Here is a 144179-nt window from a genome sequence, read left to right as displayed (position 1 = left end):
GTAGAAGTCACCGTCAATCAATTTCCTAAGTTAGACAAAGTAGCTGGAACGTTTTTCAAGCAAACGGTACATGTGAGGTCTGCCTATGTTACCACCAGTGTAATATGTAGATACGAAACTTCCATTCTTTATTTGCCTGAACTACACTACTGCTTTGCTTTCATAAGTATTAGTACATAATGACGTGGTCTTAACCAATAAGAATCATCCATCTCTTGAACTGGGTGTCATTAACATTACTTATTTGGCTACATTTATGTTACGAACCGGCGCCGCCATAGCCGCAATCAGCCTGCTGCGGTTCCTGTTTCGCCCAGGCTGCCGTTCTTGGCCGTGCCTCGGGTCGTCCAGTTGGCTATTCCTTCCACCACGTCTAAGTGTGGAGAGGCGGCTAGTGCGCATGCGTGCGCCGATTTACCCCAGCCAGAGTTTAAGCCTGGTGTTTTGCCTAGTGAGCAAGCTCAGCCTGATTGTGTTATGTCTGAGACTAAAGGCCCCGTCACACACAGAGATAAATCTTTGGCAGATCTGTGGTTGCAGTGAAATCATGGACATATTATTCCATTTGTACACAGCCACAAACCTGGCACTGATTGTCCACAATTTCACTGCAACCACAGATCTGCCAAAGATTTATCTCTGTGTGTGACAGGGCCTTAAGTCCTCAGTTCAGGCTACTGAGCATGCTCCCACAATTAACCCTAACAGCCTCTTTGCACAGGTACTTGGACTTTGTGCTGTGTCTAAGTGCTGGGATGTGCCTACTGAGCATGCTCAAACTGATAGTCTGCTTTCTGAGCCTGTTGCTCAGGCTACTGGGCATGCTCAGGCACTTAGTGCACCAGAGACTAGGTCCGGTAAGGACCTCACTGAGCATGTCCGTGAGGTGGCAGGCCCTGATAGGGCAGAGGGTGTCAGGTGTCCTGATGACGTGGCAACTCCGGACTGGCTCGCAGAGGCCCGCCCCTATGATCTGGCACCTCAGTATTGGTCGTCAGACGATGACTGGTGAAGTGTTTGGGGCGTGGCTGCCATGAGGTCATCAATGATGTGGCGGTTCCAGATAGGTCGCATGTGACGTCACTGATGACATGGCACTTTGCTATTGGACTTTGGTGGTTCCACCCTGGGTTTGGGGCGGACCCAGGTTATAAAAGGGGCTGGAGACAACATGGAGGGGCGCAGTCTTCACTTTTGCTCAGTCAGAGCACACCTCCATGTTAGAGCCTCATTGCGGCATAAGCCTATGTTTCGAAGTGGTAGGTAGGGTTAGGCGAACGGTGCCTGTCACGCCAAGATTCGTGGCTCGGCACATCAGGGTCAGGCGCTGTGCTTCCCTCCTGCCATTCCAGTCTTGCTATAGCAGCCCAGTGGCGTTAACTGGGCTGCAGCTGCTGTGCTTCCTGTCCGATTGTGCCCCCTACGCACACAGACAACGCACCTGCTGCGCCACCTGTCTGATTGTGCCCCCTACGTACACGGACAACGCACCTGCTGCACCATTTGTCCGATTGTGCCCCCTACGCACACGGACAACGCACCTGCTGCGCCACCTGTCCGGTTGTGCCCCCTACGCGCACAGACAGCGTACTCCAGGACCCCTGTGGAGTTAACAGGGTGTTCCTTATTTTCCTCGGCTTCCCGGTCAACGCTACTGGTGTACACATCTGGCCTGACGTGTCCTACACACACGTGGCCAGTCGAGAGGTGGCCAGAAACGCTAATCGGAGGACCGCTCGGCCTGACGTGTCCTACACACGTGGTCGACAGGGCGCTTTCGTGGCGGTCTTCCGGTCAACGCTACCTGGTTACCACCCGGCCTGACGTGTTTCCTGCACACGTGGTTGGTGTAGCGCTAGGTGCACCAAAACGCTAATCGGGTTGTCGTCCGGTCTGACGTGTCCCAACACACGTGACCGGTTCCCAGAGTTCCTGGGTTATCTCAGAGCCATCCAGCTCTATAGTCTCCGCCTAACCCTCTGGTGCCAGCAGCTCCATTGTCATCTGGAGCACGGTGGGCCCCGACTGGCGATTAGGATATATACCCCCTGGTCCTAATCTGCCGGTCCCCCCGTAACAGTAAGACTGCGCCAGGGTCTGGCTGGCATGGCGGAGATGGAGCATCTACGTCAGTTCATGCTGCAGCTTGATGCCAGAGTGAGGTCTCTGGAGAAGTCTGCTCTTGCTGCTGATATAGATGATGTGGTGGCTCAAGCGGCTGCAATGGTGTCCGTCACCAAGCCTACTCCTACCCTCCCTCACCTCTCGCTGCCCAACAAGTTTACGGGGAACAGCAAGGCATGTAGGGGATTCGTGAACCAGTGCTCAGTCCATCTAGAGCTGTTGGCTGCACGGTTTCCTACAGAGAGGTCGAAGGTGGGGTTTATCATCTCCTTGCTCTCTGATAGAGCACTGGAGTGGGCTACACCATTGTGGGAGAGGAATGACCCCGTAGTACAGGACTCTAAGGAGTTTTCGGAGTCCTTGCGACAAGTGTTCCTGGGGCCTCAGGTCACTCACGACTCGGCCCTACAGCTACTGACTTTGAAACAGGGGCGTACCTCCTCAAGTCAATATGCTGTGAATTTCCGGACACTTGCAGCAGAACTGGGGTGGTCAGAAAGGACTCTCATTCCACTGTTCTGGAGGGGATTAGCCTCGCACGTGAAGTACGCATTAGCGTCGCGTGAGGTACCAACTACCCTTGAGGGCCTCATGACTCTGGCTACACGCATTGACCTGCGGACCTCCGAACGTCAGCTGGAGCGCAGGTCAGAGGGTCGTTCAGCCACTGTAGTGGTCTCTCCTACTGCACCTTTCTTAGAGGACATCTATGTCCCTATGGACATCTCTAGGATTGGTGTTGCTAGGTCTTCGAGTCGCAAGGGCATTTCCTGTTTCGCTTGTGGGCAGTATGGTCATTATGCCAACCGTTGCCCAAAGCGTCAGGATAAGCGACCACGATTGGTGACCATAGCTGGAGGTAGACTGGACTCTGCGTCATCCATTAGGGTGACGTTTCCTTCGTCCATTTCCTTTAAGGGGTCAACATGGTCCACAAGGGCAAGTGTGGACACAGGTGCTGGGGATAGTTTCATCTCCTCCTCTTTTGCCCGGCGGCATGCCATCTTGCTGGTGCAAATGCCAAGGCCAGTGAGAGTCCGTGTGGTGGATGGGTCCTTGTTGCCCAAGGTAATTCACCAGCGGACAATGCCCATTACCCTTGCCATGTCATCTGGGCATAGGGAGACCATTTCATTTCTGGTTCTCCCTAAGGGTGCAGATGATATTCTGCTGGGTATTCCTTGGTTAAAGCAACATTCCCCACATATCGACTGGTCGTCTGGGGTGATTACGCGGTGGAGCGAGTCTTGTAGCTCCCACTGCATGTCTCCATCTTCCGCCCGTCGCTCAGTGGTACCTCTGGTGACTATAGACTATTCGAATGAGAGGGCCGCTAGAGGGTGGGTACTGTTACGAACCGGCGCCGCCATAGCCGCAATCAGCCTGCTGCGGTTCCTGTTGCGCCCAGGCGCCGGCTACCGTTCTTGGCCGTGCCTCGGGTCGTCCAGTTGGCTGTTCCTTCCACCACGTCTAAGTGTGGAGAGGCGGCTAGTGCGCATGCGTGCGCCGATTTACCCCAGCCAGAGTTTAAGCCCGGTGTTTTGCCTAGTGAGCATGCTCAGCCTGATTGTGTTATGTCTTAGACTAAGTCCTCAGTTCAGGCTACTGAGCATGCTCCCACAATTAACCCTAACAGCCTCTTTGCACAGGTACTTGGACTTCGTGCTGTCTAAGTTCTGGGATGTGCCTACTGAGCATGCTCCAACTGATAGTCTGCTTTCTGAGCCTGTTGCTCAGGCTACTGGGCATGCTCAGGCACTTAGTGCACCAGAGGCTAGGTCCGGTAAGGACCTCACTGAGCATGTCCGTGAGGTGGCAGGCCCTGATAGGGCAGAGAGTGTCAGGTGTCCTGATGACGTGGCAACTCCGGACTGGCTCGCAGAGGCCCGCCCCTATGATCTGGCACCTCAGTATTGGTCGTCAGACGATGACTGGTGAAGTGTTTGGGGCGTGGCTGCCATGAGGTCATCAATGATGTGGCGGTTCCGGATAGGTTGCATGTGACGTCACTGATGACATGGCACTTTGCTATTGGACTTTGGTGGTTCCACCCTGGGTTTGGGGCGGACCCAGGTTATAAAAGGGGCTGGAGACAACATGGAGGGGCGCAGTCTTCACTTTTGCTCAGTCAGAGCACACCTCCATGTTAGAGCCTCATTGCGGCATAAGCCTATGTTGGGAAGCGGTAGGTAGGGTTAGGCGAACGGTGCCTGTCACGCCAAGATTCGTGGCTCGGCACATCAGGGTCAGGCGCCGTGCTTCCCTCCTGCCGTTCCAGTCTTGCTATAGCAGCCCAGTGGCGTTAACTGGGCTGCGGCTGCTGTGCCCCCTACGCACACGGACAACGCACTTGCTGCGCCATCTGTCTGATTGTGCCCCCTACGTACACAGACAACGCACCTGCTGCGCCACCTGTCCGATTGTGCCCCCTACGCACACGAACAACGCACCTGCTGCGCCACCTGTCCGGTTGTGCCCCCTACACGCACGGACAGCGTACTCCAGGACCCCTGTGGAGTTAACAGGGTGTTCCTTATTTTCCTCGGCTTCCCGGTCAACGCTACTGGTGTACACATCTGGCCTGACGTGTCCTACACACACGTGGCCAGTCGAGAGGTGGCCAGAAACGCTAATCGGAGGACCGCTCGGCCTGACGTGTCCTACACACGTGGCCGACAGGGCGCTTTCGTGGCGGTCTTCCGGTCAACGCTACCTGGTTACCACCCGGCCTGACGTGTTTCCTGCACACGTGGTTGGTGTAGCGCTAGGTGCACCAAAACGCTAATCGGGTTGTCGTCCGGTCTGACGTGTCCCAACACACGTGACCGGTTCCCAGAGTTCCTGGGTTATCTCAGAGCCATCCAGCTCTATAGTCTCCGCCTAACCCTCAGGTGCCAGCAGCTCCATTGTCATCTGGAGCATGGTGGGCCCCGACTGGCGATTAGGATATATACCCCCTGGTCCTAATCTGCCGGTCCCCCCGTAACAATTTACCTAATCATGTTTCAATATTACTTTTAAAAGATAGTCAGCAAGGCAAATAAAGTATGTTGATTGACTCTTACTAGCTATGCCAAGTCTGAAGCCTGAGAACTTATGAGTGCTATAGGACCTATAGAAGAATCTAACATGGTCACATTTGGCCCATGACAACAGAGTTTCAAAATATACATTAGAATTAAATGCACTATTCTACTTTCCATAAAGTATCAACAAATTGGTGAAATTACACCTATCAAAAAAATAACAGTCTCCTCCATGTCCCCTATAGCTGTCCTATCCATCGCCACAATAGGTGTGTTTTCTACTACTAATCAATTTGCTAATTTAGACAATGCAGCTGCAAAGTTTTCAAGCAAACTGTAAATGTGAGGTCTGCCTATTTTACAACCGGTGTAGTATGTAGTTCCGAAACTTTTATTCTTTATTTGCCTGAACTACACTACTTCTTTGTTTTCATAGGTATTAGTACATAATGACGTGGTCTTAACCAATAGGACCAATCCATCTCTTGGACTGGGTGTCATAAACATTACTTATTTGGCTAAATTTACCTAATCATGTCTCGATATTACTTTTAAAAGATAGTCAGCAAGGCAAATAAAGCGTGTTGATTAAATCTTATTGCTTAGCCAAGTCTGAAGCCTGGGAACTTATGTGTGCTAAAGAACCTGTAGAAGAATCTAACATGGTTAAATTTGGCCCATGACAACACAGTTTCAAAATATGCATTAGAATTAAATGCACTGATCTACTTTCCATAAATTATGAGAATATTGGTGAAATTACACCTATTAAAAAAATAACAGTTTCCTTTATATACCCTATAGCTGTCCTATCCATAACCTCAATAAGTGTGTTTTCTACCACTTAAGGTAGAAGTCACCGTCATTCAATTTGCTAATTTGGACAATGCAAGTGCAAAGTTTTCAAGCAAACTGTAAATGTGAGGTCTGCCTATTTTACAACCGGTGTAGTATGTAGTTCCGAAACTTTTATTCTTTATTTGCCTGAACTACACTACTTCTTTGTTATCATAAGTATTAGTACATAATATAGTGGTCTAAACCAATAGGACCAATCTATCTCATGGACTGGGTGTCATTAACATTACTTATTTGGCTAAATTTACCTAATCATGTCTCGATATTACTTTTAAAAGATAGTCAGCAAGGCAAGTAAAGCGTTTTGATTGAATCTTATTGCTTAGCCAAGTCTTCAGCCTGGGAACTTATGTGTGCTAAATGACCTGTAGAAGAATCTAACATGGTCCAATTTAGCCCATGACAACACACTTTTTAAAATATGCATTTGAATTAAATGCACTGATCTACTTTCCATAAATTATCAACAAATTGGTGAAATTACACCCATCAAAAAAATAACAGCCTCCTCCATATCCTCTATAGCTGTCCTATCCATCTCCACAATAGGTGTGTTTTCTACCACTTAAGGTAGAAGTCACCGTCAAGCAATATTCTAAATTAGACAAAGTAGCTAGAACGTTTTTCAAGCAAACTGTACATAAGAGGTCTGCCTATGTTACCACCAGTGTAATATGTAGTTCCAAAACTTTTATTCTTTATTTGCCTGAACTACACTACTTCTTTGTTTTCATAAGTATTAGTACATAATGACCTGGTCTTAACCAATAAGACTCATCCATCTCTTGGACTGGGTGTCATTAACATTATTTATTTGGCTAAATTTACCTAATCATGTCTCGATATTACTTTTAAAAGATAGTCAGCAAGGCAAATAAAGCGTTTTGATTGAATCTTATTGCTTAGCCAAGTCTTAAGCCTGGGAACTTATGTGTGCTAAATGACCTGTAGAAGAATCTAACATGGTCCAATTTAGCCCATGACAACACAGTTTTTAAAATATGCATTTGAGTTAAATGCACTGATCTACTTTCCATAAATTATCAACAAATTGGTGAAATTACACCCATCAAAAAAATAACAGCCTCCTCCATATCCTCTATAGCTGTCCTATCCATCGCAACAATAGGTGTGTTTTCTACAACTTAAGGTAGAAGTCACCGTCAATCAATTTCCTAAATTAGACAAAGTAGCTAGAACGTTTTTCAAGAAAACTGTACATGTGAGATCTGCCTATGTTACCACCAGTGTAATATGTAGTTCCGAAACTTTTATTCTATATTTGCCTGAACTACACTACGTCTTTGTTTTCATAAGTATTAGTACATAATGATGTGGTCTTAACCAATAAGACTCATCCATCTCTTGGACTGGGTGTCATTAACATTATTTATTTGGCTACAATTACCTGATCATGTCTCAATATTACTTTTAAAAGATAGTCAGCAAGGCAAATAAAGTATGTTGATTGAATCTTAAATGTTTGCCAAGTCTGAAGCTTGGGAACTTATGTGTGCTAAACGACCTGTAGAAGAGTCTAACATGGTCCAATTTGGCCCATGACAACACAGTTTTTAAAATATGCATTTGAATTAAATGCACTGATCTACTTTCCATAAATTATCAACAAATTGGTGAAGTTACACCCATCCAAAAAATAACAGCCTCCTCCATATCCCCTATAGCTGTCCTATCCATCGCCATAATAGGTGTGTTTTCTACTAATTAAGTTTGAAGTCACCATCAATCAATTTGCTAATTTAGACAATGCAGCTGGAAAGTTTTCAAGTAAACTGTAAATGTGAGGTCTGCCTATTTTACAACCGGTGTAGTATGTGGTTCCAGAACTTTTATTCTTTATTTGCCTGAACTACACTACTTCTTTGTTTTCATAAGTATTAGTACATAATGACGTGGTCTTAACCAATAGGATCAATCCATCTCATGGACTGGGTGTCATTAACATTACTTATTTGGCTAAATTTACCTAATCATGTCTCGATATTACTTTTAAAAGATAGTCAGCAAGGCAAAAAAAGCATTTTGATTGAATCTTATTGCTTAGCCAAGTCTGAAGCCTGGGAACTTATGTGTGCTAAAGGACCTGTAGAAGAATCTAACATGGTCAAATTTGGCCCATGACAACACAGTTTAAAAATATGCATTAGAAATAAATGCACTGATCTACTTTCCATAAATTATTAACAAATTGGTGAAATTACAACCATCAAAAAAATAACAGCCTCCTCCATATCCCCTATAGCTGTCCTATCCATCTCCACAATAGGTGTGTTTTCTACCACTTAATGTAGAAGTCACCGTAAATCAATTTCCTAAATTAGACAAAGTAGCTGGAACGTTTTTCAAGCAAACGGTACATGTGAGGTCTGCCTATGTTACCACCAGTGTAATATGTAGTTACGAAACTTCCATTCTTTATTTGCCTGAACTACACTACTGCTTTGCTTTCATAACTATTAGTACATAATGACGTGGTCTTAACCAATAAGAATCATCCATCTCTTGAACTTGGTGTCATTAACATTACTTATTTGGCTACATTTACCTGATCATGTTTCAATATTACTTTTAAAAGATAGTCAGCAGGGCAAATAAAGTATGTTGATTGAATCTTAATAGCTGGGCCAAGTCTGAAGCCTGAGAACTTATGGGTGCTATAGGACCTATAGAAGAATCTAACATGGTCACATTTGGCCCATGACAACACAGTTTCAAAATATACATTAGAATTAAATGCACTATTCCACTTTCCATAAAGTATCAACAAATTGGTGAAATTACACCTATCAAAAAAAAAACAGCCTCCTCCATATCCCCTATAGCTGTCCTATCCATCTCTACAATAGGTGTGTTTTGTACTACTTAAGGTAGAAGTCACCGTCAATCAATTTGCTAATTTAGACAATGCAGCTGCAAAGTTTTCAAGCAAACTGTAAATGTGAAGTCTGCCTATTTTACAACCGGTGTAGTATGTAGTTCCGAAACTTTTATTCTTTATTTGCCTAAACTACACTACTTCTTTGTTTTCATAGGTATTAGTACATAATGACGTGGTCTTAACCAATAGGACCAATCCATCTCTTGGACTGGGTGTCATTAACATTACTTATTTGGCTAAATTTACCTAATCATGTCTCGATATTACTTTTAAAAGATAGTCAGCAAGGCAAATAAAGCGTGTTGATTAAATCTTATTGCTTAGCCAAGTCTGAAGCCTGGGAACTTATGTGTGCTAAAGAACCTGTAGAAGAATCTAACATGGTTAAATTTGGTCCATGAGAACACAGTTTCAAAATATGCATTAGAATTAAATGCACTGATCTACTTTCCATAAATTATGAGAATATTGGTGAAATTACACCTATTAAAAAAATAACAGCTTCCTCTATACACCCTATAGCTGTCCTATCCATAACCTCAATAAGTGTGTTTTCAACCACTTAAGGTAGAAGTCACCGTCAATCAATTTGCTAATTTAGACAATGCAAGTGCAAAGTTTTCAAGCAAACTGTAAATGTGAGGTCTGCCTATTTTACAACCGGTGTAGTATGTAGTTCCGAAACTTTTATTCTTTATTTGCCTGAACTACACTACTTCTTTGTTATCATAAGTATTAGTACATAATATAGTGGTCTAAACCAATAGGACCAATCTATCTCATGGACTGGGTGTCATTAACATTACTTATTTGGCTAAATTTACCTAATCATGTCTCGATATTACTTTTAAAAGATAGTCAGCAAGGCAAGTAAAGCGTTTTGATTGAATCTTATTGCTTAGCCAAGTCTTCAGCCTGGGAACTTATGTGTGCTAAATGACCTGTAGAAGAATCTAACATGGTCCAATTTAGCCCATGACAACACACTTTTTAAAATATGCATTTGAATTAAATGCACTGATCTACTTTCCATAAATTATCAACAAATTGGTGAAATTACACCCATCAAAAAAAAAAAACAGCCTCCTCCATATCCCCTATAGCTGTCCTATCCATCTCCACAATAGGTGTGTTTTCTACCACTTAAGGTAGAAGTCACCGTCAAGCAATATTCTAAATTAGACAAAGTAGCTAGAACGTTTTTCAAGTAAACTGTACATAAGAGGTCTGCCTATGTTACCACCAGTGTAATATGTAGTTCCAAAACTTTTATTCTTTATTTGCCTGAACTACACTACTTCTTTGTTTTCATAAGTATTAGTACATAATGACCTGGTCTTAACCAATAAGACTCATCCATCTCTTGGACTGGGTGTCATTAACATTATTTATTTTTCTACAATTACCTCATCATGTCTCAATATTACTTTTAAAAGATAGTCAGCAAGGCAAATAAAGTATGTTGATTGAATCTTAATAGTTTGCCAAGTCTGAAGCTTGGGAACTTATGTGTGCTAAACGACCTGTAGAAGAATCTAACATGGTCCAATTTGGCCCATGACAACATAGTTTTTAAAATATGCATTTGAATTAAATGCACTGATCTATTTTCCATAAATTATCAACAAATTGGTGAAATTACACCCATCAAAAAAATAACAGCCTCCTCCATATCCCCTGTAGCTGTCTTATCCATCGCCATAATAGGTGTGTTTTCTACTAATTAAGTTTGAAGTCACCATCAATCAATTTGCTAATTTAGACAATGCAGCTGTAAAGTTTTCAAGCAAACTGTAAATGTGAGGTCTGCCTATTTTACAACCGGTGTAGTATGTGGTTCCAGAACTTTTATTCTTTATTTGCCTGAACTACACTACTTCTTTGTTATCATAAGTATTAGTACATAATGACGTGGTCTTAACCAATAGGATCAATCCATCTCATGGACTGGGTGTCATTAACATTACTTATTTGGCTAAATTTACCTAATCATGTCTCGATATTACTTTTAAAAGATAGTCAGCAAGGCAAATAAAGCGTTTTGATTGAATCTTATTGCTTAGTCAAGTCTTAAGCCTGGGAACTTATGTGTGCTAAATGACCTGTAGAAGAATCTAACATGGTCCAATTTAGCCCATGACAACACAGTTTTTAAAATATGCATTTGAATTAAATGCACTGATCTACTTTCCATAAATTATCAACAAATTGGTGAAATTACACCCATCAAAAAAATAACAGCCTCCTCCATATCCCCTATAGCTGTCCTATCCGTCGCCACAATAGGTGTGTTTTCTACCACTTAAGGTAGAAGTCACCGTCAATCAATTTCCTAAGTTAGACAAAGTAGCTGGAACGTTTTTCATGCAAATGGTACATGTGAGGTCTGCCTATGTTACCACCGGTGTAATATGTAGTTACGAAACTTCCATTCTTTATTTGCCTGAACTACACTACTGCTTTGCTTTCATAAGTATTAGTACATAATGAGGTGATCTTAACCAATAAGAATCATCCATCTCTTGAACTGGGTGTCATTAACATTACTTATTTGGCTACATTTACCTGATCATGTTTCAATATTACTTTTAAAAGCTAGTCAGCAAGGCAAATAAAGTATGTTGATTGAATCTTAATAGCTGGGCCAAGTCTGAAGCCTGAGAACTTATGAGTGCTATAGGACCTATAGAAGAATCTAACATGGTCAAATTTGGCCCATGACAACACAGTTTCAAAATATACATTAGAATTAAATGCACTATTCTACCTTCCATAAAGTATCAACAAATTGGTGAAATTACACCTATCAAAAAAATAACAGCCTCCTCCATATTCCCTATAGCTGTCCTATCCATCGCCACGATAGGTGTGTTTTCTACTACTTAAGGTAGAAGTCACCGTCAATCAATTTGCTAATTTAGACAATGCAGCTGCAAAGTTTTCAAGCAAACTGTAAATGTGAGGTCTGCCTATTTTACAACCTGTGTAGTATGTAGTTCCGAAACTTTTATTCTTTATTTGCCTGAACTACACTACTTCTTTGTTTTCATAGGTATTAGTACATAATGACGTGGTCTTAACCAATAGGACCAATCCATCTCTTGGACTGGGTGTCATTAACATTACTTATTTGGCTAAAATTACTTAATCATGTCTCGATATTACTTTTAAAAGATATTCAGCAAAGCAAATAAAGCGTGTTGATTAAATCTTATTGCTTAGCCAAGTCTGAAGCCTGGGAACTTATGTGTGCTAAAGGACCTGTAGAAGAATCTAACATGGTTAAATTTGGCCCATGACAACACAGTTTCAAAATATGCATTAGAATTAAATGCACTGATCTACTTTCCATAAATTATGAGAATATTGGTGAAAATACACCTATTAAAAAAATAACAGCCTCCTCTATATCCCCTATAGCTGTCCTATCCATCATCTCAATAAGTGTGTTTTCTACCACTTAAGGTAGACGTCACCGTCAATCAATTTGCTAATTTAGACAATGCAGCTGCAAAGTTTTCAAGCAAACTGTAAGTCTGAGGTCTGCCAATTTTACAACCGGTGTAGTATGTAGTTCCGAAACTTTTATTCTTTATTTGCCTGAACTACACTACTTCTTTGTTATCATAAGTATTAGTACATAATGACGTGGTCTAAACCAATAGGACCAATCCATCTCATGGACTGGGTGTCATTAACATTACTTATTTGGCTAAATTTACCTAATCATGTCTCAATATTACTATTAAAAGATAGTCAGCAAGGCAAATAAAGTGTTTTGATTGAATCTTATTGCTTAGCCAAGTCTTAAGCCTGGGAACTTATGTGTGCTAAATGACCTGTAGAAGAATCTAACATGGTCCAATTTAGCCCATGACAACACAGTTTTTAAAATATGCATTTGAATTAAATGCACTGAACTACTTTCCATAAATTATCAACAAATTGGTGAAATTACACCCATCAAAAAAATAACAGCCTCCTCCATATCCCCTATAGCTGTCCTATCCATCGCCACAATACTTGTGTTTTCTACCACTTAAGGTAGAAGTTACCGTCAATCAATTTCCTTAATTAGACAAAGTAGCTAGAACGTTTTTCAAGCAAACTGTACATGTGAGGTCTGCCTATGTTACCACCAGTGTAATATGTAGTTCCGAAACTTTTATTCTTTATTTGCCTGATCTACACTACTTCTTTGTTTTCATAAGTATTAGTACATAATGACCTGGTCTTAACCAATAAGACTCATCCATCTCTTGGACTGGGTGTCATTAACATTATTTCTTTTTCTACAATTACCTGATCATGTCTCAATATTACTTTTAAAAGATAGTCAGCAAGGCAAATAAAGTATGTTGATTGAATCTTAATAGTTTGCCAAGTCTGAAGCTTGGGAACTTATGTGTGCTAAACGACCTGTAGAAGAATCTAACATGGTCCAATTTGGCCCATGACAACACAGATTTAAAATATGCATTTGAATTAAATGCACTGATCTACTTTCCATAAATTATCAACAAATTGGTGAAATTACACCCATCAAAAAAATAACAGCCTCCTCCATATCCCCTATAGCTGTCCTATCCATTGCCATAATAGGTGTGTTTTCTACTAATTAAGTTTGAAGTCGCCATCAATCAATTTGCTAATTTAGACAATGCACCTGGAAAGTTTTCAATCAAACTGTAAATGTGAGGTCTGCCTGTTTTACAACCAGTGTAGTATGTAGTTCCAAAACTTTTATTCTTTATTTGCCTGAACTACATTACTTCTTTGTTTTCATAGGTATTAGTACATAATGACGTGGTCTTAACCAATAAGAATCATCCATCTCTTGAACTGGGTGTCATTAACATTACTTATTTGGCTACATTTACCTGATCATGTTTTAATATTACTTTTAAAAGATAGTCAGCAAGGCAAATAAAGTATGTTGATTGAATCTTAATAGCTGGGCCAAGTCTGAAGCCTGAGAACTTATGAGTGCTATAGGACCTATAGAAGAATCTAACATGGTCAAATTTGGCCCATGACAACAGTTTCAAAATATGCATTAGAAATAAATGCACTGATCTACTTTCCATAAATTATCAACAAATTGGTGAAATTACACCAATCAAAAAAATAACAGCCTCCTCCATATCTCCTATAGCTGTCCTATCTATCGCCACAATAGGTGTGTTTTCTACCACTTAATGTAGAAGTCACCGTCAATCAATTTCCTAAGTTAGACAAAGTAGCTGGAACGTTTTTCAAGCAAACGGTACATGTAAGGTCTGCCTATGTTACCACCTGTGTAATATGTAGTTATGAAACTTCCATTCTTTATTTGCCTGAACTACACTACTGATTTGCTTTCATAAGTATTAGTACATAATGACGTGGTCTTAACCAATAAGAATCATCCATCTCTTGAACTGGGTGTCATTAACATTACTTATTTGGCTACATTTACCTGATCATGTTTTAATATTACTTTTAAAAGATAGTCAGCAAGGCAAATAAAGTATGTTGATTGAATCTTAATAGCTGGGCCAAGTCTGAAGCCTGAGAACTTATGAGTGCTATAGGACCTATAGAAGAATCTAACATGGTCACATTTGGCCCATGACAACACTGTTTCAAAATATACATTAGAATTAAATGCACTATTCTACCTTCCATAAAGTATCAACAAATTGGTGAAATTACACCAATAACAGCCTCCTCCATATCCCCTATAGCTGTCCTATCCATCGCCACGATAGGTGTGTTTTCTACTACTTAAGGTAGAAGTCACCGTCAATCAATTTGCTAATTTAGAAAATGCAGCTGCAAAGTTTTCAAGCAAACTGTAAATGTGAGGTCTGCCTATTTTACAACCGGTGTAGTATGTAGTTCCGAAACTTTTATTCTTCATTTGCCTGAACTACACTACTTTGTTTTCATAGGTAATAGTACATAATGACGTGGTCTTAACCAATAGGACCAATCCATCTCTTGGACTGGGTGTCATTAACATTACTTATTTGGCTAAATTTACCTAATCATGCCTCAATATTACTTTTAAAAGATAGTCAGCAAGGCAAATAAAGCGTGCTGATTAAATCTTATTGCTTAGCCAAGTCTGAAGCCTAGGATCTTATGTTGGCTAAAGGACCTGTAGAAGAATCTAACATGGTTAAATTTGGCCCATGACAACACAGTTTCAAAATATGCATTAGAATTAAATGCATTGATCTACTTTCCATAAGTTATGATCAAATTGATAAAATTTCTCCTATCAAAAAAATAACAGCCTCCTTCATATTCCCTATAGCAGTTACCACTTAAGGTAGAAGTCACAGTCAATTAATTTGCAAATTTAGACAATGCAGCTGGAAAATTTTCAAGCAAACTGTAAATGTAAGGTCTGCCTGTTTTACAACCAGTGTAGTATGTAGTTCCAAAACTTTTATTCTTTGTTTTCCTGAACTACATTACTTCTTTGTTTTCATAGGTATTAGTACATAATGATGTGGTCTTAACCAATAGGACCCATCCAACTCTTGGACTGGGTGTCATTATCGTTACTTATTTGGCTACAATTACCTAATCATGTCTTGATATTACTTTTAAAGGATAGTCAGCAAGGCAAATAAAGCGTGTTGATTAAATTTTAATGCTTAGCCAAGTCTGAAGCCTGGGAACCTATGTGTGCTAAAGGACCTGTGGAAGAATCTAACATGGTTAAATTTGGCCCATGACAACACAGTTTCAAAATATGCATTAGAATTAAATGCAATAATCTAATTTCCATAAATTATGAGCATATTGGTGAAATTACACCTATCAAAAAATAACAGCCTCCTCCATATCCCCTATAGCTGTCCTATCCAACACCACAATAGGTGTGTTTTCTACCACTCAAGGTAGAAGTCACCGTCAAACAATTTGCTAAGTTAGACAAAGCTGCTGGAAAGTGTCAAGCAAACTGTAAATGTGAGGTCTGCCTTTTTTACAACCGGTGTGGTATGTAGTTCCGAAACTTTTATTCTTTATTTGCCTGAACTACACTACTTCTTTGTTTTCATAAGTATTAGTACATAATGACGTGGTCTTAACCAATAGGACCAATCCATCTCATGGACTGGGTGTCATTATCATTACTTATTTGGCTAAATTTACTCAATCATGTCTCGATATTACATTTAAAAGATAGTCAGCAAAGAAAATAAAGCGTTTTGATTGAACCTATTGCTTAGCCAAGTCTGAAGCCTTGGAACTTATGTGTGCTAAAGGACCTGTAGAAGAATCTAACATGGTCAAATTTACCCCATGACAACAGTTTCAAAATATGCATTAGAATTAAATGCACTGATCTACTTTCCATAAATTATGAGAAAATTGGTGAAATTACACCTATTAAAAAAATAACAGCCTCCTCTATATCTCCTATAGCTGTCCTATCCATCACCTCAATAAGTGTGTTTTCTACCACTTAAGGTAGAAGTGACCGTCAATCAATTTCCTTAATTAGACAAAGTAGCTAGAACGTTTTTCAAGCAAACTGTACATGTGAGGTCTTCCTATGTTATCACCAGTGTAATATGTAGTTCCAAAACTTTTATTCTTTATTTGCCTGAACTACACTACTTCTTTGATTTCATAAGTATTAGTACATAATGACGTGGTCCTAACCAATAGGATCAATCCATCTCATGGACTAGGTGTCATTAACATTACTTATTTGGCTAAATTTACCTAATCATGTCTCGATATTACTTTTAAAAGATAGTCAGCAAGTCAAAAAAAGCATTTTGATTGAAACTTATTGCTTAGCCAAGTCTGAAGCCTGGGAACTTATGTGTGCTAAAGGACCTGTAGAAGAATCTAACATGGTCAAATTTGGCCCATGACAACACAGTTTCAAAATATGCATTAGAATTAAATGCACTGATCTACTTTCCATAAATTATCAACAAATTGGTGAAATTACACCCATCAAAAAAATAACAGCCTCCTCCATATCCCCTATAGCTGTCCTATCCATCGCCACAATAGGTGTGTTTTCTACCACTTAATGTAGAAGTCACCGTCAATCAATTTCCTAAGTTAGACAAAGTAGCTGGAACGTTTTTCAAGCAAACGGTACATGTGAGGTCTGCCTATTTTACCACCAGTGTAATATGTAGTTACGAAACTTCCATTCTTTATTTGCCTGAACTACACTACTGCTTTGCTTTCATAAGTATTAGTACATAATGACGTGGTCTTAACCAATAAGAATCATCCATTTTTTGAACTGGGTGTCATTAACATTACTTATTTGGCTACATTTACCTGATCATGTTTTAATATTACTTTTAAAAGATAGTCATCAAGGCAAATAAAGTATGTTGATTAAATCTTAATAGCTGGGCCAAGTCTGAAGCCTGAGAACTTATGAGTGCTATAGGACCTATAGAAGAATCTAACATGGTCACATTTGGCCCATGACAACACAGTTTCAAAATATACATTAGAATTAAATGCACTATTCTACTTTCCATAAAGTATCAACAAATTGGTGAAATTACAACTATTAAAAAATAACAGCCTCCTCTATATCCCCTATAGCTGTCCTATCCATCACCTCAATCAGTGTGTTTTCTACCACTTAAGGTAGAAGTCACCGTCAATTTATTTTCTAATTTAGACAATGCAGCTGCAAAGTTTTCAAGCAAACTGTAAATGTGAGGTCTGCCTATTTTACAACCGGTGTAGTATGTAGTTCCGAAACTTTTATTCTTTATTTGCCTGAACTACACTACTTGTTTGTTTTCATAGGTATTAGTACATAATGACGTGGTCTTAACCAATAGGACCAATCCATCTCTTGGACTCGGTGTCATTAACATTACTTATTTGGCTAAATTTACCTAATCATGTCTCGATATTACTTTTAGAAGATAGTCAGCAAGGCAAATAAAGCATGTTGATTAAATCTTATTGCTTAGCCAAGTCTGAAGCCTGGGAACTTATGTGTGCTAAAGGACCTGTAGAAGAATCTAACATGGTTAAATTTGGCCCATGACAACACAGTTTCAAAATATGCATTAGAATTAAATGCACTGATCTACTTTCCATAAATTATGAGAATATTGGTGAAATTACACCTATTAAAAAAATAACAGCCTCCTCCATATCCCCTATAGCTGTCCTATCCATCGCCACAATAGGTGTGTTTTCTACTACTTAAGGTAGAAGTCACCGTCAATCAATTTGCTAATTTAGACAATGCAGCTGCAAAGTTTTCAAGCAAACTGTAAATGTGAGGTCTGCCTATTTTACAACCGGTGTAGTATGTAGTTCCGAAACTTTTATTCTTTATTTGCCTGAACTACACTACTTCTTTGTTATCATAAGTATTAGTACATAATGACGTGGTCTAAACCAATAGGACCAATCCATCTCATGGACTGGGTGTCATTAACAATACTTATTTGGCTAAATTTACCTAATCATGTCTCGATATTACTTTTAAAAGATAGACAGCAAGGCAAATAAAGCGTTTTGATTGAATCTTATTGCTTAGCCAAGTCTTAAGCCTGGGAACTTATGTGTGCTAAATGACCTGTAGAAGAATCTAACATGGTCCAATTTAGCCCATGACAACACAGTTTTTAAAATATGCATTTGAATTAAATGCACTGATCTACTTTCCATAAATTATCAACAAATTGGTGAAATTACACCCATCAAAAAAATAACAGCCTCCTCCATATCCCCTATAGCTGTCCTATCCATCGCCACAATAGGTGTGTTTTCTACCACTTAAGGTAGAAGTCACCGTCAATCAATTTCCTAAGTTAGACAAAGTAGCTGGAACGTTTTTCAAGCAAACGGTACATGTGAGGTCTGCCTATGTTACCACCAGTGTAATATGTAGTTACGAAACTTCCATTCTTTATTTGCCTGAACTACACTACTGCTTTGCTTTCATAAGTATTAGTACATAATGAAGTGGTCTTAACCAATAAGAATCATCCATCTCTTGAACTGGGTGTCATTAACATTACTTATTTGGCTACATTTACCTGATCATGTTTTAATATTACTTTTAAAAGATAGTCATCAAGGCAAATAAAGTATGTTGATTAAATCTTAATAGCTGGGCCAAGTCTGAAGCCTGAGAACTTATGAGTGCTATAGGACCTATAGAAGAATCTAACATGGTCACATTTGGCCCATGACAACACAGTTTCAAAATATACATTAGAATTAAATGCACTATTCTACTTTCCATAAAGTATCAACAAATTGGTGAAATTACAACTATTAAAAAATAACAGCCTTCTCTATATCCCCTATAGCTGTCCTATCCATCACCTCAATCAGTGTGTTTTCTACCACTTAAGGTAGAAGTCACCGTCAATTTATTTTCTAATTTAGACAATGCAGCTGCAAAGTTTTCAAGCAAACTGTAAATGTGAGGTCTGCCTATTTTACAACCGGTGTAGTATGTAGTTCCGAAACTTTTATTCTTTATTTGCCTGAACTACACTACTTGTTTGTTTTCATAGGTATTAGTACATAATGACGTGGTCTTAACCAATAGGACCAATCCATCTCTTGGACTCGGTGTCATTAACATTACTTATTTGGCTAAATTTACCTAATCATGTCTCGATATTACTTTTAGATGATAGTCAGCAAGGCAAATAAAGCATGTTGATTAAATCTTATTGCTTAGCCAAGTCTGAAGCCTGGGAACTTATGTGTGCTAAAGGACCTGTAGAAGAATCTAACATGGTTAAATTTGGCCCATGACAACACAGTTTCAAAATATGCATTAGAATTAAATGCACTGATCTACTTTCCATAAATTATGAGAATATTGGTGAAATTACACCTATTAAAAAAATAACAGCCTCCTCTATATCCCCTATAGCTGTCCTATCTATCGCCACAATAGGTGTGTTTTCTACTACTTAAGGTAGAAGTCACCGTCAATCAATTTGCTAATTTAGACAATGCAGCTGCAAAGTTTTCAAGCAAACTGTAAATGTGAGGTCTGCCTATTTTACAACCGGTGTAGTATGTAGTTCCGAAACTTTTATTTTTTATTTGCCTGAACTACACTACTTCTTTGTTATCATAAGTATTAGTACATAATGACGTGGTCTAAACCAATAGGACCAATCCATCTCATGGACTGGGTGTCATTAACATTACTTATTTGGCTAAATTTACCTAATCATGTCTCGATATTACTTTTAAAAGATAGTCAGCAAGGCAAATAAAGCATTTTGATTGAATCTTATTGCTTAGCCAAGTCTGAAGCCTGGGAACTTATGTGTGCTAAAGGACCTGTAGAAGAATCTAACATGGTCAAATTTGGCCCATGACAACACAGTTTCAAAATATGCATTAGAATTAAATGCACTGATCTACTTTCCATAAATTATCAACAAATTGGTGAAATTACACCCATCAAAAAAATAACAGCCTCCTCCATATCCCCTATAGCTGTCTTATCCATCGCCACAATAGGTGTGTTTTCTACCACTTAATATAGAAGTCACCATCAATCAATTTCCTAAGTTAGACAAAGTAGCTGGAACGTTTTTCAAGCAAACGGTACATGTGAGGTCTGCCTATGTTACCACCAGTGTAATATGTAGTTACGAAACTTCCATTCTTTATTTGCCTGAACTACACTACTGCTTTGCTTTCATAAGTATTAGTACATAATGAAGTGGTCTTAACCAATAAGAATCATCCATCTCTTGAACTGGGTGTCATTAACATTACTTATTTGGCTACATTTACCTGATCATGTTTTAATATTACTTTTAAAAGATAGTCATCAAGGCAAATAAAGTATGTTGATTAAATCTTAATAGCTGGGCCAAGTCTGAAGCCTGAGAACTTATGAGTGCTATAGGACCTATAGAAGAATCTAACATGGTCACATTTGGCCCATGACAACACAGTTTCAAAATATACATTAGAATTAAATGCACTATTCTACTTTCCATAAAGTATCAACAAATTGGTGAAATTACAACTATTAAAAAATAACAGCCTTCTCTATATCCCCTATAGCTGTCCTATCCATCACCTCAATCAGTGTGTTTTCTACCACTTAAGGTAGAAGTCACCGTCAATTTATTTTCTAATTTAGACAATGCAGCTGCAAAGTTTTCAAGCAAACTGTAAATGTGAGGTCTGCCTATTTTACAACCGGTGTAGTATGTAGTTCCGAAACTTTTATTCTTTATTTGCCTGAACTACACTACTTGTTTGTTTTCATAGGTATTAGTACATAATGACGTGGTCTTAACCAATAGGACCAATCCATCTCTTGGACTCGGTGTCATTAACATTACTTATTTGGCTAAATTTACCTAATCATGTCTCGATATTACTTTTAGATGATAGTCAGCAAGGCAAATAAAGCATGTTGATTAAATCTTATTGCTTAGCCAAGTCTGAAGCCTGGGAACTTATGTGTGCTAAAGGACCTGTAGAAGAATCTAACATGGTTAAATTTGGCCCATGACAACACAGTTTCAAAATATGCATTAGAATTAAATGCACTGATCTACTTTCCATAAATTATGAGAATATTGGTGAAATTACACCTATTAAAAAAATAACAGCCTCCTCTATATCCCCTATAGCTGTCCTATCTATCGCCACAATAGGTGTGTTTTCTACTACTTAAGGTAGAAGTCACCGTCAATCAATTTGCTAATTTAGACAATGCAGCTGCAAAGTTTTCAAGCAAACTGTAAATGTGAGGTCTGCCTATTTTACAACCGGTGTAGTATGTAGTTCCGAAACTTTTATTTTTTATTTGCCTGAACTACACTACTTCTTTGTTATCATAAGTATTAGTACATAATGACGTGGTCTAAACCAATAGGACCAATCCATCTCATGGACTGGGTGTCATTAACATTACTTATTTGGCTAAATTTACCTAATCATGTCTCGATATTACTTTTAAAAGATAGTCAGCAAGGCAAATAAAGCATTTTGATTGAATCTTATTGCTTAGCCAAGTCTGAAGCCTGGGAACTTATGTGTGCTAAAGGACCTGTAGAAGAATCTAACATGGTCAAATTTGGCCCATGACAACACAGTTTCAAAATATGCATTAGAATTAAATGCACTGATCTACTTTCCATAAATTATCAACAAATTGGTGAAATTACACCCATCAAAAAAATAACAGCCTCCTCCATATCCCCTATAGCTGTCTTATCCATCGCCACAATAGGTGTGTTTTCTACCACTTAATATAGAAGTCACCATCAATCAATTTCCTAAGTTAGACAAAGTAGCTGGAACGTTTTTCAAGCAAACGGTACATGTGAGGTCTGCCTATGTTACCACCAGTGTAATATGTAGTTACGAAACTTCCATTCTTTATTTGCCTGAACTACACTACTGCTTTGCTTTCATAAGTATTAGTACATAATGAAGTGGTCTTAACCAATAAGAATCATCCATCTCTTGAACTGGGTGTCATTAACATTACTTATTTGGCTACATTTACCTGATCATGTTTTAATATTACTTTTAAAAGATAGTCATCAAGGCAAATAAAGTATGTTGATTAAATCTTAATAGCTGGGCCAAGTCTGAAGCCTGAGAACTTATGAGTGCTATAGGACCTATAGAAGAATCTAACATGGTCACATTTGGCCCATGACAACACAGTTTCAAAATATACATTAGAATTAAATGCACTATTCTACTTTCCATAAAGTATCAACAAATTGGTGAAATTACAACTATTAAAAAATAACAGCCTTCTCTATATCCCCTATAGCTGTCCTATCCATCACCTCAATCAGTGTGTTTTCTACCACTTAAGGTAGAAGTCACCGTCAATTTATTTTCTAATTTAGACAATGCAGCTGCAAAGTTTTCAAGCAAACTGTAAATGTGAGGTCTGCCTATTTTACAACCGGTGTAGTATGTAGTTCCGAAACTTTTATTCTTTATTTGCCTGAACTACACTACTTGTTTGTTTTCATAGGTATTAGTACATAATGACGTGGTCTTAACCAATAGGACCAATCCATCTCTTGGACTCGGTGCCATTAACATTACTTATTTGGCTAAATTTACCTAATCATGTCTCGATATTACTTTTAGAAGATAGTCAGCAAGGCAAATAAAGCATGTTGATTAAATCTTATTGCTTAGCCAAGTCTGAAGCCTGGGAACTTATGTGTGCTAAAGGACCTGTAGAAGAATCTAACATGGTTAAATTTGGCCCATGACAACACAGTTTCAAAATATGCATTAGAATTAAATGCACTGATCTACTTTCCATAAATTATGAGAATATTGGTGAAATTACACCTATTAAAAAAATAACAGCCTCCTCTATATCCCCTATAGCTGTCCTATCTATCGCCACAATAGGTGTGTTTTCTACTACTTAAGGTAGAAGTCACCGTCAATCAATTTGCTAATTTAGACAATGCAGCTGCAAAGTTTTCAAGCAAACTGTAAATGTGAGGTCTGCCTATTTTACAACCGGTGTAGTATGTAGTTCCGAAACTTTTATTTTTTATTTGCCTGAACTACACTACTTCTTTGTTATCATAAGTATTAGTACATAATGACGTGGTCTAAACCAATAGGACCAATCCATCTCATGGACTGGGTGTCATTAACATTACTTATTTGGCTAAATTTACCTAATCATGTCTCGATATTACTTTTAAAAGATAGTCAGCAAGGCAAAAAAAGCATTTTGATTGAATCTTATTGCTTAGCCAAGTCTGAAGCCTGGGAACTTATGTGTGCTAAAGGACCTGTAGAAGAATCTAACATGGTCAAATTTGGCCCATGACAACACAGTTTCAAAATATGCATTAGAATTAAATGCACTGATCTACTTTCCATAAATTATCAACAAATTGGTGAAATTACACCCATCAAAAAAATAACAGCCTCCTCCATATCCCCTATAGCTGTCTTATCCATCGCAACAATAGGTGTGTTTTCTACCACTTAATATAGAAGTCACCATCAATCAATTTCCTAAGTTAGACAAAGTAGCTGGAACGTTTTTCAAGCAAACGGTACATGTGAGGTCTGCCTATGTTACCACCAGTGTAATATGTAGTTACGAAACTTCCATTCTTTATTTGCCTGAACTACACTACTGCTTTGCTTTCATAAGTATTAGTACATAATGAAGTGGTCTTAACCAATAAGAATCATCCATCTCTTGAACTGGGTGTCATTAACATTACTTATTTGGCTACATTTACCTGATCATGTTTTAATATTACTTTTAAAAGATAGTCATCAAGGCAAATAAAGTATGTTGATTAAATCTTAATAGCTGGGCCAAGTCTGAAGCCTGAGAACTTATGAGTGCTATAGGACCTATAGAAGAATCTAACATGGTCACATTTGGCCCATGACAACACAGTTTCAAAATATACATTAGAATTAAATGCACTATTCTACTTTCCATAAAGTATCAACAAATTGGTGAAATTACAACTATTAAAAAATAACAGCCTTCTCTATATCCCCTATAGCTGTCCTATCCATCACCTCAATCAGTGTGTTTTCTACCACTTAAGGTAGAAGTCACCGTCAATTTATTTTCTAATTTAGACAATGCAGCTGCAAAGTTTTCAAGCAAACTGTAAATGTGAGGTCTGCCTATTTTACAACCGGTGTAGTATGTAGTTCCGAAACTTTTATTCTTTATTTGCCTGAACTACACTACTTGTTTGTTTTCATAGGTATTAGTACATAATGACGTGGTCTTAACCAATAGGACCAATCCATCTCTTGGACTCGGTGTCATTAACATTACTTATTTGGCTAAATTTACCTAATCATGTCTCGATATTACTTTTAGAAGATAGTCAGCAAGGCAAATAAAGCATGTTGATTAAATCTTATTGCTTAGCCAAGTCTGAAGCCTGGGAACTTATGTGTGCTAAAGGACCTGTAGAAGAATCTAACATGGTTAAATTTGGCCCATGACAACACAGTTTCAAAATATGCATTAGAATTAAATGCACTGATCTACTTTCCATAAATTATGAGAATATTGGTGAAATTACACCTATTAAAAAAATAACAGCCTCCTCTATATCCCCTATAGCTGTCCTATCTATCGCCACAATAGGTGTGTTTTCTACTACTTAAGGTAGAAGTCACCGTCAATCAATTTGCTAATTTAGACAATGCAGCTGCAAAGTTTTCAAGCAAACTGTAAATGTGAGGTCTGCCTATTTTACAACCGGTGTAGTATGTAGTTCCGAAACTTTTATTCTTTATTTGCCTGAACTACACTACTTCTTTGTTATCATAAGTATTAGTACATAATGACGTGGTCTAAACCAATAGGACCAATCCATCTCATGGACTGGGTGTCATTAACAATACTTATTTGGCTAAATTTACCTAATCATGTCTCGATATTACTTTTAAAAGATAGACAGCAAGGCAAATAAAGCGTTTTGATTGAATCTTATTGCTTAGCCAAGTCTTAAGCCTGGGAACTTATATGTGCTAAATGACCTGTAGAAGAATCTAACATGGTCCAATTTAGCCCATGACAACACAGTTTTTAAAATATGCATTTGAATTAAATGCACTGATCTACTTTCCATAAATTATCAACAAATTGGTGAAATTACACCCATCAAAAAAATAACAGCCTCCTCCATATCCCCTATAGCTGTCCTATCCATCGCCACAATAGGTGTGTTTTCTACCACTTAAGGTAGAAGTCACCGTCAATCAATTTCCTAAGTTAGACAAAGTAGCTGGAACGTTTTTCAAGCAAACGGTACATGTGAGGTCTGCCTATGTTACCACCAGTGTAATATGTAGTTACGAAACTTCCATTCTTTATTTGCCTGAACTACACTACTGCTTTGCTTTCATAAGTATTAGTACATAATGACGTGGTCTTAACCAATAAGAATCATCCATTTTTTGAACTGGGTGTCATTAACATTACTTATTTGGCTACATTTACCTGATCATGTTTTAATATTACTTTTAAAAGATAGTCATCAAGGCAAATAAAGTATGTTGATTGAATCTTAATAGCTGGGCCAAGTCTGAAGCCTGAGAACTTATGAGTGCTATAGGACCTATAGAAGAATCTAACATGGTCACATTTGGCCCATGACAACACAGTTTCAAAATATACATTAGAATTAAATGCACTATTCTACTTTCCATAAAGTATCAACAAATTGGTGAAATTACACCTATTAAAAAATAACAGCCTCCTCTATATCCCCTATAGCTGTCCTATCCATCACCTCAATCAGTGTGTTTTCTACCACTTAAGGTAGAAGTCACCGTCAATTAATTTGCTAATTTAGACAATGCAGCTGCAAAGTTTTCAAGCAAACTGTAAATGTGAGGTCTGCCTATTTTACAACCGGTGTAGTATGTAGTTCCGAAACTTTTATTCTTTATTTGCCTGAACTACACTACTTGTTTGTTTTCATAGGTATTAGTACATAATGACGTGGTCTTAACCAATAGGACCAATCCATCTCTTGGACTCGGTGTCATTAACATTACTTATTTGGCTAAATTTACCTAATCATGTCTCGATATTACTTTTAGATGATAGTCAGCAAGGCAAATAAAGCATGTTGATTAAATCTTATTGCTTAGCCAAGTCTGAAGCCTGGGAACTTATGTGTGCTAAAGGACCTGTAGAAGAATCTAACATGGTTAAATTTGGCCCATGACAACACAGTTTCAAAATATGCATTAGAATTAAATGCACTGATCTACTTTCCATAAATTATGAGAATATTGGTGAAATTACACCTATTAAAAAAATAACAGCCTCCTCTATATCCCCTATAGCTGTCCTATCTATCGCCACAATAGGTGTGTTTTCTACTACTTAAGGTAGAAGTCACCGTCAATCAATTTGCTAATTTAGACAATGCAGCTGCAAAGTTTTCAAGCAAACTGTAAATGTGAGGTCTGCCTATTTTACAACCGGTGTAGTATGTAGTTCCGAAACTTTTATTTTTTATTTGCCTGAACTACACTACTTCTTTGTTATCATAAGTATTAGTACATAATGACGTGGTCTAAACCAATAGGACCAATCCATCTCATGGACTGGGTGTCATTAACATTACTTATTTGGCTAAATTTACCTAATCATGTCTCGATATTACTTTTAAAAGATAGTCAGCAAGGCAAATAAAGCATTTTGATTGAATCTTATTGCTTAGCCAAGTCTGAAGCCTGGGAACTTATGTGTGCTAAAGGACCTGTAGAAGAATCTAACATGGTCAAATTTGGCCCATGACAACACAGTTTCAAAATATGCATTAGAATTAAATGCACTGATCTACTTTCCATAAATTATCAACAAATTGGTGAAATTACACCCATCAAAAAAATTACAGCCTCCTCCATATCCCCTATAGCTGTCTTATCCATCGCCACAATAGGTGTGTTTTCTACCACTTAATATAGAAGTCACCATCAATCAATTTCCTAAGTTAGACAAAGTAGCTGGAACGTTTTTCAAGCAAACGGTACATGTGAGGTCTGCCTATGTTACCACCAGTGTAATATGTAGTTACGAAACTTCCATTCTTTATTTGCCTGAACTACACTACTGCTTTGCTTTCATAAGTATTAGTACATAATGAAGTGGTCTTAACCAATAAGAATCATCCATCTCTTGAACTGGGTGTCTGTTACGGTTGCTGCGAGCACTGGAGACTATGTCCAGATTTCTTGCTACTGCACATGTGCGAGCGCTGGAGACTAAGTCCAGATTTCTTGCTACTGCACATGTGCGAGCGCTGGAGACTAAGTCCAGATTTCTTGCTACTGCACATGTGCGAGCGCCGGAGACTAAGTCCAATCTTGGAGCCATTGCACATGTGTGGGTGACATCATCGCTGACACGAGGTCACATGTCTCTGACACCTTCTATGCCGATTGGTCGCTGGTCATGTGCTTGTGACGTCTTGCTTGGTGATAGGCCAGCATGACGTCACTCCTGTCGTTCTGGCAGCGGATTGGCTCTGGTGTCCTCCATCTTGGATGGGGCACAGAGTCTATATAAGACCCTGACACACGCCGCATGGTGCTCAGTCCTCTTGGTTCATGCATATGAGTAGACGCTCTGTGCGCGTTCCTCTAGGCATTCCTCTGTCTATGCTAGGTGAGCGCTACCGGCAGGGTAGCGTTCTTATACCTTACAGCTTCGGCTGCTGTCCGTATCCTTACCTCTTAGGGGAGCGGACATAGGCAGGTGCCTGAGGCACATGGTCTGGCTGGGCCTTGTGATTCTACTCGTAGGTGGACGTTGCCGCTAGGGTAACGTTCCTTATACTGCGTCTGGCAGTTGTTCGTATCCTCGCACACTAGGGGAGCGAACAGAGGTAGGAGCTTTGTGCGGCTTACGCTGCTGTTCGTCTCTTTTGCACCACTAGAAGAGCGGACCTAGGCAGGTGCCATATTTAGTGGTTCGTGTCCTCGCACACTAGTGGAGCGAACGCAGGTAGGAGCTTTGTGCGGCTTACGCTGCTGTTCGTCTCTTTTGCACCACTAGAAGAGCGGACCTAGGTAGGTGCCATTTCGCACACATTGCCTTTGTCTCTGTGATTATTAACAGAGATCATTCCACACACCCTCCAAGTAAGGGAGGAATTGCTTTACTTATTATATCCTTCTGTGAGTTAACAGAGGTATTGCACTCTGCCATAGTCTGCAGCAAAGTCTTTGCACGGTGGACCCTGACTGTCTGATACTCCTTTCGGTTATTATCAGACAGCCCCCCGTAACATTAGGACTGAGCCAAGGGTCTGGCAGTTATGGCAGAATATCAGCAGTTACACCGTTACATACAAGTACTTGAGTCACGGCTCAAGAGTATAGAGGATAAACCTCAGACCATGGTGACATCTGCACCCTCGACTTGCTCTGCCAAACAGATATTCTGGCGATGCCAGATCATGTCGTGGTTTCATTAGTCAGTGTCAGATACACCTAGAGGTCAACTCTTCTCGCTTCTCTACGGAGAGGTCCAGAGTAGGCTTTATCATCTCCTTACTTCAGGACAAAGCCTTAGAATGGGCGACTCCCCTATGGGAGCGCTCTGATGTGGTTACTCTGAGACATCAAGACTTTCTTGATGCTCTTAAGGCGGTATTCATGGGTCCGCAGGTTACCCATGATGCGGCCCTGAGACTGTTAGATCTATCTCAGGGTTCGTTATCCACTAGTTCTTATGCCATTGCTTTTAGAACTCTGGTGGCAGAACTAGATTGGCCAGAGAAGGTGTTGATTCCTATCTTCTGGAGAGGGTTGGCAGGCTATGTCAAGGATGCTCTTGCTACTCGTGAGGTCCCTGCTTCTCTGGAGGACTTGATCACAGTAGCAACGAGAATCGATGTACGCCATAAGGAACGTAGACTCGAGGTCTCTTCCTCACGCCCTAAGCATCGGGCTATTCCAGTTGTTGAGGGTCCACTATCATCTTCCTCAGCATCTGAAACATCTCCCACTCCTATGGAGTTAGGTCATACGTTCTCCAGACTACGCAAGTCTGGTCCTCCTATATGTTACGTATGTCGTCAGGCTGGGCACTATGCCAACAAGTGTCCTAGTCGTCAGGGAAACTCCCTGGCCTAGTAACCATTAGAGGGGGGTTACTAGAGACGTCTTCTGCACCCTCTAAGTGTTGTATCCCAGGTCAGCTCTCGTTATCTGAGAATACATGGCCTATTATGGCTTTTGTGGATTCCGGAGCTGACGGGATTTTTGTGTCCTCAGGATTTGTAAAGGGACACAATATTCCCTCTATCATGTTAGAGGCGCCTATTCCTGTCCGTGTTGTTAATGGAACTATGTTGTCTGACTCCATTACATTGAGGACAGTTCCCTTGCGCCTTTCCCTGTCTCAGGGTCACATAGAGGAGATTTCTTTTCTTGTTTTGCCTGAGGGTATAGACGACGTCCTTCTGGGTCTTCCATGGCTTCGGACTCATGCTCCTCACATTGACTGGGAGTCTGACAGCATTATTAGTTGGGGTTCGAAATGTCAGTCCCGATGTCTTCCCTTACCACCTAAGGTCGTTGCGGTTGCATCCACTGATCTCTCTCCCATACCTACACCATATTTGGATTTCGCTGACGTGTTCTCCAAACAGGGTGCTGAGGTTCTTCCACCCCATAGGCCGTATGACTGTGCCATAGAACTTATCCCAGGTTCGGTTCCACCTAAAGGCAGGGTTTACCCCCTGTCGATACCTGAGTCGGAGGCCATGTCGACCTATATAAGAGAGAGTTTAAAGAAGGGGTTCATTCGTAAGTCTGTCTCTCCCGCGGGAGCTGGGTTTTTCTTTGTTCGGAAGAAAGAGGGTGATTTGCGTCCCTGCATAGATTACCGGGGTCTCAACGCAATCTCAATAAAGAACAAATACCCATTACCTTTAATTTCGGAGCTCTTTGACAGACTGAGAGGAGCTCAAGTTTTTACGAAGTTGGATCTGCGGGGTGCGTATAACTTGGTACGAATTCGAAAGGGTGACGAATGGAAGACCGCTTTTAACACCCGAGACGGTCACTATGAATACCTCGTCATGCCTTTTGGGTTATGTAATGCACCCGCAGTATTTCAGGACTTCGTAAACGATGTGTTCAGGGATTTACTGTTATCCTCAGTAGTGGTGTATCTGGACGACATCCTGATTTTTTCTCCTGATCTGGAGACTCATCGTCAGGATGTCGTTCGTGTCCTTTCCCGTTTAAGGGAGCACTCATTGTTTGCTAAACTCGAGAAATGTGTATTCGAGCAATCCTCATTGCCTTTTTTGGGTTACATTATCTCACAAGAGGGTCTGGCTATGGATCCTGCGAAGCTCTCTGCTGTCCTGCAATGGTCCGAACCTCATTCCTTGAAGGCGGTGCAACGCTTCTTAGGATTCATAAATTATTACAGGCAGTTCATACCCCATTTTTCTACTTTGGTGGCCCCTTTGGTGGCCTTGACTAAGAAAGGTGCTAATCCCAAAGCCTGGTCTACTGAGACATCTCAGGCTTTTGAGGCAGTAAAAAGACACTTTTCAACTGCTCCCGTTCTTCAAAGACCCGATGAGAGTAAGCCCTTCCTCTTAGAGGTTGATGCCTCTTCAGTGGGTGCTGGTGCGGTCTTGTATCAAAAGAACGGTGCAGGTAGAAAAAGGCCGTGTTTCTTCTTTGCTAAAACCTTTTCACCAGCAGAGAGAAACTATACCATTGGGGATAGGGAACTGCTCGCCTTGAGATTAGCCTTGGAGGAGTGGCGTCACTTGCTGGAAGGAGCGAAACATCCTTTCCAGGTCTATACAGACCATAAGAATCTGACGTACTTACAAACCGCCCAGCGTCTGAATCCTCGCCAAGCCCGCTGGTCCTTGTTTTTCTCCCGCTTTCACTTCTCCATCAACTATCTGTCTGGGAGTAAGAATAACAAGGCAGACGCCCTGTCTCGCTCTATGCTTTCTACCGAGGAAGAGATTGACGAACCTCGTCTTATCCTTCCCTCCAGGGTTTTTCATACGCTCTCCCCTGTGACGTTAGACCAAATCCCACCGGGCAAGACCTTTGTTCCGCCTGATCGACAGAATGATATACTGTCATGGGCCCACACCTCAAAGGTGGGTGGGCATTTTGGTATTAGGCGGACACGAGAGTTACTGGAGAGGTGGTATTGGTGGCCACACTTAGCCAGCCACGTCAAGAGATATGTCGGTTCCTGCTACTCGTGTGCTCGCAACCATCCATTACGGCAGAGACCGGCTGGGCTCTTGCATCCTTTACCAGTGCCAGATAGACCATGGGAGGTGGTAGGCATGGACTTTGTGGGTGATCTTCCAAGTTCACAGGGACATAGATTTGTGTGGGTCATTACGGACCATTTCTCCCGGATGGTTCATCTCGTACCGTTATCGAGAATCCCATCTTCCAGGGTACTAGCCAAACTATTCCTCAAGCATGTCTTTAGGCTTCACGGGATGCCAGATCGTATCATTTGTGATAGAGGCCCGCAATTTACTTCCCGTTTCTGGCGAGATCTTTGTAGCCTTCTGCAAATTGAGTTGAATCTCTCTTCGGCATACCATCCGGAGACTAATGGTTTGGTTGAACGTACCAATCAATCTATGATTATATACCTTCGACACTTTGTTGCTGAGAACCACGATAACTGGTCCTCCCTCCTACCCTGGGCAGAATTTGCCCTTAACAATTCGCTGGCTGAGGCCACTGGGCAGACACCGTTCGTACTCAATAATGGGCAACACCCTAGGGTACCGGTACCATTTCCCGCTGCTGCACCTCCTCCTCTTGTGGCCGACTGGGCAACTAATGCCAGAGAGGTTTGGGATCGGACTCAAGAGTCGATCCAAGCAGCTAAGGACCGTATGAAGACGGTGTCCGATCGGTTTCGTCGCCCGGCTCCTGTCTTTTCTCCAGGGGACTTTGTGTGGCTCTCTGCAAAACACGTGAGACTTAGAGTGAGCTCTGTCAAATTTGCTCCTCGCTTCCTGGGTCCTTATGAGGTTCTTCGACAGGTAAATCCTGTAGTCTATCAATTGAAGTTACCTGTCCATCTTAGGATTCATGACAAATTCCATGTCTCACTGCTAAAGCCGGCTATTTTACCTCACGCTCGTGAAGCGCACTCTCCTGCCTCTGATTCCTCTCGCTCTAGCTATGAGGTACGAGCCATAGTAGGTTCTAAGATGGTTAGAGGGCGCAGGTTCTTCTTGATAGATTGGGAGGGCTATGGCCCGGAACATCGCTCTTGGGAGCCGAGGAGGCTGTCCATGCTCCCGACTTAGTTGCCGATTACCTGCGTCGCCGGGAGGGGGGCCCTTGAGGGGGAGGTACTGTTACGGTTGCTGCGAGCACTGGAGACTATGTCCAGATTTCTAGCTACTGCACATGTGCGAGCGCTGGAGACTAAGTCCAGATTTCTTGCTACTGCACATGTGCGAGCGCTGGAGACTAAGTCCAGATTTCTTGCTACTGCACATGTGCGAGCGCCGGAGACTAAGTCCAATCTTGGAGCCATTGCACATGTGCGGGTGACATCATCGCTGACACGAGGTCACATGTCTCTGACACCTTCTATGCCGATTGGTCGCTGGTCATGTGCTTGTGACGTCTTGCTCGGTGATAGGCCAGCATGACGTCACTCCTGTCGTTCTGGCAGCGGATTGGCTCTGGTGTCCTCCATCTTGGATGGGGCACAGAGTCTATATAAGACCCTGACACACGCCGCATGGTGCTCAGTCCTCTTGGTTCATGCATATGAGTAGACGCTCTGTGCGCGTTCCTCTAGGCATTCCTCTGTCTATGCTAGGTGAGCGCTACCGGCAGGGTAGCGTTCTTATACCTTACAGCTTCGGCTGCTGTCCGTATCCTTACCTCTTAGGGGAGCGGACATAGGCAGGTGCCTGAGGCACATGGTCTGGCTGGGCCTTGTGATTCTACTCGTAGGTGGACTATGCCGCTAGGGTAACGTTCCTTATACTGCGTCTGGCAGTTGTTCGTATCCTCGCACACTAGGGGAGCGAACAGAGGTAGGAGCTTTGTGCGGCTTGCGCTGCTGTTCGTCTCTTTTGCACCACTAGAAGAGCGGACCTAGGCAGGTGCCATATTTAGTGGTTCGTGTCCTCGCACACTAGTGGAGCGAACGCAGGTAGGAGCTTTGTGCGGCTTACGCTGCTGTTCGTCTCTTTTGCACCACTAGAAGAGCGGACCTAGGTAGGTGCCATTTCGCACACATTGCCTTTGTCTCTGTGATTATTAACAGAGATCATTCCACACACCCTCCAAGTAAGGGAGGAATTGCTTTACTTATTATATCCTTCTGTGAGTTAACAGAGGTATTGCACTCTGCCATAGTCTGCAGCAAAGTCTTTGCACGGTGGACCCTGACTGTCTGATACTCCTTTCGGTTATTATCAGACAGCCCCCCGTAACAGTGTCATTAACATTACTTATTTGGCTACATTTACCTGATCATGTTTTAATATTACTTTTAAAAGATAGTCAGCAAGGCAAATAAAGTATGTTGATTGAATCTTAATAGCTGGGCCAAGTCTGAAGCCTGAGAACTTATGAGTGCTATATGACCTATAGAAGAATCTAACATGGTCACATTTGGCCCATGACAACACAGTTTTATTTTCTAATTTAGACAATGCAGCTGCAAAGTTTTCAAGCAAACTGTAAATGTGAGGTCTGCCTATTTTACAACCGGTGTAGTATGTAGTTCCGAAACTTTTATTCTTTATTTGCCTGAACTACACTACTTGTTTGTTTTCATAGGTATTAGTACATAATGACGTGGTCTTAACCAATAGGACCAATCCATCTCTTGGACTCGGTGTCATTAACATTACTTATTTGGCTAAATTTACCTAATCATGTCTCGATATTACTTTTAGAAGATAGTCAGCAAGGCAAATAAAGCATGTTGATTAAATCTTATTGCTTAGCCAAGTCTGAAGCCTGGGAACTTATGTGTGCTAAAGGACCTGTAGAAGAATCTAACATGGTCCAATTTAGCCCATGACAACACAGTTTTTAAAATATGCATTTGAATTAAATGCACTGATCTACTTTCCATAAATTATCAACAAATTGGTGAAATTACACCCATCAAAAAAATAACAGCCTCCTCCATATCCCCTATAGCTGTCCTATCCATCGCCACAATAGGTTTGTTTTCTACCACTTAATGTAGAAGTCACCGTCAATCAATTTCCTAAGTTAGACAAAGTAGCTGGAACGTTTTTCAAGCAAACGGTACATGTGAGGTCTGCCTATTTTACCACCAGTTTAATATGTAGTTACGAAACTTCCATTCTTTATTTGCCTGAACTACACTACTTGTTTGCTTTCATAGGTATTAGTACATAATGACGTGGTCTTAACCAATAGGACCAATCCATCTCTTGGACTCGGTGTCATTAACATTACTTATTTGGCTAAATTTACCTAATCATGTCTCGATATTACTTTTAGAAGATAGACAGCAAGGCAAATAAAGCGTTTTGATTGAATCTTATTGCTTAGCCAAGTCTTAAGCCTGGGAACTTATGTGTGCTAAATGACCTGTAGAAGAATCTAACATGGTCCAATTTAGCCCATGACAACACAGTTTTTAAAATATGCATTTGAATTAAATGCACTGATCTACTTTCCATAAATTATCAACAAATTGGTGAAATTACACCCATCAAAAAAATAACAGCCTCCTCCATATCCCCTATAGCTGTCCTATCCATCGCCACAATAGGTGTGTTTTCTACCACTTAAGGTAGAAGTCACCGTCAATCAATTTCCTAAGTTAGACAAAGTAGCTGGAACGTTTTTCAAGCAAACGGTACATGTGAGGTCTGCCTATGTTACCACCAGTGTAATATGTAGTTACGAAACTTCCATTCTTTATTTGCCTGAACTACACTACTGCTTTGCTTTCATAAGTATTAGTACATAATGACGTGGTCTTAACCAATAAGAATCATCCATTTTTTGAACTGGGTGTCATTAACATTACTTATTTGGCTACATTTACCTGATCATGTTTTAATATTACTTTTAAAAGATAGTCATCAAGGCAAATAAAGTATGTTGATTGAATCTTAATAGCTGGGCCAAGTCTGAAGCCTGAGAACTTATGAGTGCTATAGGACCTATAGAAGAATCTAACATGGTCACATTTGGCCCATGACAACACAGTTTCAAAATATACATTAGAATTAAATGCACTATTCTACTTTCCATAAAGTATCAACAAATTGGTGAAATTACACCTATTAAAAAATAACAGCCTCCTCTATATCCCCTATAGCTGTCCTATCCATCACCTCAATCAGTGTGTTTTCTACCACTTAAGGTAGAAGTCACCGTCAATTAATTTGCTAATTTAGACAATGCAGCTGCAAAGTTTTCAAGCAAACTGTAAATGTGAGGTCTGCCTATTTTACAACCGATGTAGTATGTAGTTCCGAAACTTTTATTCTTTATTTGCCTGAACTACACTACTTGTTTGTTTTCATAGGTATTAGTACATAATGACGTGGTCTTAACCAATAGGACCAATCCATCTCTTGGACTCGGTGTCATTAACATTACTTATTTGGCTAAATTTACCTAATCATGTCTCGATATTACTTTTAGATGATAGTAAGCAAGGCAAATAAAGCATGTTGATTAAATCTTATTGCTTAGCCAAGTCTGAAGCCTGGGAACTTATGTGTGCTAAAGGACCTGTAGAAGAATCTAACATGGTTAAATTTGGCCCATGACAACACAGTTTCAAAATATGCATTAGAATTAAATGCACTGATCTACTTTCCATAAATTATGAGAATATTGGTGAAATTACACCTATTAAAAAAATAACAGCCTCCTCTATATCCCCTATAGCTGTCCTATCTATCGCCACAATAGGTGTGTTTTCTACTACTTAAGGTAGAAGTCACCGTCAATCAATTTGCTAATTTAGACAATGCAGCTGCAAAGTTTTCAAGCAAACTGTAAATGTGAGGTCTGCCTATTTTACAACCGGTGTAGTATGTAGTTCCGAAACTTTTATTTTTTATTTGCCTGAACTACACTACTTCTTTGTTATCATAAGTATTAGTACATAATGACGTGGTCTAAACCAATAGGACCAATCCATCTCATGGACTGGGTGTCATTAACATTACTTATTTGGCTAAATTTACCTAATCATGTCTCGATATTACTTTTAAAAGATAGTCAGCAAGGCAAAAAAAGCATTTTGATTGAATCTTATTGCTTAGCCAAGTCTGAAGCCTGGGAACTTATGTGTGCTAAAGGACCTGTAGAAGAATCTAACATGGTCAAATTTGGCCCATGACAACACAGTTTCAAAATATGCATTAGAATTAAATGCACTGATCTACTTTCCATAAATTATCAACAAATTGGTGAAATTACACCCATCAAAAAAATAACAGCCTCCTCCATATCCCCTATAGCTGTCTTATCCATCGCCACAATAGGTGTGTTTTCTACCACTTAATATAGAAGTCACCATCAATCAATTTCCTAAGTTAGACAAAGTAGCTGGAACGTTTTTCAAGCAAACGGTACATGTGAGGTCTGCCTATGTTACCACCAGTGTAATATGTAGTTACGAAACTTCCATTCTTTATTTGCCTGAACTACACTACTGATTTGCTTTCATAAGTATTAGTACATAATGAAGTGGTCTTAACCAATAAGAATCATCCATCTCTTGAACTGGGTGTCATTAACATTACTTATTTGGCTACATTTACCTGATCATGTTTTAATATTACTTTTAAAAGATAGTCAGCAAGGCAAATAAAGTATGTTGATTGAATCTTAATAGCTGGGCCAAGTCTGAAGCCTGAGAACTTATGAGTGCTATATGACCTATAGAAGAATCTAACATGGTCACATTTGGCCCATGACAACACAGTTTCAAAATATACATTAGAATTAAATGCACTATTCTACTTTCCATAAAGTATCAACAAATTGGTGAAATTACACCTATCAAAAAAATAACAGCCTCCTCCATATCCCCTATAGCTGTCCTATCCATCGCCACAATAGGTGTGTTTTCTACTACTTAAGGTAGAAGTCACCGTCAATCAATTTGCTAATTTAGACAATGCAGCTGCAAAGTTTTCAAGCAAACTGTAAATGTGAGGTCTGCCTATTTTACAACCGGTGTAGTATGTAGTTCCGAAACTTTTATTCTTTATTTGCCTGAACTACACTACTTCTTTGTTATCATAAGTATTAGTACATAATGACGTGGTCTAAACCAATAGGACCAATCCATCTCATGGACTGGGTGTCATTAACAATACTTATTTGGCTAAATTTACCTAATCATGTCTCGATATTACTTTTAAAAGATAGTCAGCAAGGCAAATAAAGCGTTTTGATTGAATCTTATTGCTTAGCCAAGTCTTAAGCCTGGGAACTTATGTGTGCTAAATGACCTGTAGAAGAATCTAACATGGTCCAATTTAGCCCATGACAACACAGTTTTTAAAATATGCATTTGAATTAAATGCACTGATCTACTTTCCATAAATTATCAACAAATTGGTGAAATTACACCCATCAAAAAAATAACAGCCTCCTCCATATCCCCTATAGCTGTCCTATCCATCGCCACAATAGGTGTGTTTTCTACCACTTAAGGTAGAAGTCACCGTCAATCAATTTCCTAAGTTAGACAAAGTAGCTGAAACGTTTTTCAAGCAAACAGTACATGTGAGGTCTGCCTATGTTACCACCTGTGTAATATGTAGTTATGAAACTTCCATTCTTTATTTGCCTGAACTACACTACTGATTTGCTTTCATAAGTATTAGTACATAATGACATGGTCTTAACCAATAAGAATCATCCATCTCTTGAACTGGGTGTCATTAACATTACTTATTTGGCTACATTTACCTGATCATGTTTTAATATTACTTTTAAAAGATAGTCAGCAAGGCAAATAAAGTATGTTGATTGAATCTTAATAGCTGGGCCAAGTCTGAAGCCTGAGAACTTATGAGTGCTATAGGACCTGTAGAAGAATCTAACATGGTCCAATTTGGCCCATGACAACACAGTTTTTAAAATATGCATTTGAATTAAATGCACTGATCTACTTTCCATAAATTATCAACAAATTGGTGAAATTACACCCATCAAAAAAATAACAGCCTCCTCCATATCCCCTATAGCTGTCCTATCCATTGCCATAATAGGTGTGTTTTCTACTAATTAAGTTTGAAGTCGCCATCAATCAATTTGCTAATTTAGACAATGCAGCTGGAAAGTTTTCAAGCAAACTGTAAATGTGAGGTCTGCCTATTTTACAACCAGTGTAGTATGTAGTTCCAAAACTTTTATTCTTTATTTGCCTGAACTACATTACTTCTTTGTTTTCATAGGTATTAGTACATAATGACGTGGTCTTAACCAATAGGACCCATCCAACTCTTGGACTGGGTGTCATTATCGTTACTTATTTGGCTACAATTACCTAATCATGTCTTGATATTACTTTTAAAGGATAGTCAGCAAGGCAAATAAAGCGTGTTGATTAAATCTTAATGCTTAGCCAAGTCTGAAGCCTGGGAACCTATGTGTGCTAAAGGACCTATAGAAGAATCTAACATGGTTAAATTTGGCCCATGACAACACAGTTTCAAAATATGCATTAGAATTAAATGGACTGATCTACTTTCCATAAATTATCAACAAATTGGTGAAATTACACCCATCAAAAAAAAACCAGCCTCCTCCATATCCCCTATAGCTGTCTTATCCATCGCCACAATAGGTGTGTTTTCTACCACTTAAGGTAGAAGTCACCGTCAATCAATTTGCTAATTTAGATAATGCAGCTGCAAAGTTTTCAAGCAAACTGTAAATGTGAGGTCTGCCTATTTTACAACCGGTGTAGTATGTAGTTCCGAAACTTTTATTCTTTATTTGCCTGAACTACACTACTTCTTTGTTTTCATAGGTATTAGTACATAATGACGTGGTCTTAACCAATAGGACCAATCCATCTCTTGGACTGGGTGTCATTAACAATACTTATTTGGCTAAATTTACCTAATCATGTCTCGATATTACTTTTAAAAGATAGTCAGCAAGGCAAATAAAGCGTGTTGATTAAATCTTATTGCTTAGCCAAGTCTGAAGCCTGGGAACTTATGTGTGCTAACGGACCTGTAGAAGAATTTAACATGGTCAAATTTGGCCCATGACAAGTTTTAAAATATGCATTAGAAATAAATGCACTGATCTACTTTCCATAAATTATCAACAAATTGGTGAAATTACACCAATCAAAAAAATAACAGCCTCCTCCATATCTCCTATAGCTGTCCTATCTATCGCCACAATAGGTGTGTTTTCTACCACTTAATGTAGAAGTCACCGTCAATCAATTTCCTAAGTTAGACAAAGTAGCTGGAACGTTTTTCAAGCAAACGGTACATGTGAGGTCTGCCTATGTTACCACCTGTGTAATATGTAGTTACGAAACTTCCATTCTTTATTTGCCTGAACTACACTACTGATTTGCTTTCATAAGTATTAGTACATAATGATGTGGTCTTAACCAATAAGAATCATCCATCTCTTGAACTGGGTGTCATTAACATTACTTATCTGGCTACATTTACCTGATCATGTTTTAATATTACTTTTAAAAGATAGTCAGCAAGGCAAATAAAGTATGTTGATTGAATCTTAATAGCTGGGCCAAGTCTGAAGCCTGAGAACTTATGAGTGCTATAGGACCTATAGAAGAATCTAACATGGTCACATTTGGCCCATGACAACACAGTTTCAAAATATACATTAGAATTAAATGCACTATTCTACTTTCCATAAAGTATCAACAAATTGGTGAAATTACACCTATCAAAAAAATAACAGCCTCCTCCATATCCCCTATAGCTGTCCTATCCATCACCACAATAGGGGTGTTTTCTACTACTTAAGGTAGAAGTCACTGTCAATCAATTTGCTAATTTAGACAATGCAGCTGCAAAGTTTTCAAGCAAACTGTAAATGTGAGGTCTGCCTATTTTACAACCGGTGTAGTATGTAGTTCCGAAACTTTTATTCTTTATTTTCCTGAACTACACTACCTCTTTGTTTTCATAGGTATTAGTACATAATGACGTGGTCTTAACCAATAGGACCAATCCATCTCTTGGACTGGGTGTAATTAACATTACTTATTTGGCTAAATTTACCTAATCATGTCTCGATATTACTTTTAAAAGATATTCAGCAAGGCAAATAAAGCGTGTTGATTAAATCTTATTGCTTAGCCAAATCTGAAGCCTGGGAACTTATGTGTGGTAAAGGACCTGTAGAAGAATCTAACATGGTTAAATTTGGCCCATGACAACACAGTTTCAAAATATGCATTAGAATTAAATGCACTGATCTACTTTCCATAAATTATGAGAATATTGGTGAAATTACACCTATTAAAAAAATAACAGCCTCCTCTATATCCCCTATAGCTGTCCTATCCATCACCTCAATAAGTGTGTTTTCTACCACTTAAGGTAGAAGTCACCATCAATCAATTTGCTAATTTAGACAATGCAGCTGCAAAGTTTTCAAGCAAACTGTAAATGTGAGGTCTCCCTATTTTACAACCGGTGTAGTATGTAGTTCTGAAACATTTATTCTTTATTTGCCTGAACTACACCACTTCTTTGTTATCATAAGTATTAGTACATAATGACGTGGTCTAAACCAATAGGACCAATCCATCTCATAGACTGGGTGTCAATAACATTACTTATTTGGCTAAATTTACCTAATCATGTCTCGATATTACTTTTAAAAGATAGTCAGCAAGGCAAATAAAGCGTTTTGATTGAATCTTATTGCTTAGCCAAGTCTTAAGCCTGGGAACTTATGTGTGCTAAATGACCTGTAGAAGAATCTAACATGGTCCAATTTAGCCCATGACATTACAGTTTTTAAAATATGCATTTGAATTAAATGCACTGATCTACTTTCCATAAATTATCAACAAATTGGTGAAATTACACCCATCAAAAAAATAACAGCCTCCTCCATATCCCCTATAGCTGTCCTATCCGTCGCCACAATAGGTGTGTTTTCTACCACTTAAGGTAGAAGTCACCGTCAATCAATTTCCTAAGTTAGACAAAGTAGCTGGAATGTTTTTCAAGCAAACGGTACATGTGAGGTCTGCCTATGTTACCACCAGTGTAATATGTAGTTACGAAACTTCCATTCTTTATTTGCCTGAACTACACTACTGCTTTGCTTTCATAAGTATTAGTACATAATGACGTGATCTTAACCAATAAGAATCATCCATCTCTTGAACTGGGTGTCATTAACATTACTTATTTGGCTACATTTACCTGATCATGTTTCAATATTACTTTTAAAAGATAGTCAGCAAGGCAAATAAAGTATGTTGATTGAATCTTAATAGCTGGGCCAAGTCTGAAGCCTGAGAACTTATGAGTGCTATAGGACCTATAGAAGAATCTAACATGGTCAAATTTGGCCCATGACAACACAGTTTCAAAATATACATTAGAATTAAATGCACTATTCTACCTTCCATAAAGTATCAACAAATTGGTGAAATTACACCAATAACAGCCTCCTCCATATCCCCTATAGCTGTCCTATCCATCGCCACGATAGGTGTGTTTTCTACTACTTAAGGTAGAAGTCACCGTCAATCAATTTGCTAATTTAGAAAATGCAGCTGCAAAGTTTTCAAGCAAACTGTAAATGTGAGGTCTGCCTATTTTACAACCGGTGTAGTATGTAGTTCCGAAACTTTTATTCTTTATTTGCCTGAACTACACTACTTCTTTGTTTTCATAGGTAATAGTACATAATGACGTGGTCTTAACCAATAGGACCAATCCATCTCTTGGACTGGGTGTCATTAACATTACTTATTTGGCTAAATTTACCTAATCATGCCTCGATATTACTTTTAAAAGATAGTCAGCAAGGCAAATAAAGCGTGCTGATTAAATCTTATTGCTTAGCCAAGTCTGAAGCCTGGGATCTTATGTGTGCTAAAGGACCTGTAGAAGATTCTAACATGGTTAAATTTGGCCCATGACAACACAGTTTCAAAATATGCATTAGAATTAAATGCACTGATCTACTTTCCATAAATTATGAGAATATTGGTGAAATTACACCTATTAAAAAAATAACAGCTTCCTCTATACACCCTATAGCTGTCCTATCCATAACCTCAATAAGTGTGTTTTCAACCACTTAAGGTAGAAGTCACCATCAATCAATTTGCTAATTTAGACAATGCAAGTGCAAAGTTTTCAAGCAAACTGTAAATGTGAGGTCTGCCTATTTTACAACCGGTGTAGTATGTAGTTCCGAAACTTTTATTCTTTATTTGCCTGAACTACACTACTTCTTTGTTATCATTAGTATTAGTACATAATATAGTGGTCAAAACCAATAGGACCAATCTATCTCATGGACTGGGTGTCATTAACATTACTTATTTGGCTAAATTTACCTAATCATGTCTCGATATTACTTTTAAAAGATAGTCAGCAAGGCAAGTAAAGCGTTTTGATTGAATCTTATTGCTTAGCCAAGTCTTCAGCCTGGGAACTTATGTGTGCTAAATGACCTGTAGAAGAATCTAACATGGTCCAATTTAGCCCATGACAACACACTTTTTAAAATATGCATTTGAATTAAATGCACTGATCTACTTTCCATAAATTATCAACAAATTGGTGAAATTACACCCATCAAAAAAAAAACAGCCTCCTCCATATCCCCTATAGCTGTCCTATCCATCTCCACAATAGGTGTGTTTTCTACCACTTAAGGTAGAAGTCACCGTCAAGCAATATTCTAAATTAGACAAAGTAGCTAGAACGTTTTTCAAGCAAACTGTACATAAGAGGTCTGCCTATGTTACCACCAGTGTAATATGTAGTTCCAAAACTTTTATTCTTTATTTGCCTGAACTACACTACTTCTTTGTTTTCATAAGTATTAGTACATAATGACCTGGTCTTAACCAATAAGACTCATCCATCTCTTGGACTGGGTGTCATTAACATTATTTATTTTTCTACAATTACCTCATCATGTCTCAATATTACTTTTAAAAGATAGTCAGCAAGGCAAAAAAAGCATTTTGATTGAATCTTATTGCTTAGCCAAGTCTGAAGCCTGGGAACTTATGTGTGCTAAAGGACCTGTAGAAGAATCTAACATGGTCAAATTTGGCCCATGACAACACAGTTTCAAAATATGCATTAGAATTAAATGCACTGATCTACTTTCCATAAATTATCAACAAATTGGTGAAATTACACCCATCAAAAAAATAACAGCCTCCTCCATATCCCCTATAGCTGTCTTATCCATCGCAACAATAGGTGTGTTTTCTACCACTTAATATAGAAGTCACCATCAATCAATTTCCTAAGTTAGACAAAGTAGCTGGAACGTTTTTCAAGCAAACGGTTAATGTGAGGTCTGCCTATGTTACCACCAGTGTAATATGTAGTTACGAAACTTCCATTCTTTATTTACCTGAACTACACTACTGCTTTGCTTTCATAAGTATTAGTACATAATGAAGTGGTCTTAACCAATAAGAATCATCCATCTCTTGAACTGGGTGTCATTAACATTACTTATTTGGCTACATTTACCTGATCATGTTTTAATATTACTTTTAAAAGATAGTCAGCAAGGCAAATAAAGTATGTTGATTGAATCTTAATAGCTGGGCCAAGTCTGAAGCCTGAGAACTTATGAGTGCTATATGACCTATAGAAGAATCTAACATGGTCACATTTGGCCCATGACAACACAGTTTCAAAATATACATTAGAATTAAATGCACTATTCTACTTTCCATAAAGTATCAACAAATTGGTAAAATTACACCTATCAAAAAAATAACAGCCTCCTCCATATCCCCTATAGCTGTCCTATCCATCGCCACAATAGGTGTGTTTTCTACTACTTAAGGTAGAAGTCACCGTCAATCAATTTGCTAATTTAGACAATGCAGCTGCAAAGTTTTCAAGCAAACTGTAAATGTGAGGTCTGCCTATTTTACAACCGGTGTAGTATGTAGTTCCGAAACTTTTATTCTTTATTTGCCTGAACTACACTACTTCTTTGTTATCATAAGTATTAGTACATAATGACGTGGTCTAAACCAATAGGACCAATCCATCTCATGGACTGGGTGTAATTAACAATACTTATTTGGCTAAATTTACCTAATCATGTCTCGATATTACTTTTAAAAGATAGACAGCAAGGCAAATAAAGCGTTTTGATTGAATCTTATTGCTTAGCCAAGTCTTAAGCCTGGGAACTTATGTGTGCTAAATGACCTGTAGAAGAATCTAACATGGTCCAATTTAGCCCATGACAACACAGTTTTTAAAATATGCATTTGAATTAAATGCACTGATCTACTTTCCATAAATTATCAACAAATTGGTGAAATTACACCCATCAAAAAAATAACAGCCTCCTCCATATCCCCTATAGCTGTCCTATCCATCGCCACAATAGGTGTGTTTTCTACCACTTAAGGTAGAAGTCACCGTCAATCAATTTCCTAAGTTAGACAAAGTAGCTGGAACGTTTTTCAAGCAAACGGTACATGTGAGGTCTGCCTATGTTACCACCAGTGTAATATGTAGTTACGAAACTTCCATTCTTTATTTGCCTGAACTACACTACTGCTTTGCTTTCATAAGTATTAGTACATAATGACGTGGTCTTAACCAATAAGAATCATCCATTTTTTGAACTGGGTGTCATTAACATTACTTATTTGGCTACATTTACCTGATCATGTTTTAATATTACTTTTAAAAGATAGTCATCAAGGCAAATAAAGTATGTTGATTGAATCTTAATAGCTGGGCCAAGTCTGAAGCCCGAGAACTTATGAGTGCTATAGGACCTATAGAAGAATCTAACATGGTCACATTTGGCCCATGACAACACAGTTTCAAAATATACATTAGAATTAAATGCACTATTCTACTTTCCATAAAGTATCAACAAATTGGTGAAATTACACCTATTAAAAAATAACAGCCTCCTCTATATCCCCTATAGCTGTCTTATCCATCACCTCAATCAGTGTGTTTTCTACCACTTAAGGTAGAAGTCACCGTCAATTAATTTGCTAATTTAGACAATGCAGCTGCAAAGTTTTCAAGCAAACTGTAAATGTGAGGTCTGCCTATTTTACAACCGGTGTAGTATGTAGTTCCGAAACTTTTATTCTTTATTTGCCTGAACTACACTACTTGTTTGTTTTCATAGGTATTAGTACATAATGACGTGGTCTTAACCAATAGGACCAATCCATCTCTTGGACTGGGTGTAATTAACATTACTTATTTGGCTAAATTTACCTAATCATGTCTCGATATTACTTTTAAAAGATATTCAGCAAGGCAAATAAAGCGTGTTGATTAAATCTTATTGCTTAGCCAAATCTGAAGCCTGGGAACTTATGTGTAGTAGAGGACCTGTAGAAGAATCTAACATGGTTAAATTTGGCCCATGACAACACAGTTTCAAAATATGCATTAGAATTAAATGCACTGATCTACTTTCCATAAATTATGAGAATATTGGTGAAATTACACCTATTAAAAAAATAACAGCCTCCTCTATATCCCCTATAGCTGTCCTATCCATCACCTCAATAAGTGTGTTTTCTACCACTTAAGGTAGAAGTCACCATCAATCAATTTGCTAATTTAGACAATGCAGCTGCAAAGTTTTCAAGCAAACTGTAAATGTGAGGTCTCCCTATTTTACAACCGGTGTAGTATATAGTTCTGAAACATTTATTCTTTATTTGCCTGAACTACACCACTTCTTTGTTATCATAAGTATTAGTACATAATGACGTGGTCTAAACCAATAGGACCAATCCATCTCATGGACTGGGTGTCAATAACATTACTTATTTGGCTAAATTTACCTAATCATGTCTCGATATTACTTTTAAAAGATAGTCAGCAAGGCAAATAAAGCGTTTTGATTGAATCTTATTGCTTAGCCAAGTCTTAAGCCTGGGAACTTATGTGTGCTAAATGACCTGTAGAAGAATCTAACATGGTCCAATTTAGCCCATGACAACACAGTTTTTAAAATATGCATCTGAATTAAATGCACTGATCTACTTTCCATAAATTATCAACAAATTGGTGAAATTACACCCATCAAAAAAATAACAGCCTCCTCCATATCCCCTATAGCTGTCCTATCCGTCGCCACAATAGGTGTGTTTTCTACCACTTAAGGTAGAAGTCACCGTCAATCAATTTCCTAAGTTAGACAAAGTAGCTGGAATGTTTTTCAAGCAAACGGTACATGTGAGGTCTGCCTATGTTACCAACCAGTGTAATATGTAGTTACGAAACTTCCATTCTTTATTTGCCTGAACTACACTACTGCTTTGCTTTCATAAGTATTAGTACATAATGAAGTGGTCTTAACCAATAAGAATCATCCATCTCTTGAACTGGGTGTCATTAACATTACTTATTTGGCTACATTTACCTGATCATGTTTTAATATTACTTTTAAAAGATAGTCAGCAAGGCAAATAAAGTATGTTGATTGAATCTTAATAGCTGGGCCAAGTCTGAAGCCTGAGAACTTATGAGTGCTATATGACCTATAGAAGAATCTAACATGGTCACATTTGGCCCATGACAACACAGTTTCAAAATATACATTAGAATTAAATGCACTATTCTACTTTCCATAAAGTATCAACAAATTGGTAAAATTACACCTATCAAAAAAATAACAGCCTCCTCCATATCCCCTATAGCTGTCCTATCCATCGCCACAATAGGTGTGTTTTCTACTACTTAAGGTAGAAGTCACCGTCAATCAATTTGCTAATTTAGACAATGCAGCTGCAAAGTTTTCAAGCAAACTGTAAATGTGAGGTCTGCCTATTTTACAACCGGTGTAGTATGTAGTTCCGAAACTTTTATTCTTTATTTGCCTGAACTACACTACTTCTTTGTTATCATAAGTATTAGTACATAATGACGTGGTCTAAACCAATAGGACCAATCCATCTCATGGACTGGGTGTAATTAACAATACTTATTTGGCTAAATTTACCTAATCATGTCTCGATATTACTTTTAAAAGATAGACAGCAAGGCAAATAAAGCGTTTTGATTGAATCTTATTGCTTAGCCAAGTCTTAAGCCTGGGAACTTATGTGTGCTAAATGACCTGTAGAAGAATCTAACATGGTCCAATTTAGCCCATGACAACACAGTTTTTAAAATATGCATTTGAATTAAATGCACTGATCTACTTTCCATAAATTATCAACAAATTGGTGAAATTACACCCATCAAAAAAATAACAGCCTCCTCCATATCCCCTATAGCTGTCCTATCCATCGCCACAATAGGTGTGTTTTCTACCACTTAAGGTAGAAGTCACCGTCAATCAATTTCCTAAGTTAGACAAAGTAGCTGGAACGTTTTTCAAGCAAACGGTACATGTGAGGTCTGCCTATGTTACCACCAGTGTAATATGTAGTTACGAAACTTCCATTCTTTATTTGCCTGAACTACACTACTGCTTTGCTTTCATAAGTATTAGTACATAATGACGTGGTCTTAACCAATAAGAATCATCCATTTTTTGAACTGGGTGTCATTAACATTACTTATTTGGCTACATTTACCTGATCATGTTTTAATATTACTTTTAAAAGATAGTCATCAAGGCAAATAAAGTATGTTGATTGAATCTTAATAGCTGGGCCAAGTCTGAAGCCTGAGAACTTATGAGTGCTATAGGACCTATAGAAGAATCTAACATGGTCACATTTGGCCCATGACAACACAGTTTCAAAATATACATTAGAATTAAATGCACTATTCTACTTTCCATAAAGTATCAACAAATTGGTGAAATTACACCTATTAAAAAATAACAGCCTCCTCTATATCCCCTATAGCTGTCTTATCCATCACCTCAATCAGTGTGTTTTCTACCACTTAAGGTAGAAGTCACCGTCAATTAATTTGCTAATTTAGACAATGCAGCTGCAAAGTTTTCAAGCAAACTGTAAATGTGAGGTCTCCCTATTTTACAACCGGTGTAGTATGTAGTTCTGAAACATTTATTCTTTATTTGCCTGAACTACACCACTTCTTTGTTATCATAAGTATTAGTACATAATGACGTGGTCTAAACCAATAGGACCAATCCATCTCATGGACTGGGTGTCAATAACATTACTTATTTGGCTAAATTTACCTAATCATGTCTCGATATTACTTTTAAAAGATAGTCAGCAAGGCAAATAAAGCGTTTTGATTGAATCTTATTGCTTAGCCAAGTCTTAAGCCTGGGAACTTATGTGTGCTAAATGACCTGTAGAAGAATCTAACATGGTCCAATTTAGCCCATGACAACACAGTTTTTAAAATATGCATCTGAATTAAATGCACTGATCTACTTTCCATAAATTATCAACAAATTGGTGAAATTACACCCATCAAAAAAATAACAGCCTCCTCCATATCCCCTATAGCTGTCCTATCCGTCGCCACAATAGGTGTGTTTTCTACCACTTAAGGTAGAAGTCACCGTCAATCAATTTCCTAAGTTAGACAAAGTAGCTGGAATGTTTTTCAAGCAAACGGTACATGTGAGGTCTGCCTATGTTACCAACCAGTGTAATATGTAGTTACGAAACTTCCATTCTTTATTTGCCTGAACTACACTACTGCTTTGCTTTCATAAGTATTAGTACATAATGACGTGATCTTAACCAATAAGAATCATCCATCTCTTGAACTGGGTGTCATTAACATTACTTATTTGGCTACATTTACCTGATCATGTTTCAATATTACTTTTAAAAGATAGTCAGCAAGGCAAATAAAGTATGTTGATTGAATCTTAATAGCTGGGCCAAGTCTGAAGCCTGAGAACTTATGAGTGCTATAGGACCTATAGAAGAATCTAACATGGTCAAATTTGGCCCATGACAACACAGTTTCAAAATATACATTAGAATTAAATGCACTATTCTACCTTCCATAAAGTATCAACAAATTGGTGAAATTACACCAATAACAGCCTCCTCCATATCCCCTATAGCTGTCCTATCCATCGCCACGATAGGTGTGTTTTCTACTACTTAAGGTAGAAGTCACCGTCAATCAATTTGCTAATTTAGAAAATGCAGCTGCAAAGTTTTCAAGCAAACTGTAAATGTGAGGTCTGCCTATTTTACAACCGGTGTAGTATGTAGTTCCGAAACTTTTATTCTTTATTTGCCTGAACTACACTACTTCTTTGTTTTCATAGGTAATAGTACATAATGACGTGGTCTTAACCAATAGGACCAATCCATCTCTTGGACTGGGTGTCATTAACATTACTTATTTGGCTAAATTTACCTAATCATGCCTCGATATTACTTTTAAAAGATAGTCAGCAAGGCAAATAAAGCGTGCTGATTAAATCTTATTGCTTAGCCAAGTCTGAAGCCTGGGATCTTATGTGTGCTAAAGGACCTGTAGAAGAATCTAACATGGTTAAATTTGGCCCATGACAACACAGTTTCAAAATATGCATTAGAATTAAATGCACTGATCTACTTTCCATAAATTATGAGAATATTGGTGAAATTACACCTATTAAAAAAAAACAGCTTCCTCTATACACCCTATAGCTGTCCTATCCATAACCTCAATAAGTGTGTTTTCAACCACTTAAGGTAGAAGTCACCATCAATCAATTTGCTAATTTAGACAATGCAAGTGCAAAGTTTTCAAGCAAACTGTAAATGTGAGGTCTGCCTATTTTACAACCGGTGTAGTATGTAGTTCCGAAACTTTTATTCTTTATTTGCCTGAACTACACTACTTCTTTGTTATCATAAGTATTAGTACATAATATAGTGGTCTAAACCAATAAGACCAATCTATCTCATGGACTGGGTGTCATTAACATTACTTATTTGGCTAAATTTACCTAATCATGTCTCGATATTACTTTTAAAAGATAGTCAGCAAGGCAAGTAAAGCGTTTTGATTGAATCTTATTGCTTAGCCAAGTCTTCAGCCTGGGAACGTATGTGTGCTAAATGACCTGTAGAAGAATCTAACATGGTCCAATTTAGCCCATGACAACACACTTTTTAAAATATGCATTTGAATTAAATACACTGATCTACTTTCCATAAATTATCAACAAATTGGTGAAATTACACCCATCAAAAAAAAACAGCCTCCTCCATATCCCCTATAGCTGTCCTATCCATCTCCACAATAGGTGTGTTTTCTACCACTTAAGGTAGAAGTCACCGTCAAGCAATATCCTAAATTAGACAAAGTAGCTAGAACGTTTTTCAAGCAAACTGTACATAAGAGGTCTGCCTATGTTACCACCAGTGTAATATGTAGTTCCAAAACTTTTATACTTTATTTGCCTGAACTACACTACTTCTTTGTTTTCATAAGTATTAGTACATAATGACCTGGTCTTAACCAATAAGACTCATCCATCTCTTGGACTGGGTGTCATTAACATTATTTATTTTTCTACAATTACCTCATCATGTCTCAATATTACTTTTAAAAGATAGTCAGCAAGGCAAAAAAAGCATTTTGATTGAATCTTATTGCTTAGTCAAGTCTGAAGCCTGGGAACTTATGTGTGCTAAAGGACCTGTAGAAGAATCTAACATGGTCAAATTTGGCCCATGACAACACAGTTTCAAAATATGCATTAGAATTAAATGCACTGATCTACTTTCCATAAATTATCAACAAATTGGTGAAATTACACCCATCAAAAAAATAACAGCCTCCTCCATATCCCCTATAGCTGTCTTATCCATTGCAACAATAGGTGTGTTTTCTACCACTTAATATAGAAGTCACCATCAATCAATTTCCTAAGTTAGACAAAGTAGCTGGAACGTTTTTCAAGCAAACGGTACATGTGAGGTCTGCCTATGTTACCACCAGTGTAATATGTAGTTACGAAACTTCCATTCTTTATTTGCCTGAACTACACTACTGCTTTGCTTTCATAAGTATTAGTACATAATGAAGTGGTCTTAACCAATAAGAATCATCCATCTCTTGAACTGGGTGTCATTAACATTACTTATTTGGCTACATTTACCTGATCATGTTTTAATATTACTTTTAAAAGATAGTCAGCAATGCAAATAAAGTATGTTGATTGAATCTTAATAGCTGGGCCAAGTCTGAAGCCTGAGAACTTATGAGTGCTATATGACCTATAGAAGAATCTAACATGGTCACATTTGGCCCATGACAACACAGTTTCAAAATATACATTAGAATTAAATGCACTATTCTACTTTCCATAAAGTATCAACAAATTGGTAAAATTACACCTATCAAAAAAATAACAGCCTCCTCCATATCCCCTATAGCTGTCCTATCCATCGCCACAATAGGTGTGTTTTCTACTACTTAAGGTAGAAGTCACCGTCAATCAATTTGCTAATTTAGACAATGCAGCTGCAAAGTTTTCAAGCAAACTGTAAATGTGAGGTCTGCCTATTTTACAACCGGTGTAGTATGTAGTTCCGAAACTTTTATTCTTTATTTGCCTGAACTACACTACTTCTTTGTTATCATAAGTATTAGTACATAATGACGTGGTCTAAACCAATAGGACCAATCCATCTCATGGACTGGGTGTCATTAACAATACTTATTTGGCTAAATTTACCTAATCATGTCTCGATATTACTTTTAAAAGATAGACAGCAAGGCAAATAAAGCGTTTTGATTGAATCTTATTGCTTAGCCAAGTCTTAAGCCTGGGAACTTATGTGTGCTAAATGACCTGTAGAAGAATCTAACATGGTCCAATTTAGCCCATGACAACACAGTTTTTAAAATATGCATTTGAATTAAATGCACTGATCTACTTTCCATAAATTATCAACAAATTGGTGAAATTACACCCATCAAAAAAATAACAGCCTCCTCCATATCCCCTATAGCTGTCCTATCCATCGCCACAATAGGTGTGTTTTCTACCACTTAAGGTAGAAGTCACCGTCAATCAATTTCCTAAGTTAGACAAAGTAGCTGGAACGTTTTTCAAGCAAACGGTACATGTGAGGTCTGCCTATGTTACCACCAGTGTAATATGTAGTTACGAAACTTCCATTCTTTATTTGCCTGAACTACACTACTGCTTTGCTTTCATAAGTATTAGTACATAATGACGTGGTCTTAACCAATAAGAATCATCCATTTTTTGAACTGGGTGTCATTAACATTACTTATTTGGCTACATTTACCTGATCATGTTTTAATATTACTTTTAAAAGATAGTCATCAAGGCAAATAAAGTATGTTGATTGAATCTTAATAGCTGGGCCAAGTCTGAAGCCTGAGAACTTATGAGTGCTATAGGACCTATAGAAGAATCTAACATGGTGACATTTGGCCCATGACAACACAGTTTCAAAATATACATTAGAATTAAATGCACTATTCTACTTTCCATAAAGTATCAACAAATTGGTGAAATTACACCTATTAAAAAATAACAGCCTCCTCTATATCCCCTATAGCTGTCCTATCCATCACCTCAATCAGTGTGTTTTCTACCACTTAAGGTAGAAGTCACCGTCAATTAATTTGCTAATTTAGACAATGCAGCTGCAAAGTTTTCAAGCAAACTGTAAATGTGAGGTCTGCCTATTTTACAACCGGTGTAGTATATAGTTCCGAAACTTTTATTCTTTATTTGCCTGAACTACACTACTTGTTTGTTTTCATAGGTATTAGTACATAATGACGTGGTCTTAACCAATAGGACCAATCCATCTCTTGGACTCGGTGTCATTAACATTACTTATTTGGCTAAATTTACCTAATCATGTCTCGATATTACTTTTAGATGATAGTCAGCAAGGCAAATAAAGCATGTTGATTAAATCTTATTGCTTAGCCAAGTCTGAAGCCTGGGAACTTATGTGTGCTAAAGGACCTGTAGAAGAATCTAACATGGTTAAATTTGGCCCATGACAACACAGTTTCAAAATATGCATTAGAATTAAATGCACTGATCTACTTTCCATAAATTATGAGAATATTGGTGAAATTACACCTATTAAAAAAATAACAGCCTCCTCTATATCCCCTATAGCTGTCCTATCTATCGCCACAATAGGTGTGTTTTCTACTACTTAAGGTAGAAGTCACCGTCAATCAATTTGCTAATTTAGACAATGCAGCTGCAAAGTTTTCAAGCAAACTGTAAATGTGAGGTCTGCCTATTTTACAACCGGTGTAGTATGTAGTTCCGAAACTTTTATTTTTTATTTGCCTGAACTACACTACTTCTTTGTTATCATAAGTATTAGTACATAATGACGTGGTCTAAACCAATAGGACCAATCCATCTTATGGACTGGGTGTCATTAACATTACTTATTTGGCTAAATTTACCTAATCATGTCTCGATATTACTTTTAAAAGATAGTCAGCAAGGCAAAAAAAGCATTTTGATTGAATCTTATTGCTTAGCCAAGTCTGAAGCCTGGGAACTTATGTGTGCTAAAGGACCTGTAGAAGAATCTAACATGGTCAAATTTGGCCCATGACAACACAGTTTCAAAATATGCATTAGAATTAAATGCACTGATCTACTTTCCATAAATTATCAACAAATTGGTGAAATTACACCCATCAAAAAAATAACAGCCTCCTCCATATCCCCTATAGCTGTCTTATCCATCGCCACAATAGGTGTGTTTTCTACCACTTAATATAGAAGTCACCATCAATCAATTTCCTAAGTTAGACAAAGTAGCTGGAACGTTTTTCAAGCAAACGGTACATGTGAGGTCTGCCTATGTTACCACCAGTGTAATATGTAGTTACGAAACTTCCATTCTTTATTTGCCTGAACTACACTACTGCTTTGCTTTCATAAGTATTAGTACATAATGAAGTGGTCTTAACCAATAAGAATCATCCATCTCTTGAACTGGGTGTAATTAACATTACTTATTTGGCTACATTTACCTGATCATGTTTTAATATTACTTTTAAAAGATAGTCAGCAAGGCAAATAAAGTATGTTGATTGAATCTTAATAGCTGGGCCAAGTCTGAAGCCTGAGAACTTATGAGTGCTATATGACCTATAGAAGAATCTAACATGGTCACATTTGGCCCATGACAACACAGTTTCAAAATATACATTAGAATTAAATGCACTATTCTACTTTCCATAAAGTATCAACAAATTGGTGAAATTACACCTATCAAAAAAATAACAGCCTCCTCCATATCCCCTATAGCTGTCCTATCCATCGCCACAATAGGTGTGTTTTCTACTACTTAAGGTAGAAGTCACCGTCAATCAATTTGCTAATTTAGACAATGCAGCTGCAAAGTTTTCAAGCAAACTGTAAATGTGAGGTCTGCCTATTTTACAACCGGTGTAGTATGTAGTTCCGAAACTTTTATTCTTTATTTGCCTGAACTACACTACTTCTTTGTTATCATAAGTATTAGTACATAATGACGTGGTCTAAACCAATAGGACCAATCCATCTCATGGACTGGGTGTCATTAACAATACTTATTTGGCTAAATTTACCTAATCATGTCTCGATATTACTTTTAAAAGATAGTCAGCAAGGCAAATAAAGCGTTTTGATTGAATCTTATTGCTTAGCCAAGTCTTAAGCCTGGGAACTTATGTGTGCTAAATGACCTGTAGAAGAATCTAACATGGTCCAATTTAGCCCATGACAACACAGTTTTTAAAATATGCATTTGAATTAAATGCACTGATCTACTTTCCATAAATTATCAACAAATTGGTGAAATTACACCCATCAAAAAAATAACAGCCTCCTCCATATCCCCTATAGCTGTCCTATCCATCGCCACAATAGGTGTGTTTTCTACCACTTAAGGTAGAAGTCACCGTCAATCAATTTCCTAAGTTAGACAAAGTAGCTGAAACGTTTTTCAAGCAAACAGTACATGTGAGGTCTGCCTATGTTACCACCTGTGTAATATGTAGTTATGAAACTTCCATTCTTTATTTGCCTGAACTACACTACTGATTTGCTTTCATAAGTATTAGTACATAATGACATGGTCTTAACCAATAAGAATCATCCATCTCTTGAACTGGGTGTCATTAACATTACTTATTTGGCTACATTTACCTGATCATGTTTTAATATTACTTTTAAAAGATAGTCAGCAAGGCAAATAAAGTATGTTGATTGAATCTTAACAGCTGGGCCAAGTCTGAAGCCTGAGAACTTATGAGTGCTATAGGACCTGTAGAAGAATCTAACGTGGTCCAATTTGGCCCATGACAACACAGTTTTTAAAATATGCATTTGAATTAAATGCACTGATCTACTTTCCATAAATTATCAACAAATTGGTGAAATTACACCCATCAAAAAAATAACAGCCTCCTCCATATCCCCTATAGCTGTCCTATCCATTGCCATAATAGGTGTGTTTTCTACTAATTAAGTTTGAAGTCGCCATCAATCAATTTGCTAATTTAGACAATGCAGCTGGAAAGTTTTCAAGCAAACTGTAAATGTGAGGTCTGCCTGTTTTACAACCAGTGTAATATGTAGTTCCAAAACTTTTATTCTTTATTTGCCTGAACTACATTACTTCTTTGTTTTCATAGGTATTAGTACATAATGACATGGTCTTAACCAATAGGACCCATCCAACTCTTGGACTGGGTGTCATTATCGTTACTTATTTGGCTACAATTACCTAATCATGTCTTGATATTACTTTTAAAGGATAGTCAGCAAGGCAAATAAAGCGTGTTGATTAAATCTTAATGCTTAGCCAAGTCTGAAGCCTTGGAACCTATGTGTGCTAAAGGACCTATAGAAGAATCTAACATGGTTAAATTTGGCCCATGACAACACAGTTTCAAAATATGCATTAGAATTAAATGGACTGATCTACTTTCCATAAATTATCAACAAATTGGTGAAATTACACCCATCAAAAAAAAAACAGCCTCCTCCATATCCCCTATAGCTGTCTTATCCATCGCCACAATAGGTGTGTTTTCTACCACTTAAGGTAGAAGTCACCGTCAATCAATTTGCTAATTTAGATAATGCAGCTGCAAAGTTTTCAAGCAAACTGTAAATGTGAGGTCTGCCTATTTTACAACCGGTGTAGTATGTAGTTCCGAAACTTTTATTCTTTATTTGCCTGAACTACACTACTTCTTTGTTTTCATAGGTATTAGTACATAATGACGTGGTCTTAACCAATAGGACCAATCCATCTCTTGGACTGGGTGTCATTAACAATACTTATTTGGCTAAATTTACCTAATCATGTCTCGATATTACTTTTAAAAGATAGTCAGCAAGGCAAATAAAGCGTGTTGATTAAATCTTATTGCTTAGCCAAGTCTGAAGCCTGGGAACTTATGTGTGCTAACGGACCTGTAGAAGAATTTAACATGGTCAAATTTGGCCCATGACAACAGTTTCAAAATATGCATTAGAAATAAATGCACTGATCTACTTTCCATAAATTATCAACAAATTGGTGAAATTACACCAATCAAAAAAATAACAGCCTCCTCCATATCCCCTATAGCTGTCCTATCCATCTCCACAATAGGTGTGTTTTCTACCACTTAAGGTAGAAGTCACCGTCAAGCAATATTCTAAATTAGACAAAGTAGCTAGAACGTTTTTCAAGCAAACTGTACATAAGAGGTCTGCCTATGTTACCACCAGTGTAATATGTAGTTCCAAAACTTTTATTCTTTATTTGCCTGAACTACACTACTTCTTTGTTTTCATAAGTATTAGTACATAATGACCTGGTCTTAACCAATAAGACTCATCCATCTCTTGGACTGGGTGTCATTAACATTATTTATTTTTCTACAATTACCTCATCATGTCTCAATATTACTTTTAAAAGATAGTCAGCAAGGCAAATAAAGCATGTTGATTAAATCTTATTGCTTAGCCAAGTCTGAAGCCTGGGAACTTATGTGTGCTAAAGGACCTGTAGAAGAATCTAACATGGTTAAATTTGGCCCATGACAACACAGTTTCAAAATATGCATTAGAATTAAATGCACTGATCTACTTTCCATAAATTATGAGAATATTGGTGAAATTACACCTATTAAAAAAATAACAGCCTCCTCTATATCCCCTATAGCTGTCCTATCTATCGCCACAATAGGTGTGTTTTCTACTACTTAAGGTAGAAGTCACCGTCAATCAATTTGCTAATTTAGACAATGCAGCTGCAAAGTTTTCAAGCAAACTGTAAATGTGAGGTCTGCCTATTTTACAACCGGTGTAGTATGTAGTTCCGAAACTTTTATTTTTTATTTGCCTGAACTACACTACTGCTTTGCTTTCATAAGTATTAGTACATAATGAAGTGGTCTTAACCAATAAGAATCATCCATCTCTTGAACTGGGTGTCATTAACATTACTTATTTGGCTACATTTACCTGATCATGTTTTAATATTACTTTTAAAAGATAGTCAGCAAGGCAAATAAAGTATGTTGATTGAATCTTAATAGCTGGGCCAAGTCTGAAGCCTGAGAACTTATGAGTGCTATATGACCTATAGAAGAATCTAACATGGTCACATTTGGCCCATGACAACACAGTTTCAAAATATACATTAGAATTAAATGCACTATTCTACTTTCCATAAAGTATCAACAAGTTGGTGAAATTACACCTATCAAAAAAATAACAGCCTCCTCCATATCCCCTATAGCTGTCCTATCCATCGCCACAATAGGTGTGTTTTCTACTACTTAAGGTAGAAGTCACCGTCAATCAATTTGCTAATTTAGACAATGCAGCTGCAAAGTTTTCAGGCAAACTGTAAATGTGAGGTCTGCCTATTTTACAACCGGTGTAGTATGTAGTTCTGAAACTTTTATTCTTTATTTGCCTGAACTACACTACTTCTTTGTTATCATAAGTATTAGTACATAATGACGTGGTCTAAACCAATAGGACCAATCCATCTCATGGACTGGGTGTCATTAACAATACTTATTTGGCTAAATTTACCTAATCATGTCTCGATATTACTTTTAAAAGATAGTCAGCAAGGCAAATAAAGCGTTTTGATTGAATCTTATTGCTTAGCCAAGTCTTAAGCCTGGGAACTTATGTGTGCTAAATGACCTGTAGAAGAATCTAACATGGTCCAATTTAGCCCATGACAACACAGTTTTTAAAATATGCATTTGAATTAAATGCACTGATCTACTTTCCATAAATTATCAACAAATTGGTGAAATTACACCCATCAAAAAAATAACAGCCTCCTCCATATCCCCTATAGCTGTCCTATCCATCGCCACAATAGGTTTGTTTTCTACCACTTAATGTAGAAGTCACCGTCAATCAATTTCCTAAGTTAGACAAAGTAGCTGGAACGTTTTTCAAGCAAACGGTACATGTGAGGTCTGCCTATTTTACCACCAGTTTAATATGTAGTTACGAAACTTCCATTCTTTATTTGCCTGAACTACACTACTGCTTTGCTTTCATAAGTATTAGTACATAATGACGTGGTCTTAACCAATAAGAATCATCCATTTTTTGAACTGGGTGTCATTAACATTAATTATTTGGCTACATTTACCTGATCATGTTTTAATATTACTTTTAAAAGATAGTCATCAAGGCAAATAAAGTATGTTGATTAAATCTTAATAGCTGGGCCAAGTCTGAAGCCTGAGAACTTATGAGTGCTATAGGACCTATAGAAGAATCTAACATGGTCACATTTGGCCCATGACAACACAGTTTCAAAATATACATTAGAATTAAATGCACTATTCTACTTTCCATAAAGTATCAACAAATTGGTGAAATTACAACTATTAAAAAATAACAGCCTCCTCTATATCCCCTATAGCTGTCCTATCCATCACCTCAATCAGTGTGTTTTCTACCACTTAAGGTAGAAGTCACCGTCAATTTATTTTCTAATTTAGACAATGCAGCTGCAAAGTTTTCAAGCAAACTGTAAATGTGAGGTCTGCCTATTTTACAACCGGTGTAGTATGTAGTTCCGAAACTTTTATTCTTTATTTGCCTGAACTACACTACTTCTTTGTTATCATAAGTATTAGTACATAATGACGTGGTCTAAACCAATAGGACCAATCCATCTCATGGACTGGGTGTCATTAACAATACTTATTTGGCTAAATTTACCTAATCATGTCTCGATATTACTTTTAAAAGATAGTCAGCAAGGCAAATAAAGCATGTTGATTAAATCTTATTGCTTAGCCAAGTCTGAAGCCTGGGCACTTATGTGTGCTAAAGGACCTGTAGAAGAATCTAACATGGTTACATTTGGCCCATGACAACACAGTTTCAAAATATGCATTAGAATTAAATGCACTGATCTACTTTCCATAAATTATGAGAATATTGGTGAAATTACACCTATTAAAAAAATAACAGCCTCCTCTATATCCCCTATAGCTGTCCTATATATCGCCACAATAGGTGTGTTTTCTACTACTTAAGGTAGAAGTCACCGTCAATCAATTTGCTAATTTAGACAATGCAGCTGCAAAGTTTTCAAGCAAACTGTAAATGTGAGGTCTGCCTATTTTACAACCGGTGTAGTATGTAGTTCCGAAACTTTTATTTTTTATTTGCCTGAACTACACTACTTCTTTGTTATCATTAGTATTAGTACATAATGACGTGGTCTAAACCAATAGGACCAATCCATCTCATGGACTGGGTGTCATTAACATTACTTATTTGGCTAAATTTACCTAATCATGTCTCGATATTACTTTTAAAAGATAGTCAGCAAGGCAAAAAAAGCATTTTGATTGAATCTTATTGCTTAGCCAAGTCTGAAGCCTGGGAACTTATGTGTGCTAAAGGACCTGTAGAAGAATCTAACATGGTCAAATTTGGCCCATGACAACACAGTTTCAAAATATGCATTAGAATTAAATGCACTGATCTACTTTCCATAAATTATCAACAAAATGGTGAAATTACACCCATCAAAAAAATAACAGCCTCCTCCATATCCCCTATAGCTGTCTTATCCATCGCAACAATAGGTGTGTTTTCTACCACTTAATATAGAAGTCACCATCAATCAATTTCCTAAGTTAGACAAAGTAGCTGGAACGTTTTTCAAGCAAACGGTACATGTGAGGTCTGCCTATGTTACCACCAGTGTAATATGTAGTTACGAAACTTCCATTCTTTATTTGCCTGAACTACACTACTGCTTTGCTTTCATAAGTATTAGTACATAATGAAGTGGTCTTAACCAATAAGAATCATCCATCTCTTGAACTGGGTGTCATTAACATTACTTATTTGGCTACTATTACCTGATCATGTTTTAATATTACTTTTAAAAGATAGTCAGCAAGGCAAATAAAGTATGTTGATTGAATCTTAATAGCTGGGCCAAGTCTGAAGCCTGAGAACTTATGAGTGCTATATGACCTATAGAAGAATCTAACATGGTCACATTTGGCCCATGACAACACAGTTTCAAAATATACATTAGAATTAAATGCACTATTCTACTTTCCATAAAGTATCAACAAATTGGTAAAATTACACCTATCAAAAAAATAACAGCCTCCTCCATATCCCCTATAGCTGTCCTATCCATCGCCACAATAGGTGTGTTTTCTACTACTTAAGGTAGAAGTCACCGTCAATCAATTTGCTAATTTAGACAATGCAGCTGCAAAGTTTTCAAGCAAACTGTAAATGTGAGGTCTGCCTATTTTACAACCGGTGTAGTATGTAGTTCCGAAACTTTTATTCTTTATTTGCCTGAACTACACTACTTCTTTGTTATCATAAGTATTAGTACATAATGACGTGGTCTAAACCAATAGGACCAATCCATCTCATGGACTGGGTGTCATTAACAATACTTATTTGGCTAAATTTACCTAATCATGTCTCGATATTACTTTTAAAAGATAGTCAGCAAGGCAAATAAAGCGTTTTGATTGAATCTTATTGCTTAGCCAAGTCTTAAGCCTGGGAACTTATGTGTGCTAAATGACCTGTAGAAGAATCTAACATGGTCCAATTTAGCCCATGACAACACAGTTTTTAAAATATGCATTTGAATTAAATGCACTGATCTACTTTCCATAAATTATCAACAAATTGGTGAAATTACACCCATCAAAAAAATAACAGCCTCCTCCATATCCCCTATAGCTGTCCTATCCATCGCCACAATAGGTGTGTTTTCTACCACTTAAGGTAGAAGTCACCGTCAATCAATTTCCTAAGTTAGACAAAGTAGCTGGAACATTTTTCAAGCAAACGGTACATGTGAGGTCTGCCTATGTTACCACCAGTGTAATATGTAGTTACATAACTTCCATTCTTTATTTGCCTGAACTACACTACTGCTTTGCTTTCATAAGTATTAGTACATAATGACGTGGTCTTAACCAATAAGAATCATCCATTTTTTGAACTGGGTGTCATTAACATTACTTATTTGGCTACATTTACCTGATCATGTTTTAATATTACTTTTAAAAGATAGTCATCAAGGCAAATAAAGTATGTTGATTGAATCTTAATAGCTGGGTCAAGTCTGAAGCCTGAGAACTTATGAGTGCTATAGGACCTATAGAAGAATCTAACATGGTCACATTTGGCCCATGACAACACAGTTTCAAAATATACATTAGAATTAAATGCACTATTCTACTTTCCATAAAGTATCAACAAATTGGTGAAATTACAACTATTAAAAAATAACAGCCTCCTCTATATCCCCTATAGCTGTCCTATCCATCACCTCAATCAGTGTGTTTTCTACCACTTAAGGTAGAAGTCACCGTCAATTTATTTTCTAATTTAGACAATGCAGCTGCAAAGTTTTCAAGCAAACTGTAAATGTGAGGTCTGCCTATTTTACAACCGGTGTAGTATGTAGTTCCGAAACTTTTATTCTTTATTTGCCTGAACTACACTACTTCTTTGTTATCATAAGTATTAGTACATAATGACGTGGTCTAAACCAATAGGACCAATCCATCTCATGGACTGGGTGTCATTAACAATACTTATTTGGCTAAATTTACCTAATCATGTCTCGATATTACTTTTAAAAGATAGTCAGCAAGGCAAATAAAGCATGTTGATTAAATCTTATTGCTTAGCCAAGTCTGAAGCCTGGGCACTTATGTGTGCTAAAGGACCTGTAGAAGAATCTAACATGGTTACATTTGGCCCATGACAACACAGTTTCAAAATATGCATTAGAATTAAATGCACTGATCTACTTTCCATAAATTATGAGAATATTGGTGAAATTACACCTATTAAAAAAATAACAGCCTCCTCTATATCCCCTATAGCTGTCCTATCTATCGCCACAATAGGTGTGTTTTCTACTACTTAAGGTAGAAGTCACCGTCAATCAATTTGCTAATTTAGACAATGCAGCTGCAAAGTTTTCAAGCAAACTGTAAATGTGAGGTCTGCCTATTTTACAACCGGTGTAGTATGTAGTTCCGAAACTTTTATTTTTTATTTGCCTGAACTACACTACTTCTTTGTTATCATTAGTATTAGTACATAATGACGTGGTCTAAACCAATAGGACCAATCCATCTCATGGACTGGGTGTCATTAACATTACTTATTTGGCTAAATTTACCTAATCATGTCTCGATATTACTTTTAAAAGATAGTCAGCAAGGCAAAAAAAGCATTTTGATTGAATCTTATTGCTTAGCCAAGTCTGAAGCCTGGGAACTTATGTGTGCTAAAGGACCTGTAGAAGAATCTAACATGGTCAAATTTGGCCCATGACAACACAGTTTCAAAATATGCATTAGAATTAAATGCACTGATCTACTTTCCATAAATTATCAACAAAATGGTGAAATTACACCCATCAAAAAAATAACAGCCTCCTCCATATCCCCTATAGCTGTCTTATCCATCGCAACAATAGGTGTGTTTTCTACCACTTAATATAGAAGTCACCATCAATCAATTTCCTAAGTTAGACAAAGTAGCTGGAACGTTTTTCAAGCAAACGGTACATGTGAGGTCTGCCTATGTTACCACCAGTGTAATATGTAGTTACGAAACTTCCATTCTTTATTTGCCTGAACTACACTACTGCTTTGCTTTCATAAGTATTAGTACATAATGAAGTGGTCTTAACCAATAAGAATCATCCATCTCTTGAACTGGGTGTCATTAACATTACTTATTTGGCTACTATTACCTGATCATGTTTTAATATTACTTTTAAAAGATAGTCAGCAAGGCAAATAAAGTATGTTGATTGAATCTTAATAGCTGGGCCAAGTCTGAAGCCTGAGAACTTATGAGTGCTATATGACCTATAGAAGAATCTAACATGGTCACATTTGGCCCATGACAACACAGTTTCAAAATATACATTAGAATTAAATGCACTATTCTACTTTCCATAAAGTATCAACAAATTGGTAAAATTACACCTATCAAAAAAATAACAGCCTCCTCCATATCCCCTATAGCTGTCCTATCCATCGCCACAATAGGTGTGTTTTCTACTACTTAAGGTAGAAGTCACCGTCAATCAATTTGCTAATTTAGACAATGCAGCTGCAAAGTTTTCAAGCAAACTGTAAATGTGAGGTCTGCCTATTTTACAACCGGTGTAGTATGTAGTTCCGAAACTTTTATTCTTTATTTGCCTGAACTACACTACTTCTTTGTTATCATAAGTATTAGTACATAATGACGTGGTCTAAACCAATAGGACCAATCCATCTCATGGACTGGGTGTCATTAACAATACTTATTTGGCTAAATTTACCTAATCATGTCTCGATATTACTTTTAAAAGATAGTCAGCAAGGCAAATAAAGCGTTTTGATTGAATCTTATTGCTTAGCCAAGTCTTAAGCCTGGGAACTTATGTGTGCTAAATGACCTGTAGAAGAATCTAACATGGTCCAATTTAGCCCATGACAACACAGTTTTTAAAATATGCATTTGAATTAAATGCACTGATCTACTTTCCATAAATTATCAACAAATTGGTGAAATTACACCCATCAAAAAAATAACAGCCTCCTCCATATCCCCTATAGCTGTCCTATCCATCGCCACAATAGGTGTGTTTTCTACCACTTAAGGTAGAAGTCACCGTCAATCAATTTCCTAAGTTAGACAAAGTAGCTGGAACATTTTTCAAGCAAACGGTACATGTGAGGTCTGCCTATGTTACCACCAGTGTAATATGTAGTTACATAACTTCCATTCTTTATTTGCCTGAACTACACTACTGCTTTGCTTTCATAAGTATTAGTACATAATGACGTGGTCTTAACCAATAAGAATCATCCATTTTTTGAACTGGGTGTCATTAACATTACTTATTTGGCTACATTTACCTGATCATGTTTTAATATTACTTTTAAAAGATAGTCATCAAGGCAAATAAAGTATGTTGATTGAATCTTAATAGCTGGGTCAAGTCTGAAGCCTGAGAACTTATGAGTGCTATAGGACCTATAGAAGAATCTAACATGGTCACATTTGGCCCATGACAACACAGTTTCAAAATATACATTAGAATTAAATGCACTATTCTACTTTCCATAAAGTATCAACAAATTGGTGAAATTACACCTATTAAAAAATAACAGCCTCCTCTATATCCCCTATAGCTGTCCTATCCATCACCTCAATCAGTGTGTTTTCTACCACTTAAGGTAGAAGTCACCGTCAATTAATTTGCTAATTTAGACAATGCAGCTGCAAAGTTTTCAAGCAAACTGTAAATGTGAGGTCTGCCTATTTTACAACCGGTGTAGTATGTAGTTCCGAAACTTTTATTCTTTATTTGCCTGAACTACACTACTTGTTTGTTTTCATAGGTATTAGTACATAATGACGTGGTCTTAACCAATAGGACCAATCCATCTCTTGGACTCGGTGTCATTAACATTACTTATTTGGCTAAATTTACCTAATCATGTCTCGATATTACTTTCAGATGATAGTCAGCAAGGCAAATAAAGCATGTTGATTAAATCTTATTGCTTAGCCAAGTCTGAAGCCTGGGAACTTATGTGTGCTAAAGGACCTGTAGAAGAATCTAACATGGTTAAATTTGGCCCATGACAACACAGTTTCAAAATATGCATTAGAATTAAATGCACTGATCTACTTTCCATAAATTATGAGAATATTGGTGAAATTACACCTATTAAAAAAATAACAGCCTCCTCTATATCCCCTATAGCTGTCCTATCTATCGCCACAATAGGTGTGTTTTCTACTACTTAAGGTAGAAGTCACCGTCAATCAATTTGCTAATTTAGACAATGCAGCTGCAAAGTTTTCAAGCAAACTGTAAATGTGAGGTCTGCCTATTTTACAACCGGTGTAGTATGTAGTTCCGAAACTTTTATTTTTTATTTGCCTGAACTACACTACTTCTTTGTTATCATAAGTATTAGTACATAATGACGTGGTCTAAACCAATAGGACCAATCCATCTCATGGACTGGGTGTCATTAACATTACTTATTTGGCTAAATTTACCTAATCATGTCTCGATATTACTTTTAAAAGATAGTCAGCAAGGCAAAAAAAGCATTTTGATTGAATCTTATTGCTTAGCCAAGTCTGAAGCCTGGGAACTTATGTGTGCTAAAGGACCTGTAGAAGAATCTAACATGGTCAAATTTGGCCCATGACAACACAGTTTCAAAATATGCATTAGAATTAAATGCACTGATCTACTTTCCATAAATTATCAACAAATTGGTGAAATTACACCCATCAAAAAAATAACAGCCTCCTCCATATCCCCTATAGCTGTCTTATCCATCGCCACAATAGGTGTGTTTTCTACCACTTAATATAGAAGTCACCATCAATCAATTTCCTAAGTTAGACAAAGTAGCTGGAACGTTTTTCAAGCAAACGGTACATGTGAGGTCTGCCTATGTTACCACCAGTGTAATATGTAGTTACGAAACTTCCATTCTTTATTTGCCTGAACTACACTACTGCTTTGCTTTCATAAGTATTAGTACATAATGAAGTGGTCTTAACCAATAAGAATCATCCATCTCTTGAACTGGGTGTCATTAACATTACTTATTTGGCTACATTTACCTGATCATGTTTTAATATTACTTTTAAAAGATAGTCAGCAAGGCAAATAAAGTATGTTGATTGAATCTTAATAGCTGGGCCAAGTCTGAAGCCTGAGAACTTATGAGTGCTATATGACCTATAGAAGAATCTAACATGGTCACATTTGGCCCATGACAACACAGTTTCAAAATATACATTAGAATTAAATGCACTATTCTACTTTCCATAAAGTATCAACAAATTGGTGAAATTACACCTATCAAAAAAATAACAGCCTCCTCCATATCCCCTATAGCTGTCCTATCCATCGCCACAATAGGTGTGTTTTCTACTACTTAAGGTAGAAGTCACCGTCAATCAATTTGCTAATTTAGACAATGCAGCTGCAAAGTTTTCAGGCAAACTGTAAATGTGAGGTCTGCCTATTTTACAACCGGTGTAGTATGTAGTTCCGAAACTTTTATTCTTTATTTGCCTGAACTACACTACTTCTTTGTTATCATAAGTATTAGTACATAATGACGTGGTCTAAACCAATAGGACCAATCCATCTCATGGACTGGGTGTCATTAACAATACTTATTTGGCTAAATTTACCTAATCATGTCTCGATATTACTTTTAAAAGATAGTCAGCAAGGCAAATAAAGCGTTTTGATTGAATCTTATTGCTTAGCCAAGTCTTAAGCCTGGGAACTTATGTGTGCTAAATGACCTGTAGAAGAATCTAACATGGTCCAATTTAGCCCATGACAACACAGTTTTTAAAATATGCATTTGAATTAAATGCACTGATCTACTTTCCATAAATTATCAACAAATTGGTGAAATTACACCCATCAAAAAAATAACAGCCTCCTCCATATCCCCTATAGCTGTCCTATCCATCGCCACAATAGGTTTGTTTTCTACCACTTAATGTAGAAGTCACCGTCAATCAATTTCCTAAGTTAGACAAAGTAGCTGGAACGTTTTTCAAGCAAACGGTACATGTGAGGTCTGCCTATGTTACCACCAGTGTAATATGTAGTTACGAAACTTCCATTCTTTATTTGCCTGAACTACACTACTGCTTTGCTTTCATAAGTATTAGTACATAATGAAGTGGTCTTAACCAATAAGAATCATCCATCTCTTGAACTGGGTGTCATTAACATTACTTATTTGGCTACTATTACCTGATCATGTTTTAATATTACTTTTAAAAGATAGTCAGCAAGGCAAATAAAGTATGTTGATTGAATCTTAATAGCTGGGCCAAGTCTGAAGCCTGAGAACTTATGAGTGCTATATGACCTATAGAAGAATCTAACATGGTCACATTTGGCCCATGACAACACAGTTTCAAAATATACATTAGAATTAAATGCACTTTTCTACTTTCCATAAAGTATCAACAAATTGGTAAAATTACACCTATCAAAAAAATAACAGCCTCCTCCATATCCCCTATAGCTGTCCTATCCATCGCCACAATAGGTGTGTTTTCTACTACTTAAGGTAGAAGTCACCGTCAATCAATTTGCTAATTTAGACAATGCAGCTGCAAAGTTTTCAAGCAAACTGTAAATGTGAGGTCTGCCTATTTTACAACCGGTGTAGTATGTAGTTCCGAAACTTTTATTCTTTATTTGCCTGAACTACACTACTTCTTTGTTATCATAAGTATTAGTACATAATGACGTGGTCTAAACCAATAGGACCAATCCATCTCATGGACTGGGTGTCATTAACAATACTTATTTGGCTAAATTTACCTAATCATGTCTCGATATTACTTTTAAAAGATAGTCAGCAAGGCAAATAAAGCGTTTTGATTGAATCTTATTGCTTAGCCAAGTCTTAAGCCTGGGAACTTATGTGTGCTAAATGACCTGTAGAAGAATCTAACATGGTCCAATTTAGCCCATGACAACACAGTTTTTAAAATATGCATTTGAATTAAATGCACTGATCTACTTTCCATAAATTATCAACAAATTGGTGAAATTACACCCATCAAAAAAATAACAGCCTCCTCCATATCCCCTATAGCTGTCCTATCCATCGCCACAATAGGTTTGTTTTCTACCACTTAATGTAGAAGTCACCGTCAATCAATTTCCTAAGTTAGACAAAGTAGCTGGAACGTTTTTCAAGCAAACGGTACATGTGAGGTCTGCCTATTTTACCACCAGTTTAATATGTAGTTACGAAACTTCCATTCTTTATTTGCCTGAACTACACTACTGCTTTGCTTTCATAAGTATTAGTACATAATGACGTGGTCTTAACCAATAAGAATCATCCATTTTTTGAACTGGGTGTCATTAACATTAATTATTTGGCTACATTTACCTGATCATGTTTTAATATTACTTTTAAAAGATAGTCATCAAGGCAAATAAAGTATGTTGATTAAATCTTAATAGCTGGGCCAAGTCTGAAGCCTGAGAACTTATGAGTGCTATAGGACCTATAGAAGAATCTAACATGGTCACATTTGGCCCATGACAACACAGTTTCAAAATATACATTAGAATTAAATGCACTATTCTACTTTCCATAAAGTATCAACAAATTGGTGAAATTACAACTATTAAAAAATAACAGCCTCCTCTATATCCCCTATAGCTGTCCTATCCATCACCTCAATCAGTGGGTTTTCTACCACTTAAGGTAGAAGTCACCGTCAATTTATTTTCTAATTTAGACAATGCAGCTGCAAAGTTTTCAAGCAAACTGTAAATGTGAGGTCTGCCTATTTTACAACCGGTGTAGTATGTAGTTCCGAAACTTTTATTCTTTATTTGCCTGAACTACACTACTTCTTTGTTATCATAAGTATTAGTACATAATGACGTGGTCTAAACCAATAGGACCAATCCATCTCATGGACTGGGTGTCATTAACAATACTTATTTGGCTAAATTTACCTAAACATGTCTCGATATTACTTTTAAAAGATAGTCAGCAAGGCAAAAAAAGCATTTTGATTGAATCTTATTGCTTAGCCAAGTCTGAAGCCTGGGAACTTATGTGTGCTAAAGGACCTGTAGAAGAATCTAACATGGTCAAATTTGGCCCATGACAACACAGTTTCAAAATATGCATTAGAATTAAATGCACTGATCTACTTTCCATAAATTATCAACAAAATGGTGAAAATACACCCATCAAAAAAATAACAGCCTCCTCCATATCCCCTATAGCTGTCTTATCCATCGCAACAATAGGTGTGTTTTCTACCACTTAATATAGAAGTCACCATCAATCAATTTCCTAAGTTAGACAAAGTAGCTGGAACGTTTTTCAAGCAAACGGTACATGTGAGGTCTGCCTATGTTACCACCAGTGTAATATGTAGTTACGAAACTTCCATTCTTTATTTGCCTGAACTACACTACTGCTTTGCTTTCATAAGTATTAGTACATAATGAAGTGGTCTTAACCAATAAGAATCATCCATCTCTTGAACTGGGTGTCATTAACATTACTTATTTGGCTACTATTACCTGATCATGTTTTAATATTACTTTTAAAAGATAGTCAGCAAGGCAAATAAAGTATGTTGATTGAATCTTAATAGCTGGGCCAAGTCTGAAGCCTGAGAACTTATGAGTGCTATATGACCTATAGAAGAATCTAACATGGTCACATTTGGCCCATGACAACACAGTTTCAAAATATACATTAGAATTAAATGCACTATTCTACTTTCCATAAAGTATCAACAAATTGGTAAAATTACACCTATCAAAAAAATAACAGCCTCCTCCATATCCCCTATAGCTGTCCTATCCATCGCCACAATAGGTGTGTTTTCTACTACTTAAGGTAGAAGTCACCGTCAATCAATTTGCTAATTTAGACAATGCAGCTGCAAAGTTTTCAGGCAAACTGTAAATGTGAGGTCTGCCTATTTTACAACCGGTGTAGTATGTAGTTCCGAAACTTTTATTCTTTATTTGCCTGAACTACACTACTTCTTTGTTATCATAAGTATTAGTACATAATGACGTGGTCTAAACCAATAGGACCAATCCATCTCATGGACTGGGTGTCATTAACAATACTTATTTGGCTAAATTTACCTAATCATGTCTCGATATTACTTTTAAAAGATAGTCAGCAAGGCAAATAAAGCGTTTTGATTGAATCTTATTGCTTAGCCAAGTCTTAAGCCTGGGAACTTATGTGTGCTAAATGACCTGTAGAAGAATCTAACATGGTCCAATTTAGCCCATGACAACACAGTTTTTAAAATATGCATTTGAATTAAATGCACTGATCTACTTTCCATAAATTATCAACAAATTGGTGAAATTACACCCATCAAAAAAATAACAGCCTCCTCCATATCCCCTATAGCTGTCCTATCCATCGCCACAATAGGTTTGTTTTCTACCACTTAATGTAGAAGTCACCGTCAATCAATTTCCTAAGTTAGACAAAGTAGCTGGAACGTTTTTCAAGCAAACGGTACATGTGAGGTCTGCCTATTTTACCACCAGTTTAATATGTAGTTACGAAACTTCCATTCTTTATTTGCCTGAACTACACTACTGCTTTGCTTTCATAAGTATTAGTACATAATGACGTGGTCTTAACCAATAAGAATCATCCATTTTTTGAACTGGGTGTCATTAACATTAATTATTTGGCTACATTTACCTGATCATGTTTTAATATTACTTTTAAAAGATAGTCATCAAGGCAAATAAAGTATGTTGATTAAATCTTAATAGCTGGGCCAAGTCTGAAGCCTGAGAACTTATGAGTGCTATAGGACCTATAGAAGAATCTAACATGGTCACATTTGGCCCATGACAACACAGTTTCAAAATATACATTAGAATTAAATGCACTATTCTACTTTCCATAAAGTATCAACAAATTGGTGAAATTACAACTATTAAAAAATAACAGCCTCCTCTATATCCCCTATAGCTGTCCTATCCATCACCTCAATCAGTGGGTTTTCTACCACTTAAGGTAGAAGTCACCGTCAATTTATTTTCTAATTTAGACAATGCAGCTGCAAAGTTTTCAAGCAAACTGTAAATGTGAGGTCTGCCTATTTTACAACCGGTGTAGTATGTAGTTCCGAAACTTTTATTCTTTATTTGCCTGAACTACACTACTTCTTTGTTATCATAAGTATTAGTACATAATGACGTGGTCTAAACCAATAGGACCAATCCATCTCATGGACTGGGTGTCATTAACAATACTTATTTGGCTAAATTTACCTAATCATGTCTCGATATTACTTTTAAAAGATAGTCAGCAAGGCAAATAAAGCATGTTGATTAAATCTTATTGCTTAGCCAAGTCTGAAGCCTGGGCACTTATGTGTGCTAAAGGACCTGTAGAAGAATCTAACATGGTTACATTTGGCCCATGACAACACAGTTTCAAAATATGCATTAGAATTAAATGCACTGATCTACTTTCCATAAATTATGAGAATATTGGTGAAATTACACCTATTAAAAAAATAACAGCCTCCTCTATATCCCCTATAGCTGTCCTATCTATCGCCACAATAGGTGTGTTTTCTACTACTTAAGGTAGAAGTCACCGTCAATCAATTTGCTAATTTAGACAATGCAGCTGCAAAGTTTTCAAGCAAACTGTAAATGTGAGGTCTGCCTATTTTACAACCGGTGTAGTATGTAGTTCCGAAACTTTTATTTTTTATTTGCCTGAACTACACTACTTCTTTGTTATCATTAGTATTAGTACATAATGACGTGGTCTAAACCAATAGGACCAATCCATCTCATGGACTGGGTGTCATTAACATTACTTATTTGGCTAAATTTACCTAATCATGTCTCGATATTACTTTTAAAAGATAGTCAGCAAGGCAAAAAAAGCATTTTGATTGAATCTTATTGCTTAGCCAAGTCTGAAGCCTGGGAACTTATGTGTGCTAAAGGACCTGTAGAAGAATCTAACATGGTCAAATTTGGCCCATGACAACACAGTTTCAAAATATGCATTAGAATTAAATGCACTGATCTACTTTCCATAAATTATCAACAAAATGGTGAAATTACACCCATCAAAAAAATAACAGCCTCCTCCATATCCCCTATAGCTGTCTTATCCATCGCAACAATAGGTGTGTTTTCTACCACTTAATATAGAAGTCACCATCAATCAATTTCCTAAGTTAGACAAAGTAGCTGGAACGTTTTTCAAGCAAACGGTACATGTGAGGTCTGCCTATGTTACCACCAGTGTAATATGTAGTTACGAAACTTCCATTCTTTATTTGCCTGAACTACACTACTGCTTTGCTTTCATAAGTATTAGTACATAATGAAGTGGTCTTAACCAATAAGAATCATCCATCTCTTGAACTGGGTGTCATTAACATTACTTATTTGGCTACTATTACCTGATCATGTTTTAATATTACTTTTAAAAGATAGTCAGCAAGGCAAATAAAGTATGTTGATTGAATCTTAATAGCTGGGCCAAGTCTGAAGCCTGAGAACTTATGAGTGCTATATGACCTATAGAAGAATCTAACATGGTCACATTTGGCCCATGACAACACAGTTTCAAAATATACATTAGAATTAAATGCACTATTCTACTTTCCATAAAGTATCAACAAATTGGTAAAATTACACCTATCAAAAAAATAACAGCCTCCTCCATATCCCCTATAGCTGTCCTATCCATCGCCACAATAGGTGTGTTTTCTACTACTTAAGGTAGAAGTCACCGTCAATCAATTTGCTAATTTAGACAATGCAGCTGCAAAGTTTTCAAGCAAACTGTAAATGTGAGGTCTGCCTATTTTACAACCGGTGTAGTATGTAGTTCCGAAACTTTTATTCTTTATTTGCCTGAACTACACTACTTCTTTGTTATCATAAGTATTAGTACATAATGACGTGGTCTAAACCAATAGGACCAATCCATCTCATGGACTGGGTGTCATTAACAATACTTATTTGGCTAAATTTACCTAATCATGTCTCGATATTACTTTTAAAAGATAGTCAGCAAGGCAAATAAAGCGTTTTGATTGAATCTTATTGCTTAGCCAAGTCTTAAGCCTGGGAACTTATGTGTGCTAAATGACCTGTAGAAGAATCTAACATGGTCCAATTTAGCCCATGACAACACAGTTTTTAAAATATGCATTTGAATTAAATGCACTGATCTACTTTCCATAAATTATCAACAAATTGGTGAAATTACACCCATCAAAAAAATAACAGCCTCCTCCATATCCCCTATAGCTGTCCTATCCATCGCCACAATAGGTGTGTTTTCTACCACTTAAGGTAGAAGTCACCGTCAATCAATTTCCTAAGTTAGACAAAGTAGCTGGAACATTTTTCAAGCAAACGGTACATGTGAGGTCTGCCTATGTTACCACCAGTGTAATATGTAGTTACATAACTTCCATTCTTTATTTGCCTGAACTACACTACTGCTTTGCTTTCATAAGTATTAGTACATAATGACGTGGTCTTAACCAATAAGAATCATCCATTTTTTGAACTGGGTGTCATTAACATTACTTATTTGGCTACATTTACCTGATCATGTTTTAATATTACTTTTAAAAGATAGTCATCAAGGCAAATAAAGTATGTTGATTGAATCTTAATAGCTGGGTCAAGTCTGAAGCCTGAGAACTTATGAGTGCTATAGGACCTATAGAAGAATCTAACATGGTCACATTTGGCCCATGACAACACAGTTTCAAAATATACATTAGAATTAAATGCACTATTCTACTTTCCATAAAGTATCAACAAATTGGTGAAATTACACCTATTAAAAAATAACAGCCTCCTCTATATCCCCTATAGCTGTCCTATCCATCACCTCAATCAGTGTGTTTTCTACCACTTAAGGTAGAAGTCACCGTCAATTAATTTGCTAATTTAGACAATGCAGCTGCAAAGTTTTCAAGCAAACTGTAAATGTGAGGTCTGCCTATTTTACAACCGGTGTAGTATGTAGTTCCGAAACTTTTATTCTTTATTTGCCTGAACTACACTACTTGTTTGTTTTCATAGGTATTAGTACATAATGACGTGGTCTTAACCAATAGGACCAATCCATCTCTTGGACTCGGTGTCATTAACATTACTTATTTGGCTAAATTTACCTAATCATGTCTCGATATTACTTTCAGATGATAGTCAGCAAGGCAAATAAAGCATGTTGATTAAATCTTATTGCTTAGCCAAGTCTGAAGCCTGGGAACTTATGTGTGCTAAAGGACCTGTAGAAGAATCTAACATGGTTAAATTTGGCCCATGACAACACAGTTTCAAAATATGCATTAGAATTAAATGCACTGATCTACTTTCCATAAATTATGAGAATATTGGTGAAATTACACCTATTAAAAAATAACAGCCTCCTCTATATCCCCTATAGCTGTCCTATCTATCGCCACAATAGGTGTGTTTTCTACTACTTAAGGTAGAAGTCACCGTCAATCAATTTGCTAATTTAGACAATGCAGCTGCAAAGTTTTCAAGCAAACTGTAAATGTGAGGTCTGCCTATTTTACAACCGGTGTAGTATGTAGTTCCGAAACTTTTATTTTTTATTTGCCTGAACTACACTACTTCTTTGTTATCATAAGTATTAGTACATAATGACGTGGTCTAAACCAATAGGACCAATCCATCTCATGGACTGGGTGTCATTAACATTACTTATTTGGCTAAATTTACCTAATCATGTCTCGATATTACTTTTAAAAGATAGTCAGCAAGGCAAAAAAAGCATTTTGATTGAATCTTATTGCTTAGCCAAGTCTGAAGCCTGGGAACTTATGTGTGCTAAAGGACCTGTAGAAGAATCTAACATGGTCAAATTTGGCCCATGACAACACAGTTTCAAAATATGCATTAGAATTAAATGCACTGATCTACTTTCCATAAATTATCAACAAATTGGTGAAATTACACCCATCAAAAAAATAACAGCCTCCTCCATATCCCCTATAGCTGTCTTATCCATCGCCACAATAGGTGTGTTTTCTACCACTTAATATAGAAGTCACCATCAATCAATTTCCTAAGTTAGACAAAGTAGCTGGAACGTTTTTCAAGCAAACGGTACATGTGAGGTCTGCCTATGTTACCACCAGTGTAATATGTAGTTACGAAACTTCCATTCTTTATTTGCCTGAACTACACTACTGCTTTGCTTTCATAAGTATTAGTACATAATGAAGTGGTCTTAACCAATAAGAATCATCCATCTCTTGAACTGGGTGTAATTAACATTACTTATTTGGCTACATTTACCTGATCATGTTTTAATATTACTTTTAAAAGATAGTCAGCAAGGCAAATAAAGTATGTTGATTGAATCTTAATAGCTGGGCCAAGTCTGAAGCCTGAGAACTTATGAGTGCTATATGACCTATAGAAGAATCTAACATGGTCACATTTGGCCCATGACAACACAGTTTCAAAATATACATTAGAATTAAATGCACTATTCTACTTTCCATAAAGTATCAACAAATTGGTGAAATTACACCTATCAAAAAAATAACAGCCTCCTCCATATCCCCTATAGCTGTCCTATCCATCGCCACAATAGGTGTGTTTTCTACTACTTAAGGTAGAAGTCACCGTCAATCAATTTGCTAATTTAGACAATGCAGCTGCAAAGTTTTCAAGCAAACTGTAAATGTGAGGTCTGCCTATTTTACAACCGGTGTAGTATGTAGTTCCGAAACTTTTATTCTTTATTTGCCTGAACTACACTACTTCTTTGTTATCATAAGTATTAGTACATAATGACGTGGTCTAAACCAATAGGACCAATCCATCTCATGGACTGGGTGTCATTAACAATACTTATTTGGCTAAATTTACCTAATCATGTCTCGATATTACTTTTAAAAGATAGTCAGCAAGGCAAATAAAGCGTTTTGATTGAATCTTATTGCTTAGCCAAGTCTTAAGCCTGGGAACTTATGTGTGCTAAATGACCTGTAGAAGAATCTAACATGGTCCAATTTAGCCCATGACAACACAGTTTTTAAAATATGCATTTGAATTAAATGCACTGATCTACTTTCCATAAATTATCAACAAATTGGTGAAATTACACCCATCAAAAAAATAACAGCCTCCTCCATATCCCCTATAGCTGTCCTATCCATCGCCACAATAGGTGTGTTTTCTACCACTTAAGGTAGAAGTCACCGTCAATCAATTTCCTAAGTTAGACAAAGTAGCTGGAACATTTTTCAAGCAAACAGTACATGTGAGGTCTGCCTATGTTACCACCTGTGTAATATGTAGTTATGAAACTTCCATTCTTTATTTGCCTGAACTACACTACTGATTTGCTTTCATAAGTATTAGTACATAATGACATGGTCTTAACCAATAAGAATCATCCATCTCTTGAACTGGGTGTCATTAACATTACTTATTTGGCTACATTTACCTGATCATGTTTTAATATTACTTTTAAAAGATAGTCAGCAAGGCAAATAAAGTATGTTGATTGAATCTTAATAGCTGGGCCAAGTCTGAAGCCTGAGAACTTATGAGTGCTATAGGACCTGTAGAAGAATCTAACATGGTCCAATTTGGCCCATGACAACACAGTTTTTAAAATATGCATTTGAATTAAATGCACTGATCTACTTTCCATAAATTATCAACAAATTGGTGAAATTACACCCATCAAAAAAATAACAGCCTCCTCCATATCCCCTATAGCTGTCCTATCCATTGCCATAATAGGTGTGTTTTCTACTAATTAAGTTTGAAGTCGCCATCAATCAATTTGCTAATTTAGACAATGCAGCTGGAACGTTTTCAAGCAAACTGTAAATGTGAGGTCTGCCTGTTTTACAACCAGTGTAGTATGTAGTTCCAAAACTTTTATTCTTTATTTGCCTGAACTACATTACTTCTTTGTTTTCATAGGTATTAGTACATAATGACGTGGTCTTAACCAATAGGACCCATCCAACTCTTGGACTGGGTGTCATTACCGTTACTTATTTGGCTACAATTACCTAATCATGTCTTGATATTACTTTTAAAGGATAGTCAGCAAGGCAAATAAAGCGTGTTGATTAAATCTTAATGCTTAGCCAAGTCTGAAGCCTGGGAACCTATGTGTGCTAAAGGACCTATAGAAGAATCTAACATGGTTAAATTTGGCCCATGACAACACAGTTTCAAAATATGCATTAGAATTAAATGGACTGATCTACTTTCCATAAATTATCAACAAATTGGTGAAATTACACCCATCAAAAAAAAAAACAGCCTCCTCCATATCCCCTATAGCTGTCTTATCCATCGCCACAATAGGTGTGTTTTCTACCACTTAAGGTAGAAGTCACCGTCAATCAATTTGCTAATTTAGATAATGCAGCTGCAAAGTTTTCAAGCAAACTGTAAATGTGAGGTCTGCCTATTTTACAACCGGTGTAGTATGTAGTTCCGAAACTTTTATTCTTTATTTGCCTGAACTACACTACTTCTTTGTTTTCATAGGTATTAGTACATAATGACGTGGTCTTAACCAATAGGACCAATCCATCTCTTGGACTGGGTGTCATTAACAATACTTATTTGGCTAAATTTACCTAATCATGTCTCGATATTACTTTTAAAAGATAGTCAGCAAGGCAAATAAAGCGTGTTGAATAAATCTTATTGCTTAGCCAAGTCTGAAGCCTGGGAACTTATGTGTGCTAACGGACCTGTAGAAGAATTTAACATGGTCAAATTTGGCCCATGACAACAGTTTCAAAATATGCATTAGAAATAAATGCACTGATCTACTTTCCATAAATTATCAACAAATTGGTGAAATTACACCAATCAAAAAAATAACAGCCTCCTCCATATCTCCTATAGCTGTCCTATCTATCGCCACAATAGGTGTGTTTTCTACCACTTAATGTAGAAGTCACCGTCAATCAATTTCCTAAGTTAGACAAAGTAGCTGGAACGTTTTTCAAGCAAACGGTACATGTGAGGTCTGCCTATGTTACCACCTGTGTAATATGTAGTTACGAAACTTCCATTCTTTATTTGCCTGAACTACACTACTGATTTGCTTTCATAAGTATTAGTACATAATGACGTGGTCTTAACCAATAAGAATCATCCATCTCTTGAACTGGGTGTCATTAACATTACTTATTTGGCTACATTTACCTGATCATGTTTTAATATTACTTTTAAAAGATAGTCAGCAAGGCAAATAAAGTATGTTGATTGAATCTTAATAGCTGGGCCAAGTCTGAAGCCTGAGAACTTATGAGTGCTATATGACCTATAGAAGAATCTAACATGGTCACATTTGGCCCATGACAACACAGTTTCAAAATATACATTAGAATTAAATGCACTATTCTACTTTCCATAAAGTATCAACAAATTGGTGAAATTACACCTATCAAAAAAATAACAGCCTCCTCCATATCCCCTATAGCTGTCCTATCTATCGCCACAATAGGTGTGTTTTCTACTACTTAAGGTAGAAGTCACCGTCAATCAATTTGCTAATTTAGACAATGCAGCTGCAAAGTTTTCAAGCAAACTGTAAATGTGAGGTCTGCCTATTTTACAACCGGTGTAGTATGTAGTTCCGAAACTTTTATTCTTTATTTGCCTGAACTACACTACTTCTTTGTTATCATAAGTATTAGTACATAATGACGTGGTCTAAACCAATAGGACCAATCCATCTCATGGACTGGGTGTCATTAACAATACTTATTTGGCTAAATTTACCTAATCATGTCTCGATATTACTTTTAAAAGATAGTCAGCAAGGCAAATAAAGCGTTTTGATTGAATCTTATTGCTTAGCCAAGTCTTAAGCCTGGGAACTTATGTGTGCTAAATGACCTGTAGAAGAATCTAACATGGTCCAATTTAGCCCATGACAACACAGTTTTTAAAATATGCATTTGAATTAAATGCACTGATCTACTTTCCATAAATTATCAACAAATTGGTGAAATTACACCCATCAAAAAAATAACAGCCTCCTCCATATCCCCTATAGCTGTCCTATCCATCGCCACAATAGGTGTGTTTTCTACCACTTAAGGTAGAAGTCACCGTCAATCAATTTCCTAAGTTAGACAAAGTAGCTGGAACGTTTTTCAAGCAAACAGTACATGTGAGGTCTGCCTATGTTACCACCTGTGTAATATGTAGTTATGAAACTTCCATTCTTTATTTGCCTGAACTACACTACTGATTTGCTTTCATAAGTATTAGTACATAATGACATGGTCTTAACCAATAAGAATCATCCATCTCTTGAACTGGGTGTCATTAACATTACTTATTTGGCTACATTTACCTGATCATGTTTTAATATTACTTTTAAAAGATAGTCAGCAAGGCAAATAAAGTATGTTGATTGAATCTTAATAGCTGGGCCAAGTCTGAAGCCTGAGAACTTATGAGTGCTATAGGACCTGTAGAAGAATCTAACATGGTCCAATTTGGCCCATGACAACACAGTTTTTAAAATATGCATTTGAATTAAATGCACTGATCTACTTTCCATAAATTATCAACAAATTGGTGAAATTACACCCATCAAAAAAATAACAGCCTCCTCCATATCCCCTATAGCTGTCCTATCCATTGCCATAATAGGTGTGTTTTCTACTAATTAAGTTTGAAGTCGCCATCAATCAATTTGCTAATTTAGACAATGCAGCTGGAACGTTTTCAAGCAAACTGTAAATGTGAGGTCTGCCTGTTTTACAACCAGTGTAGTATGTAGTTCCAAAACTTTTATTCTTTATTTGCCTGAACTACATTACTTCTTTGTTTTCATAGGTATTAGTACATAATGACGTGGTCTTAACCAATAGGACCCATCCAACTCTTGGACTGGGTGTCATTACCGTTACTTATTTGGCTACAATTACCTAATCATGTCTTGATATTACTTTTAAAGGATAGTCAGCAAGGCAAATAAAGCGTGTTGATTAAATCTTAATGCTTAGCCAAGTCTGAAGCCTGGGAACCTATGTGTGCTAAAGGACCTATAGAAGAATCTAACATGGTTAAATTTGGCCCATGACAACACAGTTTCAAAATATGCATTAGAATTAAATGGACTGATCTACTTTCCATAAATTATCAACAAATTGGTGAAATTACACCCATCAAAAAAAAAAACAGCCTCCTCCATATCCCCTATAGCTGTCTTATCCATCGCCACAATAGGTGTGTTTTCTACCACTTAAGGTAGAAGTCACCGTCAATCAATTTGCTAATTTAGATAATGCAGCTGCAAAGTTTTCAAGCAAACTGTAAATGTGAGGTCTGCCTATTTTACAACCGGTGTAGTATGTAGTTCCGAAACTTTTATTCTTTATTTGCCTGAACTACACTACTTCTTTGTTTTCATAGGTATTAGTACATAATGACGTGGTCTTAACCAATAGGACCAATCCATCTCTTGGACTGGGTGTCATTAACAATACTTATTTGGCTAAATTTACCTAATCATGTCTCGATATTACTTTTAAAAGATAGTCAGCAAGGCAAATAAAGCGAGTTGAATAAATCTTATTGCTTAGCCAAGTCTGAAGCCTGGGAACTTATGTGTGCTAACGGACCTGTAGAAGAATTTAACATGGTCAAATTTGGCCCATGACAACAGTTTCAAAATATGCATTAGAAATAAATGCACTGATCTACTTTCCATAAATTATCAACAAATTGGTGAAATTACACCAATCAAAAAAATAACAGCCTCCTCCATATCTCCTATAGCTGTCCTATCTATCGCCACAATAGGTGTGTTTTCTACCACTTAATGTAGAAGTCACCGTCAATCAATTTCCTAAGTTAGACAAAGTAGCTGGAACGTTTTTCAAGCAAACGGTACATGTGAGGTCTGCCTATGTTACCACCTGTGTAATATGTAGTTACGAAACTTCCATTCTTTATTTGCCTGAACTACACTACTGATTTGCTTTCATAAGTATTAGTACATAATGACGTGGTCTTAACCAATAAGAATCATCCATCTCTTGAACTGGGTGTCATTAACATTACTTATTTGGCTACATTTACCTGATCATGTTTTAATATTACTTTTAAAAGATAGTCAGCAAGGCAAATAAAGTATGTTGATTGAATCTTAATAGCTGGGCCAAGTCTGAAGCCTGAGAACTTATGAGTGCTATAGGACCTATAGAAGAATCTAACATGGTCACATTTGGCCCATGACAACACAGTTTCAAAATATACATTAGAATTAAATGCACTATTCTACTTTCCATAAAGTATCAACAAATTGGTGAAATTACACCTATCAAAAAAATAACAGCCTCCTCCATATCCCCTATAGCTGTCCTATCCATCGCCACAATAGGTGTGTTTTCTACTACTTAAGGTAGAAGTCACAGTCAATCAATTTGCTAATTTAGACAATGCAGCTGCAAAGTTTTCAAGCAAACTGTAAATGTGAGGTCTGCCTAATTTACAACCGGTGTAGTATGTAGTTCCGAAACTTTTATTTTTTATTTGCCTGAACTACACTGCTTCTTTGTTATCATAAGTATTAGTACATAATGACGTGGTCTAAACCAATAGGACCAATCCATCTCATGGACTGGGTGTCATTAACATTACTTATTTGGCTAAATTTACCTAATCATGTCTCGATATTACTTTTAAAAGATAGTCAGCAAGGCAAAAAAAGCATTTTGATTGAATCTTATTGCTTAGCCAAGTCTGAAGCCTGGGAACTTATGTGTGCTAAAGGACCTGTAGAAGAATCTAACATGGTCAAATTTGGCCCATGACAACACAGTTTCAAAATATGCATTAGAATTAAATGCACTGATCTACTTTCCATAAATTATCAACAAATTGGTGAAATTACACCCATCAAAAAATAACAGCCTCCTCCATATCCCCTATAGCTGTCTTATCCATCGCCACAATAGGTGTGTTTTCTACCACTTAATATAGAAGTCACCATCAATCAATTTCCTAAGTTAGACAAAGTAGCTGGAACGTTTTTCAAGCAAACGGTACATGTGAGGTCTGCCTATGTTACCACCAGTGTAATATGTAGTTACGAAACTTCCATTCTTTATTTGCCTGAACTACACTACTGCTTTGCTTTCATAAGTATTAGTACATAATGAAGTGGTCTTAACCAATAAGAATCATCCATCTCTTGAACTGGGTGTAATTAACATTACTTATTTGGCTACATTTACCTGATCATGTTTTAATATTACTTTTAAAAGATAGTCAGCAAGGCAAATAAAGTATGTTGATTGAATCTTAATAGCTGGGCCAAGTCTGAAGCCTGAGAACTTATGAGTGCTATATGACCTATAGAAGAATCTAACATGGTCACATTTGGCCCATGACAACACAGTTTCAAAATATACATTAGAATTAAATGCACTATTCTACTTTCCATAAAGTATCAACAAATTGGTGAAATTACACCTATCAAAAAAATAACAGCCTCCTCCATATCCCCTATAGCTGTCCTATCCATCGCCACAATAGGTGTGTTTTCTACTACTTAAGGTAGAAGTCACCGTCAATCAATTTGCTAATTTAGACAATGCAGCTGCAAAGTTTTCAAGCAAACTGTAAATGTGAGGTCTGCCTATTTTACAACCGGTGTAGTATGTAGTTCCGAAACTTTTATTCTTTATTTGCCTGAACTACACTACTTCTTTGTTATCATAAGTATTAGTACATAATGACGTGGTCTAAACCAATAGGACCAATCCATCTCATGGACTGGGTGTCATTAACAATACTTATTTGGCTAAATTTACCTAATCATGTCTCGATATTACTTTTAAAAGATAGTCAGCAAGGCAAATAAAGCGTTTTGATTGAATCTTATTGCTTAGCCAAGTCTTAAGCCTGGGAACTTATGTGTGCTAAATGACCTGTAGAAGAATCTAACATGGTCCAATTTAGCCCATGACAACACAGTTTTTAAAATATGCATTTGAATTAAATGCACTGATCTACTTTCCATAAATTATCAACAAATTGGTGAAATTACACCCATCAAAAAAATAACAGCCTCCTCCATATCCCCTATAGCTGTCCTATCCATCACCACAATAGGTGTGTTTTCTACCACTTAAGGTAGAAGTCACCGTCAATCAATTTCCTAAGTTAGACAAAGTAGCTGGAACGTTTTTCAAGCAAACAGTACATGTGAGGTCTGCCTATGTTACCACCTGTGTAATATGTAGTTATGAAACTTCCATTCTTTATTTGCCTGAACTACACTACTGATTTGCTTTCATAAGTATTAGTACATAATGACATGGTCTTAACCAATAAGAATCATCCATCTCTTGAACTGGGTGTCATTAACATTACTTATTTGGCTACATTTACCTGATCATGTTTTAATATTACTTTTAAAAGATAGTCAGCAAGGCAAATAAAGTATGTTGATTGAATCTTAATAGCTGGGCCAAGTCTGAAGCCTGAGAACTTATGAGTGCTATAGGACCTGTAGAAGAATCTAACATGGTCCAATTTGGCCCATGACAACACAGTTTTTAAAATATGCATTTGAATTAAATGCACTGATCTACTTTCCATAAATTATCAACAAATTGGTGAAATTACACCCATCAAAAAAATAACAGCCTCCTCCATATCCCCTATAGCTGTCCTATCCATTGCCATAATAGGTGTGTTTTCTACTAATTAAGTTTGAAGTCGCCATCAATCAATTTGCTAATTTAGACAATGCAGCTGGAAAGTTTTCAAGCAAACTGTAAATGTGAGGTCTGCCTGTTTTACAACCAGTGTAGTATGTAGTTCCAAAACTTTTATTCTTTATTTGCCTGAACTACATTACTTCTTTGTTTTCATAGGTATTAGTACATAATGACGTGGTCTTAACCAATAGGACCCATCCAACTCTTGGACTGTGTTACGGTTGCTGCGAGCACTGGAGACTATGTCCAGATTTCTTGCTACTGCACATGTGCGAGCGCTGGAGACTAAGTCCAGATTTCTTGCTACTGCACATGTGCGAGCGCTGGAGACTAAGTCCAGATTTCTTGCTACTGCACATGTGCGAGCGCTGGAGACTAAGTCCAGATTTCTTGCTACTGCACATGTGCGAGCGCCGGAGACTAAGTCCAATCTTGGAGCCATTGCACATGTGCGGGTGACATCATCGCTGACACGAGGTCACATGTCTCTGACACCTTCTATGCCGATTGGTCGCTGGTCATGTGCTTGTGATGTCTTGCTCGGTGATAGGCCAGCATGACGTCACTCCTGTCGTTCTGGAAGCGGATTGGCTCTGGTGTCCTCCATCTTGGATGAGGCACAGAGTCTATATAAGACCCTGACACACGCCGCATGGTGCTCAGTCCTCTTGGTTCATGCATATGAGTAGACGCTCTGTGCGCGTTCCTCTAGGCATTCCTCTGTCTATGCTAGGTGAGCGCTACCGGCAGGGTAGCGTTCTTATACCTTACAGCTTCGGCTGCTGTCCGTATCCTTACCTCTTAGGGGAGCGGACATAGGCAGGTGCCTGAGGCACATGGTCTGGCTGGGCCTTGTGATTGTACTCGTAGGTGGACGTTGCCGCTAGGGTAACGTTCCTTATACTGCGTCTGGCAGTTGTTCGTATCCTCGCACACTAGGGGAGCGAACAGAGGTAGGAGCTTTGTGCGGCTTACGCTGCTGTTCGTCTCTTTTGCACCACTAGAAGAGCGGACCTAGGCAGGTGCCATATCTAGTGGTTCGTGTCCTCGCACACTAGTGGAGCGAACGCAGGTAGGAGCTTTGTGCGGCTTACGCTGCTGTTCGTCTCTTTTGCACCACTAGAAGAGCGGACCTAGGTAGGTGCCATTTCGCACACATTGCCTTTGTATCTGTGATTATTAACAGAGATCATTCCACACACCCTCCAAGTAAGGGAGGAATTGCTTTACTTTCTTATTATATCCTTCTGTGAGTTAACAGAGGTATTGCACTCTGCCATAGTCTGCAGCAAAGTCTTTGCACGGTGGACCCTGACTGTCTGATACTCCTTTCGGTTATTATCAGACAGCTCCCCGTAACATTAGGACTGAGCCAAGGGTCTGGCAGTTATGGCAGAATATCAGCAGTTACACCGTTACGTACAAGTACTTGAGTCACGGCTCAAGAGTATAGAGGATAAACCTCAGACCATGGTGACATCTGCACATGATCCTCGACTTGCTCTACCAAACAGATATTCTGGCGATGCCAGATCATGTCGTGGTTTCATTAGTCAGTGTCAGATACACCTAGAGGTTAACTCTTCTCGCTTCTCTACGGAGAGGTCCAGAGTAGGCTTTATCATCTCCTTACTTTAGGACAAAGCCTTAGAATGGGCGACTCCCCTATGGGAGCGCTCTGATGTGGTTACTCTGAGACATCAAGACTTTCTTGATGCTCTTAAGGCGGTATTCATGGGTCCGCAGGTTACCCATGATGCGGCCCTGAGACTGTTAGATCTATCTCAGGGTTCGTTATCCACTAGTTCTTATGCCATTGCTTTTAGAACTCTGGTGGCAGAACTAGATTGGCCAGAGAAGGTGTTGATTCCTATCTTCTGGAGAGGGTTGGCTGGCTATGTCAAGGATGCCCTTGCTACTCGTGAAGTCCCTGCTTCTCTGGAGGACTTGATCACAGTAGCAACGAGGATCGATGTACGCCATAAGGAACGTAGACTCGAGGTCTCTTCCTCACGCCCTAAGCATCGGGCTATTCCAGTTGTTGAGGGTCCACTACCATCTTCCTCAGCATCTGAAACATCTCCCACTCCTATGGAGTTAGGTCATACGTTCTCCAGACTACGCAAGTCTGGTCCTCCTATATGTTACGTATGTCGTCAGGCTGGGCACTATGCCAACAAGTGTCCTAGTCGTCAGGGAAACTCCCTGGCCTAGTAACCATTAGAGGGGGGTTACTAGAGACGTCTTCTGCACCCTCTAAGTGTTGTATCCCAGGTCAGCTCTCGTTATCTGAGAATACATGGCCTATTATGGCTTTTGTGGATTCCGGAGCTGACGGGATTTTTGTGTCCTCAGGATTTGTAAAGGGACACAATATTCCCTCTATCATGTTAGAGGCGCCTATTCCTGTCCGTGTTGTTAATGGAACTATGTTGTCTGACTCCATTACATTGAGGACAGTTCCCTTGCGCCTTTCCCTGTCTCAGGGTCACATAGAGGAGATTTCTTTTCTTGTTTTGCCTGAGGGTATAGACGACGTCCTTCTGAGTCTTCCATGGCTTCGGACTCATGCTCCTCACATTGACTGGGAGTCTGACAGCATTATTAGTTGGGGTTCGAAATGTCAGTCCCGATGTCTTCCCTTACCACCTAAGGTCGTTGCGGTTGCATCAACTGATCTCTCTCCCATACCTACACCCTATTTGGATTTCGCTGACGTGTTCTCCAAACAGGGTGCTGAGGTTCTTCCACCCCATAGGCCGTATGACTGTGCCATAGACCTTATCCCAGGTTCGGTTCCACCTAAAGGCAGGGTTTACCCCCTGTCGATACCTGAGTCGGAGGCCATGTCGACCTATATAAGAGAGAGTTTAGAGAAGGGGTTCATTCGTAAGTCTGTCTCTCCCGCGGGAGCTGGGTTTTTCTTTGTTCGGAAGAAAGAGGGTGATTTGCGTCCCTGCATAGATTACAGGGGTCTCAACGCAATCACAATAAAGAACAAATACCCATTACCTTTAATTTCGGAGCTCTTTGACAGACTGAGAGGAGCTCAAGTTTTTACGAAGTTGGATCTGCGGGGTGCGTATAACTTGGTACGAATTCGAAAGGGTGACGAATGGAAGACCGCTTTTAACACCCGAGACGGTCACTATGAATACCTCGTCATGCCTTTTGGGTTATGTAATGCACCCGCAGTATTTCAGGACTTCGTAAACGATGTGTTCAGGGATTTACTGTTATCCTCAGTAGTGGTGTATCTAGACGACATCCTGATTTTTTCTCCTGATCTGGAGACTCATCGTCAGGATGTCGTTCGTGTCCTTTCCCGTTTAAGGGAGCACTCATTGTTTGCTAAACTCGAGAAATGTGTATTCGAGCAGTCCTCATTGCCTTTTTTGGGTTACATTATCTCACAAGAGGGTCTGGCTATGGATCCTGCGAAGCTCTCTGCTGTCCTGCAATGGTCCGAACCTCATTCCTTGAAGGCGGTGCAACGCTTCTTAGGATTCATAAATTATTACAGGCAGTTCATACCCCATTTTTCTACTTTGGTGGCCCCTTTGGTGGCCTTGACTAAGAAAGGTGCTAATCCCAAAGCCTGGTCTACTGAGACATCTCAGGCTTTTGAGGCAGTAAAAAGACACTTTTCAACTGCTCCCGTTCTTCAAAGACCCGATGAGAATAAGCCCTTCCTCTTAGAGGTTGATGCCTCTTCAGTGGGTGCTGGTGCGGTCTTGTATCAAAAGAACGGTGCAGGTAGAAAAAGGCCGTGTTTCTTCTTTGCTAAAACCTTTTCACCGGCAGAGAGAAACTATACCATTGGGGATAGGGAACTGCTCGCCTTGAGATTAGCCTTGGAGGAGTGGCGTCACTTGCTGGAAGGAGCGAAACATCCTTTCCAGGTCTATACAGACCATAAGAATCTGACGTACTTACAAACCGCTCAGCGTCTGAATCCTCGCCAAGCCCGCTGGTCCTTGTTTTTCTCCCGCTTTCACTTCTCCATCAACTATCTGTCTGGGAGTAAGAATAACAAGGCAGACGCCCTGTCTCGCTCTATGCTTTCTACCCAGGAAGAGATTGACGAACCTCGTCTTATCCTTCCCTCCAGGGTTTTTCATACGCTCTCCCCTGTGACGTTAGACCAAATCCCACCGGGCAAGACCTTTCTCCGCCTGATCGACAGAATGATATACTGTCATGGGCCCACACCTCAAAGGTGGGTGGGCATTTTGGTATTAGGCGGACACGAGAGTTACTGGAGAGGTGGTATTGGTGGCCACACTTAGCCAGCCACGTCAAGAGATATGTCGGTTCCTGCTACTCGTGTGCTCGCAACCGTCCATTACGGCAGAGACCGGCTGGGCTCTTGCATCCTTTACCAGTGCCAGATAGACCATGGGAGGTGGTAGGCATGGACTTTGTGGGTGATCTTCCATGTTCACAGGGACATAGATTTGTGTGGGTCATTACGGACCATTTCTCCCGGATGGTTCATCTCGTACCGTTATCGAGAATCCCATCTTCCAGGGTACTAGCCAAACTATTCCTCAAGCATGTCTTTAGGCTTCACGGGATGCCAGATCGTATCATTTGTGATAGAGGCCCGCAATTTACTTCCCGTTTCTGGCGAGATCTTTGTAGCCTTCTGCAAATTGAGTTGAATCTCTCTTCGGCATACCATCCGGAGACTAATGGTTTGGTTGAACGTACCAATCAATCTATGATTATATACCTTCGACACTTTGTTGCTGAGAACCACGATAACTGGTCCTCCCTCCTACCCTGGGCAGAATTTGCCCTTAACAATTCGCTGGCTGAGGCCACTGGGCAGACACCGTTCGTACTCAATAATGGGCAACACCCTAGGGTACCGGTACCGTTTCCCGCTGCTGCACCTCCTCCTCTTGTGGCCGACTGGGCAACTAATGCCAGAGAGGTTTGGGATCGGACTCAAGAGTCGATCCAAGCAGCTAAGGACCGTATGAAGACGGTGTCCGATCGGTTTCGTCGCCCGGCTCCTGTCTTTTCTCCAGGGGACTTTGTGTGGCTCTCTGTAAAACACGTGAGACTTAGAGTGAGCTCTGTCAAATTTGCTCCTCGCTTCCTGGGTCCTTATGAGGTTCTTCGACAGGTAAATCCTGTAGTCTATCAATTGAAGTTACCTGTCCATCTTAGGATTCATGACAAATTCCATGTCTCACTGCTAAAGCCGGCTATTTTACCTCACGCTCGTGAAGTGCACTCTCCTGCCTCTGATTCCTCTCGCTCTAGCTATGAGGTACGAGCCATAGTTGGTTCTAAGATGGTTAGAGGGCGCAGGTTCTTCTTGATAGATTGGGAGGGCTATGGCCCGGAACATCGCTCTTGGGAGCCTGAGGAGGCTGTCCATGCTCCCGACTTAGTTGCCGATTACCTGCGTCGCCGGGAGGGGGGCCCTTGAGGGGGAGGTACTGTTACGGTTGCTGCGAGCACTGGAGACTATGTCCAGATTTCTTGCTACTGCACATGTGCGAGCGCTGGAGACTAAGTCCAGATTTCTTGCTACTGCACATGTGCGAGCGCTGGAGACTAAGTCCAGATTTCTTGCTACTGCACATGTGCGAGCGCCGGAGACTAAGTCCAATCTTGGAGCCATTGCACATGTGCGGGTGACATCATCGCTGACACGAGGTCACATGTCTCTGACACCTTCTATGCGGATTGGTCGCTGGTCATGTGCTTGTGACGTCTTGCTCGGTGATAGGCCAGCATGACGTCACTCCTGTCGTTCTGTCAGCGGATTGGCTCTGGTGTCCTCCATCTTGGATGAGGCACAGAGTCTATATAAGACCCTGACACACGCCGCATGGTGCTCAGTCCTCTTGGTTCATGCATATGAGTAGACGCTCTGTGCGCGTTCCTCTAGGCATTCCTCTGTCTATGCTAGGTGAGCGCTACCGGCAGGGTAGCGTTCTTATACCTTACAGCTTCGGCTGCTGTCCGTATCCTTACCTCTTAGGGGAGCGGACATAGGCAGGTGCCTGAGGCACATGGTCTGGCTGGGCCTTGTGATTCTACTCGTAGGTGGACGTTGCCGCTAGGGTAACGTTCCTTATACTGCGTCTGGCAGTTGTTCGTATCCTCGCACACTAGGGGAGCGAACAGAGGTAGGAGCTTTGTGCGGCTTACGCTGCTGTTCGTCTCTTTTGCACCACTAGAAGAGCGGACCTAGGCAGGTGCCATATCTAGTGGTTCGTGTCCTCGCACACTAGTGGAGCGAACGCAGGTAGGAGCTTTGTGCGGCTTACGCTGCTGTTCGTCTCTTTTGCACCACTAGAAGAGCGGACCTAGGTAGGTGCAATTTCGCACAAATTGCCTTTGTCTCTGTGATTATTAACAGAGATCATTCCACACACCCTCCAAGTAAGGGAGGAATTGCTTTACTTACTTATTATATCCTTCTGTGAGTTAACAGAGGTATTGCACTCTGCCATAGTCTGCAGCAAAGTCTTTGCACGGTGGACCCTGACTGTCTGATACTCCTTTCGGTTATTATCAGACAGCCCCCCGTAACAAGGTCTGCCTATGTTACCACCAGTGTAATATGTAGTTCCGAAACTTTTATTCTTTATTTGCCTGAACTACACTACTTCTTTGTTTTCATAAGTATTAGTACATAATGACCTGGTCTTAACCAATAAGACTCATCCATCTCTTGAACTGGGTGTCATTAACATTATTTATTTTTCTACAATTACCTGATCATGTCTCAATATTACTTTTAAAAGATAGTCAGCAAGGCAAATAAAGTATGTTGATTGAATCTTAATAGTTTGCCAAGTCTGAAGCTTGGGAACTTATGTGTGCTAAACGACCTGTAGAAGAATCCAACATGGTCCAATTTGGCCCATGACCACACAGTTTTTAAAATATGCATTTGAATTAAATTCACTGATCTACTTTCCATAAATTATCAACAAATTGGTGAAATTACACCCATCAAAAAAATAACAGCCTCCTCCATATCCCCTATAGCTGTCCTATGCATCGCCATAATAGGTGTGTTTTCTACTAATTAAGTTTGAAGTCACCATCAATCAATTTGCTAATTTAGACAATGCAGCTGGAAAGTTTTCAAGCAAACTGTAAATGTGAGGTCTGCCTATTTTACAACCGGTGTAGTATGTGGTTCCAGAACTTTTATTCTTTATTTGCCTGAACTACACTACTTCTTTGTTTTCATAAGTATTAGTACATAATGACGTGGTCTTATCCAATAGGATCAATCCATCTCATGGACTGGGTGTCATTAACATTACTTATTTGGCTAAATTTACCTAATCATGTCTCGATAATACTTTTAAAAGATAGTCAGCAAGGCAAAAAAAGCGTTTTGATTGAATCTTATTGCTTAGCCAAGTCTGAAGCCTGGGAACTTATGTGTGCTAAAGGACCTGTAGAAGAATCTAACATGGTCAAATTTGGCCCATGACAACACAGTTTCAAAATATGCATTAGAATTAAATGCACTGATCTACTTTCCATAAATTATCAACAAATTGGTGAAATTACACACATCAAAAAAATAACAGCCTCCTCCATATCCCCTATAGCTGTCCTATCCATCGCCACAATAGGTGTGTTTTCTATCACTTAATGTAGAAGTCACCGTCAATCAATTTCTTAAGTTAGACAAAGTAGCTGGAACATTTTTAAAGCAAACGGTACATGTGAGGTCTGCCTATGTTACCACCAGTGTAATATGTAGTTCCGAAACTTTTATTCTTTATTTGCCTGAACTACACTACTTCTTTGTTTTCATAAGTATTAGTACATAATGACCTGGTCTTAACCAATAAGACTCATCAATCTCTTGAACTGGGTGTCATTAACATTATTTATTTTTCTACAATTACCTGATCATGTCTCAATATTACTTTTAAAAGATAGTCAGCAAGGCAAATAAAGTATGTTGATTGAATCTTAATAGTTTGCCAAGTCTGAAGCTTGGGAACTTATGTGTGCTAAACGACCTGTAGAAGAATCTAGCATGGTCCAATTTGGCCCATGACAACACAGTTTTTAAAATATGCATTTGAATTAAATGCACTGATCTACTTTCCATAAATTATCAACAAATTGGTGAAATTACACCCATCAAAAAAATAACAGCCTCCTCCATATCCCCTATAGCTATCCTATCCATCGCCATATTAGGTGTGTTTTCTATCACTTAATGTAGAAGTCACCGTTAATCAATTTCCTAAGTTAGACAAAGTAGCTGGAATGTTTTTCAAGCAATTGGTACATGTGAGGTCTGCCTATGTTACCACCAGTGTAATATGTAGTTACGAAACTTCCATTCTTTATTTGCCTGAACTACACTACTGCTTTGCTTTCATAAGTATTAGTACATAATGACCTGGTCTTAACCAATAAGACTCATCCATCTCTTGAACTGGGTGTCATTAACATTATTTATTTTTCTACAATTACCTGATCATGTCTCAATATTACTTTTAAAAGATAGTCAGCAAGGCAAATAAAGTATGTTGATTGAATCTTAATAGTTTGCCAAGTCTGAAGCTTGGGAACTTATGTGTGCTAAACGACCTGTAGAAGAATACAACATGGTCCAATTTGGCCCATGACCACACAGTTTTTAAAATATGCATTTGAATTAAATGCACTGATCTACTTTCCATAAATTATCAACAAATTGGTGAAATTACACCCATCAAAAAAATAACAGCCTCCTCCATATCCCCTATAGCTGTCCTATCCATCGCCACAATAGGTTTGTTTTCTACCACTTAATGTAGAAGTCACCGTCAATCAATTTCCTAAGTTAGACAAAGTAGCTGGAACGTTTTTCAAGCAAACGGTACATGTGAGGTCTGCCTTTTTTACCACCAGTTTAATATGTAGTTACGAAACTTCCATTCTTTATTTGCCTGAACTACACTACTGCTTTGCTTTCATAAGTATTAGTACATAATGACGTGGTCTTAACCAATAAGAATCATCCATTTTTTGAACTGGGTGTCATTAACATTAATTATTTGGCTACATTTACCTGATCATGTTTTAATATTACTTTTAAAAGATAGTCATCAAGGCAAATAAAGTATGTTGATTAAATCTTAATAGCTGGGCCAAGTCTGAAGCCTGAGAACTTATGAGTGCTATAGGACCTATAGAAGAATCTAACATGGTCACATTTGGCCCATGACAACACAGTTTCAAAATATACATTAGAATTAAATGCACTATTCTACTTTCCATAAAGTATCAACAAATTGGTGAAATTACACCTATCAAAAAAATAACAGCCTCCTCCATATCCCCTATAGCTGTCCTATCCATCGCCACAATAGGGGTGTTTTCTACTACTTAAGGTAGAAGTCACTGTCAATCAATTTGCTAATTTAGACAATGCAGCTGCAAAGTTTTCAAGCAAACTGTAAATGTGAGGTCTGCCTATTTTACAACAGGTGTAGTATGTAGTTCCGAAACTTTTATTCTTTATTTTCCTGAACTACACTACCTCTTTGTTTTCATAGGTATTAGTACATAATGACGTGGTCTTAACCAATAGGACCAATCCATCTCTTGGACTGGGTGTAATTAACTTTACTTATTTGGCTAAATTTACCTAATCATGTCTCGATATTACTTTTAAAAGATATTCAGCAAGGCAAATAAAGCGTGTTGATTAAATCTTATTGCTTAGCCAAATCTGAAGCCTGGGAACTTATGTGTGGTAAAGGACCTGTAGAAGAATCTAACATGGTTAAATTTGGCCCATGACAACACAGTATCAAAATATGCATTAGAATTAAATTGACTGATCTACTTTACATAAATTATGAGAATATTGGTGAAATTACACCTATTAAAAAAATAACAGCCTCCTCTATATCCCCTATAGCTGTCCTATCCATCACCTCAATAAGTGTGTTTTCTACCACTTAAGGTAGAAGTCACCATCAATCAATTTGCTAATTTAGACAATGCAGTTGCAAAGTTTTCAAGCAAACTGTAAATGTGAGGTCTCCCTATTTTACAACCGGTGTAGTATGTAGTTCTGAAACATTTATTCTTTATTTGCCTGAACTACACCACTTCTTTGTTATCATAAGTATTAGTACATAATGACGTGGTCTAAACCAATAGGACCAATCCATCTCATGGACTGGGTGTCAATAACATTACTTATTTGGCTAAATTTACCTAATCATGTCTCGATATTACTTTTAAAAGATAGTCAGCAAGGCAAATAAAGCGTTTTGATTGAATCTTATTGCTTAGCCAAATCTTAAGCCTGGGAACTTGTGTGCTAAATGACCTGTAGAAGAATCTAACATGGTCCAATTTAGCCCATGACAACACAGTTTTTAAAATATGCATTTGAATTAAATGCACTGATCTACTTTCCATAAATTATCAACAAATTGGTGAAATTACACCCATCAAAAAAATAACAGCCTCCTCCATATCCCCTATAGCTGTCCTATCCGTCGCCACAATAGGTGTGTTTTCTACCACTTAAGGTAGAAGTCACCGTCAATCAATTTCCTAAGTTAGACAAAGTAGCTGGAACGTTTTTCAAGCAAACGGTACATGTGAGGTCTGCCTATGTTACCACCAGTGTAATATGTAGTTACGAAACTTTTATTCTTTATTTGCCTGAACTACACTACTTCTTTGTTTTCATAAGTATTAGTACATAATGACGTGGTCTTAACCAATAAGAATCATCCATCTCTTGAACTGGGTGTCATTAACTTTACTTATTTGGCTACATTTACCTGATCATGTTTTAATATTACTTTTAAAAGATAGTCAGCAAGGCAAATAAAGTATGTTGATTGAATCTTAATAGCTGGGCCAAGTCTGAAGCCTGAGAACTTATGAGTGCTATATGACCTATAGAAGAATCTAACATGGTCACATTTGGCCCATGACAACACAGTTTCAAAATATACATTAGAATTAAATGCACTATTCTACTTTCCATAAAGTATCAACAAATTGGTGAAATTACACCTATCAAAAAAATAACAGCCTCCTCCATATCCCCTATAGCTGTCCTATTTATCGCCACAATAGGTGTGTTTTCTACTACTTAAGGTAGAAGTCACCGTCAATGAATTTGCTAATTTAGAAAATGCAGCTGCAAAGTTTTCAAGCAAACTGTAAATGTGAGGTCTGCCTATTTTACAACCGGTGTAGTATGTAGTTCCGAAACTTTTATTTTTTATTTGCCTGAACTACACTACTTCTTTGTTTTCATAGGTATTAGTACATAATGACGTTGTCTTAACCAATAGGACCAATCCATCTCTTGGACTGGGTGTCATTAACATTACTTATTTGGCTAAATTTACCTAATCATGTCTCAATATTACTTTTAAAAGATAGTCAGCAAGGCAAATAAAGCGTGTTGATTAAATCTTATTGCTTAGCCAAGTCTGAAGCCTGGGAACTTACAGTTAGGTCCAGAAATATTTGGACAGTGACACAATTTTCGCGAGTTGGGCTCTGCATGCCACCACATTGGATTTGAAATGAAACCTCAACAACAGAATTCAAGTGCAGATTGTAATGTTTAATTTGAAGGTTTGAACAAAAATATCTGATAGAAATTGTAGGAATTGTCACATTTCTTTACAAACACTCCACATTTTAGGAGGTCAAAAGTAATTGGACAAATAAACCAAACCCAAACAAAATATTTTTATTTTCAAGATTTTGTTGCGAATCCTTTGGAGGCAATCACTGCCTTAAGTCTGGAACCCATGGACATCACCAAACGCTGGGTTTCCTCCTTCTTAATGCTTTGCCAGGCCTTTACATCCGCAGCCTTCAGGTCTTGCTTGTTTGTGGGTCTTTCCATCTTAAGTCTGGATTTGAGCAAGTGAAATGCATGCTTAATTGGGTTAAGATCTGGTGATTGACTTGGACATTGCAGAATGTTCCACTTTTTTGCACTCATGAACTCCTGGGTAGCTTTGGCTGTATGCTTGGGGTCATTGTCCATCTGTACTATGAAGCGCCGTCCGATCAACTTTGCGGCATTTGGCTGAATCTGGGCTGAAAGTATATCCCGGTACACTTCAGAATTCATCCGGCTACTCTTGTCTGCTGTTATGTCATCAATAAAGACAAGTGACCCAGTGCCATTGAAAGCCATGCATGCCCATGCCATCACGTTGCCTCCACCATGTTTTACAGAGGATGTGGTGTGCCTTGGATCATGTGCCGTTCCCTTTCCTCTCCAAACTTTTTTCTTCCCATCATTCTGGTACAGGTTGATCTTGGTCTCATCTGTCCATAGAATACTTTTCCAGAACTGAGCTGGCTTCATGAGGTGTTTTTCAGCAAATTTAACTCTGGCCTGTCTATTTTTGGAATTGATGAATGGTTTGCATCTAGATGTGAACCCTTTGTATTTACTTTCATGGAGTCTTCTCTTTACTGTTGACTTAGAGACAGATACACCTACTTCACTGAGAGTGTTCTGGACTTCAGTTGATGTTGTGAACGGGTTCTTCTTCACCAAAGAACGTATGCGGCGATCATCCACCACTGTTGTCATCCGTGGACGCCCAGGCCTTTTTGAGTTCCCAAGCTCACCAGTCAATTCCTTTTTTCTCAGAATGTACCTGACTGTTGATTTTGCTACTCCAAGCATGTCTGCTATCTCTCTGATGGATTTTTTCTTTTTATTCAGCCTCAGGATGTTCTGCTTCACCTCAATTGAGAGTTCCTTAGACCGCATGTTGTCTGGTCACAGCAACAGCTTCCAAATGCAAAACCACACACCTGTAATCAACCCCAGACCTTTTAACTACTTCATTGATTACAGGTTAATGAGGGAGATGCCTTCAGAGTTAATTGCAGCCCTTAGAGTCCCTTGTCCAATTACTTTTGGTCCCTTGAAAAAGAGGAGGCTATGCATTACAGAGCTATGATTCCTAAACCCTTTCTCCGATTTGGATGTGAAAACTCTCATATTGCAGCTGGGAGTGTGCACTTTCAGCCCATATTATATATATAATTGTATTTCTGAACATGTTTTTGTAAACAGCTAAAATAACAAAACTTGTGTCACTGTCCAAATATTTCTGGACCTAACTGTATGTGTGCTAAAGGACCTGTAGAAGAATCTAACATGGTTAAATTTGGCCCATGACAACACAGTTTCAAAATATGCATTAGAATTAAATGCACTGATCTCTTTTCCATAAATTATGAGAATATTGGTGAAATTACACCTATTAAAAAAATAACAGCCTCCTCTATATCCCCTATAGCTGTCCTATCCATCACCTCTATAAGTGTGTTTTCTACCACTTAAGGTAGAAGTCACCGTGAATCAATTTCCTTAATTAGACAAAGTAGCTAGAACGTTTTTCAAGCAAACTGTACATGTGAGGTCTTCCTATGTTACCACCAGTGTAATATGTAGTTCCGAAACTTTTATTCTTTATTTGCCTGAACTACACTACTTCTTTGTTTTCATAAGTATTAGTACATAATGACCTGGTCTTAACCAATAAGACTCATCCATCTCTTGGACTGGGTGTCATTAACATTTTTTATTTTTCTACAATTACCTGATCATGTCTCAATATTACTTTTAAAGATAGTCAGCAAGGCAAATAAAGTATGTTGATTGAATCTTAATAGTTTGCCAAGTCTGAAGCTTGGGAACTTATGTGTGCTAAACGACCTGTAGAAGAATCTAACATGGTCCAATTTGGCCCATGACAACACAGTTTTTAAAATATGCATTTGAATTAAATGCACTGATCTACTTTCCATAAATTATCAACAAATTGGGGAAATTACACCCATCAAAAAAATAACAGCCTCCTCCATATCCCCTATAGCTGTCCTATCCATCGCCACAATAGGTGTGTTTTCTACCACTTAATGTAGAAGTCACCGTCAATCAATTTCCTAAGTTAGACAAAGTAGCTGGAACGTTTTTCAAGCAAACGGTACATGTGAGGTCTGCCTATGTTACCACCAGTGTAATATGTAGTTATGAAACTTCCATTCTTTATTTGCCTGAACTACACTACTGCTTTGCTTTCATAAGTATTAGTACATAATGACCTGGTCTTAACCAATAGGAATCATCCATCTCTTGAACTGGGTGTCTTTAACATTACTTATTTGGCTACATTTACCTGATCATGTTTTATTATTACTTTTAAAAGATAGTCAGCAAGGCAAATAAAGTATGTTGATTTAATCTTAATAGCTGGGCCAAGTCTGAAGCCTGAGATTTTATGAGTGCTATATGACCTATAGAAGAATCTAACATGGTCACATTTGGCCCATGACAACACAGTTTCAAAATATACATTAGAATTAAATGCACTATTCTACTTTCCATAAAGTATCAACAAATTGGTGAAATTACAACTATCAAAAAAATAACAGCCTCCACCATATCCCATATAGCTGTCTTATCCATCGCCACAATAGGTGTGTTTTCTACTACTTAAGGTAGAAGTCACCGTCAATCAATTTGCTAATTTAGACAATGCAGCTGCAAAGTTTTCAAGCAAACTGTAAATGTGAGGTCTGCCTATTTTACAACCGGTGTAGTATGTAGTTCCGAAACTTTTATTCTTTTTTTGCCTGAACTACACTACTTCTTTGTTTTCATAGGTATTAGTACATAATGACGTGGTCTTAACCAATAGGACCAATCCATCTCTTGGACTGGGTGTCATTAACATTACTTATTTGGCTAAATTTACCTAATCATGTCTCAATATTACTTTTAAAAGATAGTCAGCAAGGCAAATAAAGCGTGTTGATTAAATCTTATTGCTTAGCCAAGTCTGAAGCCTGGGAACTTATGTGTGCTAAAGGACCTGTAGAAGAATCTAACATGGTTAAATTTGGCCCATGACAACACAGTTTCAAAATATGCATTAGAATTAAATGCACTGATCTACTTTCCATAAATTATGAGAATATTGGTGAGATTACACCGATAAAAAAATAACAGTCTCCTCTATATCCCCTATAGCTGTCCTATCCATCACCTCAATAAGTGTGTTTTCTACCACTTAAGGTAGAAGTCATCGTCAATCAATTTGCTAATTTAGACAATGCAGCTGCAAAGTTTTCAAGCAAACTGTAAATGTGAGGTCTGCCTATTTTACAACCGGTGTAGTATGTACCGTGTTTCCCCGAAAGTAGGACCCCCCCGAAAGTAAGACAGGGTGGGGGTTACGGGGGGTCCTTCAAGGCCTTCCCCGAATGTAAGGCAGGGTTGGGGGGCCGCTGTGAAATGTAAGGCCCTTACCTTTGGGCCGCCGCTGTCCCCCATTGGGTCCCCAGGCTCCAGAGGTGTCCTCAGGTGCAGCTGGGCGGGTCCAGCGCTCATGGGGTTAACTCGCCGTGTTAACCCCGCAATCCGCCCAGCTCAACAGCTCATTGGCCGCCCCTGCTCTTCACGTCACCGCCGGCCCCCGGCTCGAGCGCTGATTGGCCCAGCAGCTCGGGCTGTAATTGGCCGCCCCAGCCCCACGTCACCGCTGTTTCCCTGCTGATTGGCACAGCGTTCCCTGCAGCACAGGCCTTCCGCACCCACAGCTGCACCGCAGAGGAAAATGTCCAGCATTTAAAAACCAAGTAGGGAAACATGTACTTTATAGGGTATGGGGCTGTGTTCAGTGGGATACGGCACTGTTATGGGGTGTAGGACTGTGTGCAGTGTGATACGGCACTGTTATGGGGTATGGGGCTGTGTGCAGTTGGATACGGCACTGTTATGGGGTATGGGGCTGTGTGCAGTGGGATACGGCACTGTTATGGGGTATGGGGCTGTGTGCAGTGGGATACGGCACTGTTATGGGGTATGGGGCTGTGTGCAGTGGGATACGGCACTGGTATGGGGTGTGGGGCTGTGTGCAGTGAGATACGGCACTGTTATGGGGTATGGGGCTGTGTGCAGTGGGATACGGCACTGTTATGGGTTATGGGGTTGTGTGCAGTGGGATACGGGGCTATGTGCAGTGGGATACGGCACTGTTATGGGGTATGGGGCTGTGTGCAGTGGGATACGGCACTGTTTTGGGAAATTGACATTTTTTTTCGGCTAATGTAAGACTTCCCCTGAAAGTAAGACAGGGTGGGACTTTTTGGGGTAAAATTAATGTAAGACAGGGTCTTACTTTCGGGGAAACACGGTAGTTCCGAAACTTTTATTCTTTATTTGACTGAACTACACTACTTCTTTGTTATCATAAGTATTAGTACATAATGACGTGGTCTAACCAATAGGACCAATCCATCTCATGGACTGGGTGTCATTAACATTACTTATTTGGCTAAATTTACCTAATCATGTCTCGATATTACTTTTAAAAGATAGTCAGCAAGGCAAAAAAAGCGTTTTGATTGAATCTTATTGCTTAGCCAAGTCTGAAGCCTGGGAACTTATGTGTGCTAAAGGACTTGTAGAAGAATCTAACATGGTCAAATTTGGCCCATGACAACACAGTTTCAAAATATGCATTAGAATTAAATGCACTGATCTACTTTCCATAAATTATCAACAAATTGGTGAAATTACACCCATCAAAAAAATAACAGCCTCCTCCATATCCCCTATAGCTGTCCTATCCATCGCCACAATAGGTGTGTTTTCTACCACTTAATGTAGAAGTCACCGTCAATCAATTTCCTAAGTTAGACAAAGTAGCTGGAACGTTTTTCAAGCAAACGGTACATGTGAGGTCTGCCTATGTTACCACCAGTGTAATATGTAGTTACGAAACTTCCATTCTTTATTTGCCTGAACTACACTACTGCTTTGCTTTCATAAGTATAAGTACATAATGACGTGGTCTTAACCAATAAGAATCATCCATCTCTTGAACTGGGTGTCATTAACATTACTTATTTGGCTACATTTACCTGATCATGTTTCAATATTACTTTTAAAAGATAGTCAGCAAGGCAAATAAAGTATGTTGATTGAATCTTAATAGCTGTGCCAAGTCTGAAGCCTGAGAACTTATGAGTGCTATGAGACCTATAGAAGAATCTAACATGGTCACATTTGGCCCATGACAACACTGTTTCAAAATATACATTAGAATTAAATGCACTATTCTACTTTCCATAAAGTTTTAACAAATTGGTGAAATTACACCTATCAAAAAAATAACAGCCTCCTCCATATCCCCTATAGCTGTCCTATCCATCGCCAAAATAGGTGTGTTTTCTACTACTTAAGGTAGAAGTCACCGTCAATCAATTTGCTAATTTAGACAATGCAGCTGCAAAGTTTTCAAGCAAACTGTAAATGTGAGGTCTGCCTATTTTACAACTGGTGTAGTATGTAGTTCCGAAACTTTTATTCTTTATTTGCCTGAACTACATTACTTCTTTGTTATCATAAGTATTAGTACATAATGACGTGGTCTAAACCAATAGGACCAATCCATCTCATGGACTGAGTGTCATTAACATTACTTATTTGGCTAAATTTACCTAATCATGTCTCGATATTACTTTTAAAAGATAGTCAGCAAGGCAAATAAAGCGTGTTGATTAAATCTTATTGCTTAGCCAAGTCTGAAGCCTGGGAACTTATGTGTGCTAAAAGACCTTTAGAAGAATCTAACATGGTTAAATTTGGCCCATGACAACACAGTTTCAAAATATGCATTAGAATTAAATGCACTGATCTACTTTCCATAAATTATGAGAATATTGGTGAAATTACACCTATTAAAAAAATAACAGCCTCCTCTATATCCCCTATAGCTGTCCTATCCATCACCTCAATAAGTGTGTTTTCTACCACTTAAAGTAGAAGTCACCGTCAATCAATTTGCTAATTTAGACAATGCAGCTGCAAAGTTTTCAAGCAAACTGTGAATGTGAGGTCTGCCTATTTTACAACCGGTGTAGTATGTAGTTCCGAAACTTTTATTCTTTATTTGCCTGAACTACACTACTTCTTTGTTATCATAAGTATTAGTACATAATGACGTGGTCTAAACCAATAGAACCAATCCATCTCATGGACTGGGTGTCATTAACATTACTTATTTGGCTAAATTTACCTAATCATGTCTCGATATTACTTTTAAAAGATAGTCAGCAAGGCAAATAAAGCGTTTTGATTGAATCTTATTGCTTAGCCAAGTCTTAAGCCTGGGAACTTATGTGTGCTAAATGACCTGTAGAAGAATCTAACATGGTCCAATTTAGCCCATGACAACACAGTTTTTAAAATATGCATTTGAATTAAATGCACTGATCTACTTTTCATAAATTATCAACAAATTGGTGAAATTAAACCCATCAAAAAAATAACAGCCTCTTCCATATCCCCTATAGCTGTCCTATCCATCGCCACAATAGGTGTGTTTTCTACCACTTAAGGTAGAAGTCACCGTCAATCAATTTCCTAAATTAGACAAAGTAGCTAGAACGTTTTTCAAGCAAACTGTACATGTGAGGTCTGCCTATGTTACCACCAGTGTAATATGTAGTTCCAAAACTTTTATTCTTTATTTGCCTGAACTACACTACTTCTTTGTTTTCATAAGTATTAGTACTTAATGACCTGGTCTTAACCAATAAGACTCATCCATCTCTTGGACTGGGTGTCATTAACATTATTTCTTTTTCTACAATTACCTGATCATGTCTCAATATTACTTTTAAAAGATAGTCAGCAAGGCAAATAAAGTATGTTGATTGAATCTTAATAGTTTGCCAAGTCTGAAACTTGGGAACTTATGTGTGCTAAATGACCTGTAGAAGAATCTAACATGGTCCAATTTGGCCCATGACAACACAGTTTTTAAAATATGCATTTGAATTAAATGCACTGATCTACTTTCCATAAATTATCAACAAATTGGTGAAATTACACCCATCAAAAAAATAACAGCCATCTCCATATCGCCTATAGCTGTCCTATCCATCGCCATAATAGGTGTGTTTTCTACTAATGAAGTTTGAAGTCACCATCAATCAATTTGCTAATTTAGACAATGCAGCTGGAAAGTTTTCAAGCAAACTGTAAATGTGAGGTCTGCCTATTTTACAACCGGTGTAGTGTGTAGTTCCAGAACTTTTATTCTTTATTTGCCTGAACTACACTACTTCTTTGTTTTCATAAGTATTAGTACATAATGACGTGGTCTTAACCAATAGGATCAATCCATCTCATGGACTGGGTGTCATTAACATTACTTATTTGGCTAATTTTACCTAATCATGTCTCAATATTACTTTTAAAAGATAGTCAGCAAGGCAAAAAAAGCGTTTTGATTGAATCTTATTGCTCAGCCAAATCTGAAGCTTGGGAACTTATGTGTGCTAAAGGACCTGTAGAAGAATCTAACATGGTCAAATTTAGCCCATGACAACACAGTTTCAAAATATGCATTAGAATTAAATGCACTGATCTACTTTCCATAAATTATCAGCAAAGTGGTGAAATTACACCCATCAAAAAAATAACCGCGTCCTCCATATCCCCTATAGCTGTCCTATCCATCGCCACAATAGGTGTGTTTTCTACCTCTTAAGGTAGAAGTCACCGTCAATCAATTTCCTAAATTAGACAAAGTAGCTAGAACGTTTTTCAAGCAAACTGTACATGTGAGGTCTGCCTATGTTACCACCAGTGTAATATGTAGTTCCGAAACTTATATTCTTTATTTGCCTGAACTACACTACTTCTTTGTTTTCATAAGTATTAGTACATAATGACCTGGTCTTAACCAATAAGACTCATCCATCTCTTGGACTGGGTGTCATTAACATTATTTCTTTTTCTACAATACCTGATCATGTCTCAATATTACTTTTAAAAGATAGTCAGCAAGGCAAATAAAGTATGTTGATTGAATCTTAATAGTTTGCCAAGTCTGAAGCTTGGGAACTTATGTGTGCTAAACGACCTGTAGAAGAATCTAACATGGTCCAATTTGGCCCATGACAACACAGTTTTTAAAATATGCATTTGAATTAAATGCACTGATCTACTTTCCATAAATTATCAACAAATTGGTGAAATTACACCCATCAAAAAATAGCAGCCTCCTCCATATCCCCTATAGCTGTCCTATCTATCGCCACAATAGGTGTGTTTTCTACCACTTAATGTAGAAGTCACCGTCAATCAATTTCCTAAGTTAGACAAAGTAGCTGGAACGTTTTTCAAGCAAACGGTACATGTGAGGTCTGCCTATGTTACCACTAGTGTAATATGTAGTTACGAAACTTCCATTCTTTATTTGCCTGAACTACACTACTGCTTTGCTTTCATAAGTATTAGTACAAAATGACGTGGTCTTAACCAATAAGAATCATCCATTTTTTGAACTGGGTGTCATTAACATTAATTATTTGGCTACATTTACCTGATCATGTTTTAATATTACTTTTAAAAGATAGTCATCAAGGCAAATAAAGTATGTTGATTAAATCTTAATAGCTGGGCCAAGTCTGAAGCCTGAGAACTTATGAGTGCTATAGGACCTATAGAAGAATCTAACATGGTCACATTTGGCCCATGACAACACAGTTTCAAAATATACATTAGAATTAAATGCACTATTCTACTTTCCATAAAGTATCAACAAATTGGTGAAATTACACCTATTAAAAAAATAACAGCCTCCTCTATATCCCCTATAGCTGTCCTATCCATCACCTCAATAAGTGTGTTTTCTACCACTTAAGGTAGAAGTCACCATCAATCAATTTGCTAATTTAGACAATGCAGTTGCAAAGTTTTCAAGCAAACTGTAAATGTGAGGTCTCCCTATTTTACAACCGGTGTAGTATGTAGTTCTGAAACATTTATTCTTTATTTGCCTGAACTACACCACTTCTTTGTTATCATAAGTATTAGTACATAATGACGTGGTCTAAACCAATAGGACCAATCCATCTCATGGACTGGGTGTCAATAACATTACTTATTTGGCTAAATTTACCTAATCATGTCTCGATATTACTTTTAAAAGATAGTCAGCAAGGCAAATAAAGCGTTTTGATTGAATCTTATTGCTTAGCCAAGTCTTAAGCCTGGGAACTTATGTGTGCTAAATGACCTGTAGAAGAATCTAACATGGTCCAATTTAGCCCATGACAACACAGTTTTTAAAATATGCATTTGAATTAAATGCACTGATCTACTTTCCATAAATTATCAACAAATTGGTGAAATTACACCCATCAAAAAAATAACAGCCTCCTCCATATCCCCTATAGCTGTCCTATCCGTCGCCACAATAGGTGTGTTTTCTACCACTTAAGGTAGAAGTCACCGTCAATCAATTTCCTAAGTTAGACAAAGTAGCTGGAACGTTTTTCAAGCAAACGGTACATGTGAGGTCTGCCTATGTTACCACCAGTGTAATATGTAGTTACGAAACTTTTATTCTTTATTTGCCTGAACTACACTACTTCTTTGTTTTCATAAGTATTAGTACATAATGACGTGGTCTTAACCAATAAGAATCATCCATCTCTTGAACTGGGTGTCATTAACTTTACTTATTTGGCTACATTTACCTGATCATGTTTTAATATTACTTTTAAAAGATAGTCAGCAAGGCAAATAAAGTATGTTGATTGAATCTTAATAGCTGGGCCAAGTCTGAAGCCTGAGAACTTATGAGTGCTATATGACCTATAGAATAATCTAACATGGTCACATTTGGCCCATGACAACACAGTTTCAAAATATACATTAGAATTAAATGCACTATTCTACTTTCCATAAAGTATCAACAAATTGGTGAAATTACACCTATCAAAAAAATAACAGCCTCCTCCATATCCCCTATAGCTGTCCTATTTATCGCCACAATAGGTGTGTTTTCTACTACTTAAGGTAGAAGTCACCGTCAATGAATTTGCTAATTTAGAAAATGCAGCTGCAAAGTTTTCAAGCAAACTGTAAATGTGAGGTCTGCCTATTTTACAACCGGTGTAGTATGTAGTTCCGAAACTTTTATTTTTTATTTGCCTGAACTACACTACTTCTTTGTTTTCATAGGTATTAGTACATAATGACGTGGTCTTAACCAATAGGACCAATCCATCTCTTGGACTGGGTGTCATTAACATTACTTATTTGGCTAAATTTACCTAATCATGTCTCAATATTACTTTTAAAAGATAGTCAGCAAGGCAAATAAAGCGTGTTAATTAAATCTTATTGCTTAGCCAAGTCTGAAGCCTGGGAACTTACAGTTAGGTCCAGAAATATTTGGACAGTGACACAATTTTCGCGAGTTGGGCTCTGCATGCCACCACATTGGATTTGAAATGAAACCTCAACAACAGAATTCAAGTGCAGATTGTAATGTTTAATTTGAAGGTTTGAACAAAAATATCTGATAGAAATTGTAGGAATTGTCACATTTCTTTACAAACACTCCACATTTTAGGAGGTCAAAAGTAATTGGACAAATAAACCAAACCCAAACAAAATATTTTTATTTTCAAGATTTTGTTGCGAATCCTTTGGAGGCAATCACTGCCTTAAGTCTGGAACCCATGGACATCACCAAACGCTGGGTTTCCTCCTTCTTAATGCTTTGCCAGGCCTTTACATCCGCAGCCTTCAGGTCTTGCTTGTTTGTGGGTCTTTCCATCTTAAGTCTGGATTTGAGCAAGTGAAATGCATGCTTAATTGGGTTAAGATCTGGTGATTGACTTGGACATTGCAGAATGTTCCACTTTTTTGCACTCATGAACTCCTGGGTAGCTTTGGCTGTATGCTTGGGGTCATTGTCCATCTGTACTATGAAGCGCCGTCCGATCAACTTTGCGGCATTTGGCTGAATCTGGGCTGAAAGTATATCCCGGTACACTTCAGAATTCATCCGGCTACTCTTGTCTGCTGTTATGTCATCAATAAAGACAAGTGACCCAGTGCCATTGAAAGCCATGCATGCCCATGCCATCACGTTGCCTCCACCATGTTTTACAGAGGATGTGGTGTGCCTTGGATCATGTGCCGTTCCCTTTCCTCTCCAAACTTTTTTCTTCCCATCATTCTGGTACAGGTTGATCTTGGTCTCATCTGTCCATAGAATACTTTTCCAGAACTGAGCTGGCTTCATGAGGTGTTTTTCAGCAAATTTAACTCTGGCCTGTCTATTTTTGGAATTGATGAATGGTTTGCATCTAGATGTGAACCCTTTGTATTTACTTTCATGGAGTCTTCTCTTTACTGTTGACTTAGAGACAGATACACCTACTTCACTGAGAGTGTTCTGGACTTCAGTTGATGTTGTGAACGGGTTCTTCTTCACCAAAGAACGTATGCGGCGATCATCCACCACTGTTGTCATCCGTGGACGCCCAGGCCTTTTTGAGTTCCCAAGCTCACCAGTCAATTCCTTTTTTCTCAGAATGTACCTGACTGTTGATTTTGCTACTCCAAGCATGTCTGCTATCTCTCTGATGGATTTTTTCTTTTTATTCAGCCTCAGGATGTTCTGCTTCACCTCAATTGAGAGTTCCTTAGACCGCATGTTGTCTGGTCACAGCAACAGCTTCCAAATGCAAAACCACACACCTGTAATCAACCCCAGACCTTTTAACTACTTCATTGATTACAGGTTAATGAGGGAGATGCCTTCAGAGTTAATTGCAGCCCTTAGAGTCCCTTGTCCAATTACTTTTGGTCCCTTGAAAAAGAGGAGGCTATGCATTACAGAGCTATGATTCCTAAACCCTTTCTCCGATTTGGATGTGAAAACTCTCATATTGCAGCTGGGAGTGTGCACTTTCAGCCCATATTATATATATAATTGTATTTCTGAACATGTTTTTGTAAACAGCTAAAATAACAAAACTTGTGTCACTGTCCAAATATTTCTGGACCTAACTGTATGTGTGCTAAAGGACCTGTAGAAGAATCTAACATGGTTAAATTTGGCCCATGACAACACAGTTTCAAAATATGCATTAGAATTAAATGCACTGATCTCTTTTCCATAAATTATGAGAATATTGGTGAAATTACACCTATTAAAAAAATAACAGCCTCCTCTATATCCCCTATAGCTGTCCTATCCATCACCTCTATAAGTGTGTTTTCTACCACTTAAGGTAGAAGTCACCGTGAATCAATTTCCTTAATTAGACAAAGTAGCTAGAACGTTTTTCAAGCAAACTGTACATGTGAGGTCTGCCTATGTTACCACCAGTGTAATATGTAGTTCCGAAACTTTTATTCTTTATTTGCCTGAACTACACTACTTCTTTGTTTTCATAAGTATTAGTACATAATGACCTGGTCTTAACCAATAAGACTCATCCATCTCTTGGACTGGGTGTCATTAACATTTTTTATTTTTCTACAATTACCTGATCATGTCTCAATATTACTTTTAAAGATAGTCAGCAAGGCAAATAAAGTATGTTGATTGAATCTTAATAGTTTGCCAAGTCTGAAGCTTGGGAACTTATGTGTGCTAAACGACCTGTAGAAGAATCTAACATGGTCCAATTTGGCCCATGACAACACAGTTTTTAAAATATGCATTTGAATTAAATGCACTGATCTACTTTCCATAAATTATCAACAAATTGGGGAAATTACACCCATCAAAAAAATAACAGCCTCCTCCATATCCCCTATAGCTGTCCTATCCATCGCCACAATAGGTGTGTTTTCTACCACTTAATGTAGAAGTCACCGTCAATCAATTTCCTAAGTTAGACAAAGTAGCTGGAACGTTTTTCAAGCAAACGGTACATGTGAGGTCTGCCTATGTTACCACCAGTGTAATATGTAGTTATGAAACTTCCATTCTTTATTTGCCTGAACTACACTACTGCTTTGCTTTCATAAGTATTAGTACATAATGACCTGGTCTTAACCAATAGGAATCATCCATCTCTTGAACTGGGTGTCTTTAACATTACTTATTTGGCTACATTTACCTGATCATGTTTTATTATTACTTTTAAAAGATAGTCAGTAAGGCAAATAAAGTATGTTGATTTAATCTTAATAGCTGGGCCAAGTCTGAAGCCTGAGATTTTATGAGTGCTATATGACCTATAGAAGAATCTAACATGGTCACATTTGGCCCATGACAACACAGTTTCAAAATATACATTAGAATTAAATGCACTATTCTACTTTCCATAAAGTATCAACAAATTGGTGAAATTACAACTATCAAAAAAATAACAGCCTCCACCATATCCCATATAGCTGTCTTATCCATCGCCACAATAGGTGTGTTTTCTACTACTTAAGGTAGAAGTCACCGTCAATCAATTTGCTAATTTAGACAATGCAGCTGCAAAGTTTTCAAGCAAACTGTAAATGTGAGGTCTGCCTATTTTACAACCGGTGTAGTATGTAGTTCCGAAACTTTTATTCTTTTTTTGCCTGAACTACACTACTTCTTTGTTTTCATAGGTATTAGTACATAATGACGTGGTCTTAACCAATAGGACCAATCCATCTCTTGGACTGGGTGTCATTAACATTACTTATTTGGCTAAATTTACCTAATCATGTCTCAATATTACTTTTAAAAGATAGTCAGCAAGGCAAATAAAGCGTGTTGATTAAATCTTATTGCTTAGCCAAGTCTGAAGCCTGGGAACTTATGTGTGCTAAAGGACCTGTAGAAGAATCTAACATGGTTAAATTTGGCCCATGACAACACAGTTTCAAAATATGCATTAGAATTAAATGCACTGATCTACTTTCCATAAATTATGAGAATATTGGTGAGATTACACCGATAAAAAAATAACAGTCTCCTCTATATCCCCTATAGCTGTCCTATCCATCACCTCAATAAGTGTGTTTTCTACCACTTAAGGTAGAAGTCATCGTCAATCAATTTGCTAATTTAGACAATGCAGCTGCAAAGTTTTCAAGCAAACTGTAAATGTGAGGTCTGCCTATTTTACAACCGGTGTAGTATGTACCGTGTTTCCCCGAAAGTAGGACCCCCCCGAAAGTAAGACAGGGTGGGGGTTACGGGGGGTCCTTCAAGGCCTTCCCCGAATGTAAGGCAGGGTTGGGGGGCCGCTGTGAAATGTAAGGCCCTTACCTTTGGGCCGCCGCTGTCCCCCATTGGGTCCCCAGGCTCCAGAGGTGTCCTCAGGTGCAGCTGGGCGGGTCCAGCGCTCATGGGGTTAACTCGCCGTGTTAACCCCGCAATCCGCCCAGCTCAACAGCTCATTGGCCGCCCCTGCTCTTCACGTCACCGCCGGCCCCCGGCTCGAGCGCTGATTGGCCCAGCAGCTCGGGCTGTAATTGGCCGCCCCAGCCCCACGTCACCGCTGTTTCCCTGCTGATTGGCACAGCGTTCCCTGCAGCACAGGCCTTCCGCACCCACAGCTGCACCGCAGAGGAAAATGTCCAGCATTTAAAAACCAAGTAGGGAAACATGTACTTTATAGGGTATGGGGCTGTGTTCAGTGGGATACGGCACTGTTATGGGGTGTAGGACTGTGTGCAGTGTGATACGGCACTGTTATGGGGTATGGGGCTGTGTGCAGTTGGATACGGCACTGTTATGGGGTATGGGGCTGTGTGCAGTGGGATACGGCACTGTTATGGGGTATGGGGCTGTGTGCAGTGGGATACGGCACTGTTATGGGGTATGGGGCTGTGTGCAGTGGGATACGGCACTGGTATGGGGTGTGGGGCTGTGTGCAGTGAGATACGGCACTGTTATGGGGTATGGGGCTGTGTGCAGTGGGATACGGCACTGTTATGGGTTATGGGGTTGTGTGCAGTGGGATACGGGGCTATGTGCAGTGGGATACGGCACTGTTATGGGGTATGGGGCTGTGTGCAGTGGGATACGGCACTGTTTTGGGAAATTGACATTTTTTTTCGGCTAATGTAAGACTTCCCCTGAAAGTAAGACAGGGTGGGACTTTTTGGGGTAAAATTAATGTAAGACAGGGTCTTACTTTCGGGGAAACACGGTAGTTCCGAAACTTTTATTCTTTATTTGACTGAACTACACTACTTCTTTGTTATCATAAGTATTAGTACATAATGACGTGGTCTAACCAATAGGACCAATCCATCTCATGGACTGGGTGTCATTAACATTACTTATTTGGCTAAATTTACCTAATCATGTCTCGATATTACTTTTAAAAGATAGTCAGCAAGGCAAAAAAAGCGTTTTGATTGAATCTTATTGCTTAGCCAAGTCTGAAGCCTGGGAACTTATGTGTGCTAAAGGACTTGTAGAAGAATCTAACATGGTCAAATTTGGCCCATGACAACACAGTTTCAAAATATGCATTAGAATTAAATGCACTGATCTACTTTCCATAAATTATCAACAAATTGGTGAAATTACACCCATCAAAAAAATAACAGCCTCCTCCATATCCCCTATAGCTGTCCTATCCATCGCCACAATAGGTGTGTTTTCTACCACTTAATGTAGAAGTCACCGTCAATCAATTTCCTAAGTTAGACAAAGTAGCTGGAACGTTTTTCAAGCAAACGGTACATGTGAGGTCTGCCTATGTTACCACCAGTGTAATATGTAGTTACGAAACTTCCATTCTTTATTTGCCTGAACTACACTACTGCTTTGCTTTCATAAGTATAAGTACATAATGACGTGGTCTTAACCAATAAGAATCATCCATCTCTTGAACTGGGTGTCATTAACATTACTTATTTGGCTACATTTACCTGATCATGTTTCAATATTACTTTTAAAAGATAGTCAGCAAGGCAAATAAAGTATGTTGATTGAATCTTAATAGCTGTGCCAAGTCTGAAGCCTGAGAACTTATGAGTGCTATGAGACCTATAGAAGAATCTAACATGGTCACATTTGGCCCATGACAACACTGTTTCAAAATATACATTAGAATTAAATGCACTATTCTACTTTCCATAAAGTTTTAACAAATTGGTGAAATTACACCTATCAAAAAAATAACAGCCTCCTCCATATCCCCTATAGCTGTCCTATCCATCGCCAAAATAGGTGTGTTTTCTACTACTTAAGGTAGAAGTCACCGTCAATCAATTTGCTAATTTAGACAATGCAGCTGCAAAGTTTTCAAGCAAACTGTAAATGTGAGGTCTGCCTATTTTACAACTGGTGTAGTATGTAGTTCCGAAACTTTTATTCTTTATTTGCCTGAACTACATTACTTCTTTGTTATCATAAGTATTAGTACATAATGACGTGGTCTAAACCAATAGGACCAATCCATCTCATGGACTGAGTGTCATTAACATTACTTATTTGGCTAAATTTACCTAATCATGTCTTGATATTACTTTTAAAAGATAGTCAGCAAGGCAAATAAAGCGTGTTGATTAAATCTTATTGCTTAGCCAAGTCTGAAGCCTGGGAACTTATGTGTGCTAAAAGACCTTTAGAAGAATCTAACATGGTTAAATTTGGCCCATGACAACACAGTTTCAAAATATGCATTAGAATTAAATGCACTGATCTACTTTCCATAAATTATGAGAATATTGGTGAAATTACACCTATTAAAAAAATAACAGCCTCCTCTATATCCCCTATAGCTGTCCTATCCATCACCTCAATAAGTGTGTTTTCTACCACTTAAAGTAGAAGTCACCGTCAATCAATTTGCTAATTTAGACAATGCAGCTGCAAAGTTTTCAAGCAAACTGTGAATGTGAGGTCTGCCTATTTTACAACCGGTGTAGTATGTAGTTCCGAAACTTTTATTCTTTATTTGCCTGAACTACACTACTTCTTTGTTATCATAAGTATTAGTACATAATGACGTGGTCTAAACCAATAGAACCAATCCATCTCATGGACTGGGTGTCATTAACATTACTTATTTGGCTAAATTTACCTAATCATGTCTCGATATTACTTTTAAAAGATAGTCAGCAAGGCAAATAAAGCGTTTTGATTGAATCTTATTGCTTAGCCAAGTCTTAAGCCTGGGAACTTATGTGTGCTAAATGACCTGTAGAAGAATCTAACATGGTCCAATTTAGCCCATGACAACACAGTTTTTAAAATATGCATTTGAATTAAATGCACTGATCTACTTTTCATAAATTATCAACAAATTGGTGAAATTAAACCCATCAAAAAAATAACAGCCTCTTCCATATCCCCTATAGCTGTCCTATCCATCGCCACAATAGGTGTGTTTTCTACCACTTAAGGTAGAAGTCACCGTCAATCAATTTCCTAAATTAGACAAAGTAGCTAGAACGTTTTTCAAGCAAACTGTACATGTGAGGTCTGCCTATGTTACCACCAGTGTAATATGTAGTTCCAAAACTTTTATTCTTTATTTGCCTGAACTACACTACTTCTTTGTTTTCATAAGTATTAGTACTTAATGACCTGGTCTTAACCAATAAGACTCATCCATCTCTTGGACTGGGTGTCATTAACATTATTTCTTTTTCTACAATTACCTGATCATGTCTCAATATTACTTTTAAAAGATAGTCAGCAAGGCAAATAAAGTATGTTGATTGAATCTTAATAGTTTGCCAAGTCTGAAACTTGGGAACTTATGTGTGCTAAATGACCTGTAGAAGAATCTAACATGGTCCAATTTGGCCCATGACAACACAGTTTTTAAAATATGCATTTGAATTAAATGCACTGATCTACTTTCCATAAATTATCAACAAATTGGTGAAATTACACCCATCAAAAAAATAACAGCCATCTCCATATCGCCTATAGCTGTCCTATCCATCGCCATAATAGGTGTGTTTTCTACTAATGAAGTTTGAAGTCACCATCAATCAATTTGCTAATTTAGACAATGCAGCTGGAAAGTTTTCAAGCAAACTGTAAATGTGAGGTCTGCCTATTTTACAACCGGTGTAGTGTGTAGTTCCAGAACTTTTATTCTTTATTTGCCTGAACTACACTACTTCTTTGTTTTCATAAGTATTAGTACATAATGACGTGGTCTTAACCAATAGGATCAATCCATCTCATGGACTGGGTGTCATTAACATTACTTATTTGGCTAATTTTACCTAATCATGTCTCAATATTACTTTTAAAAGATAGTCAGCAAGGCAAAAAAAGCGTTTTGATTGAATCTTATTGCTCAGCCAAATCTGAAGCTTGGGAACTTATGTGTGCTAAAGGACCTGTAGAAGAATCTAACATGGTCAAATTTAGCCCATGACAACACAGTTTCAAAATATGCATTAGAATTAAATGCACTGATCTACTTTCCATAAATTATCAGCAAAGTGGTGAAATTACACCCATCAAAAAAATAACCGCGTCCTCCATATCCCCTATAGCTGTCCTATCCATCGCCACAATAGGTGTGTTTTCTACCTCTTAAGGTAGAAGTCACCGTCAATCAATTTCCTAAATTAGACAAAGTAGCTAGAACGTTTTTCAAGCAAACTGTACATGTGAGGTCTGCCTATGTTACCACCAGTGTAATATGTAGTTCCGAAACTTATATTCTTTATTTGCCTGAACTACACTACTTCTTTGTTTTCATAAGTATTAGTACATAATGACCTGGTCTTAACCAATAAGACTCATCCATCTCTTGGACTGGGTGTCATTAACATTATTTCTTTTTCTACAATACCTGATCATGTCTCAATATTACTTTTAAAAGATAGTCAGCAAGGCAAATAAAGTATGTTGATTGAATCTTAATAGTTTGCCAAGTCTGAAGCTTGGGAACTTATGTGTGCTAAACGACCTGTAGAAGAATCTAACATGGTCCAATTTGGCCCATGACAACACAGTTTTTAAAATATGCATTTGAATTAAATGCACTGATCTACTTTCCATAAATTATCAACAAATTGGTGAAATTACACCCATCAAAAAATAGCAGCCTCCTCCATATCCCCTATAGCTGTCCTATCTATCGCCACAATAGGTGTGTTTTCTACCACTTAATGTAGAAGTCACCGTCAATCAATTTCCTAAGTTAGACAAAGTAGCTGGAACGTTTTTCAAGCAAACGGTACATGTGAGGTCTGCCTATGTTACCACTAGTGTAAAATGTAGTTACGAAACTTCCATTCTTTATTTGCCTGAACTACACTACTGCTTTGCTTTCATAAGTATTAGTACAAAATGACGTGGTCTTAACCAATAAGAATCATCCATCTCTTGAACTGGGTGTCATTAACATTACTTATTTGGCTACATTTACCTGATCATGTTTCAATATTACTTTTAAAAGATAGTCAGCAAGGCAAATAAAGTATGTTGATTGAATCTTAATAGCTGGGCCAAGTCTGAAGCCTGAGAACTTATGAGTGCTATAGGACCTATAGAAGAATCTAACATGGTCAAATTTGGCCCATGACAACACAGTTTCAAAATATACATTAGAATTAAATGCACTATTCTACTTTCCATAAAGTATCAGCAAATTGGTGAAATTACACCTATCAAAAAAATAACGGCCTCCTCCATATCCCCTATAGCTGTCCTATCCATCACCACAATAGGTGTGTTTTCTACTTCTTAAGGTAGAAGTCACCGTCAATCAATTTGCTAATTTAGACAATGCAGCTGCAAAGTTTTCAAGCAAACTGTAAATGTGAGGTCTGCTTATTTTACAACCGGTGTAGTATGTAGTTCCGAAACTTTTATTCTTTATTTGCCTGAACTATACTACTTCTTTGTTTTCATAGGTATTAGTACATAATGACGTGGTCTTAACCAATAGGACCAATCCATCTCTTGGACTGGGTGTCATTAACATTAATTATTTGGCTAAATTTACCTAATCATGTCTCGATATTACTTTTAAAAGATAGTCAGCAAGGCAAATAAAGCGTGCTGATTAAATCTTATTGCTTAGCCAAGTCTGAAGCCTGGGAACTTATGTGTGCTAAAGGACCTGTAGAAGAATCTAACATGGTTAAATTTGGCCCATGACAACACAGTTTCAAAATATGCATTAGAATTAAATGCATTGATCTACTTTCCATAAATTATGATCAAATTGATAAAATTTCTCCTATCAAAAAAATAACAGCCTCCTTCATATCCCCTATAGCTGTCCTATCTATTGCCACAATAGATGTGTTTTTTACCACTTAAGGTAGAAGTCACCGTCAATTAATTTGCTAATTTAGACAAAGCAGCTGGAAAGTTTTCAAGCAAACTGTAAATGTGAGGTCTGCCTGTTTTACAACCGGTGTAGTATGTAGTTCCAAAACTTTTAATCTTTATTTGCCTGAACTACATTACTTCTTTGTTTTCATAGGTATTAGTACATAATGACGTGGTCTTAACCAATAGGACCAATCCATCTCATGGACTGGGTGTCATTATCATTACTTATTTGGCTAAATTTACTCAATCATGTCTCGATATTACTTTTAAAAGATAGTCAGCAAGGCAAATAAAGTATGTTGATTGAATCTTAATAGTTTGTCAAGTCTGAAGATTGGGAACTTATGTGTGCTAAACGACCTGTAGAAGTATCTAACATGGTTAAATTTAGCCCATGACAACACAGTTTTTAAAATATGCATTTGAATTAAATGCACTGATCTACTTTCCATAAATTATCATCAAATTGGTGAAATTACACCCATCAAAAAAATAACAGCCTCCTCCATATCCCCTATAGCTGTCCTATCCATCGCCACAATAGGTGTGTTTTCTACCACTTAATGTAAAAATCACCGTCAATCAATTTCCTAAGTTAGACAAAGTAGCTGGAACGTTTTTCAAGCAAACGGTACATGTGAGGTCTGCCTATGTTACCACCAGTGTAATATGTAGTTACGAAACTTCCATTCTTTATTTGCCTGAACTACACTACTGCTTTGCTTTCATAAGTATTAGTACATAATGACATAGTCTTAACCAATAAGAATCATCCATCTCTTGAACTGGGTGTCATTAACATTACTTATTTGGCTACATTTACCTGATCATGTTTTAATATTACTTTTAAAAGATAGTCAGCAAGGCAAATAAAGTATGTTGATTGAATCTTAATAGCTGGGCCAAGTCTGAAGCCTTAGAACTTATGAATGCTATAGGACCTATAGAAGAATCTAACATGGCCACATTTGGCCCATGACAACACAGTTTTAAAATATACATTAGAATTAAATGCACTATTTTACTTTCCATAAAGTATCAACAAATTGGTGAAATTACACCTATCAAAAAAATAACAGCCTCCTCCATATCCCCTATAGCTGTCCTATCCATCGCCACAATAGGTGTGTTTTCTACTATTTAAGGTAGAAGTCACCGTCAATCAATTTGCTAATTTAGACAATGCAGCTGCAAAGTTTTCAAGCAAACTGTAAATGTGAGGTCTGCCTATTTTACAACCGGTGTAGTATGTAGTTCCGAAACTTTTATTCTTTATTTGCCTGAACTACACTACTTCTTTGTTATCATAAGTATTAGTACATAATGACGTGGTCTAAACCAATAGGACCAATCCATCTCATGGACTGGGTGTCATTATCATTACTTATTTGGCTAAATTTACTCAATCATGTCTCGATATTACATTTAAAAGATAGTCAGCAATGCAAATAAAGCGTTTTGATTGAACCTATTACTTAGCCAAGTCTGAAGCCTGGGAACTTATGTGTGCTAAAGGACCTGTAGAAGAATCTAACATGGTCAAATTTACCCCATGACAACACAGTTTCAAAATATGCATTAGAATTAAATGAACTGATCTACTTTCTATAAATTATGAGCATATTGGTGAAATTACACCTATCAAAAAAATAACAGCCTCCTCCATATCCCCTATAGCTGTCCTATCTATCACCACAATAGGTGTGTTTTCTACCACTTAAGGTAGAAGTCACCGTCAATCAATTTGCTAAGTTAGACAAAGCTGCTGCAAAGTTTTCAAGCAAACTGTAAATGTGAGGTCTGCCTATTTTACAACCAGTATAGTATGTAGTTATGAAACTTTTATTCTTTATTTGCCTGAACTACACTACTTCTTTGTTTTCATAAGTATTAGTACATAATGACGTGGTCTTAACCAATAGGACCAATCCATCTCATGGCCTGGGTGTCATTAACATTACTTATTTGGCTAAATTTACCTAATCATGCCTCGAAATTACTTTTAAAAGATAGTCAGCAAGGCAAATAAAGTGTTTTGATTGAATCTTATTTCTTAGCCAAGTCTAAAGCCTGGGAACTTATGTGTGCTAAAGGACCTGTAGAACAATCTAACATGGTCAAATTTAGCCAATGACAACACAGTTTCAAAATATGCATTAGAATTAAATGCACTGATCTACTTTCCATAAATTATGAGAATATTGGTGAAATTACACCTATTAAAAAAATAACAGCCTCCTCTATATCCCCTATAGCTGTCCTATCCATCACTTCAATAAGTGTGTTTTCTACCACTTAAGGTAGAAGTCACCGTCAATCAATTTGCTAAGTTAGACAAAGCTGCTGCAAAGTTTTCAAGCAAACTGTAAATGTGAGGTCTGCCTATTTTGCAACCGGTGTAGTATGTGGTTCCGAAACTTTTATTCTTTATTTGCCTGAACTACACTACTTCTTTGTTTTCATAAGTATTAGTACATTATGATGTGGTCTAAACCAATATTACCAATCTGTCTCATGGACTGGGTGTCATTAACATTACTTATTTGGCTAAATTTACCTAATCATGTCTTGATATTACTTTAAAATAGATAGTCAGCAAGAAAAATAAAGCATGTTGATTGAATCTTATTGCTTAGCCAAGTCTGAAGCCTGGGAACTTATGATTGCTAAAGGACCTGTAGAAGAATCTAACATGGTCAAATTTAGCCCATGAGAACACAGTTTCAAAATATGCATTAGAATTAAATGCACTGATCTACTTTCCATAAATTATGAGCATATTGATGAAATTACACCTATCAAAAAAATAACAGCCTCCTCCATATCCCCCAAGCTGTCCTATCCATCACCACAATAGGTGCGTTTTCTACCACTGAAGGTAGAAGTCACCGCCAATCAATTTGCTAAGTTAGACAAAGTAGCTGGAAATTTTTTAAAGCAAACTGTACATGTGAGGTCTGCCTATGTTCCCACCAGTGTAATATGTAGTTTCGAAACTTTCATTCTTTATTTGTCTAAACTACACTACTGCTTTGTATTCATAAGTATTAGTTCATAATGACATGATCTTAACCAATAAGACTCATCTATCTCTTGGACTGGGTGTCATTAACATTACTTATTTGGCTACAATTACCTGATCATGACTCGATATTACTTTTAAAATATAGTCAACAAGGCTAATGAAGCATGTTGATTGAATCTTAATAGCTTTGCCAAGTCTGAAGATTGGGAACTTATGTGTGCTAAACGACCTGTAGAAGAATCTAACATGGTCCAATTTAGCCCATGACAACACAGTTTTTAAAATATGCATTTGAATTAAATGCACTGATCTACTTTCCATAAATTATCAACAAATTGGTGAAATTACACCTATCAAAAAAATAACAGCCTCCTCCATATCCCCTATAGCTGTCCTATCCATTGCCACAATAGGTATGTTTTCTACCACTTAAGGTAGAAGTCACCGTCAATCAATTTGCCAAGTTAAACAAAGCTGCTGGAAATTTTTCAAGCAAACTGTACATGTGAGGCCTGCTTATTTTACACCCAGCGTAATATGTAGTTCCGAAACTTTTATTCTTTATTTGCCTGAACTACACTACTTCTTTGTTTTCATAAGTGTTTGTAAAAAAAAACGAGGTCTTAACCAATAGGACCCATACATCTCTTGGACTGGGTGTCATTAACATTACTTATTTGGCTACAATTACATATTAATGACTCGATATTACTTTTAAAAGATAGTCAACAAGGCAAATAAAGCATGTTGATTGAATCTTAATAGCTGGGCCAAGTCTACAGCCTAGAAACTTGTGCTAAAGAACCTGTAGAAGAATCTAGCATGGTCCAATTTGGACCATTACAACACAGTTTCAAAGTATGCATTAGAATTAAATGCACTGATCTACTTTCCATAAATTACGAGCATATTGGTGAAATTACACCTATCAAAAAAAGTAACAGCCTCCTTCATATCCTCTATATCTGTCCTATCCATTGCCACAATAGGTGTGTTTTCTACCACTTAAGGTAGAAGTCACCGTCAATCAATTTCCTAAGTTAGACAAAGTAGCTGGAAAGTTTTTCAAGCAAACTGTACATGTGAGGTCTGCCTATATTATAACCTGTGTGATATGTAGTTACGAAACTTCCATTCTTTATTTGCCTAAACTACACTACTGCATTGTATTCATAAGTATTAGTTCATAATGACATGGTCTTAACCAATAAGACTCATCTATCTCTTGGACTGGGTGTCATTAACATTACTTATTTGGCTACAATTACCTGATCATGACTCGATATTACTTTTAAAAGATAGTCAACAAAGCTAATGAAGCATGCTGATTGAATCTTAATAGCTTTGTCAAGTCTGAAGATTGGGAACTTATGTGTGCTAAACGACCTGTAGAAGAATCTAACATGGTTAAATTTAGCCCATGACAACACAGTTTTTAAAATATGCATTTGAATTAAATGCACTGATCTACTTTCCATAAATTATCATCAAATTGGTGAAATTACACCCATCAAAAAAATAACAGCCTCCTCCATATCCCCCAAGCTGTCCTATCCATCACCACAATAGGTGCGTTTTCTACCACTTAAGGTAGAAGTCACCGCCAATCAATTTGCTAAGTTAGACAAAGTAGCTGGAAATTTTTTAAAGCAAACTGTACATGTGAGGTCTGCCTATGTTCCCACCAGTGTAATATGTAGTTTCGAAACTTTCATTCTTTATTTGTCTAAACTACACTACTGCTTTGTATTCATAAGTATTAGTTCATAATGACATGATCTTAACCAATAAGACTCATCTATCTCTTGGACTGGGTGTCATTAACATTACTTATTTGGCTACAATTACCTGATCATGACTCGATATTACTTTTAAAACATAGTCAACAAGGCTAATGAAGCATGTTGATTGAATCTTAATAGCTTTGCCAAGTCTGAAGATTGGGAACTTATGTGTGCTAAACGACCTGTAGAAGAATCTAACATGGTCCAATTTAGCCCATGACAACACAGTTTTTAAAATATGCATTTGAATTAAATGCACTGATCTACTTTCCATAAATTATCAACAAATTGGTGAAATTACACCAATCAAAAAAATAACAGCCTCCTCCATATCCCCTATAGCTGTCCTATCCATGGCCACAATAGGTATGTTTTCTACCACTTAAGGTAGAAGTCACCGTCAATCAATTTGCCAAGTTAAACAAAGCTGCTGGAAATTTTTCAAGCAAACTGTACATGTGAGGCCTGCTTATTTTACACCCAGCGTAATATGTAGTTCCGAAACTTTTATTCTTTATTTGCCTGAACTACACTACTTCTTTGTTTTCATAAGTGTTTGTACAAAAAAACGTGGTCTTAACCAATAGGACCCATACATCTCTTGGACTGGGTGTCATTAACATTACTTATTTGGCTACAATTACATATTAATGACTCGATATTACTTTTAAAAGATAGTCAACAAGGCAAATAAAGCATGTTGATTGAATCTTAATAGCTGGGCCAAGTCTACAGCCTAGAAACTTGTGCTAAAGAACCTGTAGAAGAATCTAGCATGGTCCAATTTGGACCATTACAACACAGTTTCAAAGTATGCATTAGAATTAAATGCACTGATCTACTTTCCATAAATTACGAGCATATTGGTGAAATTACACCTATCAAAAAAAGTAACAGCCTCCTTCATATCCTCTATATCTGTCCTATCCATTGCCACAATATGTGTGTTTTCTACCACTTAAGGTAGAAGTCACCGTCAATCAATTTCCTAAGTTAGACAAAGTAGCTGGAAAGTTTTTCAAGCAAACTGTACATGTGAGGTCTGCCTATATTATAACCTGTGTGATATGTAGTTACGAAACTTCCATTCTTTATTTGCCTGAACTACACTACTGCTTTGCTTTCATAAGTATTAGTACATAATGACGTAGTCTTAACCAATAAGAATCATCCATCTCTTGAACTGGGTGTCATTAACATTACTTATTTGGCTACATTTACCTGATCATGTTTTAATATTACTTTTAAAAGATAGTCAGCAAGGCAAATAAAGTATGTTGATTGAATCTTAATAGCTGGGCCAAGTCTGAAGCCTTAGAACTTATGAATGCTATAGGACCTATAGAAGAATCTAACATGGCCACATTTGGCCCATGACAACACAGTTTTAAAATATACATTAGAATTAAATGCACTATTTTACTTTCCATAAAGTATCAACAAATTGGTGAAATTACACCTATCAAAAAAATAACAGCCTCCTCCATATCCCCTATAGCTGTCCTATCCATCGCCACAATAGGTGTGTTTTCTACTATTTAAGGTAGAAGTCACCGTCAATCAATTTGCTAATTTAGACAATGCAGCTGCAAAGTTTTCAAGCAAACTGTAAATGTGAGGTCTGCCTATTTTACAACCGGTGTAGTATGTAGTTCCGAAACTTTTATTCTTTATTTGCCTGAACTACACTACTTCTTTGTTATCATAAGTATTAGTACATAATGACGTGGTCTAAACCAATAGGACCAATCCATCTCATGGACTGGGTGTCATTAACATTACTTATTTGGCTAAATTTACCTAATCATGTCTCGATATTACTTTTAAAAGATAGTCAGCAAGGCAAATAAAGCGTTTTGATTGAATCTTATTGCTTAGCCAAGTCTTAAGCCTGGGAACTTATGTGTGCTAAATGATCTGTAGAAGAATCTAACATGGTCCAATTTAGCCCATGACAACACAGTTTTTAAAATATGCATTTGAATTAAATGCACTGATCTACTTTCCATAAATTATCAACAAATTGGTGAAATTACACCCATCAAAAAAATAACAGCCTCCTCCATATCCCCTATAGCTGTCCTATCCATCGCCACAATAGGTGTGTTTTCTACCACTAAAGGTAGAAGTGACCGTCAATCAATTTCCTAAATTAGACAAAGTAGCTAGAACGTTTTTCAAGCAAACTGTACATGTGAGGTCTGCCTATGTTACCACCAGTGTAATATGTAGTTCCGAAACTTTTATTCTTTATTTGCCTGAACTACACTACTTCTTTGTTTTCATAAGTATTAGTACATAATGACCTGGTCTTAACCAATAAGACTCATCCATCTCTTGGACTGGGTGTCATTAACATTATTTATTTTTCTACAATTACCTGATCATGTCTCAATATTACTTTTAAAAGATAGTCAGCAAGGCAAATAAAGTATGTTGATTGAATCTTAATAGTTTGCCAAGTCTGAAGCTTGGGAACTTATGTGTGCTAAAGCACCTGTAGAAAAATCTAACATGGTCCAATTTTGCCCATGACAACACAGTTTTTAAAATATGCATTTGAATTAAATGCACTGATCTACTTTCCATACATTATCAACAAATTGGTGAAATTACACCCATCCAAAAAATAACAGCCTCCTTCATATCCCCTATAGCTGTCCTATCCTTTGCAAATAATAGGTGTGTTTTCTACTAATTAAGTTTGAAGTCACCATCAATCAATTTGCTAATTTAGACAATGCAGCTGGAAAGTTTTCAAGCAAACTGTAAATGTGAGGTCTGCCTATTTTACAACCGGTGTAATATGTGGTTCCAGAACTTTTATTCTTTATTTGCCTGAACTATACAACTTCTTTGTTTTCATAAGTATTAGTACATAATGACGTGGTCTTAACCAATAGGATCAATCCATCTCATGGACTGGGTGTCATTAACATTACTTATTTGGCTAAATTTACCTAATCATGTCTCGATATTACTTTTAAAAGATAGTCAGCAAGGCAAAAAAAGCGTTTTGATTGAATCCTATTGCTTAGCCAAGTCTAAAGCCTGGGAACTTATGTGGGCTAAAGGACCTGTAGAAGAATCTAACATGGTCAAATTTGGCCCATGACAACACAGTTTCAAAATATGCATTAGAATTAAATGCACTGATCTACTTTCCATACATTATCAACAAATTGGTGAAATTACACCCATCAAAAAAATAACAGCCTCCTCCATATCCCCTATAGCTGTCCTATCCATCGCCATAATAGGTGTGTTTTCTACTAATTAAGTTTGAAGTCGCCATCAATCAATTTGCTAATTTAGACAATGCAGCTGGAAAGTTTTCAAGCAAACTGTAAATGTGAGGTCTGCCTATTTTACAACCGGCATAGTATATAGTTCCAGAACTTTTATTCTTTATTTGCCTGAACTACACTACTTCTTTGTTTTCATAAGTATTAGTACATAATGATGTGGTCTTAACCAATAGGAATCCTCCATCTCTTGAACTGGGTGTCATTAACATTACTTATTTGGCTACATTTACCTGATCATGTTTTAATATTACTTTTAAAAGATAGTCAGCAAGGCAAATAAAGTATGTTGATTGAATTTTAATAGCTGGGCCAAGTCTGAAGCCTGAGAACTTTTGAGTGCTATAGGACCTATAGAAGAATCTAACATCGTCACATTTGGCCCATGACAACACAGTTTCAAAATATACATTAGAATTAAATGCACTATTCTACTTTCCATAAAGTATCAACAAATTGGTGAAAGTACACCTATCAAAAAAATAACAGCCTCCTTCATATCCCCTATAGCTGTCCTATCCATCACCACAATAGGTGTGTTTTCTACTACTTAAGGTAGAAGTCACCATCAATTAATTTGCTAATTTAGACAATGCAGCTGCAAAGTTTTCAAGCAAACTGTAAATGTGAGGTCTGCCTATTTTACAACCGGTGTAGTATGTAGTTCCGAAACTTTTATTCTTTATTTGCCTGAACTACACTACTTCTTTGTTTTCATAGGTATTAGTACATAATGACGTGGTCTTAACCAATAGGACCAATCCATCTCTTGGACTGGGTGTCATTAACATTACTTATTTGGCTAAATTTACCTAATCATGTCTCGATATTACTTTTAAAAGATAGTCAGCAAGGCAAATATAGCGTGTTGATTAAATCTTATTGCTTAGTCAAGTCTGAAGCCTGGGAATTTATGTGTGCTAAAGGACCTGTAGAAGAATTTAACATGGTCAAATTTGGCCCATGACAACAGTTTCAAAATATGCATTAGAAATAAATGCACTGATCTACTTTCCATAAATTATCAACAAATTGGTGAAATTACACCCATCAAAAAAATAACAGCCTCCCCCATATCCCCTATAGCTGTCCTATCCATCGCCACAATAGGTGTGTTTTCTACCACTTAATGTAGAAGTCACCGTCAATCAATTTCCTAAGTTAGACAAAGTAGCTGGAACGTTTTTCAAGCAAACGGTACATGTAAGGTCTGCCTATGTTACCACCAGTGTAATATGTAGTTACGAAACTTCCATTCTTTATTTGCCTGAACTACACTACTGATTTGTTTTCATAAGTATTAGTACATAATGACGTGGTCTTAACCAATAAGAATCATCCATCTCTTGAACTGGGTGTCATTAACATTACTTATTTGGCTACATTTACCTGATCATGTTTTAATATTACTTTTAAAAGATAGTCAGCAAGGCAAATAAAGTATGTTGATTGAATCTTAATAGCTGGGCCAAGTCTGAAGCCTGAGAACTTATGAGTGCTATAGGACCTATAGAAGAATCTAACATGGTCACATTTGGCCCATGACAACACAGTTTCAAAATATACATTAGAATTAAATGCATTATTCTACTTTCCATAAAGTTTTAACAAATTGGTGAAATTACACCTATCAAAAAAATAACAGCCTCCTCCATATCCCCTATAGCTGTCCTATCCATCGCCAAAATAGGGGTGTTTTCTACTACTTAAGGTAGATGTCACCGTCAATCAATTTGCTAATTTAGACAATGTAGCTGCAAAGTTTTCAAGCAAACTGTAAATGTGAGGTCTGCCTATTTTACAACCGGTGTAGTATGTAGTTCCGAAACTTTTATTCTTTATTTGCCTGAACTACACTACTTCTTTGTTTTCATAGGTATTAGTACATAATGACGTGGTCTTAACCAATAGGACCAATCCATCTCTTGGACTGGGTGTCATTAACATTAATTATTTGGCTAAATTTACCTAATCATGTCTCGATATTACTTTTAAAAGATATTCAGCAAGGCAAATAAAGCGTGTTGATTAAATCTTATTGCTTAGCCAAATCTGAAGCCTGGGAACTTATGTGTGCTAAAGGACCTGTAGAAGAATCTAACATGGTTAAATTTGGCCCATGACAACACAGTTTCAAAATATGCATTAGAATTAAATGCACTGATCTACTTTCCATAAATTATGAGAATATTGGTGAAATTACACCTATTAAAAAAATAACAGCCTCCTCTATATCCCCTATAGCTGTCCTATCCATCACCTCAATAAGTGTGTTTTCTACCACTTAAGGTAGAAGTCACCGTCAATCAATTTGCTAATTTAGACAATGCAGCTGCAAAGTTTTCAAGCAAACTGTAAATGTGAGGTCTGCCTATTTTACAACCGGTGTAGTATGTAGTTCTGAAACTTTGATTCTTTATTTGCCTGAACTACACTACTTCTTTGTTATCATAAGTATTAGTACATAATGACGTGGTCTAAACCAATAGGACCAATCCATCTCATGGACTGGGTGTCATTAACATTACTTATTTGTCTAAATTTACCTAATCATGTCTCGATATTACTTTTAAAAGATAGTCAGCAAGGCAAATAAAGTATGTTGATTGAATCTTAATAGTTTGCCAAGTCTGAAGCTTGGGAACTTATGTGTGCTAAACGACTTGTAGAAGAATCTAACATGGTCCAATTTGGCCCATGACAACAGTTTTTAAAATATGCATTTGAATTAAATGCACTGATCTACTTTCCATAAATTATCAACAAATTGGTGAAATTACACCCATCAAAAAAATAACAGCCTCCTCTATATCCCCTATGGCTGTTCTATCCATCGCCATAATAGGTGTGTTTTCTACTAATTAAGTTTGAAGTCACCATCAATCAATTTGCTAATTTAGACAATGCAGCTGGAAAGGTTTCCAGCAAACTGTAAATGTGAGGTCTGCCTATTTTACAACCGGTGTAGAATGTGGTTCCAGAACTTTTATGCTTTATTTGCCTGAACTACACTACTTCTTTGTTTTCAAAAGAATTAGTACATAATGACGTGGTCTTAACCAATAGGATCTAACCATCTCATGGACTGGGTGTCATTAACATTACTTCTTTGGCTAAATTTACCTAATCATGTCTCGATATTGCTTTTAAAAGATAGTCAGCAAGGCAAAAAAAAGCAATTTGATTGAATCTTATTGCTTAGCCAAGTCTGAAGCCTGGGAACTTATGTGTGCTAAAGGACCTGAAGAAGAATCTAACATGGTCAAATTTGGCCCAAGACAACACAGTTTCAAAATATGCATTAGAATTAAATGCACTGATCTACTTTCCATAAATTATCAACAAATTGGTGAAATTACACCCATCAAAAAAATAACAGCCTCCTCCATATCCCCTATAGCTGTCCTATTCATCGCCACAATAGGTGTGTTTTCTACAACTTAATGTTGAAGTCACCGTCAATCAATTTCCTAAGTTAGACAAAGTAGCTGGAACGTTTTTCAAGCAAACGGTACATGTGAGGTCTGCCTATGTTACCACCAGTGTAATATGTAGTTACGAAACTTCCATTCTTTATTTGCCTGAACTACACTACTGCTTTGCTTTCATAAGTATTAGTACTTAATGACGTGGTCTTAACCAATAAGAATCATCCATCTCTTGAACTGGGTGTCATTAACATTACTTATTTGGCTACATTTACCTGATCATGTTTCAATATTACTTTTAAAAGATAGTCAGCAAGGCAAATAAAGTATGTTGATTGAATCTTAATAGCTGGGCCAAGTCTGAAGCCTGAGAACTTATGAGTGCTATAGGACCTATAGAAGAATCTAACATGGTCAAATTTGGCCCATGACAACACAGTTTCAAAACATACATTAGAATTAAATGCATTATTCTACTTTCCATAAAGGATCAACAAATTGGTGAAATTACACCTATCAAAAAAATAACAGCCACCTCCATATCCGCTATAGCTGTCCTATCCATCGCCACAATAGGTGTGTTTTCTACTACTTAAGGTAGAAGTCACCGTCAATCAATTTGCTAATTTAGAAAATGCAGCTGCAAAGTTTTCAAGCAAACTGTAAATGTGAGGTCTGCGTATTTTACAACCGGTGTAGTATGTAGTTCCGAAACTTTTTTTTTTTTGCCTGAACTACAGTACTTCTTTGTTTTCATAGGTAATAGTACATAATGACGTGGTCTTAACCAATAGGACCAATCCATCTCTTGGACTGGGTGTCATTAACATTACTTATTTGACTAAATTTACCTAATCATGTCTCGATATTACTTTTAGAAGATAGTCAGCAAAGCAAATAAAGCGTGCTAATTAAATCTTATTGCTTAGCCAAGTCTGAAGCCTGGGAACTTATGTGTGCTAAAGGACCTGTAGAAGAATCTAACATGGTTAAATTTGGCCCATGACAACACAGTTTCAAAATATGCATTAGAATTAAATGCATTGATCTACTTTCCATAAATTATGATCAAATTGATAAAATTTCTCCTATCAAAAAAATAACAGCCTCCTTCATATCCTCTATAGCTGTCCTATCCATCGTCACAATAGGTGTGTTTTTTACCACTTAAGGTAGAAGTCACCGTCAATTAATTTGCTAATTTAGACAAAGCAGCTGGAAAGTTTTCAAGCAAACTGTAAATGTGAGGTCTGCCTGTTTTACAACCGGTGTAGTATGTAGTTCCAAAACTTTTATTCTTTATTTGCCTGAATTACATTACTTCTTTGTTTTCATAAGTATTAGTACATAATGACCTGGTCTTAACCAATAAGACTCATCCATCTCTTGGACTTGGTGTCATTAACATTATTTATTTTCTACAATTACCTGATCATGTCTCAATATTACTTTTAAAAGATAGTCAGCAAGGCAAAAAAAGCATTTTGATTGAATCTTATTGCTTAGCCAAGTCTGAAGCCTGGGAACTTATGTGTGCTAAACGACCTGTAGAAGAATCTAACATGGTCCAATTTGGCCCATGACAACACAGTTTTTAAAATATGCATTTGAATTAAATGCACTGATCTACTTTCCATAAATTATCAACAAATTGGTGAAATTACACCCATCAAAAAATACCAGCCTCCTCCATATTCCCTATAGCTGTCCTATCCATCGCCATAATAGGTGTGTTTTCTACTAATTAAGTTTGAAGTCACCATCAATCAATTTGCTAATTTAGACAATGCAGCTGGAAAGTCTTCAAGCAAACTGTAAATGTGAGGTCTGCCTATTTTACAACCGGTGTAGTATGTAGTTCCAGAACTTTTATTCTTTATTTGCCTGAACTACACTACTTCTTTGTTTTCATAAGTATTAGTACATAATGACGTGGTCTTAACCAATAGGATCAATCCATCTCATGGACTGGGTGTCATTAACATTACTTATTTGGCTAAATTTACCTAATCATGTCTCGATATTACTTTTAAAAGATAGTCAGCAAGGCAAAAAAAGCATTTTGATTGAAACTTATTGCTTAGCCAAGTCTGAAGCCTGGGAACTTATGTGTGCTAAAGGACCTGTAGAAGAATCTAACATGGTCAAATTTGGCCCATGACAACACAGTTTCAAAATATGCATTAGAATTAAATGCACTGATCTACTTTCCATAAATTATCAACAAATTGGTGAAATTACACCCATCAAAAAAATAACAGCCTCCTCCATATCCCCTATAGCTGTCCTATCCATCGCCACAATAGGTGTGTTTTCTACCACTTAATGTAGAAGTCACCGTCAATCAATTTCCTAAGTTAGACAAAGTAGCTGGAACGTTTTTCAAGCAAACGGTACATGTGAGGTCTGCCTATTTTACCACCAGTGTAATATGTAGTTACGAAACTTCCATTCTTTATTTGCCTGAACTACACTACTGCTTTGCTTTCATAAGTATTAGTACATAATGACGTGGTCTTAACCAATAGGAATCATCCATCTCTTGAACTGGGTGTCATTAACATTACTTATTTGGCTACATTTACCTGATCATGTTTTAATATTACTTTTAAAAGATAGTCAGCAAGGCAAATAAAGTATGTTGATTGAATCTTAATAGCTGGGCCAAGTCTGAAGCCTGAAATCTTATGAGTGCTATATGACCTATAGAAGAATCTAACATGGTCACATTTGGCCCATGACAACACAGTTTCAAAATATACATTAGAATTAAATGCACTATTCTACTTTCCATAAAGTATCAACAAATTGGTGAAATTACACCTATCAAAAAAATATCAGCCTCCTCCATATCCCCTATAGCTGTCCTATTTATCGCCACAATAGGTGTGTTTTCTACTACTTAAGGTAGAAGTCACCGTCAATGAATTTGCTAATTTAAAAAATGCAGCTGCAAAGTTTTCAAGCAAACTGTAAATGTGAGGTCTGCCTATTTTACAACCGGTGTGGTATGTAGTTCCGAAACTTTTATTTTTTATTTGCCTGAACTACACTACTTCTTTGTTTTCATAGGTATTAGTACATAATGACGTGGTCTTAACCAATAGGACCAGTCCATCTCTTGGACTGGGTGTCATTAACATTACTTATTTGGCTAAATTTACCTAATCATGTTTCAATATTACTTTTAAAAGATAGTCAGCAAGGCAAATAAAGCGTGTTGATTAAATCTTATTGCTTAGCCAAGTCTGAAGCCTGGGAACTTACAGTTAGGTCCAGAAATATTTGGACAGTGACACAATTTTCGCGAGTTGGGCTCTGCATGCCACCACATTGGATTTGAAATGAAACCTCTACAACAGAATTCAAGTGCAGATTGTAACGTTTAATTTGAAGGTTTGAACAAAAATATCTGATAGAAATTGTAGGAATTGTCACATTTCTTTACAAACACTCCACCTTTAGGAGGTCAAAAGTAATTGGACAAATAAACCAAACCCAAACAAAATATTTTTATTTTCAATATTTTGTTGCGAATCCTTTGGAGGCAATCACTGCCTTAAGTCTGGAACCCATGGACATCACCAAACGCTGGGTTTCCTCCTTCTTAATGCTTTGCCAGGCCTTTACATCCGCAGCCTTCAGGTCTTGCTTGTTTGTGGGTCTTTCCATCTTAAGTCTGGATTTGAGCAAGTGAAATGCATGCTCAATTGGGTTAAGATCTGGTGATTGACTTGGACATTGCAGAATGTTCCACTTTTTTGCACTCATGAACTCCTGGGTAGCTTTGACTGTATGCTTGGGGTCATTGTCCATCTGTACTATGAAGCGCCGTCCGATCAACTTTGCGGCATTTGGCTGAATCTGGGCTGAAAGTATATCCCGGTACACTTCAGAATTCATCCGGCTACTCTTGTCTGCTGTTATGTCATCAATAAACACAAGTGACCCAGTGCCATTGAAAGCCATGCATGCCCATGCCATCACGTTGCCTCCACCATGTTTTACAGAGGATGTGGTGTGCCTTGGATCATGTACCGTTCCCTTTCCTCTCCAAACTTTTTTCTTCCCATCATTCTGGTACAGGTTTATCTTGGTCTCATCTGTCCATAGAATACTTTTCCAGAACTGAGCTGGCTTCATGAGGTGTTTTTCAGCAAATTTAACTCTGGCCTGTCTATTTTTGGAATTGATGAATGGTTTGCATCTAGATGTGAACCCTTTGTATTTACTTTCATGGAGTCTTCTCTTTACTGTTGACTTAGAGACAGATACACCTACTTTACTGAGAGTGTTCTGGACTTCAGTTGATGTTGTGAACGGGTTCTTCTTCACCAAAGAACGTATGCGGCGATCATCCACCACTGTTGTCATCCGTGGATGCCCAGGCCTTTTTGAGTTCCCAAGCTCACCAGTCAATTCCTTTTTTCTCAGAATGTACCTGACTGTTGATTTTGCTACTCCAAGCATGTCTGCTATCTCTCTGATGGATTTTTTCTTTTTATTCAGCCTCAGGATGTTCTGCTTCACCTCAATTGAGAGTTCCTTAGACCGAATGTTGTCTGGTCACAGCAACAGCTTCCAAATGCAAAACCACACACCTGTAATAAACCCCAGACCTTTTAACTACTTCATTGATTACAGGTTAACGAGGGAGACGCCTTCAGAGTTAATTGCAGCCCTTAGAGTCCCTTGTCCAATTACTTTTGGTCCCTTGAAAAAGAGGAGGCTATGCATTACAGAGCTATGATTCCTAAACCCTTTCTCCGATTTGGATGTGAAAACTCTCATATTGCAGCTGGGAGTGTGCACTTTCAGCCCATATTATATATATAATTGTATTTCTGAACATGTTTTTGTAAACAGCTAAAATAACAAAACTTGTGTCACTGTCCAAATATTTCTGGACCTAACTGTATGTGTGCTAAAGGACCTGTAGAAGAATCTAACATGGTTAAATTTGGCCCATGACAACACAGTTTCAAAATATGCATTAGAATTAAATGCACTGATCTCTTTTCCATAAATTATGAGAATATTGGTGAAATTACACCTATTAAAAAAATAACAGCCTCCTCTATATCCCCTATAGCTGTCCTATCCATCACCTCAATAAGTGTGTTTTCTACCACTTAAGGTAGAAGTCACCGTCAATCAATTTGCTAATTTAGACAATGCAGCTGCAAAGTTTTCAAGCAAACTGTAAATGTGAGGTCTGCCTATTTTACAACCGGTGTAGTATGTACCGTGTTTCCCCGAAAGTAGGACCCCCCGAAAGTAAGACAAGGTGGGGGTTACGGGGGGTCCTTCAATGTAAGGCCTCCCCCGAATGTAAGGCAGGGTTGGGGGGCCGCTGTGAAATGTAAGGCCCTTACCTTTGGGCCGCCGCTGTCCCCCATTGGGTCCCCAGGCTCCAGAGGTGTCCTCAGGTGCAGCTGGGCGGGTCCAGTGCTCATGGGGTTAACTCGCCGTGTTAACCCCGCAATCCGCCCAGCTCAACAGCTCATTGGCCGCCCCTGCTTTTCACGTCACCGCCGGCCCCCGGCTCGAGCGCTGATTGGCCCAGCAGCTCGGGCTGTTATTGGCCGCCCCAGCCCCACGTCACTGCTGTTTCCCTGCTGATTGGCACAGCGTTCCCTGCAGCACAGGCCTTCCGCACCCACAGCTGCACCGCAGAGGAAAACGTCCAGCATTTAAAAACCAAGTAGGGAAACATGTACTGTATAGGGTATGGGGCTGTGTGCAGTAGGATACGGCACTGTTATGGGGTGTAGGACTGTGTTCAGTGTGATACGGCACTGTTATGGGGTATGGGGCTGTGTGCAGTGGGATACGGCACTGTTATGGGGTATGTGGCTGTGTGCAGTGGGATACGGCACTGTTATGGGGTATGGGGCTGTGTGCAGTGGGATACGGCACTGTTATGGGGTATGGGGCTGTGTGCAGTGGGATACGGCACTGGTATGGGGTGTGGGGCTGTGTGCAGTGAGATACGGCACTGTTATGGGGTATAGGGCTGTGTGCAGTGGGATACGGCACTGTTATGGGTATGGGGCTGTGTGCAGTGGGATACGGGGCTATGTGCAGTGGGATACGGCACTGTTATGGGGTATGGGGCTGTGTGCAGTGGGATACGGCACTGTTTTGGGAAATTGTCATTTTTTTTCGGCTAATGTAAGACTTCCCCTGAAAGTAAGACAGGGTGGGACTTTTTGGGGTAAAATTAATGTAAGACAGGGTCTTACTTTCGGGGAAACACGGTAGTTCCGAAACTTTTATTCTTTATTTGCCTGAACTACACTACTTCTTTGTTATCATAAGTATTAGTACATAATGACGTGGTCTAACCAATAGGACCAATCCATCTCATGGACTGGGTGTCATTAACATTACTTATTTGGCTAAATTTACCTAATCATGTCTCGATATTACTTTTAAAAGATAGTCAGCAAGGCAAAAAAAGCGTTTTGATTGAATCTTATTGCTTAGCCAAGTCTGAAGCCTGGGAACTTATGTGTGCTAAAGGACTTGTAGAAGAATCTAACATGGTCAAATTTGGCCCATGACAACACAGTTTCAAAATATGCATTAGAATTAAATGCACTGATCTACTTTCCATAAATTATCAACAAATTGGTGAAATTACACCCATCAAAAAAATAACAGCCTCCTCCATATCCCCTATAGCTGTCCTATCCATCGCCACAATAGGTGTGTTTTCTACCACTTAATGTAGAAGTCTCCGTCAATCAATTTCCTAAGTTAGACAAAGTAGCTGGAACGTTTTTCAAGCAAACGGTACATGTGAGGTCTGCCTATGTTACCACCAGTGTAATATGTAGTTACGAAACTTCCATTCTTTATTTGCCTGAACTACACTACTGCTTTGCTTTCATAAGTATTAGTACATAATGACGTGGTCTTAACCAATAAGAATCATCCATCTCTTGAACTGGGTGTCATTAACATTACTTATTTGGCTACATTTACCTGATCATGTTTCAATATTACTTTTAAAAGATAGTCAGCAAGGCAAATAAAGTATGTTGATTGAATCTTAATAGCTGTGCCAAGTCTGAAGCCTGAGAACTTATGAGTGCTATAGGACCTATAGAAGAATCTAACATGGTCACATTTGGCCCATGACAACACTGTTTCAAAATATACATTAGAATTAAATGCACTATTCTACTTTCCATAAAGTTTTAACAAATTGGTGAAATTACACCTATCAAAAAAATAACAGCCTCCTCCATATCCCCTATAGCTGTCCTATCCATCGCCACAATAGGTGTGTTTTCTACTACTTAAGGTAGAAGTCACCGTCAATCAATTTGCTAATTTAGACAATGCAGCTGCAAAGTTTTCAAGCAAACTGTAAATGTGAGGTCTGCCTATTTTACAACCGGTGTAGTATGTAGTTCCGAAACTTTTATTCTTTATTTGCCTGAACAACATTACTTCTTTGTTATCATAAGTATTAGTACATAATGACGTGGTCTAAACCAATAGGACCAATCCATCTCATGGACTGGGTGTCATTAACATTACTTATTTGGCTAAATTTACCTAATCATGTCTCGATATTACTTTTAAAAGATAGTCGGCAAGGCAAATAAAGCGTGTTGATTAAATCTTATTGCTTAGCCAAGTCTGAAGCCTGGGAACTTATGTGTGCTAAAAGACCTTTAGAAGAATCTAACATGGTTAAATTTGGCCCATGACAACACAGTTTCAAAATATGCATTAGAATTAAATGCACTGATCTACTTTCCATAAATTATGAGAATATTGGTGAAATTACACCTATTAAAAAAATAACAGCCTCCTCTATATCCCCTATAGCTGTCCTATCCATCACCTCAATAAGTGTGTTTTCTACCACTTAAAGTAGAAGTCACCGTCAATCAATTTGCTAATTTAGACAATGCAGCTGCAAAGTTTTCAAGCAAACTGTGAATGTGAGGTCTGCCTATTTTACAACCGGTGTAGTATGTAGTTCCGAAACTTTTATTCTTTATTTGCCTGAACTACACTACTTCTTTGTTATCATAAGTATTAGTACATAATGACGTGGTCTAAACCAATAGGACCAATCCATCTCATGGACTGGGTGTCATTAACATTACTTATTTGGCTAAATTTACCTAATCATGTCTCGATATTACTTTTAAAAGATAGTCAGCAAGGCAAATAAAGCGTTTTGATTGAATCTTATTGCTTAGCCAAGTCTTAAGCCTGGGAACTTATGTGTGCTAAATGACCTGTAGAAGAATCTAACATGGTCCAATTTAGCCCATGACAACACAGTTTTTAAAATATGCATTTGAATTAAATGCACTGATCTACTTTTCATAAATTATCAACAAATAGGTGAAATTACACCCATCAAAAAAATAACAGCCTCTTCCATATCCCCTATAGCTGTCCTATCCATCGCCACAATAGGTGTGTTTTCTACCACTTAAGGTAGAAGTCACCGTCAATCAATTTCCTAAATTAGACAAAGTAGCTAGAACGTTTTTCAAGCAAACTGTACATGTGAGGTCTGCCTATGTTACCACCAGTGTAATATGTAGTTCCGAAACTTTTATTCTCTATTTGCCTGAACTACACTACTTCTTTGTTTTCATAAGTATTAGTACATAATGACCTGGTCTTAACCAATAAGACTCATCCATCTCTTGGACTGGGTGTCATTAACATTATTTCTTTTTCTACAATTACCTGATCATGTCTCAATATTACTTTTAAAAGATAGTCAGCAAGGCAAATAAAGTATGTTGATTGAATCTTAATAGTTTGCCAAGTCTGAAGCTTGGGAACTTATGTGTGCTAAACGACCTGTAGAAGAATCTAACATGGTCCAATTTGGCCCATGACAACACAGTTTTTAAAATATGCATTTGAATTAAATGCACTGATCTACTTTCCATAAATTATCAACAAATTGGTGAAATTACACCCATCAAAAAAATAACAGCCTCCTCCATATCCCCTATAGCTGTCCCATCCATTGCCATAATAGGTGTGTTTTCTACTAATTAAGTTTGAAGTCGCCATCAATCAATTTGCTAATTTAGACAATGCAGCTGGAAAGTTTTCAAGCAAACTGTAAATGTGAGGTCTGCCTATTTTACAACCGGCGTAGTATATAGTTCCAGAACTTTTATTCTTTATTTGCCTGAACTACACTACTTCTTTGTTTTCATAAGTATTAGTACATAATGACCTGGTCTTAACCAATAGGATCAATCCATCTCATTGCCTGGGTGTCATTAACATTACTTATTTGGCTAAATTTACCTAATCATGTCTCGATATTACTTTTAAAAGATAGTCAGTAAGGCAAAAAAAGCGTTTTGATTCAATCTTATTGCTTAGCCAAGTCTGAAGCCTGGGAACTTATGTGTGCTAAAGGACCTGTAGAAGAATCTAACATGGTCAAATTTGGCCCATGACAACACAGTTTCAAAATATGCATTAGAATTAAATGCACTGATCTACTTTCCATAAATTATCAACAAATTGGTGAAATTGCACCCATCAAAAAAATAACAGCCTCCTCCATATCCCCTATAGCTGTCGTATCCATCGCCACAATAGGTGTGTTTTCTACCACTTAATGTAGAAGTCACCATCAATCAATTTCCTAAGTTAGACAAAGTAGCTGGAACGTTTTTCAAGCAAACGGTACATGTGAGGTCTGCCTATGTTACCACCAGTGTAATATGTAGTTACAAAACTTCCATTCTTTATTTGCCTGAACTACACTACTGCTTTGCTTTCATAAGTATTAGTACATAATGACGTGGTCTTAACCAATAAGAATCATCCATCTCTTGAACTGGGTGTCATTAACATTACTTATTTGGCTACATTTACCTGATCATGTTTCAATATTACTTTTAAAAGATAGTCAGCAAGGCAAATAAAGTATGTTGATTGAATCTTAATAGCTGTGCCAAGTCTGAAGCCTGAGAACTTATGAGTGCTATAGGACCTATAGAAGAATCTAACATGGTCACATTTGGCCCATGACAACACTGTTTCAAAATATACATTAGAATTAAATGCACTATTCTACTTTCCATAAAGTTTTAACAAATTGGTGAAATTACACCTATCAAAAAAATAACAGCCTCCTCCATATCCCCTATAGCTGTCCTATCCATCGCCACAATAGGTGTGTTTTCTACTACTTAAGGTAGAAGTCACCGTCAATCAATTTGCTAATTTAGACAATGCAGCTGCAAAGTTTTCAAGCAAACTGTAAATGTGAGGTCTGCCTATTTTACAACCGGTGTAGTATGTAGTTCCGAAACTTTTATTCTTTATTTGCCTGAACTACATTACTTCTTTGTTATCATAAGTATTAGTACATAATGACGTGGTCTAAACCAATAGGACCAATCCATCTCATGGACTGGGTGTCATTAACATTACTTATTTGGCTAAATTTACCTAATCATGTCTCGATATTACTTTTAAAAGATAGTCAGCAAGGCAAATAAAGCGTGTTGATTAAATCTTATTGCTTAGCCAAGTCTGAAGCCTGGGAACTTATGTGTGCTAAAGGACCTGTAGAAGAATCTAACATGGTTAAATTTGGCCCATGACAACACAGTTTCAAAATATGCATTAGAATTAAATGCACCGATCTACTTTCCATAAATTATGAGAATATTGGTGAAATTACTCCTATTAAAAAATAACAGCCTCCTCTATATCCCCTATAGCTGTCCTATCCATCACCTCAATAAGTGTGTTTTCTACCACTTAAGGTAGAAGTCACCGTCAATCAATTTGCTAATTTAAACAATGCAGCTGCAAAGTTTTCAAGCAAACTGTGAATGTGAGGTCTGCCTATTTTACAACCGGTGTAGTATGTAGTTCTGAAACTTTTATTCTTTATTTGCCTGAACTACACTACTTCTTTGTTATCATAAGTATTAGTACATAATGACGTGGTCTAAACCAATAGGACCAATCCATCTCATGGACTGGGTGTCATTAACATTACTTATTTGGCTAAATTTTCCTAATCATGTCTCGATATTACTTTTAAAAGATAGTCAGCAAGGCAAATAAAGCGTTTTGATTGAATCTTATTGCTTAGCCAAGTCTTAAGCCTGGGAACTTATGTGTGCTAAATGACCTGTAGAAGAATCTAACATGGTCCAATTTAGCCCATGACAACACAGTTTTTAAAATATGCATTTGAATTAAATGCACTGATCTACTTTTCATAAATTATCAACAAATAGGTGAAATTACACCCATCAAAAAAATAACAGCCTCTTCCATATCCCCTATAGCTGTCCTATCCATCGCCACAATAGGTGTGTTTTCTACCACTTAAGGTAGAAGTCACCGTCAATCAATTTCCTAAATTAGACAAAGTAGCTAGAACGTTTTTCAAGCAAACTGTACATGTGAGGTCTGCCTATGTTACCACCAGTGTAATATGTAGTTCCGAAACTTTTATTCTTTATTTGCCTGAACTACACTACTTCTTTGTTTTCATAAGTATTAGTACATAATGACCTGGTCTTAATCAATAAGACTCATCCATCTCTTGGACTGGGTGTCATTAACATTATTTCTTTTTCTACAATTACCTGATCATGTCTCAATATTACTTTTAAAAGATAGTCAGCAAGGCAAATAAAGTATGTTGATTGAATCTTAATAGTTTGCCAAGTCTGAAGCTTGGGAACTTATGTGTGCTAAACGACCTGTAGAAGAATCTAACATGGTCCAATTTGGCCCATGACAACACAGTTTTTAAAATATGCATTTGAATTAAATGCACTGATCTACTTTCCATAAATTATCAACAAATTGGTGAAATTACACCCATCAAAAAAATAACAGCCTCCTTCATATCCCCTATAGCTGTCCCATCCATTGCCATAATAGGTGTGTTTTCTACTAATTAAGTTTGAAGTCGCCATCAATCAATTTCTTAATTTAGACAATGCAGCTGGAAAGTTTTCAAGCAAACTGTAAATGTGAGGTCTGCCTATTTTACAACCGGCGTAGTATATAGTTCCAGAACTTTTATTCTTTATTTGCCTGAACTACACTACTTCTTTGTTTTCATAAGTATTAGTACATAATGACGTGGTCTTAACCAATAGGATCAATCCATCTCATTGCCTGGGTGTCATTAACATTACTTATTTGGCTAAATTTACCTAATCATGTCTCGATATTACTTTTAAAAGATAGTCAGCAAGGCAAAAAAAGCGTTTTGATTCAATCTTATTGCTTAGTCAAGTCTGAAGCCTGGGAACTTATGTGTGCTAAAGGACCTGTAGAAGAATCTAACATGGTCAAATTTGGCCCATGACAACACAGTTTCAAAATATGCATTAGAATTAAATGCACTGATCTACTTTCCATAAATTATCAACAAATTGGTGAAATTACACCCATCAAAAAAATAACAGCCTCCTCCATATCCCCTATAGCTGTCGTATCCATCGCCACAATAGGTTTGTTTTCTACCACTTAATGTAGAAGTCACCATCAATCAATTTCCTAAGTTAGACAAAGTAGCTGGAACGTTTTTCAAGCAAACGGTACATGTGAGGTCAGCCTATGTTACCACCAGTGTAATATGTAGTTACAAAACTTCCATTCTTTATTTGCCTGAACTACACTACTGCTTTGCTTTCATAAGTATTAGTACATAATGAAGTGGTCTTAACCAATAAGAATCATCCATCTCTTGAACTGGGTGTCATTAACATTACTTATTTGGCTACATTTACCTGATCATGTTTTAATATTACTTTTAAAAGATAGTCAGCAAGGCAAATAAAGTATGTTGATTAAATTTTAATAGCTGGGCCAAGTCGGAAGCCTGAGAACTTTTGAGTGCTATAGGACCTATAGAAGAATCTAACATCGTCACATTTGGCCCATGACAACACAGTTTCAAAATATACATTAGAATTAAATGCACTATTCTACTTTCCATAAAGTATCAACAAATTGGTGAAAGTACACCTATCAAAAAAATAACAGCCTCCTCCATATCCCCTATAGCTGTCCTATCCATCACCACAATAGGTGTGTTTTCTACTACTTAAGGTAGAAGTCACCGTCAATCAATTTGCTAATTTAGACAATGCAGCTGCAAAGTTTTCAAGCAAACTGTAAATGTGAGGTCTGCCTATTTTACAACCGGTGTAGTATGTAGTTCCGAAACTTTTATTCTTTATTTGCCTGAACTACACTACTTCTTTGTTTTCATAGGTATTAGTACATAATGACGTGGTCTTAACCAATAGGACCAATCCATCTCTTGGACTGGGTGTCATTATCGTTACTTATTTGGCTACAATTACCTAATCATGTCTTGATATTACTTTTAAAGGATAGTCAGCAAGGCAAATAAAGCGTGTTGATTAAATCTTAATGCTTAGCCAAGTCTGAAGCCTGGGAACCTATGTGTGCTAAAGGACCTGTAGAAGAATCTAACATGGTTAAATTTGGCCCATGACAACACAGTTTCAAAATATGCATTAGAATTAAATGCACTGATCTACTTTCCATAAATTATCAACAAATTGGTGAAATTACACCCATCAAAAAAATAACAGCCTCCTCCATATCCCCTATAGCTGTCTTATCCATCGCCACAATAGGTGTGTTTTCTACCACTTAATGTAGAAGTCACCATCAATCAATTTCCTAAGTTAGACAAAGTAGCTGGAACGTTTTTCAAGCAAACGGTACATGTGAGGTCTGCCTATGTTACCACCAGTGTAATATGTAGTTACGAAACTTCCATTCTTTATTTGCCTGAACTACACTACTGCTTTGCTTTCATAAGTATTAGTACATAGTGACGTGGTCTTAACCAATAAGAATCATCCATCTCTTGAACTGGGTGTCATTAACATTACTTATTTGGCTACATTTACCTGATCATGTTTTAATATTACTTTTAAAAGATAGTCAGCAAGGCAAATAAAGTATGTTGATTGAATCTTAATAGCTGGGCCAAGTCTAAAGCCTGAGAACGTATTAATGCTATATGACCTATAGAAGAATCTAACATGGTCACATTTGGCCCATGACAACACAGTTTCAAAATATACATTAGAATTAAATGCACTATTCTACTTTCCATAAAGTATCAACAAATTGGTGAAATTATACCTATCAAAAAAATAACAGCCTCCTCCATATCCCCTATAGCTGTCCTATCCATCGCCACAATAGGTGTGTTTTCTACTACTTAAGATAGAAGTCACCGTCAATCAATTTGCTAATTTAGACAATGCAGCTGCAAAGTTTTCAAGCAAACTGTAAATGTGAGGTCTGCCTATTTTACAACCGGTGTAGTATGTAGTTCCGAAACTTTTATTCTTTATTTGCCTGAACTACACTACTTCTTTGTTTTCATAGGTATTAGTACATAATGACGTGGTCTTAACCAATAGGACCAATCCATCTCTTGGACTGGTTGTCATTAACATTACTTATTTGGCTAAAATTACTTAATCATGTCTCAATATTACTTTTAAAAGATAGTCAGCAAGGCAAATAAAGCATGTTGATTAAATCTTATTGCTTAGCCAAGTCTGAAGCCTGGGAACTTATGTGTGCTAAAGGACCTGTAGAAGAATCTAACATGGTCCAATTTAGCCCATGACAACACAGTTTTTAAAATATGCATTTGAATTAAATGCACTGATCTACTTTCCATAAATTATCAACAAATTAGTGAAATTACACCCATCAAAAAATAACAGCCTCCTCCATATCCCCTATAGCTGTCCTATCCATCGCCACAATAGGTGTGTTTTCTACCACTTAAGGTAGAAGTTACCGTCAATCAATTTCCTTAATTAGACAAAGTAGCTAGAACGTTTTTCAAGCAAACTGTACATGTGAGGTCTGCCTATGTTACCACCAGTGTAATATGTAGTTACAAAACTTCCATTCTTTATTTGCCTGAACTACACTACTGCTTTGCTTTCAAAAGTATTAGTACATAATGACGTGGTCTTCACCAATAAGAATCATCCATCTCTTGAACTGGGTGTCATTAACATTACTTATTTGGCTACATTTACCTGATCATGTTTTAATATTACTTTTAAAAGATAGTCAGCAAGGCAAATAAAATATGTTGATTGAATTTTAATAGCTGGGCCAAGTCTGAAGCCTGAGAACTTTTGAGTGCTATAGGACCAATAGAAGAATCTAACATCGTCACATTTGGCCCATGACAACACGGTTTCAAAATATACATTAGAATTAAATGCACTATTCTACTTTCCATAAAGTATCAACAAATTGGTGAAAGTACACCTATCAAAAAAATAACAGCCTCCTCCATATCCCCTATAGCTGTCCTATCCATCGCCATAATAGGTTTGTTTTCTACTAAGTAAGTTTGAAGTCACCATCAATCAATTTGCTAATTTAGACAATGCAGCTGCAAAGTTTTCAAGCAAACTGTAAATGTGAGGTCTGCCTATTTTACAACCGGTGTAGTATGTGGTTCCAGAACTTTTATTCTTTATTTGCCTGAACTACACTACTTCTTTGTTTTCATAAGTATTAGTACATAATGACGTGGTCTTAACCAATAGGATCGATCCATCTCATGGACTGGGTGTCATTAACATTACTTATTTGGCTAAATTTACCTAATCATGTCCCGATTTTACTTTTAAAAGATAGTCAGCAAGGCAAAAAAAGCGTTTTGATTGAATCTTATTGCTTAGCCAAGTCTGAAGCCTGGGAACTTATGTGTGCTAAAGGACATGTAGAAGAATCTAACATGGTCCAATTTAGCCCATGACAACACAGTTTTTAAAATATGTATTTGAATTAAATGCACTGATCTACTTTCCATAAATTATCAGAAAAATTGGTGAAATTACACCCATCAAAAAAATAACAGCCTCCTCCATATCCCCTATAGCTGTCCTATCCATCGCCACAATAGGTGTGTTTTCTACCACTTAAGGTAGAAGTCACCGTCAATCAATTTCCTAAGTTAGACAAAGTAGCTGGAACGTTTTTCAAGCAAACGGTACATGTGAGGCCTGCCTATGTTACCACCAGTGTAATGTGTAGTTACGAAACTTCCATTCTTTATT

This window comes from Anomaloglossus baeobatrachus, chromosome 2 (genome assembly GCF_048569485.1).
Source record: "Anomaloglossus baeobatrachus isolate aAnoBae1 chromosome 2, aAnoBae1.hap1, whole genome shotgun sequence".
NCBI classification, from domain to species: Eukaryota; Metazoa; Chordata; class Amphibia; order Anura; family Aromobatidae; genus Anomaloglossus; species Anomaloglossus baeobatrachus.
This window is presented reverse-complemented; position numbering follows the sequence as displayed.